A 139,148-nucleotide genomic window follows, 5' to 3' on the forward strand; every position below is an offset into this window, starting at 1 on the left:
GCACATCACACCAGCCAAATGGAAAAACATCTCATCAGAGGATCACTGGTGAGGATCTTGTGGAGAGGAGAATGAATGCTGCTGCCTTGTGTCAACCAAGGTGTTGGAAAATATACCAAGTTTAATTTTTTTTCTTTATTTTATAACTTTAGTCAGTTTTCACAGAATCACAGAATGAACTAGGTTGGAAAAGGCTTTTGGTATCATCAAGTCCAGCCTCTGTTCCCTTTTGCCCCGGGGGAAGGGAATTAGAGTTTCTTTCCATGAGCATTGTCTCAACAGACAGAGTAGCACAGAAGACACTCAAAGGATAACATCCATCAACGGCGATTAATGAACCATCGCCTCCAAACCACAGTCCTGGGGTGGTCTGAGGCACCTGGTCTGGGAAGAAGAGATAAAAATGAGGACCAAATTAGCATCAGAAGCGATCTGCAACCAATAGGAAACCAAATACTGAGAACTACATGACTTGCAACCAATGAACATTGAACCAATAAAACTCTGTGGGTTTTGACTGCATAAAATTGGTGGAAAATTCAGTAAAATCCTTGTGTCACGAAATTATTTTCTCTGCATACTCAGGTTGTGTGTAGATGAAATGATTTTTGTGATACATCCTGGCCAGAACAACATCCTGGTCAGAAATAAAGTAATGCCTTGATTCTTTAACAGTAAAAATATTTTTGAAGGGTTTTTATTTTTCCTGCAGCTTTGGTGACAAAGGGACAAAGATGCTGAAAGAATTCTCCTTCCTCCCCAGAAAGGGAGCGAGCCTCACTGCTCAGCAGCACAGTCTGCTCCCTCACACACATGTACAGGGAATCAGCGGCAAAACCCACCGACACGAGCAATAGGAATATTCTCACTTTGATTTTCTTTTGTTTTGACCTTACATCTCTTTTTGCCCAGCCAGACTAAGGGGTTAAAGAGCAAGACCTGCTGGGTAGGGGAAATTCCCCTCTGTGCAGAGGATCCCACAAAGTCATCACATAAATTGTCTGATCAAGGAGGATTTGAGTTGAACACACAATTCCCCTTGCTTGGACAATCAGGGATTCCGACTTCTCCAGGACAGCCCCACACAGCCCTGTTCTTCAAGGATTTCCAGGTAAAATAAATAATTCTTTCTTTGCTGTCCTGTTAAGAAATTTTTCTTGCCCTGAAGTTCTCTCAAAGATGAAAATGCCTGGGCTGGATTTCACTGGATTTAGCAATCCTAGTTAATGACTTTCTACTGGTTTTGCTCGAGAAGAAAGAAGTCCCTGAAAGCTGATTGTATGTACTCAAGGATCCATGACCCAGAACTTCACTAATAAGTATGCTTATCAACTGCATATGGATATTCCTTTCCTGATATCATTTTTATTCTTATTCAACTTATCAACTACCCCATTATCTTGTCTTCATGATTCAAACACTCTGGGAACATGATGTGAAAAAGCCAATGTACTAAAGAACAGGGCTACTTAAAACTAGTTCACATGCCATGCCCCTAATTTACTATAATACGAAAAAATTTACTTTAGCTTCTGTTCTAAATGAGGTTCATGATCAGTTCACAGCTCATCTCATTACATTTATATGCATGACATTACTACATCTGCAATAATGCTAAATGACACAGCTTCCAGCACTAAGAAGAAATTGCCTCCCACTCTCACACAGGAACCACTTCCTACATGTCCATTAGAAGGCATTAAATTTTGGTGTCAGCACATTCACAATCCCTGAATTATTTGTAGATTAAATAATTCTAAAAACATGTAGTGAATCTGCTCTCATGCAATTTAGAAAACTTAGCAGACTTCTAAGATTTCTTCATCATCCAAACATCCTTATAGGTTGGCTAAGACATTCTCCCAAGCTGTTACTGGATTACTGATCACATTTATCCCTGCAAATGGATTTAACTCCTAAAGCAGCTCACTGCAGAGTCCCACAGGCAGCAGTGGTCGTATTTAGCTTGGGCTCTCAGCAAAGCACAGACTGAACAACGCTGCATCCTGGGTTTCTGGTTACAGAAATTGTACATCAGAGCACACTTCAATTTTGGCACTGTTCCTACAGCACTGTCAAACCAAGAGAGATTTTGACTTCAGAAAGTCAAATTATGGAAGGGAAATTGTTATCTAAGAAGTTTATAATAGATACCTTGATAAAGAGTACCCCCTGTGTTACTACATTATACACATTCTGATAAAAACATGACAAACCTTTCTGACAAATTATATAGGATGGTCATTATGGAAAAGTCTTTGCCTCACAGGAATTCAAATGCATCTCCTGGTGACATTTTACCTACTGCCTCTTCAATAGCTCTCAGCTCAATTCCCAGCGTCCCCTTTTACTGATGATAAACAGTGGCTGCAATAACACAAATAACACAAAACCAGAGCAGCACTCTCTGGATGTAGGAAAATCGCAAATGGAAAATGAGAGTTTATCTATGTAGAGACAGGCTGAGAGATGGAACAGGGGTTCAGACAGAGAACAAATGTAGTACATAAAGTGTGTCAGTAATTTAGGTTTATTTTTAAATAACACAGCCATCTGGAATTGGGGGTGCACATCTCCACACCCCATGCTTGTGTTTCAAGACTGCAGAACACACTGTTGAGATCTGTGCATTTTTTTTAGCATTTTGCAGCATGCCTCTTTTCAGTGTATCTTATATGTATCTTATATTCTCAAAACATTGTGAGATGTGTTTGTAAATATGTGTGTCTGTGCAGAAGCCTTTCCTTGAGCTGTTTCTGAAAGCTGTACCTTCTCCCCTTGGTTTTAGTTACAATGAGCAGGACAGAGCTAATGTCTTTTTCTTATAAACCATCTTCACATTAAGGTGTCTCCAGCCTGGCTGTTTGCTCCTTTTTCACAGAGCATATATCACTGGGTGTTTATCATATTGTTCCTTCCTGCTTCCAAACGAAACCTCCCACTGAGACTTGGGGGCAGCAGACAGCCAGGCTGTGCATATACAACTGCCAGCCCTAATGCTTTCATGCCTCATTAAGTGACCTCCTGCTCTTTTCTGCACTTGCCCAGGATTTTTGGCTGTCCAGCAGCAGCAACACATCTGTCACAGGAGAGCATCTCCATGGTCTCTGTCCCTGAGAGGCTCTGATGGATCTCCCAGACAGACACAGTGTCCCAGTGCAGAGACCAGAGCCGCACCTGACATCTCCTTTGCTGAGACCAGAATTAACTCCTGGGATTTTTTTATTATTCAGAAAGAAAATGGACAAAGTCGTAGTGTGCTCTGCTCAGAGCACTGCCATGCCAATATCACCTGTCGGCTCCGGTGGTGTTGGTGTGCAAACACTCACAGAAAACACACAGCAAACTGCTTTGGAGCAGTAATAAACATTGAGATTGTGTTCTGAGAAACTATTCTTCTCCAAAGCATCCAGAGAGGGGCTGGACTTATCAAGTAAGAACTACAGGCAGTGTAAAGCATGGAACTGGCAGTGCTGTTGAGACAGAACAGATCATTTCAATACAAGCAAAGCTCTCAGCCTCTCTTCCCCTGAGATCCTCCCTGAAACCCATCTGTTCTGCGGAGCCTTGCACTCGACAGCAGCCACCCAGCAGCACTGCACCACACCGTACTGGCCTGTGCAGCTCCACTCCGGGCTCCTGAACGGCAAATTCTTCTTATTTATCGACACAGTCCTCCCATTGTCCTCAGGCCTGTGAGCTCATGTGTCTGCGGAAACACAGCATGCCTGAAGAGGAAAGGCTTTGCAGCTGGGAGAGAGCAGGATTTCATTGCTGGGGCTCGACCTGGGGAGGCAATTCCAGGGATATTCACCCTTCACCCTGCCATGAGCAGCTGTCTGTGGTGGCACAGAAAAATGCATTTTTTTTCTGCATTTCAGAAAAATGCAGGCATGAAACCCTTGTGATCACAGTTGTGAAGGCACCCTCTGCAAGCTTGTGACAGCTCCCAGCTGTGTTGGGTGGTCATGCACTGGAGGAATGGATGGCATCCAGAGGGACCTGAACAAGCTTCAGAGGTGAGACTGTGAACCTGGAGAAGTTCATTGAGCAAGGCCACATGTCAGGTGATGGGACAGGACCCAGGGACCGGCTGGAGCTGTGCCAGGGAGGGTTAGGTTGGATTTTGGGAAAGGTTCTTTGCCCAGAGGTGCTGGGCACTGCCCAGGCTTCCCAGGGAATGGGCACGGCCGAGGCTGCGCATTCAGACAGCGCTGCCAGGGATGCCCAGCTGGCATTGTTGCAATTGTTGAGGTGTGATTTTCCCCTCTCTACATTCGAAGCCATCCCCCCTCACGCTGTCACTGCAGTTCCTGAGGAAGAATCCCTCTCGTTTGTTGGGGATTGTTGGGGTGTCCTGTGCAGAGCCTGGAGCTGGACTGGATCATCTGTGTGTGTCCGGCCCAACTCGGGATATTCTGTAGCTCTGTGACCATTTATAAGTGCTTGCAGTGACATGATGAGAGGACATGACTTCAAAATGAAAGAGGGAAGGATTTGACTGAATATTAGGGTGCAATTCTTGGCAGTGAGGGTGGGGAGGCCCTGGCACACCTTGCCGAGAGGAGCCGAGGCTGCCGCATCCCTGAGGTGTCCAATGCCGGGCTGGGCACGGCCGGGACGAAAGCGCTGTGCCACAAGACATCCGCGCCTCACCAACGCGAACGCTGCGGCTTTAAGGAGGCGGTCGGGGCGTGTGCCCGGCCCGTCATGCCGCTCGGGGGGCCGGGCCGCTGCCGTGTGCCGGCGGTGCCGCCATGTACCGCCTGTGCCGGCTGTCCCCGCTGCTGTCGCCGCTGCTGGCCCCGCTCCGCCTGCCCCGCTCCCCCTGCCCCGCCTGGGCCGCGCTGCCGCCGGGGCCGGGCCCGCGCCGCGCCCGCGCCAAGGTACGTGAGGGCTGAGGGGCCGCCTGCCCAGCGGCACTGAACGCCCCGCTCTCACCCTGCTCCTCAGCTTTTAGGGTGTGTTTCGGTGTTTTTCACCTCCATCCCCTCTGCCAGCCCCCATGGGATCGGTAAATCGTGTTTAGCGGGTTTCTGTGGGAGCTGGTTCGCACCTGCTGGTGGGCACGTTGGCAGTGTGAGCTTTAATGTCTGCAGCGTAATTTGCATCGTGGTTTCTGCTGCCTTATTGTGTAAGATCACGGGGTGTTCTAGATGTGTTTTCATGCTTTAAATCGCCTGAATGATGCGAATAAAATCGGCTTTTTAGCTGAAATATTGTCGCAGAGTGACATGGAAATAGGCAGCAGCTTTACTTGCTAAGCTGGGCATTATTTCCTACGTGACTGCCCTGGGTACTCCAAATACTATCTCTTGAAATTGTTCTTTTTTTACGTTTTGCTTCAATACCATTTCTGGTGTGTGAGCCTGTGAATACAGGGGAATTGGAATGGACTTGAAAAATCAGAATAAGCAATTTTTCAGTCCTTAAGATCCATCCCTAAGACCCTGAGCTCATGAGCTACTAAAGAAAAATCTAAAGTCTTAGAACGACAAGAATCAGGATAAGCTAAGCTACACAATTTCCTGTTTTTGTATTTGTATGACTTCCTGTCAAAATGAAATACAAAGCAACACAAATAATTACAAAAGAGAAAAACAGCAAACAAATGTGGGGTTAGGGTTTGGGCGGGTGGTGTGCTTGCTTTGAGGGTTGTAAGACTGTCTTGTATGCTAATTTACAATCTTAGCAAATGCAATAATTAATCAAGAATTTTTTTTTCCGAATTTGTATGCCTTGAAACCACAGTGGGACAGTGGTGGCAGGCACCTGGTGGCTCTACCTGTCCTGTGGTGGCTGTCACATTGCCACAACTGCTGCTGAGCTCAGCTGGAAAGAAAGGACTCCTCTAATGTTTCCTGACAAATGCTGACTAATTAGAGACAAGTCCTGAGGTTTTTGTGGAAATGTTTTCTTCTGTCAGTATTTCTTCCCTGGCGAGCATGGGGAGTTAGCAAGGGCTGCCAGCATAGCTGCCCTCCTTTGATTTCTTTTCAGATTGCTTTGGGATATGGTTTAGTACGAAGTTCTGCACTTGAAAGGTACCCAAATAAAAATCTATCAATGACTTCTGCTGTGACATACATTTTGAGTGCACTTGGGCTCTTGACACCAGCCCTGGCATGTCCCTGCAGTTGTTGTCTACACCGTAGCAACAGAGTTGCTCGTTGCTGTCAACACTTGCAGTTCTTCCTTTGAGCAGCTCATCCATTACGCGTGATTTAAAGGAACTTAAACTTTGGATCTCTTCCATCAGGGAGCTGTTGTTAAGCGTACCAGGTGGGCTTCCAGTGCCCCTGGAACAAAGAGCTGAGCTCCGGGGAGTCACTGGGTAAAGCTGGGCAGTGGGTGGAAGCAAATAGCTCTCACACCTCAGTCTCATGGCTCCAGCAGCTGTCTGGGTGTGCCTTGGCACACATTGGGATCAAATAATCTGGTTTTAATTATGAAACCTGAATTGTGTGAGAATTTACACCCAGATCAGTGCATTCCTTTGACAGGAATAGGTGGGAGGAGGGAGCTTGTCTGGGCTCTGCCACAGTATCTGCTGTGCTGATGAGGAGGAGCAGAAGTTTCTGTCTTCCCAAATCGCTCTGTGTGCAAGACACTTCTTTCATAATTTCAGCTTCTGTAATATGATCTTGTGCTTATGCTAATAAATACTTCTAATTGTTTTCTTTTTAGGATGCAGCTGAACCCCTCAAAAACGCAACCGCTGATCCCAGTGCTGAAAACAAGAAACTCAACAAATCCCAGCAGCTGAAACAAGTTTTTAAAGAATATGGTGCTGTAGGGGTTTCCTTCCATGTTGGAATTTCCTTAGTATCTCTGGGAATCTTCTACCTGGCTGTGTCAAGGTGAGGTTTGTACAGCTGTCTGTCACCTCTAGGTAGTGGTAAAAGTAAAATACATTTACCATTGTGCTTATCTCTGACAGGAGACAGGCACTTTATGCCTGTTGGACCTTACCTCCTGAATTTTGAGTATGGATGGGTCCATAAATGGACCTGATCTCCCATCAGGCATGAGGCAGCAGAGTTGTACATGGACATTTTGTACAGGTTCATCAGCAGGGAAAACAGCAGGCACAGCACCACTATAACTGACCAGGCAGAAAGTGTATTTGTTCTGCAGATAGCTTTTGTTCTTGCTTGGTCTGGAGAGATAGAGCCATGCAAAAGTGCTCTGGGGCTTAGAGATAAAGGTATTTTTCTGGGTGTTGAACACAGTTTGTGCAGTTGAACTGCAGAAAATAACAGCCACTAGAAGAGGATTAGAGTCAGGAGGGGAATTGTGTGTGTGGCTTTGTTGGAATGCATGTTACACGAGGTATTCCAGCTGAGGAGGCAGGGAAACGTGTTATTACCCCAAACATTCCCTGCTGCTTATTCCTGACTCCAGTGGGAATAGATGAATGCCTGATTTCTCCTGTTTACTATGTTGTGGCACAGGGTGACAACATTTTTTTTTCCTTCAGGTATGGTTGAATCCCTGATGAAATCTGCTATGTCTGTATTAATGAATTTGGTGCATAATGCCCATTTGAGATCCTCAACACTTCCTTCACTTGCTAGATTTTAGATAATTTGTCATTTTGTAACACTAAGCCTAACACCAGATACCTCATTTGGTTTGTGCTTAGGTGATAAATTTCCCCAAGACACAGAATATATATTAAATATATATTTAATATATATATTAAATATAAACTTGGGAAGATGAAACTCCGACACAAATTCACAGTAACTCTTTAAGAATCACTTTGCAGAGAAACTCCATCTCTAAAGGCCGAGTAGAACCGTGACACACGAACCTTTGTGAGTAAACCCCCCCAGCAGTTTGTATTTTTAATGCTAACCTAAAGCAGCATCTCTTCTTTGCAGCGGCGTGGATATGAGCGTGGTGCTCATGGGCTCTGCCACAGCATCTGCTGTGCTGATGTGGAGGAGCAGGAGTTTCTGTCTTCCCAAATCACTCTGTGTGCAAGACACTTCTTTCATAATTTCAGCTAACTGTAATATGATTGACAGTTACTCTAAGAATCACTTTGCAGAGAAATTTCATAGTAACTCTTTAAGCATCACTTTGCAGAGAAACTTCATCTCTAAAGGCTGAGTAGAGCCATGACACATGAACCTTTGTAAGCAAGCCCCCAGCAGTTTGTATTTTTCATGCTAACCTAAAGCAGTGTCTCCTCTGTGTGCAGCGGCGTGGACATGAGCGCGGTGCTGCTGAAGCTGGGTTTCAGCGAGGCCTCTCTGCAGTCGCGGATGGCAGCCGGCACCAGCACCTTCGTGCTGGCCTATGCTGTGCACAAGCTCTTCGCCCCCGTGCGCATCAGCATCACCGTGGTGTCCGTGCCCTTCGTGGTGCGCTACTGCCGCAAGGCCGGCTTCTTCAAACCCCCTGCCTCCAGCCCCTGAGCTCCTGGCCCTGCTCTCCAGTGCAGCCACCCAGCTCTGCAGGGCAAACGTTTTTTTTCAAAGACTTGTCTGGGTTCAGGTCGATCTCATCTTGTGTTTTTCACTCGTTCCTTCAGGTAAATGTCACTGTGAAAAGTGCTGTCCTTGTCTCCTGTCCCTTTTGCCGCTTATTCTTAGGACAAACCTGTTCAAATGAGATCTGGTTTGCCTTTCAAGTGGGAATATAAATGCTTGACAGTGAGCATAGTTCTGGGTCTTTATAAGCCAGCTTTTGAGCCTTTTTTTATTTCTTTTAAAAACAGTCATAGCTTTCATTTATTGCTGTGTAGCTGAGAAATTGTGAGAGTCTCTTTCCAGCAGAATAAACAATATGTCACTACATGGGTAGTTCCCCTGATAAGGATATGTATTGGAATCTAAAGTGGTAGGTGGGTGTTTGTTTTGTTAGAAGAGGCTTTTATTATAGCCCTTCTTGCAGTACAACACATGCACTGAACTCGCTTCAGTAGGAGTACCCATATGATAAATTATTGCAGTCATAATTGGTTTAGTCACAATAGGTGAAGCATTGTTCTGAAACTATGTGTATTGATTCCATAGTCCAAGATTTTATTGTTTGAAAATGTGCTGGCTGGGAGTCAGCCTTACTAAAGTCCCTTTGTTTTTAAATGTCTAGAGACTCAGAAGAAATCCTGAGCCTACTGAAATCAGTGTACCCAGAATTACCTATGTGAACATACTCCAAACAGCATCAAGGCAGAAAGAAGCTGGGGGGTTTATAATAGTTTGAGATCTGGCTTTGTACTGGAAACACTTTTTTAAAAAATCTTTAAAACTAACCCCAGCTGCTTTCTGCTCCCATGGGTGAAACTCAAATCATCTGCACCAGAAGTGCAAACATTCCAATTCCCAGCTTCCCATGAAGAATCCCTGTGCTTTGGGCTGAGACTGGTGAATGTAGCAACGAGGGGGCTTTGCCTTTCCTTCTGGGGACACTGTGGTGTTAGAATGTAGTTACAGGGGTGGATATCCACATTCCACCTTCCACTCAAGCTGCAGACTGATCCTTCAACAGATAAATTAGTGTCACACTGGGGTAGGCCTGGGTTTGGGTCTCAGCCTGTGCTGCTGTGAGAGCCTGAGCAAGAGCTGGGGCTGGTTGCTCTTTTCTGAGTTCTCTCTGTGCTTGCACTTACCCCAAGGTGGCTCTGACTGATCTGATTCTACAAAACTCTGATTTAAGTAAAATAGCAGGAAAATACTCTGAAATAGCTTTCTAGTTTTGCTAAAATTTAGTGAATAGAGAGGAAGAAAGGGTGGAGTTTTGATAAGAGCTGGCTGAGGGAAGAAAGGAGTAAATAACTTACGAGCAGCCTCTTGCCTCCCCTCGGCCAGAACGTTAAATTGCACCTTAACTCCTTCCCCCCCACCGAAATGCCCAGGTTTCATGTGGATCAAGGATAAGAATTCCAAAATAACTCTGAGGCAGCCTTGTTTACTTCAGTTAGAATAATTTTTGAGAAGGGTGTTTTGTCTTAAATGTGATAAAGAAGGAATATTCAAAGTTTGTTTTTCAAAATCATATATAAAATCATATGAAATCATTTAAAATAATTTAAAAGTCAGTAGAAGGCACCAGCACTAAACTAGAGTTTTCTTGCTGTAAAGAAACAGCTTCATATAAATTGTGGCCCGAATTCTGATTACTTATGTGGTTGTATAAACTACTGGCAGTTTGTTTAGATGAAGATTTTTGCAAAGTATATTTTAAATTAATTTGAGAATATATTTTGAATTCTGGAGTCCTCGCTTGTAGAAGGATCATTTTTTAAAACTGTTTGTAAAATAGCAAAGTCTTATTCTGAAAAGACAATAAATTGCTTTCTCTTACTTTGCTTTAAGTGTTTTCCCTGGAAAAGAGTTGGCATTGATTTTGGTGGCAAGGGGCCTGACCCTTAGTGCATTTTAAGGAGTGTCTTATAAACATCTGGTCTTGTTATTTGCTGTCACCCAACATAATCTGAAAGTACTTCTGAGAGAAAGGGCTGGAAAATGGTATTAGATGGGAGATTTTGAATAAACTCACTGGAAAAAGGACAGAGCAGACCAAGCTCTCAATAAACCAAGCAGGTGAAGTAGCAACACATTTGGTACTTACCTTGTAATTCTAAATTGGGATTGTGAATGACTGTGTGGTACCAGCACTTTGAGCTTCCCTTCTGACAGAGGTGGGAATTATACTTTGGGAATTCACCTCTGGGAGCAGGAGTTCAGCTGTGCTGGTGCTGAGCCAAGCAGTGCCACAAGGAAGCTCAGACTGCTGGGTGCAGTATAACAAGTCTTTATTTTACAAATTGAGTGCTCACATTTAAAACTAGAGACAAAACCAATTGCCACATCATTTTTGGAACACTTGAAAAAGGCATTCACCTTACTCAGCTTCAGGTTACACCACAGGTAAGACACCCTGAGCAGCCCAGGGAGGGAGGAGCAGGCATCTCCAGGATATTGCACTGTTCCATAAGCCAGAACAACAACTTCCTTATGGTGGAACAACGAACCATTTCAGCACAAGAGCCTCCAACACCTTCATACTTACACCAGCAAACTGGCCCACATGGAACTGATTTCAAGTACATTAAATATTCCACAAGCTCCAGAGAGAAGTCAAATAATTTTATGCTGCAATTCGAGTTTAAGACACCAGCCAACCAAGGATTTGCATCCCAATTGCCACTAGATTCCAAGACCTGCTTTTCCTATTGTAAGCATTACAGTAGTCACAGTACAGGGCTCCTCTTGTCCATCCCACAAGTCACCCTCCTCGAGCTATGTTTTGGAGGGGGCAGCAGCATCACTCTTCCTGCTGGTGGGAATCTTGGTAGAGTTTGCTGTGATCCAGGGATGGAGCAGCACATCCTTCAGGGGCAGGCGATGGAAGGGGTTGTGCTTCAGGAGCTTGGAAATTAAATCCCTTGCACCTTCTGTTACAAATGGAGGAAACTTGAATTCCACCTAAGGAAAAAAGGACATTAACAATCATGCAAAAGTTCTTTAGCAATAACCAAATGGCTCTACTCAAGTTACCCCTTGAAAGCTGTGCCAGCCTTGCAGGCTGTGCACCTTCTGCCTATTGGTATAATAATTTCATTATAACCCCAAACAAGTTTCTCACTGCTTGTGAAAGTATTTGTATGTTCTTGTGTTTGTTTTCATTATGCTGCAAACTTAAGTTTGCTGAAACCTTTCTAGAACTAAAAGCATGGCCCAGCTAATCCAGATAAACATTGGCACTTACCCTTGAAATAGCTCTGTAGGTTTCTTGATAGGTTTTTGTTTCAAAAGGTGGTTTCCCTACAAGGAACTCATAACACAGAACTCCCAGGCTCCAAATATCCACCTTTTCATCATGTGTTCTTCCCTCAATCATTTCAGGAGGTAGGTAGTCAAGTGTCCCACAGAGAGTTGTTCTCCTGAAGAAAAGTCCAAGTTAATAATTGATTAAGATAATTAGAGCATCTATTTCAAGAGCCAGATAAGAAGTAATGGTGGCAATCATCTGTACCTCAGCACCACCCAGAACAGCTGGGAAAGAAAAGCCAGCAGGGCATTTTCTACTTCTCCTGAAAGTATCTCAGTCCCTGCAATCAGTCAGTCTTAGCTCCTTTCTTCATCCCACGTGCCAGAACAAACCTGTTCCTCCCTTGTCAGGTGCAATTTCCCACTCTCTCAGAAACAACCAAATTGTCAGAGCAATGTTTGAGTCCAAGTACAGGTTTGTCACCTCAGGGACCACAGTAACCCTACACCAACCTTCCTCTGAGGGTCAGCAAGGTTTGAATTAAACACCAGGATAACAGCCCTCCTGTCACACCAGTTGGCTGTCAGGTCCTTTGTCATAGCAGCATTTCCCCCAGTATTTCAAGAAGCTCCCATGTACGTCCCTTCCACAGCTGTGCAACAAAAACTGACACTACAGAAGGATTTCAGTGCACAAGAGAGTGAATTCTCACCTAGAAGATGGAGCATGCACAGACCACCCAAAGTCAGCAATTTTTAACTCTCCATTTGATCCCAGCAGCAAGTTCTCTGGCTTGATGTCCCTGTGGATCACACGCTTGGAGTGACAGTACGAGAGGGCATCTGCCAGTTCTGTGATGTACTGAGCACAGAAAAAACAACCTTTAAGCCACAATCATTAAGATACTGTCACCTGAGTTTATCTGGCTGCAGCACAGCCTTTTTGAGGCATAATTATAATTTCAAGTTAAAGCAATTATTGCTTAACCCTTGAAGCCTGGTAATACAGGCTGTGCCTTGCAATATTAAGCAATGCTGAACATAAATTCCTGCACAGCCCTAAGTCTCCCCAGTCATTCCCTGCTCCAGATGCCAACTAGCAGCTAAGGAATCTCAGTTCCCCCAGAACTTGATCTGAAGGGCTGGCTCTGTCCTGCAGATATCCCAGATACAAGAGGAATGGAGAGGAAGCTGGAACAACCTACAGTAGCAGTTCTTTGCTCATCGAACTTGGTGAGCCTCTGAAGCTCCCTGTAGACCTCCCCACGAGGTGCATGCTCCAGGATCAGGTAGACTCTTGTCACATCATGGAAGTAGCCATATAATCTGAGAATGTTGGGGTGCCTGCAAAGAGATTTCAATGTTCTTCTGAACCAGGTGTTTCTCCAAAACCTTTAATTTCCCTGTGCTGCTCCCCCCACTTCCAAGGCAAGCATGGGAATTTCAGCTCATCTGTGTTCCTTCAGTTCATAACACATAAAATTTTATCATAAAGAAGAAATCTTATCATAATCAAGGTTACTTGGTTTATTTGCATGCAAACAAAGCAGAGTAAATAGCCACTAAACTTTACCTAAGGTGAGACTGTATTTCCACTTCTCTTCGCAGTTGATGCTCTACACCAGCCTCCTCAAGCTGTGTTTTAAAGAGCACTTTCAGTGCAAGAATGAATTTGCTCTGTTTTTCACGTGCCAGGTACACATTCCCAAATTTTCCTTTCCCCAGAGGACGACCAATTTCAAAATCATCAAGAGACCATTGCCTTCTGCAAGAGGAAAGTTAAAAGCTGGAGAGATGTGTTGGCTTTGACTCAGATTTACAGTTTATAACATTCTTGTTCAAGAGATGCTTAGTGCTCCAAACTAGATTTTAGTCTTTATGAAAACACCAAGAGAACGAAGGCATTGAGATTTTTCAAAAGGAAGTTCTGAAAGCTATTTTCTTCCCTCCTGAAGCTTCTGCAGACACTACACCAACCACACTAGAACAAAATGAAGACTGTTTACCAAGCTGGGCTCCTTAGATACTCCTAACCCACACACACCACCAGGGCATGGCAAAACAACTTAAAGCTGCCATAAACAAATCCAGCTTCCTCCCAAATTAGACTCCAGCCTCCTGCCCAGATGAAGGAGGCTTTGTTTTCAGGAGCACATCTCATGACTGGGGCAGCAGCTATCAGTGCCCTCTCCTGGGAAGAGCTACTCTACATTTAGCCCAAAGTTTTCTTTAGATTACAGCAAGTCCTTGCTCCTGGCAATTACCAGGTCAAAGGCTGCTTTCCTTGTGTTGTGCCTGCAAAGTGTGAGGGTCACCAGGCTCCACAGCCAAAGGAGCTCCAGCAGGGCCCAGTTATCTAGAGTTTAGGCATAGAACTTACTTTTTAGTCTCTTCACTTTTCTTCTTGGTCTCTTCAGTCTTCTGTTTCAAGGTGTTTTCTGCTTCAGGGTTTTGTGCTGTGTACAGAGAAGGAAATCAATTCATGAGCCAGACTCATGGGAACACACACATAGGAACAAATCTAACCCCTGAGCATCATCTGGAGCAGCTTTTAGAATCCATTCCATGACATTTTAAGCAACCTAGCACAGCTGACTGCTAAAAAAGAAACAGTGCTGGCAAAATGCAACTTAAAAAGTTTTCTGAGCATAAAACCCCATGAATTCTTTCCCCCATCCCAAACAAAAGTATCTTTGTGCATGAATATTGGAAAACCTGTGAGGTCTGAATGCAAACTACATTAACTCCCAGCTGGCTGCTGAGCACCTGGAAGCTTTAAAACACCATACTGTCTCTAACTGGTTAATTCAGAGAGAAAGTCACAAGGATGGTGCAGCAACACCCGAGGTGAACCATGTGCTGCTCTTCTGTTTGGGGGCAAAACCAGGAACTTCCCTCCAGGTCTGTCCCTGGATCAGCAAGAGCTTTAGGAGCATCCTGAGTGTCACAGCTGGGATCACAAGGAAATCACCCTCACAATTACCAGCTGCTGCAGCCTGGGGAGGTTTCTCACTGCTCTTGCTCGCAGCCTGAGGTCTCACAGTGGCCTGCTGGGGCGGTTTGGGCCGGGGCTGCTGCGCTGTTTGGTTGTTGGGTGGTTTTTGGGTTGACAGTGCAGGTTTTTGGGGCTGCACGGGGACTCGCTGGGCGAAGTTTGCAGGACACAGAACTCGGGCTGGAGCTCCACTGGTGAGTGAGCGGCTCTGGGCTGAGTGCTGCGACACAGGGACGCGCTTGGGGGCATCCCCGATGGGATTGGTGACCTTCAGAGAGAAAGGAGAACGTGTTAATTGTGCAGCAGCATGGCAGAACCTTCATGGCCCCACTCAGGACAAAACCACGTTAACAGAAACGTTAAAAATCATACATTTAGTTGATTAAAAGGAAATGTTGCTTATGCTGTTCCAAAAACTTACCAAACCTATTTGGTTTTATATAAACTAGTGAGACAGTGCCTGTATTTCTAAATGGAAAAAAGTCAATCACGGTGATCTTGAGCACTGCTGCACATGTGTATCAATAGTAACATTTGCACAGTGCTTGCGTTTAACAACTGTATCTAAAATAATTTGATTATACACACTCGCTTTCTCTTTAAGAGCTCTTAAATACTTATAAAGAGGATTTCCCCATAAAATAAGATATGCTAATATTAACAGTAATTTTTAAAAAAATCAGCTTTGGGCTGTTTTCTCAAGGAGAAAGCTACATTACTAGTTTGAAACCTGTAGTTAATACGAGATGGGGAGAAACAAACCCAAAAAGTAAAAACTAAAGACCACTCATTGAACAGACCAGAATTTTAATGGCAAACTCCGAGGCATCGAGACCAAGGATGCAGCAGAGGAAACTGCTCAGGAAGAGGCACATAAACGGCGTATTTCACGCCTTTACCTTGGCAGCGCGGCCTGGGTACGCGGCGTGGTTCTCCTTCATGTTCCTGTCCATAGCGCCAGAGGAGAAGCGGCCCGTGCGGCTCTGGCTGAGGGCGAGAGGGGCTTGGTGAGCGGAGCACAGGGAATCTGGGGTCCTTTATCGATTACCACTCGTTATCGACAGCGGCCCGGTATCGATTCCCCCTGCCCGCCCCACGCTCCCCACAGAGCCGCCGCCGCCTCAGGGCTGCCGGAGCTGTTTGAATTCAAACCGCCGCGCCTTAAATACCCCTTTAAACCCCCGCCGCCCGCCATTGGCCGCGCTCCCGCGGCCCGCGCACGCTGATTGGCTCCACTCGCGGGCGGCCCGCCCGCCCATTGGCTGCCGGGCGGGCTCCGCCGCGCCGCGAGGGGCGCACGCGCCGCGCCCGCCCCTCCGCCGGCGTTGTCGCCGCGCGGCGCGTTACGCACTTTGCGTAGCGCCGCGCCCCCGGCGCGCGCCGCCCGCGCACTTCCCGCCAGCCGAGCCGCCGCTTCCGCTACGCAAATCGCGTAACGCGCCGCGCTCCCACCTGTGGCCGCCGCCGCCTCCGCTCCGCTCCGCGCCCGGGAGTGCCGCCAGGTCAGTCGCGCTCCCGCCAGGCTCCCCCGAGACACCCCCGTCCACCCCCGGGCCAGGCCGGGGAGCGGCGCTGCTGCCACCGCGCGTGGGGCCGAGCGCGAGCCGGGCCATTGTGTGGGTACCCCCCGGACGGGCCGAGCAGGGCCGGAGCCTCCCGGTGCGTCCCGGCCGAGCGGCCCCGGGCAGCGCCACGTGCCGCCAGCGCTGCAGGGCGAGCGCAGAGTGCCAAGGCACCGCCCGGCCCGGACCCCTCGCGCCGCAGCCCCCGGCAGCGCCCAGAGCCGCGCGGCTCCTGAGGAGACGCCGGGACAGTGGGAGCGCGGCCGGTCAGCGAACGCGGCCCGCGAGCAGCGCAGCGAGCGCGGCGTGAGGCGCTGCTAGCCCGGAGCCCGCGGGTCCTTGCGAGGCGCCGCGGAGCGAGGAAACTCCAGCCGGCGCTTAGGGCTTGCGAAGAACTGCGATCCAAGGGAACTTTTCAGTGTCTCCGCGGTGCTGAAAACAAGAGCGAAGGAGAGCCTGGTTGTGTGTGTTGGGTGTTTACAAGTGGTTCAGGATAGGTAAAAAGAAGATGTCGGGTCGCCGTGTCGCTGCAGCGTGTGACAGACGACAGCTGCCCCGGGGCATGGGGAGCATGGCAGCCCCGCTGCTCGACCCGCGCCCGCTCCGGCTGCCCTTTCTCGAGGCTGACGTGAGTAGCACTCGGGGAGGGGACGGTTTGCGCTGGGGACGGGGCCGGGCCGGGCAGCAGCGCCAGCCGCTTCATTCCCAGCCCGTTCACGTCGCCGTGTTTGGGATCCGGGGTCTGGCGGAAGCGGCGCTCCGGAGCTTTGCGGCTGCGACACAAAAGAAGCCCCGGGCTCCCCCCGCGCCCGCTGGGGGCCGGGCCAGCGCCGCTCCCCCGCCCGCGATCCCGCCCCGAGCGCGGCTCTGCGGCCTCCGCCAGGGCCCCACTGCCCCCGGAAGGGGAATAGGGATGGACCCTCGGGATCCCCGGAAGGAGAGGAATGGGGAGAGCGACCCCCGGGATCCCTGGAAGGGAGAATGGGGAGCGGGACCCCCGCAGGGGCCGGAATGGAGAGAAGAGACCCCCGGAAGGGGAGAAATGGCGAGAGGGACCCCTGGAAGGGGGAACGGCGAGAAGGACCCCGGGATCCCCAGCGCGGGGGGAGGGATCGGGATCCACAAAGCGGGGTCGGGGATCGGGGTCCCCGGAGTGGGGTCGGGGATGGGGACCCCCGAAGCGGGAACGGGGATCGAGGCCCCCCAAAGCGGGGTCCGGGTCCCCGGAGCGGGGTCGGGAATGGGGGTCCCCAAAGCGGGGTCCGGGTCCCCGGAGCGGGTTCGGGGGGGGATGGGGGTCCCCAAAACGGGACCGGGGTTCCCGCGATCTCCCCCCCTCCCCATCCCGGGGGGCTCCCGCCTCCCGCACGTGACGCGGGGGGTGTGGCGCTCACGTGACGCCGCCCCGTTGTGTCGCCCCCCCCCAAGAGCCGCCTCCCATCGATGTGCGGGCGCTCGATGCAGCAGCCTTCGCGGAGGAGCGTCCTGCGGGCCCGGCCGCCCCCGCCGCTGCCGCCGCCGCCGCTCGATGCGCTCCGCGCTCCCGCCGCCATCTTAGGGGCAGAGCGCGGGCGGCAGAAGGAAGGCTCGGTACGTACCGGCACCGCCGGGGCCGCCCGCCCGCGGCTCCGGCACCGCCCGCGCGGGGCTGCGGCCCCACCGCGCCAGCGGGAGGGCGGGGAGGGCGCGGGGCGGGCGGCGGGGCCGGCGCGGTGCTGTGCTGTGCTGTCCTGCGCGCCCCGTGCATCCATCCATCGGAGCCCGGGCCCGCCGGCAGCCCCGGCGGCTCCGCTGGCACATGCTGCCGGCTCTGCTCCGCTCAGCACGGCCCGCCTCGCTTTGTGGGCCAGGTTTGCATTGACACAGAAAACAAGCGCAACAGGTTTTTTCTCCCCTCTTCCTTCCCTTTTCCTCCCTCTTACCTCCCCCTTTTCCTCTCATTTTCCTCCCTTTTCTCCTGCCTCTTACTCCTTCTCCCTTTTCCTTCCCTTTCTCCCATCTCTTCCTTCCCTTTCTCCCACCTTTTCTTCACCTTTTCCTCTCTCTCCCTTTTTCCTGCTCTTTTCCCCCCAGTTTCCTATCCCCTTCTCTGCTTTGCACCAAAACCACAGCAATATTTAGTGCCTGCCCTGAGATTTGTTCCAAGGCTCTGGTGGTTTCATGCAACTCTCTTGTGTGTGATTTCTGTTCTTCATTCCAGGCCCCCCCAAGGCAGTCCCTGCTCACAATGTATAGGACAAAAGTCAGTTTGAAAGACCGCCAGCAACTTTACAAACTGATAATTAGCCAGCTGCTCTATGATGGATACATCAACATTGCCAATGGCTTGATAAATGAGATCAAACCACAGTCTGTGTGTGCACCCTCTGAGCAACTGCTGCACCTAATTAAGTTAGGTAAGCTGGAATCAAAAGCTGACATAAAAGTCTAGTTTCTAATTCCCCAGTGCATTAAGAGGTTGGTGTCACTGCAAAGACACCTTTGATGCAAAGGTGGTGTCTGGTAATAGCACAGCACATGTGCATCTGGGTACAGCCTTTGCTTCTGTGGGGTTTGAAGGGCATTCCTGTTTCATTACCAACAAACCAGATCCCTGAGTGGTGCTCAAATCTGTTTAAACTCCTCTAAGCACTCTCAGGGTTCTGGGTGAGTGGCAGAACACCCCAGTGCATGGGATGGCTGACCCCCCAGATCTGAGGGGAAGTCTCACCCTCACGGTTCTGCTGACTTCAGAAAGAAATAATTCCAATCTGGTTGTTCCTGACAGCGTTGGAGAGGGAGCAGGTCCTTCCATTGGCAATCTTTGCTGGCTTTTATAGATCAGTCCTCAGGAAACAGCTGCACACTCTGGGGTCTGAGCAGGGCTGTCACCTGTTCTCTCCCTGTGCTTCCCTCTGGAAGTGCCACAGTGTGGGGAGAACAGGGAAACCCCTGAGCTGCTGTTGGAACAAGCTGGCCAAGTCCTGGAAGAGCTCTGGCCATGACACCATGTGTAGCTCAACTGGTTCTGCTGCCTGAACTAGCTGAGTTCTGAGGGTATAAATCTGTGCAGCTTTGTGTCTGTTTGAAATGCAAATTCTAGACTTGAAATGAGCAGATGAAAGCAGCAAAAAGATCACCACTGGGCTGAAAACTCTTGTGTCTGCCTTGTTGCCACTGCCAGTGCTGAACTCTCTGGTCTGTAGCTGCATCTTGGAAGAGAAAAGTCTGGGAAGTTTTTTCCCTTGCAGTGCTGGGATAGTTTGGCTTCAGTGCAATAAAATAGGAAAAGAATCAGTAAATACTTTGGGTTTTATACTTTAAAACTCATGTAACAGTGTTGGGGCTTGTTGCTCCTCTGTGACCACAGGCCTGTGCGTGGTCAGTGACTGATTGTCAGTGCATTGATCAGCACTTCCCAATCCTCACTGGGGTATTCCCAGAGCATTGATCAGCCCTTCTCAATCTGATAAATTCCCAGAGCATTGATCAGCCCTTCCCAATCCTCACTGGGGTATTCCCAGAGCTCCTGAGGAGCTGTGCCTGCTCCAGCCCCTACTCCAGCCCCTCACTCCTCCCCAGAGCTGTGGCACCCAACCTGCTCTGCCAGCTCAGCTCTCCCCCCAGGGCTGCCTTTCCCAGGCGCTCCCTGGGGCGTGTCAGGCTCTGAGGAGCAGGCTGGCAGCGCTGAGTGCCCCCCTGCTGTCCCCAGGCATGGAGAACGATGACAGTGCCGTGCAGTACGCCATCGGCCGCTCGGACACCGTGGCGCCGGGCACCGGCATCGACCTGGAGTTCGACGCCGACGTGCAGACCATGTCCCCCGAGGCCTCCGAGTACGAGACCTGCTACGTGACATCCCACAAGGGACCCTGCCGTGTGGCCACCTACAGCAGGGACGGGCAGCTGATAGCCACGGGCTCGGCCGATGCCTCCATCAAAATCCTGGACACCGAGAGGATGCTGGCCAAGAGCGCCATGCCCATCGAGGTAAGGGGTCGTACCATGCTGGGAATCCTGTCTGTGCCATGCTTATTGAGGTAAGGGGTTGTACCATGCTGGGAATCCTGTCCATGCCATGTCTATTGAGATAATAGATTGTAACCACCCTGGGAATTGTGTCCATGCCATGCCCATTGAGATAATGAATTGTAGTCAATTGAAATCCTGTCCATGATATGCCCATTGGGATAATGGATTGTAATCACTTTTAGCATCCTGTCCATGCCATGCCCATTGGGATAATGGGTTGTAACCACTCTGGGAGTTCTCTCCATTTCATATCTGTACCTTGTGGTTGCCTCAGTGGTTTGGACTAAATACCTGTCTCAACATATTGCCTACTCCAGCAGCTGCTCATAAAGTCCCTTTGAAGGAAGAAGAACCAGGGCAAGGACACTGGTGTCACCCCTGGCAGCAGGGAGAGAACTAAGCCAGGAGTGGCTTTTGCTGGGTGCTGATCGTGGCTGTAATGTCTGAGCACAGTTCATGTTAAACCCACCTGTGGCCTTGCAGCCCCCCTGGCCACCTGTGTTTTCACTGGATGTTTCAGAACTGTTTCACACATTGATTTGCTTTATCTAAGGCAGTTATCAGGTGGCAATGAAAAGTGGGATTTTTTTGCACAGAGCACACACCAGATTCTCAGCAGAGAGCTGCAGTTTCAGTGCAGATTCTCTCAATTCTTCCCAGCAGTCAGTGTTTTGCTTTGGGCTGTTTATGAAGGTGATGTTTTCTTGCACCAGCTCTCTGCTACTGAAGTAGTTTGTCCTTGAGCCAAGTTGTTTTGACCTTCATAAAGACACAGGGATCTTATTTGTTGGCCTATAAAGGGCCTTCAGATAACCAAGGGAACAGATTGTGTGCCTGGTCGTGTCAGAGAGGAGCTGCTGTTCAGCCACTCTGGCAAGCCTAAAACCTACTTTTCCTGTCAAAAACCTGCTTTATTTTCCAAGAGCAGCTACATGTTGATATTCTTTGTAGGTCATGATGAATGAGACAGCACAGCAGAACATGGAGAACCACCCGGTGATCCGGACTCTGTACGATCACGTGGATGAAGTGACGTGTTTAGCTTTCCACCCAACAGAACAGATCCTGGCTTCTGGCTCAAGGGACTACACACTTAAATTGTTTGATTATTCAAAACCTTCTGCCAAAAGAGCCTTCAAATACATCCAGGTGAGATACTGCTCAGAGCAGGCAAAGTTCAGATGTCTGAGTGCCGAGGTGGTTTGGGCTGATCTGTGCCTCAGGTGATCAGGGGGTGCAGGAGCACACAGGCACAACATTTGCAGACCTTACAGAGATTGTGTCTTAATTCTGTGCATCATAGGCACTTGTATTTAAGTCTAGAACCTGCCAGCTTTTTATTCATTAGACCAACTCTAATCTGAATTGACGTGGAAGTCAGTTCTGTTATCTTTGATTTGGAGGGGCGTTTGGGATTAGGTGGTGGGCTTGGGGGATGTGATATCCTAAAAAAGGGGCACTGCAGGCTGCTCTAGGACAAAAACAATGCAGCCAGGGGCAGCCTGTCATTTCAATCCCATAGGAAACATTTTCCATTTTGTGCTGATAGTTCCAGTAGGTTTTTAGCACTTTACCACCACCAGCACCAAGCCCTCCAGCTGAGCTTTTCTCCTTACCCCGCCGTGTGTTTTTAACCCAACAGGAAGCAGAGATGTTACGCTCCATTTCTTTCCACCCTTCTGGGGATTTCATCCTGGTGGGGACCCAGCACCCAACCCTTCGTCTGTACGACATCAACACCTTCCAGTGCTTCGTGTCCTGCAACCCCCAGGACCAGCACACGGACGCCATCTGCTCCGTCAACTACAACGCCAGCGCCAACATGTACGTGACAGGCAGCAAGGATGGCTGCATCAAACTCTGGGATGGGGTCTCCAACCGCTGCATCACCACCTTTGAGAAGGCACATGATGGAGCTGAAGTCTGTTCTGCTATTTTTTCCAAAAATTCCAAGTATATTTTGTCCAGTGGGAAAGACTCTGTGGCTAAGCTCTGGGAGATATCCACTGGCCGGACGCTGGTGAAATACACAGGTATGTGGCAGGTGACCTTCCAGACACCTTCTTTTCCAGGTGCTGAGCTGTGGCAGGGCTGGAAATACTGTCAGGAAATAATGATTCCTAAAGGCAATGGAGAAACCACTGCTTTGAGGATAAATTGCCCAAGATTTTAAAAAATATTTCCATTAGACCAATTCCAGAAGAGAAGCTGTGATTCTGTGTGTCAGTGTAAACATATTTTAGTCTGAGTAGATTTTGGAGAATTTTCTGACATAACTTCCCTCCAGAACAATGCAGTGAATAATCACTGAATTGGGGAAAAGTGAGAAGAAACACTGAAGCTACTTCAGGGCAGTTGATTTAACCATTGGTTCTGTGGCTCCATAGCCATGGCAGTGCTCTGAAATGTACCTGCAGCTGATTTGTTCCCTTTTTTGTGTATTTTTTCTCCAAGGATGCAGTTATATGCAAGGTAGACTTCTCTAAATCCTGCTGACAGTGCCATGCTTGGATTCAGCAGGATTTAGGGAATAATGAAGGCTTGGGAAGCTCTGCATGTGACAACAGCTGTGTGAGAGGCTTTGGGGTCAAGCACTCAGGTGCTTAAGCAGTAGGAGCACAAAAGATGCTGGAAATGGAAATGGTGTGTGTCAGGTTTGGGGTTTGCAGGTCCCTGTTTGCAGTGCAGCTCTGCTGGGAGCAGCCAGCAGGGAGCAGCACCTTCCCGGGAAACCCTGCAGGATCCCAGGCAGGGTCTGTGGGAAGCACACTTTAACTGAGGGTATGGCCAAGGCAGCTCATACTGCACGTGCTGCGTGAGAAACACACTGAAAGGTCCTCAAGGATCATCAGACTCCGTGGGTTCTCCTCTCCTTGGTCACAGCTGAAGGTCTCATGCAAAAATACCAGGCAGAAATACTCTTGGGTAAAGGATTGGACATGGCACAGCTGGAGTAGGTATTCCTGCTGTCCCCTAAGGAATTTTAGCATATATACATGGACAGCAGGAGGAATTTCCCATGGAAAGGGTGGTCAGGCCTCAGCAGGGGCTGCCCAGGGAAGTCTGGAGGTGTCCAAGGAACACCTGGAGGTGGCACTCAGTGCTCTGGTGACAAGGTGGGGATGGAACAGAGGCTGGACTCAGATCTGTCTGGTCCTGTGATACAGCTACAAAAGAATATTTGTTATTGCACCACCTGTTGCTTGTGGAAGTGGTTGAACAGCAGAGAAAATAGATAGAAAATTGATGCTTAGGGAAAATGACTCATAGATGTGGTGGTGTTTGCAGGGGTCCCAGGATGAGGGAAGAGATGAGAATCTTGACTCCATGTTTCAGAAGGCTGATTTATTAGTTTATGATATATATTATATTAAAAGAAAGTGATATATTAAAACTATACTAAAAGAATAGAAGAAAGGATTTCATCAGAAGGTTAGGAAGGAATAGAAAGGAATGATAATAAAATCTTGTGACTGACCAGAGAGTCCGAGACAGCCGGACTGTGATTGGCCATTAATTAAAAACAACCACATGAGACCAATCACAGATGCACCTGTTGCATTCCACAGCAGCAGATAACCATTGTTTATGTTTTGTTTCTGAGGCCTCTCAGCTTCTCAGGAGAAAAGATCCTAAGGAAAGGATTTTTCATAAAATGTGTCTGCGACCCGTAGCTATGAAAACTTCTAAAGTCCCCGTTGTGCTGTGTGTGTTCAGGTGCTGGGCTGAGCGGGCGCCAGGTGCACAGGACTCAGGCAGTGTTCAACCACACAGAGGATTACGTGCTGCTGCCCGACGAGAGGACCATCAGCCTGTGCTGCTGGGACTCGCGCACGGCCGAGCGCAGGAACCTGCTGTCCCTGGGCCACAACAGCATCGTGCGCTGCATCGTGCACTCCCCCACCAACCCCGGCTTCATGACCTGCAGCGACGACTACCGAGCCAGGTTCTGGTACAGGAGATCCACCACGGACTGAGGGCACTCTGCAGGCAGGGACTGCCCAGCTCCTGCCCCCCGGGCCGCTTTGGATTCTGTCAGACGTGGCAGGAAAATAACAAATATTGAGACTTTTCACCCCACGCTAATTTTTTTATTAGTGTGTGCGGTTTAATTTTTGTAAGTCATCTCTAATTGTCCTGAAGGGAGGGGGTGGAGAATAAAATGGTCCTGGCAGGAAGGGCTAAGCTTGTTCCCCTGCCTGTGAATCACACACAAGATAATGGGACTGTGTCCTGCTCAGAAGGAGCCAGTTCTGCTCTGTGTTGTGTCTGTGCAATCCCTCTGAACTCCGGCAGAGAAGAGATCACACAAAGAGCAGCAGAACTTGGTGTGGAAACTTTAACAAAGCCTTAAGCTGCCTTCAGCCACAATTCATTATTTGTAAAGCTCTGGTTTGTATCTTTCAGTCTGGGGTTTTGGTGAATTCTTCTTTGTGTTTTTTGTTTCTTGGCCAAGTAGGCCTTCAGTTCTGAGTTGTGCCATAAGAATTTTCAAACAGGATTTTCAATTGTTTAGAAGAATTCAAGAAATGGTCTTCTAGTTCTGGTGTTAAAGTCAGACTTCATCTCATCCTCTTCTGTGTTTATCTTAACAAGTGGGACCTCAAAATTAATTCATAATAGTTTTAAGGAATATCCACATTGCAATTAAAATGTGACAGTGCTGCTGCAAGTGAAAATAATTTTGCCTTAGAGACCTTTAATATCCTCTCAAAGAAAGAAACGTGTGCATCTGAATTTTTGTATCTGTACCTCAGAAATGTCACTGTTTCATTTGACTGAGAAAAGTTCATCTATGTCTTACACAGCACTTCAATTACATTCTTTTTTAATTAGTCACAAACTCAGTGCCCATTGTTGAGAAACTGTGCTTAAAACTTCTCTAAGTTGGAAAATTCACTACTTATTCTCCCAGAGATCTGCCTGAGCAGAGCCTTAAGCTTGTTTTTTTGAGGCCTCCTCGTGCAGAGCTCTCGGGCATCACAGCTGGGAGGCTCCTTTGGTCAGAGCTCAGCACTTGCCTTTGTGAGGGTTTTGAAATGTGAGGTGGTTCTTGCTGCTGGATTAACTTCCATTACACTGAGGAATTGTCAAGGGCTGGTGAGGGTACAGGTTTTGTCTGTATTTAAATAAAGATTGCCTTTTAAAAAGCTCTTTGATACATAAAGAAGGATTGTATTTGTTTTCTGTATAACAAAGGAGAAATGGTCAAATATGGGAGGCTGGGGCTTGGGAATGATGTATTTGTTGTGTGCCACCTGAATCAGGTACAATTACAGACTCGAGATGTAGAATGTGGGAGATTTTTATTTAAATAATGAAATTTCATTTTCTCTTGAAAAGCTCCCTCTATGCAGAACATTTCTGAGGCTGAATTCTCTTTGCTCCTCCTCTGCCTCTGTGAGGGTGACCCTTCAGAAGCAGTGGTGCTGAGGGATGGTGGTGCTGCTGCCTTTTTGGTGGGGAAACAAGGAGAAGCAGAGCTGGGGGCAGGGAAAGGGAAGTCCTGACACAGTCACTGAGGCGTGATGTGGGATGGGTGACAGCAGTGGCTTTTTTAGTTTGGAGTGCCACCTTCTTTTTAATTCTGCTAAAGCACCTGTCTGTAATTCATGCACTTGTTACTAGTGTTTGGAATCTGCTTTCACAACCCTCTTTTTGTGGTTTATGTGTTAAAGCACCGCTGTGGCTGTGAACTGGGGGAGCTCTCACCTCAAGCTTCTGTAGCTCTGGGGGCTTGAACTCACAGTGCAAGAGCAAAAAGTTACTTCTTTAACAGAAAACCATCCTGCCATTGGCACCCTGCTGCCTTTCATATCCTGGACATCCTCCTGAGGCCACAAGGTTGTTGGGTTTCCACTGGAGAAAGAAGGGCTGGGAAAAACTGAACTTGTCCTATTGAGGGAGAAAATGAACCCTGGGGTGAAATTCAGTGTGCAAGGCCAGGCTGGATGGGCTTGGAGCAGCCTGCTCTGCTGGAAGGTGTCCCTGCCCATGGAATGAGGTGGTCCCTAAGCCCCTTCCAACCCAAAGCATTCCCTGACTCTGGAAACACCTTTCCCTGTGGGACTCTGGAGGTGCCTTGAGTTCCTGAAGGGCTCCTGCTTGTCATGCTGTGAGAGCCGAGACTGCCTGGAAAGCCGGGAGGAGCTGGCAGTGAAATCCTGCACCACTGGGACTGGCAGGGCTGCCTTATCAGGGCTGTGCAGCTCCTCACTGTGCCACAGCCCTGCTCTCACTGCTGCAAAAGAGGAAACAGGAGCACAGGCAGAGGGCTCAGACTTCCCACTGCTGAACTGCGACAAGTTGGTGCAGGAAGACCAAGGAAAATCCCACTTGACGCGGCGTTTTCTTACTTGCAGTCGCCTAAAGGGCTTTTTGGGGGGTTATATTCTGCCCTCCTTTCATCCTCTGCTGTCTCAGATATTATCTCACATGAGAAGCTTGTCTCCAGGCTGCGAGTGCTGCTAGGGGCAGAGCTGTCAGATGGACTGAGGGGAGTTCCCCACACGGGCACGGCTCCAGGGTCCCCATCGCCCTGGTTCTCTGTGCTGCTCCAAGTGCACAATGACAACCATGGATAAAAACCCCAGAAGCAGCACATCTGCAAAGGTAGGTCTGGCCTTTGGGGTAGGGAAGCGTTTGGTGTTTGAATTCAGTGGGATTCTTGGTGATGGAGTAGCAGGGATGAGATCCCTCCAGTTCTGGCTCTTCATGGCCAGAGGGACACTGAGGGACTGGAGCTGTCCAGGGCAGGGAACAGAGCTGGGAAGGGCTGGAGAATTCCTGAGAGAGATGGGAAGGGAATGGAGAATCCCTGAGGAGCAGGGAAGGGAATGGAGAATCCCTGAGGAGCTGGGAAGGGGCTCAGCCTGGAGCAAAGGAGGATCCCCAGGGATCTTTCCCCTCTCTGGAATTCCCTGCCAGGAGGGGACAGGTCCCAGGAACAGGGACAGGAGCAGAGGGAACGGCCTCAGGCTGGGCCAGGGCAGCTCAGGGTGGGCACAGCAGGAATTTCCCCGTGGAAAGGGGGTCAGACAATGGAACTGCTCAGGGAGGAGGTGTTTGGAGTGCCCATCCTAGAGGTGTCCCAGGAAGGGCAGGAGGTGGCACTCAGTGCTCTGGGCTGGCACAAGGTGGGGATCAGGCACAGCTGGGACTCAGAGGTCTCTGCCAGCCTCAGTTCTGTGGCTCTGTGAAGTTTTTGGGTTCCTCATCTCGGGGGGACAGAAGGTTCCTGTACCTATGCTTTTCACGGAGACAAAACCACTGACTGGGAGAAACATCTTGGTGAGGATGCTGGATGAAGCAGAATTGTGCTGAAATAAGCATGTTTGTGAAATTATAAAGATACAATGTCAAGGTTCCACCTTGCTGCTGTGCTGCAGTGACATTAGAGACACAGATCCTTTCTCTGCCAGCCCTGGTGCCCTCTTGCATGACAGAATTTCTTTATGTTACACGCAAACCAGAAAACATTTTGAAACACTCTGTGTTCCTATTTTGAAAGACAGGACCCAGTGTATAAGGTTTGTTACATTTCTTTCTGTATCCACATGCCATCTAGATTAATTTTCTATGGATCAGAGGCCCTGCTGCAGCTGTAAGGGTTGGAGAATGCTGAAATCTTGATTCAAAGTCAATGCTTTGCTGTCCTGCTGTCTGCAAGGCTAAAAAGTGACTGGAATTGGGATTTTCATCGTGGATTATGATCTCAGTGTTTACTGTAAATAAAATGCCTCCTGGAAATTTAACACAAAATGTAGTGTGGGGGAAAAGCTTAGTAGGAGCTCAATGAGTAATTTTTTTTACACTCCAAATTTTCCATCAAGACTTGTAAAGATTAGGGGGCTACTTTTCACATTGAGTCATCAGTAACTGAGGCAGGGTATTTTTCATCCCTATATAGAAGAATTTTCTATTTCTACAGATATTTCTCTTGAGTGGATTGTCAATAAATCAATGGAATGGTAGCAAACTGATTGCCTGTTCTGCTGTGAGCATTTTAGACGTGGCCAGAGCCCACCCAGTCAACTTCAGCTGAGTAATAAAACACCAAAATTACTTCTGCAACATCAGTGATCAACTCTTTGTAAGTCCCCTACCACTCTGGCAGTACTGATTATTATGATACTTGAATGATATAAAAATACAAAGGGTTTTTTTTATTTCTCTCTGGACTCCCTGAAGTCTCAGCAGCATTGCTGTGACAGGAAATGCTCTGCAATGACCCCTGTGCCCCAACTATTGCACCTGCCGGGGAAAGCCCCTGTGAGAGGAGCTCAGTGGGAGCTCAGCAGGGCTGTTGTTTGGTTTGGCTGTTGTTGTTGTGTTTCCAGGGGCAGCACAGGAAGCCTTGCAGCCCTTGCTGCAACCTCAAACCCCTCTGAGCTCCTGCAGTGCCACAGGCTGAGGGAAAATGGGAGAGTCTTTGCATGTGCTTCAAGTGGATCTGGAGTTTTTCTCCCCTAAAATGCCCCGTTCACATCTCCCCTCCTCACCCACAAACATGGGAGTGGGGGAGACAGAGATTCTGTGCCCAGGTCAGAGCTCGCCTGGCCAGCCCTGGCACCTGGGAGGAGCTGGAGCTGCTGCAGAGGGACCAGAGGAGGATACAGGATGGGCAGAGCTGGCATTGTTCACCTGGACAGGAGAAGCTCTGGGGTGACCTCAGGGTGGCCTTGCAGGGCCTGGAGGAGCTGCAGGAAAGATGGAGAGAGGATTGACAAGGGACAGGACACAGGGAATGGCTTCCAACTGACAGAGAATAGGTTTAGGTGGGATATTGGGAAAAATCCTTCCCTGTGAGGGAGGGCAGGCCCTGGATCCCTGGCAGTGCCCAAGGCCAGGCTGGAGCACCCTGGGACAGTGGAAGGTGTCCCTGCACAGCAGGAATTCCCTCTGGGGCTCATTCATGGGAACATTTAATTGTATTTGAATGTAGTTCTGTGGTCACAAGCTCTGTGGGTTTGTAACTGATACTTCTCCATCATTTCAAATGCTGGAGCACCTGAAAAACACCAGGGTAGCAAATGAATGGCTCCTGATCAGCTGCATGAAGTGTCTGAAGGGGTCAAACTGCTGCTCCTGATGTTTAAAAAATAAAAAAGAAAGATGAGAAAAACCACAAAGGCATTGAAATGGGCTGGTTTGTGCCAGGAATTCTTTCTCCTCTGGACAGCAGCTGGTTTGCTCCCAGCCCAGAGGTGTAGATTTTGTTGATGAAGCTTTTCAATTCAGCATTTTCTATTCAAGATATAAAAGTCTTTTCTAGCTACAGGATTGTGGCTTTGGGAGCCAGTGTCTAATTTAATCTTGAAGCTACTGTGGAAAGAGGAAGGAAGAGGCTTTTACCAGAGAAAAGCCAACGTGTACAAAGGCAAAAAAACAGTAAAAATTTGCCAACCCTCAAGATATCCTGAGTCCAAAGTGGTAAAACCTGTGCACCAGCATGACCAGACTCAGCTGTTGCCAAGCAAATAGCAACCATTAATAATTTTAAATAACATAATGCCTTAATAATATTTAAGGATTTTTTAAACCATCCAAGAAACAAAACCTTTCAGCTGCAGGTCATGTTTAGCTTTCCCTCTTGGGTTTCCTGCCTCTGCAGGGTGAGGTGGTTTTGCAGAGGATTTATAACCACAAAGGGGATCTGTTCAGTTTTCTAAACACTGATTAAAAGTGTATCAAAGCTCACACCACTTTGAAGTTAAAAAAAAAAATTAAAAACCTAAACAAAGAAACAAACAAAAAACCCAAACACAACAAACCAGCAGTAAAAAACCCTGCAGCAAAAACGCTTCCAAATCCAGCCCTTTTCCTGGTCCAGCCCTGCTGCCCCGGGTTTTGTGTTCAGAGCAGGGCAGGCACTCCCTGCAGGGCTGTCTGTGTGTCCTGCACATCACCAGCTGCAGCCAGGGGCTCCCTGGAGAGAATTCTGCCACGTAATGAGCTCCCCCCATTCCCAGAGCTGCTTTCCTGGGGCTCCCAGTGAGCAGGAGGAGGCAGAGGCTGAGCTTTCCCTCTCCAGGCTCCCAGCCAGAGCCTCCAGAGCTGCCTGAGACACTGGCAGGGCTGGGGACATCCTCCTCCTCCTCCTCCTCCTGCTCCTCCTGCTCCTGCTCAGGTGATGGACTAACAGGGAAACGCAGCAAAATGAAGGTCAGTGTAAGTACTGGGCTCTTTTCTTTCTGCTGCAGTTGATTTAGTGACTTTGCTGATTCCGTTTGTAGTGGACAGAGGGTGAAATCTGCATCTGGTGGGGTCTCTTTGCAATGTGTGTGCTCAGCTGATTTGCACATCACTAACGGAGCACGTCGTCTGAATTTTTTAACATATAATCCAAATTAACAGTTTCTCAAGAGCACCAGCGTGGCAGAGGAGGGTGAGGGTTTGTTCTGTGTACATTGAATAATGACAAGTTTATTAGAAATGATCACGAGTGACTCAGACTGGTCACTTCCACATTCTCTTGGAAAAAAAAAAACAAGGTTAAGAGTTGAGAAGTGTATTACCTCAAAAGAGATGATGGTTTTGCACTGACTCCTAGAAAATGGGTAATGGAAATGTCTCAAGAATTGAGGTCACTGTGTGATGAGGAAAATGCCAAGTAATTTCAGTCTGAACTCTGTGAGCCTGGGAAAGCCTTTGCACTCGAGGGTAAGGACTGGCTACATCCTGCAGAGCTGCTGGGGCTCTCATTTTTGGGAAATACTCTTTTCTCTTGGTGTGGGGGGATTGAGTGATGGATCAAACCCATTTTGCAGCCGTTTGTGCCTGGCTTTGCCCAGCCCAGGCTGGGCTTTGTGCAGGGCTGGGGCTGTGACAAGGGCTGGCTCAGCTGGGCAGGGCAGGGCTGGGCTGTCACCATGTGTCCCCTGCTAATGACAGCCAGGCAGCAGAGCCCAGCTGCTGCCCGGACCTGGGGACTCACACCAGGGATTAGCCCAGCTGGAAACCCCTCTCTGCCTGCAGAAATGTGACAATTTCAGTGATACTCACGCAGCAACCATCCACTCCTCAATTTATTCAATGCATTTCATTCACCTCAGAAACACCAGCTTTGCAGGGCTGTGCAGAGAGCAGGGTCAGGACAAGATTTTGGGGGGTGAGGACAAGATTTGGGAACTGCTCAGTGCAGCCAGGGAGCCCCAGGCAGCTGCAGCAGTGGGAGTTGTGCTGCTGCTGCTTCTTGGTGGATCAGAAATCCCCAGCCTGCCCTCAGCTCTCCGCTGCTGCCACACCAGGGGAAAAGGGCACAGCATGCAGGGACAGCACCCTGGCGCCTCCAGCAGCAGGAATTCCTGAAAATGTCCAGTTTTCAATGAAAAATGTGTCGTTTGATCCTGCTGAGCTTCCTTGGAGACGTTTTGCCTGATTCACAGGAGGGTGAGGACCCTGCTTTGAGGAGAGCACTTGTAACATCAGGACTTTCTGTATCTGCACAGCCACATTTAGAAATAAATGTAGTCAGGTGTAATTAAGATACTAAAAATCAAAAAACCCTGAAGTGATTGGGGGCACATGGGAAAAAGGAAGGTTTGAGGACCCAAGCCCCAGGAATGCTCCCACAGGGAGCAGCAGGAAGGAGCAGTTTATTTTCCCTTGAGCTTGGGCATGGGAGCACTCCTATAAAAATGCTCTGAGTGGGGTGAAATCCTGGCTGCTCTTGTCCCTTCTGGTGATTTTAACACACAAAGGATTTGATTGACTTCATTTGTGGCGCAAAGAGAGTTTGGGGGAAATCAGCAGAACTCCAGCTTGCAATTCCCACCTCTGCAGCAGCGCCCTGTGTGAAGCTGCAGGATTTGTAAGCTTGATGTTTTTAAGTGGTGCTTCTATATTTGATCCAATTTAGAATTCAAAACCTGTGATCAGCACCTGCTTCCACCCCCACAAAATCAATTAAAGCAATAAAAGCAAGTCCTGATGCTCATTCCTCCTCGAAGCTCACACAAAACTTCTGTATGAGCTGAACAATTCTTTTCCAAAATACACAAACAAAACAAAGAAATGCAGAAGGACTTTCTGCAGGTCACAGGAACTGCAGCACATGCAGGTGGAGAATGGTCTGAGCTTTTAAGGTAAATTTTCCTCTTTTCCTGTGGACTCTCTACAATTAACTGAGCAAAACTGAAGTGACTCAGAGTGGTCTGGGCTTTAATAGGGAATTCTCAGGGAAGGCTGTTCCCAGCTGAGGGATGATGGAGAATGTTTATTTCTGCAGCTTTGCTGGGAGGTGAGGAGATTAACTGGAAGCTGCTCTGTAAACATGTCAGAGGTGTCTCTGATGTATGAGCAGAACTGTTTAGCAAACACAACCCTCTATCTCTTCCTCCTCAAATATTTTAAGTCCCACTTTCCTGCAGTAAAAGAGCTCACTCATGTATTGATGTGCAACATGAGAAATATTTCAATCCACAAAAACTCCCAGGATTAAACTGGGAGTTTATTCTCAGTTTATAGAGAATAAACTCCCAGTTTATTTACGTGGTCTCAATGGGGTTTTTTAGGAAGAAAATTGAAGATAATAAATGAAAAATATCTTTTTTATCAGAAATGCTGTGCAATAGTGAAGTACCCATTCACATGAAATAATACAGGGTAGCAAATTGAGATTTCCAAATACAAACTGAGTGGGACAAGGGCATAGAGAAATTATTTCATGGGGCCTTGTGCTGAAATTATCACGTGCTGTACATCACTGTGTCCACATGGATTTTCTAGCAAAGTTTGTATATATTTAATAATGATCTTTTTTTCTGTGGCATGAAGATCAGGCTTGGGATAGGAGAGGCACCAGGAGATTTTAGTAACAGTGGGATGTTTCATCCTTAGCATAAATATCTATTGTGTACACAGAGCACAGATGTCACTCTGAGGGTATAAAATTTTACATTATAGAACTGGGCACTGATCAGCTTTACTGCCCTTAATTACAACTTCTCCATTAATAAACATGAGGGAGCAGCTTTCATCCCTATGACTCCCAGGGGCTGCCAAGGCTTTGTAGAGGGAGCAGGGCTGGGTAAGGATCTGCAAACAACAAAGATGTGACAAGTCCAGTTTGGAGGGGAATTGCTCTGTCCACATCTGAGCCACATGAAGGAGAGGCACTTGCAGCAAGATGAGAACTTCTGGAGTGAAGCTGTTCCAGGGACCCTGCACTGTCAATCCCTCAGTGTGGGACCCTGCCCTGCCCTGGCTGTGGGCTCGGGGGGTCCCAGTGCCTCGGGAGGGGCTGCAGGGGACACTTTTTTATCTTATCCAGGTCTGTGCTTTGTCAGCATCTAGTTTAAACCCACTCAGTGAGAGCAGAGCCCCAGCACTGCCTCTCAAGGCGCTTTTTGTGGAGCTTTTAGGATGTTCTCTGTCTTAGGAGAGGTTTTGCAAGGCTGCTGATTGAGGCAGCAAGCAAAGAAGGAAAATCACTTGGACCTCACCTGTGTTGCTTTAGTGCTTTTTACACGTTGGGTATTTAAGGACACAACACACAAAGCACCAGAGAACACTGCACGGCCAGAGCTCTGCTGGATATCAGGGAAAATGCATCTCCCAGCGCCCCCAGCACAGCCCCTGCTCCCTGAGCATCCGGAGGGCTCGGGATCCAGGAATGCAGCCCTTGTTTAGAGGCAGGGCAGGGCAGGGCTGCCTGAGCTCACAGGAGAGCGGGGGTGATGCCTCACACACCTCCGGGGAGCTGGGGCAGCAGGCAGGGCTGGGCTCTGCCTCACAGCCTGCCCTGCAGATAACCCTGCCCGTGGCCCTGCAGGCACGGTGGGAGCGAGCACGCACCTCCTGAGCTGCTGCTGGGCTGCTGAAATGCTCTGCACCTTGCTGAAATGCTCTGCACCTTGCTGAAATGCTCTGTACCTTCCTGAAATACTCTGTACCTTCCTAAAATACTCTGCACCTTGCTGAAATGCTCTGCACCTCCTGAAATGCTCTGTACCTTCCTGAAATACTCTGTACCTTCCTAAAATACTCTGCACCTTGCTGAAATGCTCTGTACCTTGTTGAAATGCTCTGCACCTTGCTGAAATACTCTGCACCTTGCTGAAATGCTCTGCACCTTGCTGAAATACTGAAATACGACAGGGGATGGCAAAGATGTGCTCTCCAACTCCACAGTATTGAGGGTTTGTCCTGAAAGTTGGAATTTAATTAAGCCCTGCCTTAGCTGGAAAACCTTTAGGGTTTGTTTTTTGGGTTTTCTTTTGTCCTTTTTAAGAGCTCCACTGACCCTGCCGGTGCATGGTCTGACAATCTCTCAGTTCAGTCATGTTCCACACACTGGAGTTTAGGGCTTGTCTCCATCACTTCTCTGGTCAAAGTCTTCATTCTTCCCTTCCATCTCTCTGGATGGGATATGAGATGATCCATGAACAGATCTGTTTTCTAGCTAGGTCAGCTCCCCCAGAGTGCCCTACGATTTAATTGATTCATTAATTGATCTCCTGCTTGGCTTGATTTGGGATGATTCTAGAGGTTGCTGGGTTTGTGTTGATCACAGATGTGAGCTCCAGAAATGCAAAATCTGAGCCAGTGTCCTGCCTCAGCCTGGCCTTGGGCTGGGGGCTGTTGGCCCTGGGATATTTGCCCATTTTTACTGGCCAAACTAAAGGAATGTGTGCTGTGCCTCGAGCAGGGACCCCTCTGATGGAAAGGTGTGGGTCTCTGGTTATAAAATTAGGCTCAGCAGCATCTTGAGGGTGCTGTTTCCACAGGAAAAGGGAAATGTCAATATTTAGATGCCTTTTAAAACCACAGTGTGAACCAAAGGTTCCTCTCAGCTGTGTGGGTGCACGTAGGAAGGGCGGCCTAGCTGTGTGTGCCCCAGCCAGGCGCACACCTTGAGCTGGGCCTAGCTGTGTGTGCCCCAGCCAGGCTCACACCTTGAGCCTGGCCTAGCTGTGTGTGCCCAGCCAGGCGCACACCTTGAGCCCGGCCTTGCTGTGTGTGCCCCAGCCAGGCTCACACCTTGAGCCTGGCCTAGCTGTGTGTGCCCAGCCAGGCGCACACCTTGAGCCCGGCCTAGCTGTGTGTGCCCCAGCCAGGCGCACACCTTGAGCCCGGCCTTGCTGTGTGTGCCCAGCCAGGCTCACACCTTGAGCCCGGCCTTGCTGTGTGTGCCCCAGCCAGGCTCACACCTTGAGCTGGGCCTTGCTGTGTGTGCTCAGCCAGGCTCACACCTTGAGCCTGGCCTAGCTGTGTGTGCCCAGCCAGGCTCACACCTTGAGCCCAGCCTTGCTGTGTGTGCCCCAGCCAGGCTCACACCTTGAGCCCAGCCTTGCTGTGTGTGCCCAGCCAGGCTCACACCTTGAGCTGGGCCTAGCTGTGTGTGCCCAGCCGGGCTCACACCTTGAGCTGGGCCTAGCTGTGTGTGCCCCAGCCAGGCTCACACCTTGAGCCCGGCCTTGCTGTGTGTGCCCAGCCAGGCTCACACCTTGAGCCTGGCCTAGCTGTGTGTGCCCCAGCCAGGCTCACACCTTGAGCCCAGCCTTGCTGTGTGTGCCCAGCCAGGCTCACACCTTGAGCCTGGCCTAGCTGTGTGTGCCCAGCCAGGCTCACACCTTGAGCCCGGCCTTGCTGTGTGTGCCCCTGTCGGGGTCTCTCGCTGTTCACAGTGACCCTGAGAAATGCTGGAAAGTCTCTTTTCCCAGCCCAGTGCTTGAAGAAGGAGTCAGGGCTCTTCATTTCTCGGTCTTAAGGTTGTTTATTGTTTCTTATCTATAAAATTCTTTCTCCTGTCCTGCCGAGGTCCGCTCAGCAACACAGTCAGAGGCACTCTGCCTGCCCCCGGGGCAGTGTTATGTCTTTGTACTAAAAACTCCATGTACAATGTTTACAATTACTTTCCAATGCCTATCACCTATGTTAGACAGTGAGCTTCTACTCTAAACCAATCTAAAAGTGCCAACATCACAGCAGAAGATGGAGGCCAAGAAGAAGAAGAAGAAAGGCTGGACACGCCCAGATCCCTCCATCTCTACCCCCCTGAATCCCCATTCTAAAATCCCCAAAATCTACTTTTTCACCCCATGATAAATTCACTATCATTCTACTTAATTTGTCGTGGCTTGCAGATCTTCATCTAGGGTTGGTAACTTGCTCCAAGGGTCATAATCAAACCCACAGGGGCATTCTGGGCTCTGTGCCAGGGTCTCTGAGCCCCCTGGCAGGGTCTGGGCTGCTCAGGACAGCCAGAGGGATGTCCTGGGTCCTGACATGTCCCAGCCAGGCTCAGATCCTGAGCCCAGCCTTGCTGTGCGTGCCCAGCCAGGCTCAGATCCTGAGCCCAGCCTTGCTGGCCCTTCACCCACTTCCTGTGTGTGTCTGGATAAGGCTCTTCATGTGGAAAAGGGGCAGAGTTTTTCTCTGCCCACCCTCCTGGGGCTGAAGAAGAGGGTCTGTCCCTCAGGAGTGTGTCTGTGCAGCACCCAGCCCAAGGAGCCGGCAGTGTTGATAGATAACAGGAAAAGTTGGCTGTTCTCCTTTTTTTGTCAGTGTGGAGCCCAGGGGGGATTCCTGACTCCAACATTTGGCATTGTCCCAGTCCAAAGTGACTCCCATGTTCCAGGCAAAAGCCAGGCTGGACCAGGAGGCCAAGGGGGCTGCTGTCCCCCCTGGCAGCTGCCCCTGTCCCACAAAAAGCCATTGTTCATGAAATGCCTGCAGCCAACAGCGGGCCCTTGTCGCCAGCGGAGCTGACAAATTTGAGTTCTTGTGCTGCAGCTTCAGGCCAGCTGCTCACAGCAAATGCTCTGCACAAAAATACAAGGCATCACGTTTCCTATTTGGGTGCTATCTCTCTGGAAATTACTTGCACTTTCTGATAAGAAATTCATGCTGAGGCACAGCCAGTGTTCCCACTGACAGGGGAGCAGACAGTCCATTCTAAAGCTAAAAGCAAAACCTATCTTGTACTGAAAAAAACATAAAAAATGACACCCACAGCTTTCTCTGCCCTTTGCAAAAATGCCTCAGGTGACTAAAGCTGGCTCTGGCTGCCCCATCCCTGGCAGTGCCCAAGGCCAGGCTGGACAGGGCATGGAGCAACCTGGGACAGTGGAAGGTGTCCCTGCCCACGGCAGGGGTGGGATGAGATGATATTTAAGGTCCCTTCCCACCCAAAGCATTCCATGATTCTCTGATCTTGTAATGAGTAATTATGAGATGAAGAATTCACAGAATGACAATGGGAAAACCATCTATTTTTCATATAGGGATCACAGAATAGATCTCTATTTTTCATATAGGGATCACAGAATAGATCTCTATTTTTCATATAGGGATCACAGAACCATTAGGGTTGAAAAGGACCTCTGGAGATCACAGAGTCCAGCCCCAGTGCCAAGACAGGGTCACCTGGAGCAGGTGGCAGGAATGCATCCAGGTGGGTTTGGGGTGGCTCCAGAGAGAGAGATCCACACCCTCCCTGGGCAGCTGTTCCAGGCTCTCATGGAAAGAGCTTCTTCCTCATTTTGAGGTGGAGCTTCTTGTGTTTTAGCTTACAAATTCAGTATATGTAAGTCTAATATAATAAATCTAAATAATGATTAGCAGTGCTCTTCAAAGGCCTCAAGCAGGAAAAGGTGATGAAGAAATGTATCACAGTAATCTTATTATCTATTTCTTTATTGCACTGAACGTAGCAGACACAAAGTATGGGAATAAATCACACAGACTCCATCTTCTTCATGGTGGAACAAGCCCATTCTTTATTCACACAACTCCTTTTTATACAGTTTTACAGACCTCATGTGGGACTCCAATTGATCAGGAGCTTTCTTGTTAATTGCTTTATTGGTCAGTAATGAGTTGTTATCCTGTATTGACTGGTACTCAAACCCCAGTGTGGATGTGCAGGGAAAGTTGTTTGTGAGAGATAGTTTTCATTTTTCTATCTAATGGTGTAAAAACTGGTTGTTTTTTACCCAGGAGTAGATTGTTATGTTAACAAACTGCTCACACCAGGATTGCTTTACATGGGCACTTCCAAAGTGCCAGCTTGCCTTAGAAGAAATGACAGAAATGATTTTATGAAGCCTTTCTTGATGATTTTCCTGCCTTACTGCAACAACAAAGTGCCACATTTAACAGTGATGGCAAAGATGTGCTCTCCAGCTCCACAGTACTGAGGGTTTGTCTTGAAAGCTGGAATTTAATTAAGCCCTGCCTTAGCTGGAAAACCTTTAGGGCTTGTTTTTTGGGTTTTATTTCCTTTCTAACCTCTTCTTTCTAAGAGCTCCACTGACCCTGCTTGATGATTCTCCAGTTCAGGGCTGGAGAGAGGCAGTTCAGTGTGCAAAGGGGTGGGTGAGTCAAACTGAGACCCAGGTGGGGAAAGGATCCGGGCAGGGTGGGAACACCAGGCTGGGAGCGAGGAGCCTGGCATGGTGTGGCAGTGTGACCAAGTGACACTGTGGCTGTGCTCGTGTCCCCAGCACAGCCTGGCCAAGGCTCTCTACGACAACAAGGCGGAGTGCTCGGACGAGCTGGCGTTCCGCAGAGGGGACATCGTGACGGTGCTGGAGCAGCACGTGGCGGGCAGCCAGGGCTGGTGGCACTGCTCCCTGCACGGCCACCACGGGCTGGCCCCCGCCAACCGCCTGCAGCTCCTGCCGCCCTCCACGGAGCCGCCAGCCGCGCACAGCATCTACCAGGTGCCCTCCGTGCCCTCCGTGCCCACAGCCACGGCGCCCTCGGCCACCTACGAGAAGATGGAGGGCTGGGTTCAGCCCCAGCTCGTGTACCAGGTGCCAGCCCTGGCGGCGCAGCTGCTCAGTGAGAGGCCCAAGCGCTCCACGCACCAGGTGAGCTCTGAAGTAACCTGATGTTGTTAAAACAGTGGCTGGGAGCAGGGAAATAAGGAAGCTTGAGATTTTCAGTGGAGTTGGCAGCCGAGGAATGATGGTGTTTAGGAAACTCCCATCAGCTGCTCAGCAAGAGGACCAAGCGCTCCACGCACCAGGTGAGCTCGAAAAACCCAGATGTTGTTAAAACAGTGGCTGGGAGCAGGGAAATAAGGAAGCTTGAGGTTCTCAGTGGAGTTTGCAGCAGAAGAATGATGGTGTTTAGGAAACTCCCATCAGTTTATAGTATGGGGTGAGAAACCCTACTCAGCGAGAGGCCCAAGCGCTCCACGCACCAGGTGAGCTCCCAAAAACCAGATGTTGTTGTTAAAACAATGGCTATGAGCAGGGAAATAAGGAAGCTTGAGATTTTCAGTGGAATTTGCAGCAGAGGAATGATGGTGTTTAGGAAACTCCCATCAATTTAAGCATGGGTTAAGAAATGCTGCTCAGCAAGAGGACCAAGTGCTCCACACACCACCAAGTGAGCTCTGAAAAACCAGATGTTGTTGTTAAAACAATGGCTGGGAGCAGGGAAATAAGGAAGCCTGAGATTTTCAGTGGGGTTTGCAGCAGAGGAATGATGGTGTTTAGGAAACTCCCAGCAGTTTACAGCATGGGGTGAGAAATGCTGCTCTGGGCGACAGATGAGAGTCTCTACAGTCTGTACTCCCTCACCTTTCTGACAGTTTGAAACAGCTGTAAAACAGGGCAGGAAGTAAAGAATATACCATTTGTTTGGGAGAATCTATAAATTATTTACAAAGTTAAAATAACAAGACACAGAACTTTCTCCAGTAGCCATCCAGAGCCCTCTGGGCACATGTGGAGTCTTTGCATCCATCTGCACAGGAACATGATTCATAATTTTTAAAAAATCACCCTTTGGTGTGTGATTGCTGGGTTTGGTCTGGGTTTTACTGTCTTCAGCAGCTCAGCAAGCTCAGAATGCTGCTGCCTCTCTCTTGTGCTGTCACTTGCATCAAGCAGCAGCCCCTGCCAGACACACAGAAGGACACAAAGTGTTTTGTTGTGTGCCCTCAACCAGTTTCTCTCCCAGCCCATTTTTGCTGCTGCTGAGATGTTGACCAAGGTGTACAGCTCCCCCAGTTATAGAGGAGAACAAACTGGTTTTCCAAGGTTTCATTACAGCTCCCTGGCCTGGCTCTTCTTTCTCCCAGCTCCTCGTGTTTGACTTTCAAACATACATGGAACATGCAATTTGATTACATCTCACTGGTTTTTAACATCAGAACCTTGTGCTTTCTTCAGGAAAAAATGAGTGGGGAATGTTTCACAATGAAAGGGAAATAGAGCAGGTGGGGACAGAGTTCGAGTGTGAGGTTTTGTTCATTCTGTGAGCTCTCCAGCCCTGGGTGGCTCTTTATCCTGTGTATGGAAATCACATTTGAAATGCTAATTGAAAAAGGAAAAGGAAGAAAATTCAGCTGTATTCAGGTGTTTTAGGCTGATTTAATGATGGTTTGATTTATGGGGCTCATTGAGCCACCTTGCCTCCTGCTGTGTGGAAGGCCAGTCATGGAAACCTCCTTGCTGCTTCCTGCTGGGTGCCAGGTGGGTGCTGGAAAACAACAAACTCGGGGCATCCCTGGTGACCAGAACCTCCTTTTCAGCTCTGCAGCTGCAGTGCACAACCATAGCTCAAACTCAAACCAAGTACAGCTACAAGAGACTCTTCTGCACTTGCTGTCATTGATTTCTCCACATTCATGACCCTAAAGGAGCCATTGGCAAACTGTACCAGAGACTGGCATCAATTTTCCATGTTATGCCAGCAAATGAGGTGGAAAATATCATCTATTCATTATGTGGATGAATGGTCTGACAGAGCAGCTCCTTGGCTCTCCCTGCCTCATTTCATGAATTTATCCACCTAAGCTGTGCCTAGTCTGAGAATGAAAAAGAATGAAGAAGGAAAAAGAAAAGTCCCAGCCTCTGATGGTTATCCAGAAGTTGAGAGTGGGGCTGCCTGTGGCACAGTGTCCCAGCTGTCCCCACACCAGCTGCACCCTGGTGGTCACAAGCTGTCCCCAAGGCAGGGGAGCTCAGGGAGCACAGAACAATCCAGACCATCCCACTGAGATCCTGTGGCACAGCTGGCAAAGCTCCTGCCATACTCAGCTGTCCTCTGAGCAGCTGGGAAAAGCCACTGTGAGTCTCTGAGGGAGCTGATTGAAAGCAGTGAAACAAGAATAAATCCGTCAGAGCCTGGGTGTTTTCACCCCACAGAGAAACCTCCTTCCTTCTGCCTCACACCCAGGGCACCTCCTGGTTCTGCTGCCACTGACAGGACTTCCAAAAGTGCCAACATGTGATATCCAGTGAGTTTGCTTTCTGCTGGATTCTCAGATTTGTCCATCTGGAAGCAGACTTGCCCTAAGGATGGCTTTTATCTTTTACCCTTTCACTCAGGGAAATTGTGTCTCTGTTTGTGAGGAAGATGCTCATATTCAGGCACAGGTTGTCCAGGATTCCCCACCCCTGGAGGAGTTCCAGGCCACACTGGAGGGGGTTTGGAGCAGCCTGGGATAGTGAAAGATGTTCCTGCCCTCTACAGGGGGTGGAAGAGACGGTCTTGTAGATCCCTCCCAACCCAAACCATTTTGTGGTTCTGTGATTCTCTATCACAGCACTCAGGGGATTTATCTTCACTCCTCATTCCCTGTTCCCACAGGAGAGCTGAACCAGGCAGAGTGAAGCTGCACTCTTCTTCCTCTCCCATATTTCCCCTACGTTTAGCTGCTGCAGGACTTGCACGATGGGAATCCCTCCAGTTTAAAACCAGTTTAAAGTTTCCTATAATATCTCACCCCAGCAGTGTTTCTGGAGGTCAGTGGTCCTGCCAATGGGAGGCAAGGGCCCATTTATAAATTAGCTGAGGGCAGCCAGGCTAAAGGCAGGCTGGACGAACAAAATTCCATCTTTTGGTGGTTGATTCTAAAAAAGAAAAGTCCTAACCCAGCATTCATATTTTGTGACATTAATTGTCCCACAGATCTGGTCCTGGCTGCTCAAATTATGTTTTAATCAAACAGGAGAATCTGACTGCAAAGATACAATTCCCATATTGGACTTCCCTGTTTATGGAGCTGGACAAGACATCAAGGTTTAATCCTTCCAAATGAGTCATTTGTTCATAACTACAGAATAATGCTCAGCCTGCACTTTTCTGCTGCTCTGACATTAAATTGGCTTGACCCAATGACTGTGGGCTTGGAGAAGTCAAAATTTCCCCACTTCCTTTTTCAAATGGTTCTGCTTTTGGGCAGTTTAAAGGTTTAAGTGATAACTGCAGCTGGATTTTCTCCAAATCTTTTCTGCCCTGTGGTTAGTAAGGCAGATTGTCTTGGTGCCAGGTCAGATCTTATCTAAAATGTACCAGAAATGCTGGTAAAGGAGAATTATTTGAGAATAAACATGCTATTGCTTGTAAGGTCAGTTCCTGTCTCTCAATGTCAGTGAAGAGCTGAAGGTTTTATCACTTAAGAGTGATTACTCCAACAGTGGATTTTTCAGCTGAATGACTTTTCAAAGCTTCTTGCTGATGCAGTTTTTTTTTATTATTATTATTTTTTTTTCTCCCCTCCAAGCACCTGTTTACCCTGCCCAGAGCCTGCAGGGCTTCAGCCCCCAACATCAGGGGTGAGGTGTACGATGTCCCCTCCTCGCAGCACCGCGGGTCCCCGCTGCCACAGGTGAGTCCTGTCCCCTCCCTCCCTGCAGCTGCCGCCCTGGAGCACCTCAGAGCACATCTGCAGCTCAATTCTACTGTCACCCTGCTTGCTTTTTGTCAAGCTGGGAAGAAAATCATCTATTTTTAGCTCAAAACCTCAGTTCTCTAGAGTTTGTTAGACGTTGAGAGCAATGTGTCCTAAATCTGGTGCGTTTCTAATAAACACTTCAATTTTTTCTGTCAGTAAGGCATTTCCCCATGGATTCTGAGGCAGAGAGGTTGACACTGATACAGAAAATTCAGTGAGACAGCAGTAGTGTCACCCTCTCTGCCTTGGAACTATAATAGAAAAAGAAATAGAAAAAATGGAAGTGTACTAGAAGTGCACCAGATTTAAGACACGTTGCTCTGAATTTCTAAGAAAACTCGGGAGAACTGAGGTTTTGAGCTAAAAACAGATTCATTTCTTCCCAATTTTACAGAAAGCAAATAGGGTGATAGTAGAATTGACCTGTCACCCACTCTGCCTTGGAATCCGTGAGGAAATGTGGTGGTGTCATTTGGTGGGGGTGATTTGGGGGTGTTTAGAGAAGAGTCACAAGCCCACGTCCAGCAAGAAATTAAATGTCACCCCACCACCCTCCTCCTGGGAAAAACACACCCTGGATTTGGTCACACCACTGTGATGTGTCCTGTTACACAATCCTGTTCCTGGTGCTGTCCCACTCCCCTGGGCTCAGTGAATGTCACATGTCACCCTGATTTTTTAAGATTTTCTAAACCTTCTGACAGTTACATTCTTGTAACAAACTTTCTCACACACTTTATGTAAATAACTTATTGGTTTGCATTCTTTTATGGAGGAGGAGTAATTTGATAGACTTTTGGTTTGTCCAGTGCCATTGGAGAGGTGGCACTGTCACCCTCCAATCCAGGGTCACTTTTGGAAATCTATAAATGTTGGAGTCAGAAAATAAAAAGCCCCTTTTTCCCTTGGAAAGAGCAGCAAGTCCACGTCGTGTTGTTTCATGTCCTACAGTGACAGTCACATTTCCTGCACCCCTGAGGGTGGGACAGCCCCCAGCCTGTCCTGTCACCTGCCACCCCAAGGTGTGAGTGGCACTGGAGCAGTCCAGGGGCCTCCCCACTCCCTGCTGCTCCCTGGCAGTGCAGCTTGAGCCCAGCCCAGCATTATCCACAGATTTCCTGGGTGATCCCTGCTCAGACCCAACTTACTCATGTATGGCTCAAAGCCTTTGATCCCACTCAAGGCCCCTTGGGCTCTAAAAAGGATCAAAATAAACCATTTATTTTCCTTTTGAGCAGAGTGCTGCCACTCCCCCCAGCACAAGGAAGGTCTCCATGCTGGGCAGATCCACTGAGAGCTTCCAGGCAGAGCAGAAGCAGCTTTACAACATCCCATCCAAGGCAGAAAAGGGAGGAGCTGGCAGCCAGGACTCAGCAGCAGGCAATGTAAGTAAGGCTTGGTGGGCACAGAATAATCTGTCCCTCCTGGCATGCCTGCCTTGGAGCAGGGGCAGGTTTCCCATCTCTTCCCCAATGTTTCTTACACATCAAATGGTCCTGAATGCCCCTTTTCCAGCTTAGGCTCCAGCTGTACACACGTATATCTGTATCAAGCAAAAATTAAATTCCTTGAAGGTGTTTGAGCATATTCAGTTGTGTCTGTTGGTGATTTATTGCTTGAAAGGGTATGCATGTGAGTGGGGAAAAATCAAGTGTCTACAGATTTCACTGGCTGGGGAGTCTGCTGTGGGATCTAATCACCTGTGCTTCAAATATTTTACCTTTTATACATGCAGCTTGTGCATGTTAGAAAATAAAAAATGCAGACAGCCTTTCTGTGGTGCTGTTCCATTGACATCGGGGGAGCTGCACACATTTGTGTGCCCTGAGAATTCAGTTCTGCTTCTCATTCCCATTTAAAAAGATGGTTTATGAACCCTCTGTGCTCTGTTGCAGTTATATGATGTCCCTCCCAAAAGAGAGCTCAATGACTCAGAAAATAAATCTCAGAAGAAGTTCTGGGGCCATTACAACACCTTGCCGAACCCTCGGAAGTCTGAATGGATTTACGATATTCCAGTATCCCCTGAAAATTCCGGATTCAAACCCACCCCTCCTGGGCAGCCTGTGGAGAAGCAGGTGCTGTATGACATTCCCCCAGGCAGGTACAAGGCTCCAGCTGAAGCCAAGGCTGGGAATCCACAGCTGTACGACATTCCACCGGCGCAGCGGAAATTAACGCTTCCAGAAATCCCCCTGTACGACGTTCCACCCTCACGGGACGCGCTCCTCCTGCCACAGAACGGCAGCTCTGAGCTGCCCCCGAGGCTCCTGGCTGCCAAGGCTGAGAGTCAGATCTCTGAGGAGAACGTTTATGATATTCCCAAAGGTTTGCCCAGTGCTGGGCACTGCAAGAAAGAGGTGGAAAACAACAGCAACCAAGCACACGGTGCTTCTCCACAGCTCTCCATGGATGCCAAGTCAGAAAATGACAGTTTGTGTGTCTCTAGTGTGGACAGCAGGAGCAGCACTCTCTCCTCATCCTCCAGCTCTTCTGCTGAGTCATTTTCTAGGCTGTCACAATCACCAGAGCCTGTCCAAGAAATCAAACTGGAGCTGGAAGCAGCCATCGAGGCCCTGACTCGGCTGCAGCACGGCGTGTCCAGCTCCATCGCCAGTTTAATGATCTTTGTGAGCAGCAAGTGGAGATTGCAGGAGCACCTGGAGAAAAGCCTGGAGGAGATCCACAGAGCAGTGGACCACATAAAGGTGTCACTGGGAGAGTTCCTGGCCTTTGCTCAAGCCCTGAAGGGAAACGCCTCCAACCTCACGGATAACAACCTGCAGGCCAGAATTAACAAACAGCTGGAAATCCTCATGAACTCCTACAAAATATTGACAGAAACGAGGGAAGCTCTCAACAGCTGCAGCTGGTCCCTGGAAGCTTTGGTGCTCAGGAAGCCCCAGAGCAACCCTGATGACCTGGATCGCTTCGTTATGGTGGCCAGGACAATTCCAGACGATATCAAGAGGTTTGTGTCCATCATCATCGCCAACGGGAAGCTGCTCTTCAGGAAGAATGAGAAGGAGCAAGAAAAGAAGCAACCAAAAGTGAACCCAGAATGCAAAATGGCAAAACAGATCCCAGTGCCAAGAAGAGTAGAAATTGAGTCACTCCAGAGAAATGCTCCTGAGAAACCCAGCCAAAGCCAGGTCCCTGTGCAGAAACCAGAAGAAAACTGCAGCGAGGATTGTGATTATGTCCAGTTACAGGTCAGTGACACCGGGGTTTCCTCTCTGAGCTCCTCACTCTGTGCAGATGTTGGGCTTTTAACTATCAGCACTATTTTACTCTGCAGTGCCACATTCACTTTGCACTACATCCCACTTTCCAGGCTTTATATAGACCCAGGATTTTGTGACAGTGGATGGCATGTGTACAATGAGCAGTAATTTTAATCAACAGAGAAAATTAAACATTTTTATCATTCTTGCCAGCTTAAATTCATTTGGGAAGTAGGTTTCATTGGAAGTTAGCAATACCTTACTTCTCTTTTTTCTCTTCCTGCCACGACATTGTGTTTGGCACGACAAGAGATGTTCCTTCCTAACTTGGATGGAAATCCGATCTGCATAGAAATGAAACTCTGTGCATTATCACATTTATTGTTGGAATAATTCTGGATGATTGTAAGAATCTCCTTAGAATCACTGAAGTATCTACTAAGAATATCTCCTTTAGTTTCCCAAAGAAATGCTGTTTTTCCCTAATATTTAGGGAATGTTACATTGAAATGTTTTGTTGATGTTGGTTTCAGTCTCAGATCTTGCAGGATCATTTCTAGAAGGAAAAACCTACAGCTCCTTCTAATAAATATTTGCAACATGAAGGCTGCAGAACAAGTAGTTGTTTCCCCATGAAATAAGATAAAACCACATTTATATTTAAATACTTTCTGTAGTTGTTTCAACTTTGCTTTCATTTTAATTTGCAACAGGCACAGAAAGTCATTTCAGGTAAAGAAGTAGCAAAGAAGAGTACAGAGTCAAACCCAAAGGTATTTCTGACTTTGAAAATATTATTTATGAGGGCTTTCAGTCCCTGATTTCTGTGCTTGCTAAAATTCAGAGTAATTTGCATTCAGACACACATCTCTGTACACAGAGACCTATCTGCTTCTCAGAGATCATTTTCCCAGAATTACTGCTGAAAACCTGTGAAGAACACTTATTTTCCTCAATCAAACAACTCCAGTTTAAAGTCATACAGTTTATTTTATTGCCTTTCAGCATCATTTGAGATTAGGCTGTGAGAATCAGTATTTCAAAGTATCTTATCGTGCACTGGCACAAAATTGACTCTTGTTTTGTGCATTTTAGTCATTTATAACCCCGATTAAATCCATTAAAGATAAATGTTTTGTATTATTTGAAAGCTTCAAGGCCAGACTGTGTAAAGGACTGATGTTCAGCTGCAGCACTTTGTGTGCCATCCAATATTAAAACTGTATTTAGGGGAAAAAAGCAATCAGGAGAATTTCCAACACTTTGTGGAAAGAGAAATTACTGTAAAGGCTCCAGGGTGTGGCGATTTGGAGACCACAAAAATTCAGGGTAGAGCAAGCAAAGAAACAACCAGCGTGTGACACCAGGCTGAATGTATTTCTGTTTTAACCCTTCCTCCAGGTCTTGCCATGTGCAAAAAAGACTGAAAATGCCAGCAGGCAGGAGCCTGCCAGGAGAATCGCCCTCCCCGAGCACTGCAGGCTGTGCTTCGCTGCCCTGCACAAGGCCCTGGGCGTGTTCAGCGCCAGCCTCAGCAGCCAGCAGCCCCCCGAAATCTTCATCTCCCACAGCAAGCTCATCATCATGGTGGGCCAGAGGCTGGTGGATTCCCTGTGCCAGCAGAGCCAGGAGAGCGAGGCCCGGAGCGACATCCTGCACAGCAGCAGCCGCTTCTGCAGCCTGCTCAAGAACCTGGCCCTGGCCACCAAAAGTGCAGCCCTGAAATTCCCCAACGCCGAGGCCAGCAGGGAGCTGCGGGAGCAGGCGGAGCAGCTGGCCCAGTACACCCAGCAGTTCCGAGCCATGATGGACTGAGGGGCCACTGCTGCTCCTGGGCACCGGCTCACACCCTGAGCTCCACCACGAATGCCCTGGGTGCTGGTGCAGATCCCCCCACTCACAATTCCTTCCAGGAACTCCCTGGGTGCTGGTTCTGGTGCAGATCCCCACTCTGAACTCCCACCAGGAACTCCCTGGTAGCAGGTGAAGATCCCCTCATGCACAATTCCCACCAGGAATTGCCTGGTAGCAGATGAAGATCCCCACTCAGAATTCCCACCAGGAATTCCCTGGGTGCTGGTTCAGGTGAAGATCCCCTCACTCAGAATTCCCACCAGAAATTCCCTGGGTGCACTGGTAGCAGGTGAAGATCCCCTCACTCAGAATTCCCACCAGAAATTCCCTGGGTGCTGGTTCAGTTTAAGATCCCCCTCACTCAGAATTCCAGCAGGAATTCCCTGGGTGCTGGTTCAGTTTAAGATCCCCCCACTCAGAATTCCCAGCAGGAATTCACTGTGTGCCAGTGCAGGTGAAGATCCCCACTCAGAATTCCTTCCAAGAACTCCCTAGTAGCAGTTGAAGATCCCCACTCAGAATTCCCACCAGGAATTCCCTGGGTGCTGGTTCTGGTGAAAATCCCCTCACTCAGAATTCCCACCAGGAATTGCCTGGGTGCTGGTTCAGGTAAAGATCCCCCCACTCAGAATTCCCACCAGGAATTGCCTGGTAGCAGTTGAAGATCCCCACACGCAGAATTCCCACCAGGAACTCCCTGAGTGCTGGTTCTGATGAAGATTCCCCCCCTCAGAATTCCCACCAGGAGCTCCCTGGGTGCCAGGGCAGGTGAAGATCCCCACAGCAGCTGATGCAGAATTAAATCTGCACTTTCTTCTCCTCTCTTCACATCCTGCCTGGAAATGTCATTGTCACAGTGGCCAGGTGGGAATGTTTGCTGTGTATTGGAGCAAAAGCTGTTGATTATTGGACTGATTTCTTATTTTTTGTTCTCTATGTATGTCTGATAAATGTATTTTCTTTTTTTAATTGTTTTTTTCTATTCCTGTAAAGTCTGTCTTTAAATGTAGCTGGAAAATGTTCTGTAACTTATGATATCCCAATATCAATTGTTTCCTGAGGACTTTACTCAAAGGTTGTAATTCCAGGGTTGCTTTGGGTTTTTGGTTTTTTTTTTAACAACTGCAAAGCTAATTTTTTGTTTTAAAAAATGCAACACGGTACAAAATCTGGTGAATAGGACATGCAGCAGGCTGGTACCTGAGCACAGAGGGAAACTTTGGGAGAAGTCCTGACTCTGATAAATCCCCAGGGAGCACACCATCCTCTGTCACAGCCTGGAGCTCTCAGAGCACTTATCCAGCTGAGAAAAAAACCCATTTATTTCTAAATAAATAGTCACTGCAGGTGAGAGGCTTTGGGCAGCTGGACAGGAGATGTTCCCTGCTGGGGAAGCTCCCCGGGCTCCAGCCCAGCCCTCAGAGCCTGCACAGCTTTTTAATTTTATCCCTTAATTTTCTGGACATGAACATTTCTGGGTGTGACAGAGACACAGGGGCTATACCCGTGCTAATTTTAGTTCTAATTAATTTATTTTACTGCTGCAAGGCCTGGCCTTTGCTGGGTGTCCGCCCTCACAAGGGACAATCACGGTGTGAGCAGCCCCGGGGACCCGCTGCCCCCTCAGCATCGTTGTCCTTGTCACCGCCGTGTTTTCGGGGTGATTTATCGCCGACATTGGTCACTATCATCGCGACATCCCACTCAGGGCAGCGCTCGGATCCCACAGCGAATTCCCGTGGCTTGAACTCGCTCCTGTACCGCGGTGACAGCGCTGAGGGCGGGACGCGCCTCCTCAGCGCCCCCGCCAGCCCGCACCGCCCCGGGAGCGCCGGGTTTGGCCGGGAATCCACCCAAAATGGGTGTCCCGGGGGATTTCCTCATAAAAATAAAGGATAAACCGGCCGGAAAGGGGCGGGAAGGGCGCTGGGAACACCTCCTCCCCCCCCCTCCGCGCTGAGTTGGTACGTTCCGCACGCCCCCATCCCGGCGCGATGGGCTCGCCCAGCTTGCCCCGCCCAGGAGGCAAGGCCACGCCCCCAGCCGCTCGTTGCTAAGCAACAGTGACCGCTGCTAAGTGATCGTTGCTAGGCAAAGCGTCATTTGGAGTGCGCCGGAAATAGGTCGGCGTACCCGGAAGTGCACGAGGAAGGAGAACCCGGAAGCGCCATGGGATGCGATGGCGGCACCATCCCCAAGCGGCACGAGCTGGTCAAGGGGCCCCGCAAAGTCGAGAAGGTCCGGGAGGGGGGGATCCGTGAGGGCTGGGGGGCTGCGGGGAGGGGAAAGCCCGGCCCGGGGCCCCTGTGTTAGTGTGGCGCTGGTGGCGGCTCAGGGCGGGGCCTGTGTGCTGTGGGGAGGGGGTTGGACGTGAATTCAGCAAGGCCAAGGGTGACAACAGCCCCGGGAGCGCTGCGGGCTGGGGAGGGGATGGAGAATTCCTGAGGGAGCTGGGAAGGGAATGGAGAATCCCCGAGGAGCTGGGAAGGGAATGGAGAATTCCCGAGGAGCTGGGAAGGGAATGGAGAATTCCTGAGGAACTGGGAAGGGAATGGAGAATCCCCGAGGAGCTGGGAAGGGAATGGAGAATCCCTGAGAGAGCTGGGAAGGGAATGGAGAATTCCCGAGGAGCAGGGAAGGGAATGGAGAATCCCTGAGGAGCTGGGAAGGGAATGGAGAATCCCTGAGGAGCTGGGAAGGGGCTCACCTGGAGCAAAGGAGGATCCCCAGGGATCTTTCCCCTCTCTGGAATTCCCTGCCAGGAGGGGACAGGTCCCAGGAACAGGGACAGGAGCAGAGGGAACGGCCTCAGGCTGGCCCAGGGCAGCTCAGGGTGGGCACAGCAGGAATTTCCCCGTGGAAAGGGGGTCAGACAATGGAACTGCTCAGGGAGGTGCTGGAGAACTGATCAGGAATTTTACCAAAATCTTTGGCTGAAGTTATTTTATGAATTAACTCGGAGTGCACAAAGCAGGTTTGGTAAGAAAGCTGGGGGTTTGATGAATGCTTCAAGTATGAGCTGATTTTATGCTTAAATAATGTACAGATTTTTTAACTAATGAGGTTTTTTTTCCCTCCAGGTTGACAAAGTTGCTGAGTTGGTGGCCAGGTGGTTTTACTGTGCCCTGAGCCAGGAGAAGCTGCGTCGGCCCATCGTGGCCTGTGAGCTGGGCAGGTGGGAATGCTGCCGTGGACTCCTCAGGAGTTAAAATAAAAAATTATAAATTCTAAATACAATATTAAATATTGTAAAATTAACTAAAATATATTAAATTAACTTTACATAAGATCAATTAAAATTATAAATATAAATTCTAAATACAAAATTAAATAATATGTAATTAATTAAGATATGTTAAATTAATTCAATATAAAAATATGAAATAAATTGAAATTATACATATAAAATTATACATCCAAAATTAAATATTATAAATTATAAATATTAATTAAAATATATTAACGTAAAAATTAATTTTGTATATTAAATATTAATTGTATTATGTATTATAATGTATTAGTATATTAAAAATAGTTATATAAATATATAATCGATAATTTAATTTATTAGTAATTTAATTTAATTGATTCATAATTGAACTTAAATATCAAATTCTAGATCCAAAATTAAATAATATAAAATTAGTTGAAATATATTAAAATCCAATCTAATGTATTATATAAAATATTAATTATATAGTATATTGTATTATAACATCATATTAATGTATTAGAATTAATTATATATAAAAATATAAAATCAATTAAAGTTATAAATATAAAATGATAAGTACAAAACAACATGGCCACCCAATATAACCACTGGGATTTTTCTGTTACAGGCTGTACAACAAAGATGCCATCATTGAATATTTGTTGGACAAATCCCCTGATAAAACCCCCATGGAATCTGCATCCCATATCAAGAGCATTAAGGTAACCCAGCTTGTGTTTCATGTGAGAATTAAAACAAAATGGTAAATTCCTGAGTCATGCTGTAACTATAGATTAAAGTGTTCAGACAACAAAACACCGTGGCAGAAATGTTATGGATTGTTATCATGGCTCAAAAATCACGGGGAAAAAAGCTGAAGGTCTCACAGAATTCCCAGAATGACCAGGTTGGAAGAGACTTTCCAGATCATCGTGTCCAGCCCAGCCCCAGCACCTCAGGCAGACCCTGGCACTCAGTGCCACATCCAGGCTGTTCAAACACATCAGGGATGGGGACTCCACCACCTCTCTGGGCAGAACATTCCAGAACTTTATCACCTTTCTGGGAAAAAACTTTTCCTGATATCCACCCTGTATTTCCCTTGGTGCAGCTCGAGGCTGTGTGCTCTGGTTCTGCCAGTTCCTGCAGAAAGAGCCCAGCCCCAGCTGAGCACAGGCACCTTTCAGGAGCTGTGCAGAGTGATGAGGGCAGCCCTGAGTCTCCTTTTCTCCAGGCTGAGCACCCCCAGCTCCCTCAGGGGCTCCTCTCAGGGTTTGTGTTCCCAGCCCCTCTCCAGCCCCTCCATGTCCTTCCTGAACTGGGGACCCAGAACTGGGCCCAGCACTGGAGCTGTGCCCTGAGCAGTGACCTCCCTGCTCCTGATGCAGGTTTGTGTTTTTCCTTTGCAGAACGTGACGGAGCTGCAGCTGGTGGATAACCCAGCCTGGTGTGGGGACAAGGAGAGCATCAAGGGGGACAAGTACGATGACCTGCAGGCTGCACGCTTCATCTGCCCCGTGGTGGGGCTGGAGATGAACGGCAGGCACAGGTCAGGGCTCTGCAAACTGCACACAGAGCAGGGGAACTGCCTGGGAAATGGAAATCAGGAGCTAACCCAGGGCTGGGGGAGAATATCTGCCTGGCTGTCAGCTTTCAAGCTTGAACTTTCAGAGTTCAAGAGGCTTCTGGGTGTCCTTTCATGGTACATTTAAGAGGAAAGATGAAAGTTCACCTTTTCCTGAATAAATTGAGATGTGTAATGAAGGAGAAAGGGCAGTGTTGGCAGAGAAAAAGTGCCTAAAGGTTGTTTGGGGGGTGAAGCACAGGAGATGGGATGTGACCTCCCTTGGAGTCACATCAAGCAGTTGGAATCATGGATTGATTTGGGTTGGGAGGGACCTTAAAGCTCCGGTGCCCTGGGTTTCCACACTCCAGTGCCACCCCTGCCATGGGCAAGGACACCTCCCACTGTCCCAGGGGGCTCCAAGCCCCATCCAGCCTGGCCTTGGGCACTGCCAGGGGTCCAGGGACAGCCACAGCTGCTCTGGGCAAGAATATTCCTGCCCAAAATCCCATCCATCCCTGCCCTCTGGCAGTGTGAAGCCATTCCCTGTGTCCTGTCCCTCCATTCCTGGTCCAAACTCTCTCTCCATCCTTCCTGGGGCTCCTCCAGGCCCTGCAAGGCCACACTGAGCTCACCCCAAAGCTTCTCCATGTGAACAATGCCAGCTCTGCCAGCCTTTCCTCACATTCTGTCTCTCCCTGTGCTAGGATCAGACTGGAGATGGATTCTCTGTCCCAACCCTGCAGTAAATCTGTATTTTACTGCTCTGGGGCAGGGAATTTCCTCACAGCCTGGTTTGGGCAGAGCAGCAACCTCTTTGTCACCTGAGGGATGAGGAGTTCACAGCTTAATGGTTGCACAGAATTTCTTCCTGCACAGAGGAATTAGCCAGGAGATACTCAAGATAAAAAACCAAAATGCCTATTGTGATTTAACGTAGCCAATATTTTTCATTCATTTTTTATATTGTGCAAATTAATAATAAATTAATTACCCACTTAACTATGCTGATAGTTTGATTAGGAGCAAGAACTTGTGAAGAAGGTGGGCTGTGACCTGCCAGCACTGCACAGATCTCTCCTAGTTCCCCAAAAATTATTGTGTGTTGTCTTTTCTTGGAAGGTTTTGCTTCCTGAGAAACTGTGGCTGTGTGTTCTCTGAGCGTGCTCTCAAGGAAATTAAAGCAGAAGTTTGTCACAAGGTGAGTTTTTGCAGCTGTGGAAGCAGTTGGGCCATCTGTGTTTTTATACAATAGCATTTGCTGCTCTAAAAAGGGAGTTTTTAATCTCAGTATGCAAATTGAAATGGAACTTGTGGAAGTTCTGTTCCATGATGGCCTCAAGTATTTCTTCATGGCCTTTTTAATTAAAAAAATATTCTAAATAATTATAAAAGTGAGTATTTTTGTTCTCAGAGTTATATTGTGCAGTAACTACTTTTTTTCCCAATATTTGGTACTAATTTCAGTTTTTTAAAGGGATATTGGTTTGGTTCTGGGAGTTTTGTTTGATGGGTAATTTTTTCTTCCTGAATGCACATGGCTTGTGTTTTCTCAGTACCTGTTCTATGGTTAAACTGGTTGTATGTTCACGTTATGTTTTGTATTTTTGAAGGACGTTGGGCATTGGTTTTTTTTTTATTTCTGGGTTGAGCCAACTTTGTAGAATTCTCAGCAGTTCTGTAAATTATTGTAGAAAATACTGACCTAATTTCACATAGCTGGTCTCATTGTACAGTTTTTTTTGTAGCTAAGGACAATGATAAAATAGCAAATACCCTTTTTTCCTATCACTGCTTTCATTATCAGCAAGATTTGTGGTGAGAGTTGCCCCACTTGGGCAGTTATTTAATTTCTGTGAACACCCTGATATTGGATAAAATATGGAGTATATTTATATTAAACAAGACCTGGGAAGGAAACACTTTTGTCTTGGTAAATTGTTGAATACTGTAAGGTTTAATCTCCTTTTGCTGCTTTCGGTGCTCATTTTGTTCTGTCCTAATGGCTTTGTTTCCTCTTGGCAGATAATCATTTATTTTTAACAAGGTTTTTTTGTTTGCATCTAAATTTTTGTTGATGGATAAGTGTAACCAGAGCACAAAATGCAGGAATGAGATGTTTTGTCCATGGTTTGGCCAGTCTGATAATTTTATAAAAACCAAATGAATCTCACATATTTTTCCCATGGCTTTTTTTTTAGTAATGAGTATTTGGCATGCAGCTGGAAATTCTTCATAATATTCAGAAAGATTCTTCTAGAAATAATTGATATAATATTTAATCTCTCATCCTCTCATGGCTGGGTTTTGATGCACAAAGACAATGGTAACCAGCTCAGAGAACACACTGAGTAAGAGAGATTTGGCAGATTTTTGGGTGTATTCTGATGCTGTTCTCCTTCACAATCAAGAAGGGGAATAGAATCTTCTGACCAGGTTGCTGTGCTTTGTGGTATCTCACAGTTTGTTTATGTCCAAAGCACTAGACTAATTAGCAGCATTAGAAATTATGCTTTAATTTGGAAGCTGACTCTCTAAGAAGCTCCTATGGATGTAAAATATGCTAGAAGTGGTGTGGGGACAGGAATGAGGTTCTGGGATTGGTGCTGGAAGTCCTGCTGGGGGTCACTTTGAAAGTTACATTTAACTTTCAAAAATGTAATCAAAGATTACATTTTAAATGTACTTTCTTGGATCACTCCAGAGTTTATTTTGGACTTGTTTTCAGAGTCAAGTAAACACAGACTTGAACTAGTGCCCTAACTATTCAGCTCTGTGCCATAGCAAACACTTAACCCCAGGTTTAAGTTAGATATGAAGCTTTCTGAAATTTAGATATGAAGCTTTTCTGAATTTATGCCCAGGGCTGTCAGATCCAGAGCTGGGTGTGCAGCAGTGGTTCCAGGGTGACTTTGGAACTTCGGCTCCTAGGGCACCAAATTAACAAATATTTGCTGAGGTCTGATTGAGCAACTCTTAACGTAATAACACAGAATTCATGAAAGCTTTTCATGCGTGTTTCAAGGTGATGTGGTCATGCTAATCACAATAATGAGCTGAATACGATTTCTTATTACTTGGGAATGGTTTATTGATGATTTTCCTAAAATTTTGTTTCAAATCCAAAATCCTTTAAGCAAAGAAGGTCATGCTGCAAAGATATTCCAAGTCATACCAAAATTGTATTTTCAGAGGCCTTTTTGTGCAGGTTTTTTGCCTGGTTCAGTTTTTGCAAAAGGAGCCCATGATATACAGTGCCTGGCTATTGAACTTTTCATTTTAATTCAATTTGGAAGCGATGCACAACAATTGTTCTTTGTGGTGGTGCCAGGGGTGAAAGCTGGAGACTGGATTTGCTGCACTGATGGCAACAAGGAACCTGCCATTCTCATTTTAAAAGACATCACGGAGTGGATAAATGCTGGCAGTGCCCTACAGTGGACTGGAGAGAAATTAATTATGAATATTGCTGTGATTAGTACATGCCAGACACCCATTAGCTTCAGTAATGGTTTGGAGAGAGACTCTCAACAAGCTCAGCGTGAACATGTGCCTGGCTTTTATTTTCCTTTTCTTTTTTAGCTTTATTTCCCTCCATAAAAAAAAAACTATCTCCAGCAATATTTAGCCACAGGATAAGTCGTGGATTATCCATGAAACCGAGCACAGGCCTTTGGGTTGAGTTTGTAAATAAATAGGGACCAGATGGCCTTCTTTAGGTTAAAGTTCATTTGCAAGAAATGATGTTTCCAATAAACTTGTGTGGGAAAATGAGGAGTAAAGTTCCAGCAACCTGGGAATAAGTTTGGAACAAGGAACTTTCATGTCCTGTTGTTGGGTTGTTTGATTTTTTTGGGGAAGAGGCTCAGTCTGTAGCCAGTTTTCTTCTAAAAACTCAGGGGTGTTTTGGGTGCATATTGAAGATTGCATTGAAATTGCTCCTTTTAAAATTTTTTTTATTTAATTTTTATTAATTATTTGCAGTTTTTAATCAAGTGAGTTGTCCAGGTGTTACTGCACTTGCTGCAGGCTCTTTGCTTCTCTCAGTCAGGGATGGAAAAATGTTTGCAAAATGGCTTTTTGCTCAGTTTTCCTGTAATCCCTGGCCTCAAATCTTCCCTGTCTCCTTGCCCTAAACTCCTGCAGAGACTCAGAACAGACCTGGAGATAAACATGTGCTGCAGGATCCTTCTGTTATTAGGAGCAAAGCCTGGGAAGGGCAGCAGTGATGTTGCCATGCTACAAAATGAAATTAGGGATGTGGCTGGCCATGGGAAACAAAAACAACCCCTCACCCCCCAGTGGCACGGGCTGTGTCACAAGCTGGTTTTCACTCATGTACAAGCTTTGAAATTTCAGCAAAACATTTCACGAGACATTCAGTGGCCATGGCTTTAATTTGTTATTTCTCCGTATTTTATCTTTGTTCAGTCACTGCTTCCATTTTATTATTTTCATGCTTTGGCCGTGAACATGAGGAATATTGATGTTCCAGCTACATAAGTCTCTTAATGGATGATGAACTTCCCCCCTTGATTTCAGGCATTCTTGGGAATGAACCCATTGCTACCAGAATAAATAAACCCCGTTTATGTGCAGGATTGTGCTTTACCCTCGATGCACAGTGAAGCTGTGGCTGTAAATATCCACATTTTCTGCTGTTTCCTGCCCAGGATCTGCTGGGGAGGGGCTGGGCTCACACATCCAGCTGCATGTTGAAGGGGCTGTGCTCCTGCAGGCGCCAGTGCTGCTCGATGGGCACCTGAGCCCGGCGCAGCACCTTGAGCCGCAGCCGCCGCTCCAGGCACTCCAGGGCCAGGGGGTTCCTGCCAGCCTCAAACTTGTTGGCAAACAGATGAGGGGACTCAATAATCCACTGCAGATCCCCCAGGCCATAAATGCAGATGTCTCTGACGTAATGACCTGCAGAGATAAATTGGAGAGGTGTGGCAGCAGCGGCAAGATGAGCGGAAGCGTTTTTTAAAAAGAGTTTTTCACCTTGGGATTTCTGCATAGAAATGGAGCTGGAGGATAATGCCACAATATCATAAAGATATTTATAATGTTTATGTTTTGCATAAATAGATGATTATTACCTCCTGCTGTTTCCCTGCCATGTTGCTCTGCTTAATAAAATCTTGTAGGTGAGCATCAGATGTTCTGAGCTCCTACTGGGATTCCCTGCTCAATCACACCCGGGCTCAGCTTGCACACTTGGGGATTTTAATTATTTCTGCATGCTTTCCGTGTGGTCAGCACTATTCTATCTTATTGTTGTTCAAATTGAAGGGATTTAAACCAATGTTGATGAAAGTTCCTGACAAACATCCTTGTCAAGTAAAGCCCCTCCACTGAGAAGTGAACAGACAAATTAGTGCATTGGTAATTAGGGGCTGAAAGAAGGATTGTCAGTGTATAGATACTGTACTCTTATCAAAATATATAAAATATGTAACTAATCTATTAATATAACATATATATCAAAATCTCTTTAATTTTATATAGTGCAGCAATTTATAGGGTGCCTTGTTTTATTTAACACTTCCAAAATAAATTATATATGACCACTGAGGCACATTTAATAGGGGACTTAAATAATATGTAATCAATTAATGCTCACCAGTGAATGAAATTTAAGTTCATGATCAAAATTCACGTTACCTTTGCAGCCTTTGTGTGAGAGCCCTTCTTGATCTTTCCATTTAATGGCTCTTAGGTCTCCTTGCCAACCTGCATTGGGTGTAGCCCCTGGAGCATCTTTCAAAACAAAAGGCTCTGATAAGATTCTTTTCTACTTATTACAGGGCAAATTTTCACTGCTGGACACTTCTTAACTGCAGTCACATTAAGTATTTATTTGCTGATATTTATGTCATAAGAACAGGTGTCATTCTCAGTATTATTACTTTTTAAAATTTCTTTAGAGCAAAAGCTTTCATGAAGCAAAAAACTATTTAACCAGAATTTTTCCAACTCCTGGTCTGCACTGAACTAACCATTTCCTGCAATCAAGCTTTCTCAGCCACCAGATAGGACTTTTCAAAAGGGCAGCAGCAAAGCTGAAGAAATGACTTTATTTCTGCATTTCAGAGCTGTTCAGCTCCGAGCTCACAGCCTCTCCCTGCCCTGCTGGGCTTATTTGTGGCAGAGATGCCCAAGTCTTACCAGGTAAACGATTGAGGGTGACCCAGTAGTGCTCATCAGGGCTGTAGGTGTCCCTGGACCACTCCAGCAGAGCTTTAGCCCGGGCATCACTCAGTGTGAACTCCACAAAGGCCTTGCTGAGGATGTAATAGGCACTGCCAAAGTAGATGGTCAGGTTATATGGGGGCTGAGCTTTCCTGACCTTTGCTGGGTACACGTAGGGCACTCCAGAGTGCACAAACTCCCTGTAGCTGACCTCGGTCCTGTGCTTCACATGCAGCGGCTGCACTATCCCAGGAGTGATGTTTTTACCATTCCACTTAGTTTTTATATATTGTATGATTTCTTTATTTGTTTTCAGGGGGTAATCTTGCCCACACAGATTAATAACATAATTCCACTGAACTTTGGATTTAACGAGGTCTCTCATGCAATTAATGTCAGCTTGTAATCTTGAAAACCCTGCATAAACAACGTGTTCTCTTTTGGAGGAAATAAAAATATTTTCAAAGCAGTTAACGATGTTCTGTACAGCAGTTTTATAACCTCTGGGTGACTTTTCATCAATGTGGATGCAGTAAATATTCTGAGGCATATAAATAGCTCTTAGCAGCCTCACAAACATTTCCAGCTCCTTGTGAATTGTAATAATGTATGCCAAGGAGAAATTTCCTTCTTCCTCTGACAGTGGTTTGGTGATAAAATGCAGAGTCTTCAGAACTGTGGAGCAGCTGCAGGAAGTCTGAATGCAGCTGAGGGCTTTGGGCTGGTAGGACTTCTGACAAAAGTTTCCAATTTTAGAGGCTGCAGGTTTCCCCACAAAAAGAGCCGAGCAAAGTTCATCGGGGTAAAAACCACACTCTGCTCTTTTGACCTGGAATTTTTGGTCATCTGACTCGTCATAAAGTGGAACCGTTAGGTAAATGAAGGTGTAGATGAACATACAGACAGCAACACACACTAAAAATCTTGATTTCTTTGCATGAAGTGGGTTCATCTTTCACTTCCAGCTCCTGTCTTCTTATCATAGTCCAATTAAACATTCAGATCATCTGAAAGGAAAAGTGAGATCGAGGGAAAGAACCTGTTAATTTTTTTAATAGATGCCACGTTAGTGCTGCATTTATAAATGTTGGGATTACTACCAGGAGGAGCTGTGTGTGCACTCAGCCCTGGGAATGCAGAGCCACGAGGCAGGAATTTTGTCTTTCCAGGACAAAATGATCTGAAAATGATACAAAAGGACCCAAAATGGCTTTGAATTCTTCACTGCTTGACCAAGGGGTCTCAGCCCCTCAGGTGGGAGATTCCTGTGCTCAGAAGTGAGCTCGGAGTGCTCAGGAGCAGCTGCTGCTGAGATTTCCTCAAGGCCTGGGAAACTTGAAGTTCTGCCAGAGGATCAGAATTCAGTAAATTAAATCAACAGAAATTTTATTAAATAAACAGAAGGAAGAGGCTAAAACGTAATCCACGAAATACACTGGGTTTTATCCTTATAAAGTCAGCTAATGTTTCTGACTTGGAGATTTTTATTTTTTTTCCTCTGACATCTTCGTATTTGAGCTTTGGAAAACTGAACAAGGGGACAACACTCATTTCTTATTTTTGGTATTTGTGCATACCCTGAGATAAGGACACAATGCCAGTACTGGCATTCTGAGATAACCAGTTTGCAGCAGTATTAGCACAGGAGTTTTTCCATTGTGGATTTTTCCTTACCTTTGCCTTGTTGAACAGTCAGAAGAATGAGAGTGCAGCAGCCCTGAATCCCACAGCAATTACATGAAGTCTTTATCCTTGAAGCACAAAATTCTAGAGAAGAATACCAAGGAGAAGGTGCATCAACTCCCATTGAGCTCAATAGTTATTTTTTTAAAAGATTTTAAATTTATTTTAAAGGTAGTTAATTTTCTCTTCTTTCATTCAATGACTTTTTGAAACAAAATTTGCATTGAAATATTTTACATTTTGCAGCTGTCAAAATCATGAAGTATTTGGCTTTACACAAGAACAGAGAAAAATAGATTTTTGTAAGGATAGTTTCATTAGAAGAATGCTGCTGTGGTTAGAAGGCTTGAGATTTTCATTAGAAAGAAGTGGAAAATACTTTTTTTAAATAAAAAAATCAGTATCTCCCTTAAAAGCTTGAAAATAAAGAGGCCATTGTAGTTAAAGCAGCAACGAGACATAAAATTCAAAAAGCATCAAGAAAACAAATCGAAACGAGGGAAGGCATCCTCCATATTCTCACATTTTTAAGATCTTATTAGGCTGTTGGGAAAGAATGTATTTATCTTTTGCTCCTTACTGGTATGCACTGGATTTCATGCTGGAATGGTGCCTCCTTCCCACTGAGCATTCCAGAAAGCAGAGCTGGCTGTTAGGTGCAGGGCTCCTCCATTTTCCTGGGATGTTCTTTAGGCAGCTCAAAGGAAAACAGGAGGCAGTCAGCTCCCAGGAGAAGATTTTTGCCTTGGAGCTCCTCAGGGATCCATTTACTGGGTAAACAACCTTGATGGGAGCCTTCCATCCATCCGAGCAAAAAGCTGCAGCAAATCAAGTCCGTGGCAACCTCTGGATGCTGTGCAGAAAGCAGGAGAGCAGGGATGCCACTGCAAGGGGAAAAGCAGGATTTCTGCATTAAAAGTGGCATTAAATCCATTAATTTCATTTTCACAGAATCCTCTCTGTGCCAGAGCCCAGAGGGGTTTCTGTGAGGACCATGATGTACATACCCAGGGGCTGGATTTGGGGAAACACTGATTTCTGTGGAGCCCTAATTACCCTCATTACACAATACTACTTAAACTTATGAAGAAGAAGGTGAAGAAGGAGGTAAAAAAGAAGGACTACCTTCTGCTCTAAAACTGCTGTTTTGCTTTATATACATTACTATATTCTAAAACTTGAAATTTGAAGTTTTCTATGTGACATTACACACTTTTATTCAAACTACACGCTTAGAATCTCAGTTCTGTTATTTAATTTTGGAAGCTTGCTTTATGGCTTCAAGTTAAATGTAGTGTTCTCTTGGGGGTTAGTGTCTGGTAGTACAGAAAGTTTAAAATTCTTAGCAGCTAGGGTTCTAACAGAGCTGGACTTGGACAGACTTTATTCTGGGGGAATAACTCACAGGAGGAACATTGAGATTCCTCTGAATTAGTGAATGTCATGAGATCTCTGGGGTGTCACAGGGAAGGTTCATTCTGAATGTAAGAATTACACTAAAAACAGCAGGCAGCTGTAAAAATATTTGGGATTTTATACCTGATTAAATATAAAACATCTGAACACCAAGATTGTGGGTTCATCACTGTACACATCATTTACTTGGGGGTTGAACTCAGTGATCCTTGTGGGTCCCTTCCAACTTGGAATATTCTCTGAACCTGTCCAGAATGAGGGTGCTTGGCAGGTTTTTTTCCTTCAATACATTTTGGACAGGTTGCAAAATGTAATTCCAGGGAGTCAAGCTGTAAGCTGCTTGTTTCATACCCCTGAATTTTTATTACCCTGCAAGTAATAGCTTCTGGGGCTGTTTCGGGCTGTTAAGTGCTTGCCATGGATTTTTTCCTACTGGACTGTGTGACATCTAGAAATTGTATTTTTATGGCAGCATAAAAGTACACAAACAGCCCATAATCAGGTAAGAGGCAGTAATCCCTCTCCAGTGTTAACATGTTTATGGGGAACTGCAAGAACAGAATTTGACATCTTTCAGCCTTAGGAGGATATTATGGAATGAAAGCTTTTTGGTACCAGACTTAGAGCTGGAATTGCAGCTGTCAGTGCCACTGGATATGAAATTTGTTGTATAGCAGGATTCTCTCAGCCCTGTCTGCTGGAAGGATTTTTATCCCAAATTTCCTGCTGCCCTTGAGGAGCAAGAGATCCCACTGGGAATGTCCACTGTCCATAATGACCCTGCTGGGACTGTCTTGCCCTTGAGTCTTATTATGCAAGAGAGCCATGACAAGTATTTTCTGTTAGCAGAATGTCTCTGAAACTCAGCATTTCTTACCTTGTGCACAGGTTTTCTAAATCTGGAGGATGAAGTTGTATGAATTTTTAAAACTCCTGTGAGTAGAGTGTGACATTCTTGGAATAAAAGAAAAAAAAAAAAGCAGAGATTTTCAAGCACCTTTGTGGATGCTTTTAAGGGCATCGCTGAACAGAAAATTGTTGTAAGCCTAAGATACTCCATCTCAATTAACAAAGTAAACTCCAGAGGAAAGGGGAATTATGATGATGCCTGGAAAAAGGCTGTGAGATGTCAGCTCAGCTCATGGAGACCCCATTAGCACAGACTGTGCTTCTTGTGGTAACAACTCCTTTTGCTTTTTGCTGTTTCTCCTGCCATTGCATTTAGGACTGCATCACTGCACCTCGAAACCTTCTGGTTTCTCTGTGCTCTTTGCTTTTACCTAATATTAAAGTTTAGATCGAGTTTGCTTCATATGACCTTGTAATTTTAGTGAGACAAATGACTTGGGAATGTTTCATCTTCTAATAAAATGCTAGAATAGTATTAAATACTTATTTCAACTTTTTTATAGCTAATTTTTGTTTGTTTGAAAGGTATTTATGCAGGCATTAATGTAGACATTTTATAAACAAGAGAAAACTAATTCAATCCTTTTAAAAATGTTAAAATCAGTTCTTTTAAATGCTTTTTCCATTGCTTTGGTTTTTTGTTTAAAAAGGGGTCAGAATATGGAGTCTGCTTCTGGACTTTGAGATGCATTGAGTAAAAACATTTCTCCATCAAACCCGCTTATTTAAGTCATTATTTAAAAACACTGCGTAATTTGCATATACAGCAAATTTATGAAGTTTTAGTGTTCGTCTTTGCTATTTTTCCTCTTTTCTTGTTGTTTTTTCCCCTTGTGCATTTGACCTCACAGTAATTTAAAATAAAAAACAATGAAAGCTACTTAAACCCTTAAGTTCTAGAGCTGTAAAAAAAATAACTTGCATAAATAGTGTGATTTTTATAATACAATTAGTACTAATGACCTCCATCCTTCGTAAAGAAGGAAAGGAAATGTAAAGCTTAGTGCAGTGTTTTCTCAGTAAAATGACCACTTTACATAAGGAAAAAAAACCAAGAAGCAAGTGATGCAGCCTTACCTGGTCCAGGAGACGGCAGCATAATAATAAAAATAATACTAAAGATGATTTTGGGGCTCACTGTCCTTCAGCAGGGCCGGCGGTGCCGTTAACCATTAACGGAGCGCTCCATCCCGCAGGGCTGTCCGGGAACGCTGCTGCCTTCCCGGCAAAACAGCCGGAACGGGGCTGGGAATATCACCCGGGGCTGCGAATATTACCTAGGGCTGGGAATATCACCCAGGAGCTGGGAATATCACCCAGGAGCAGGAACAACGCTGTGTGCGCCCCCTAATCCCACCTGAGCCCCACGAGCCGCGGCCGCAGCACTGGGAGCTGCCTCCTCCTCTTCCCCCTCCTCCTCCTCCTCCTCCTCCTCCCCCTGCCCTTAACTGTTCGCCTGCCGAAACTTTCCTGTTCCAGCAGGGAATTGCTGCTGCCGGGCATTCCCAGTGGCTGGCAGCTGAAAAGAGAATAAATCTCCTTGAAAGGGATCTCTCTTGAAAAGAGAAAGATCTCCCGGAAGCACAGACCTCTCTTGGGAGAAGCAGCTTAGCGGAAGTTAGAAAGAATTAAAGTGTAAGTTAGTGAAAGAATTCAGTGTGAGTGCCTCTTATAAATGGAACAACCTCTGCAAAACGGGGATCAAGCCCTGAGTGGGCCGAGGGGATAAGAAAAAAAGGGTTTGAATGGAACTGCTGGCACTTCTGCAGAACAGGGTCTGGCCCTGGTGGGGAAGGAGAAAAGGAGGAGGTTTAGGTGTGACTGCTGTGTCTGAATGCTTCTGTGAGCAAAGGACCAGCCCTGCTGGGCCAGGAAAATAAGAAGAGCTGATAGAAAATGCTAGAAAAACAGATAGGTGATGGATAGGAAACAGAAGGACATAATAATTATAAATCACAGCTATAAACAGAATGTAAGTCTTGTAGCAGTAAAGTGAGGTGTGTGTGATAAATGTGTGTGGTGGAACCGTGTGCCATGTTTGGAACCCTGAGATAAAGAAATGACAAGTTCTGTAAGACCCCAGCCCTTCAAACTCTAATTTTTAGATAAGCAAACAAACAGACGCCAGAATTGTAAAAGTATAAAAGTCTGTGTGAAATGAACCCCAGGCAGAAATGCACCAGGAGGTGTTAACCCTGTGTGTTCTCTGGTGTCAGAAAGGTGTGCTGTGCTTTGCAGTACCTGCTGTGGAGCAGATTGCTTTGAACCATCCTTCACACACACACTGTTTGCTGCTACAGCCTTTTAAACGTTCTTTAATAAGTGGAAAGTTGAACTTAAATGTGTTGGGATTGGGAGGAAACATTGTGATAAAAATAGCATGTTGGTCAGAAATAAACAGAGAAAACCTCAAAGTAAGTTAAGGCACAGCTGCAGGTATGACAGGTACAAAATTATCACTGATTTTAGGAGAAACTCTGTAAATTGAGGCTTTTTCTTGAACTGGTTTTGAAGCAAATGCTGCAGCTCCTGAGTGGAAGTTCACATTCTGTGAATCACTAGGTGGGAAATTTCCACTGCTCCCAAGTTGTCCTTTGCTCCCTGACCCATTGCATGGCTGGGTTGGGTGACAGTGTAAGAAAAACATGTTCAGCAAATTTCACACTCCTGAACTTTCAATGGCTAAACCTCTGGAAAATTCTCTCTCTTAAAACAAGTTTTAGTTAAATGTGGCAAACAAGAATAATCTTTAATACACGAGCTTGTGTGTGGCTGGGAGATGAACAGTGAAATGATCAATGATCTTCCTAAATGTCCCTGTTTGAAGAGGGACACTCAGGTTGTGGCCATCCATGTCCCATATCCTGGTGGGAATTGTGCATTTCCTGGTAATAGTCACGTTCAGGAGAACTGCAGGAATTCACTGTTAAAATGTGGGAAAGAGCCTTTAGGTTTCTCTGAAGACACCAGACTGTAACACTGGTGTGAATATTTAGATATGAAAACATATCTGCCTGTTGTTTATTTGTATTACATTAAGACTGGAGTAGTCATGCACAGAACTACATTTTAGATGCCATAAAAAAAATAAATGTGTCCATGTAGTTTACAGCAAGAAATAATGTACAACTCTTGTCTTAGCTGAAACTGTAAACTCTAGAATTCAGGAAGTCAAATTAAGAGTTCATTACTACTTTAAAAATCCTGTATTTTATACTTTAAGAAAGATAAAAACTATGTAATTTAGGAATGTGCTCTATTCAAGGTGCTAAGAACTCAGCAAGTACCTTCATCTATATTTAAAGGCCCAAGATAAACAAGGCACAGCAGAGGAGACCCTGTGATATCATAAAAGAAACATCTGCCCCAAGACCTTAATTAATCAGAAGGAAGAAACATCTGGATTTGCAGAACTGAGACTTCTTTCTGCTTTTTATCTCATTAAGATGTTTGGAAGAGTATGGTCTCTGACATAATCCAATGTTGTCATGGCAAAAAATTTTTTTTCAGGGAATGGAAAGAACGCTGTCCTCATTTCCTTGTTTCTTGTAAATACTTTTCAGTTTTGAACAATTCTGCCTGTGTTTTCTGGGAACCTGAATTTGCTTACTCTTTTAGAAATGCAACATTTAATGAAATTAGTCTGCTGACAAAATATGTTTGAAAAATGATGTGTTAGGAAACCACCCTAGAAAAGAAATTGTGGGGCTTCTATAAAGGAATTTGCGGGTCTTCTTTAGAACCAAGTCAGCTGCCAGCTCCTGCCTCAGAATGGAGACTGAAATTCTTGATTTGACTTTCAGTTTTGACAGTCAATTTCTTGATTTTTTTCTTCTCACTCCCAAGTGTGAGATCACACCAGGTTGGGATTTCTCCATGAGTAGAAATGGAGAAATATGGGCTACTCCCCCATTTCTTGGGTGTGACTGATCCTCTTCCTGCCTGCTGTGCCTCTCTCTAAGCCCCGTGTCTCCTCTCAGTCTCAGGTTCATTTTTGAAGCTGTGCTCAGCACTTGAGCAAAGTCCTGCCCATATGTCCTTTCATTTGTTTAATTCCTACTGCAAATACAGGAGTAACCTTTCTAAACCTTCATTTAGGAAAAGAAGAGTAATGGCAGAGGCAGGATTATAAATTAATCTTGCAGATTAATAGAAAGCTTCTGCATTTAACAAGATAACAACAACAAAAAAAAAAACCAAACCCAAACCAACCAAACAAACAAACAAAAAAACCAAAAACCCAAAACAAACGAACAACCCCTCCCCAAAGAAACCCAAAAAAAAAAAGCAAATTGAGATCTTAGACAAGAAAACATCATGGTCAATGGGCTGGTACATCAAATTATTGCAAATGTGCACAGGAAAACATTTGTGCCTTCAACCATGAAACATGTGGAGGTACACAGAGCACATTACAGCCATTATCCAGATTAATTTATGAAAGTAGTTGGAAACTTGGGAGTGTTTGATAAATCAGATAAGGGTATGGTCTCTGTGATACAATCCAGTGAGGCAGCAAGGCAAGGGTAATGAATTATTCTGCTTTTATGACTCCTTTTTATTCCCACAGTAAAATAAAAATAAACAAACAAAAAAAAACCCAAACAAAAAACCCCTTCACGTTTTCCTGTCTACCAGTTGAAGAGAAAAATTTGCTGTCTGTTCCACATGTAGAGGAATAACACGTTTGCTCCCATCAGTTGTTTTTTCTTATCTCACTAAGGTGAAAGACAAATTCAAGAGCAGAATGGCATCCAGGTCTTAATCAGATGAACTCATAACTAAAAATCAGAAAGTACTTTTGGGTTTAGCTGTGGGGTTCAGTAAATTGAGTAGATGCTAATTAGGAATACTTTAAGTACATTTGTGCCAGTAAAACAAGGAACCCATGAAAAGAAAATACACAAATAAAAGAATTAGTTCGGAGCGTTGTTTATAGGAGACAGAAAAAGAAATATGCAATTTTGTCCTTTCTTTTCTTTCATGAAGTGTGGTGTTCCCTTTCAAGAGGAAGATGTGATTGTTCTTAATGGTAATAAAGAGGATGTGGAAATTCTGAAGAAAAGGATGGAGGAAAGAAGACTTAAAAGTAAATTGGAAAAGGTGAGATTTCTATACATTATTTATTATAAAGTTGGAAGAGTTCTTGTCTGCAATGAATCTGCTCTTAGATTTGCTGATCTTTATAAAAATGGAGGAATTTACTCCATGAGCTGTGCTGTATTTAAACACTACTTTGGAAAGCAGTGGGGGGTTTTTTTGTGTGTATTTGGCCAATAACATCTTGAAGTTGTACATCCTAAACTTTCTCCTGACCAGCAGGAAGTGCCTTGTGCACTCAAAATGGGTAAAATGGAACAATATTTTGTGGTTTTCTTGAAATGAATTCATTCTAGTAATGAGCTACATCATCCCTGTATTTCTTGTGGCAGTTGCTGATGACAGCATCAGTTTTTTGATCTTATAAAACAAGATGTTTTTTATTGGCCTCTGTCAGAACCAGGATGTTGGGGTCTGTGCATTCCTGGGCTGGTGCTGTAAGGGTGTGGAAGTTGATTGATGTTTTGTGCTTCTCCCAGTCCTCAGCAATCACTGCTCCCCTAATTCCCACCGTGCTGTTGAGGCCTTTGCATTTTGATGTCTGCCCAGGTAAAATGCAGTGGAAATGAAATCCTTGCAGCTCTGCCCTGGGAGCTGGGAGCTGTTCTGTGCTGCTGAGCTGTCAAATGGCACTTCTGCATTTGGGGATTTTGTCAGCACTGCTGTTTTCCCCTGAACTCCCTGGAGGATGCCAGAGCAAGCAAACCTTTAGTGCTGACTCAGTTCAGGGTGCTCAGACTTAGCTGGATCTCAGGAACATAAATCATAAATCATAAATCTGATGCTTTCAGCCTCTGAGACTTGAGATGGAGGTTTCATCCCTTGATTTTGCCATGCAAATATTTCCCTGGTTTGTTTTCAAACAAATGCTTGTTTACTTGCTGGGGAGCATATGATTCCTTCTCATCACAGGGGCTTTATTCATCTGTGCCAGTGCAGCATCACTGGGCCTGGGCAATACATCAAAAGGATGCTTTTCCATAAAAATCCTGCTGGTCTGCTTCCTGTTGTTCATAGTCTCTGCATCTCATGTCTGATGACTTCTGGCATAAGAGTGATAATCTCATGGTGTCTGTTCAGAGGGTTTTCTCTTTTTTTCCCCTCAGTACTCGGTAGTTAAAAGTTTGGGGTAAAAAATACATTTATAATTTGTTGCTAGACTGTTGCAGACCTCAGCAGATGAGTGAGTGGTTGGTTGCACTTGGTTTGCTTTAGAAACAGGGCCCTAACAAAGCACCTGTAGCTTTGGAGCAAGTAATTTTGAATAATCTGGAGGGTGATGCTGCCCACAATTTCTGCCCAGCTAAGTGCCTGAGTGTGCAGGGCAGTTGTGGCTTTAGGGTGACAGCACAAAAGGACACAGTGCCCTGCTCCTGGGGCTCTGTGCCCTGGGGGAAGATGCAAATGGCATTTGTTTGGGTAGTGGAGAATTACAGGATAGGATTTGCAAATCTCAGCCTCAGGTGGTGACCTTGGTGCCCCAGCTGCTCCCTGCAGCTGGAACCACCTCTGCTGTCCCTGCACTTCTGAGACCTGGGAGCCCCAGTGCCAGTGGCAGCACAATTCCCACTGTCCTGGCGCTGTTACCCAGATTTCCTGCTCCCTTCTTTCCTCCTTTCCTCCCTTCAGGCTCAGTGGACCTGCTGTGTTTGGGGCAGGAGGCACAAACCCCTTTTCTTTATGCCCATGAGACAAAACCTCAGGAAGATGCAGCTGGGACCAGGATACAAAATGATTGAAGCTCAGCTGTCACTGTGCCCATACTGAAATCTCTCCAATCTATATTCTGCATCCAGAGTTACAAACAGCTGGGAAATGACTTTGCTTTGTGAATCCACCCCTAGAAAAGATGGGAATCCCCTGCACTGGGGTTTTCCAGGTGCCTGAAGGGCAGAATGGACAGGAGCTGGTCTGTGGAAGGTTGGATGGGATGAGCTTTAGGGTCCTTGCCACCCAGAGCATTCCATGGAGCTGCCTCCAGCTGATCCTCTGCCACCCCCTCCTGGGTCAGCTTTGCAGCGACATTTGCTGGGGCATTTTCTCCTCTGCTTCACAGCAGGGGTTCTCCTGAGCTTTAGAACAGAATTAAATGTATTTATTTTCCTTGAGTCTGTGCAGCTGCCTTACAACATGTTCACAATTCAGAATAATGCTAATGACTGTTACAGTGCATCTTTCTTTTTATGTAATCAAAGCCAGTAATGGGATTCTTCTTGTTTTTTCTGTTTCTTAATCTGTACAAACATAAATTAATTTGGAAAATCTGCTGCACAGATGCTTTTCAACAAGTTAGATTAACTATTTGCATCTTTTCTTCCCAAGCAATCCTGCAGCAGAGGGTTCAGTTATTGGCAGGTACCCAGGGGGGATTTTTTTATGGACTAAACAAAATGGAGTGGATACAAGATTCCAGATTCTTCTGACATTTTTATTGAAAAACATCTTTATTTATTTCAATTAATTGTGTCTTATTAATGTTGTGCAATTTATTGTGCTGCTGGGTGGGTTCAGATGATCAGTTAATGAGAATAACACACCCCCCTTTCAAAGTATGCAACCCAAAATATTAAATCCAGACAAATCCAATTTTGTCCTGCACAGTTTTCTTTAATGCAGGGTTCTCAAGATTATTATTTTTTCCATGTAGAAATAATACCAAAAATGTGGAAGTAAGAGTTCTACTGGGTAAGAAATAAAAATGTTCTGAATTCAGTTGTGTGTCTATCAAATACAAGTTGGGAGTTTTATCTCCTTTCAGTCTGTTACAGATTTCTGCTTGTGTTGTTTCAGAAATCAAAGAAAGGCAAGACAGCAGCAGCAGCTGCTCAGCAAGAGCCCTCTGCAGGTAATATTCTCCAAATTCCTGTGTCACCTTCTGAGTCCTGAAGCTGTCAGGATTTCATTTTTCTGTTTTTTGAAATTTATTTATTTTTTTAGATTCTCCAGGTCCTTCGAAAGCTAAGAGTGGAAAGGATTGTGTCAATTCCAGCTCTGGGGAAAACAGGCAGATAATCTTCACCAAAAGTTCAGGTTAGTGGTTAATCCTGATGTGAAAATGGGACCAGATTTGCTTGTTTGTGTCATTCTGATATTGCTTTAAGTTGGGAACTTGACTTCATGAGATTAGAGATTCTTATTTACACACTGATGGGTTTGCTGTGTCTGTTTTCCTGGCTGTGATGTAGTGGAGGAGAATTTACAGTTTCCTGATGCACAGTTGATCAAAAACTATGTTATGGCATTTTATTTGGATGACTTTTGTTAAAAATCCCTGAATATTTAACTTCGAATCCTCTGTTTTACCTGATAATTTGCTGTGAGACCTTGGGAATACTGGAATAGAGCTTTAGGATGAACTGATGAACCTACAGCAGCCTTAAATCCAAAGAGTGGTGCCTCCTCTTTATTTAATTATTTATTTATTCTGCTATTTAATGTCCCCAGACTGATATTTTCAAGCAGAATGGGTACATCTTTAAGGTCAGTCTGAGGTTTCTGTGGGAAGAATTAAACACTGTACATTAAAAAATAAGAATAATTGGAAGAATCTGAGAATGATGATCTGTAGATAAACTGGGAGAAGCTGAAATTCCATCAGCAATGCCTGACCTGCCCTCTACTGTCTGCTTTTATACAGGAGAGATTTCTAAAAATATTTCATCCCAGATGAAGAGAATTGCTCCTGGATGTTGAGCAACCTCATAATGCTATTAATATTAAAGAATTTTTTATTTTCTGAGGGTGTAAAAAAAAAAAAATGCTTTTTGAAACTGTTTCTGTTGAGGTTGCACACTCAAGTCTGTGAGGATTTGGGCTGCATACACAATTCTGTGAGAATTTGGGTTTCACACACAATTTTGTGAGGATTTGGGATTGCACACACGATTTTGGGGTTGCACATGCAATTCTGTGAGGATTTAGGGTTGCACAGCCAATTCTCTGAGGATTTAGGGTTGCACATCCAATTCTGTGATGATTTAGGGTTGCACACCCAATTCTGTGAGGATTTAGGGCTGCACACCCAATTCTGTGAGGATTTAGGGCTGCACACCCAATTCTTGGCAGCCCCTGTGCCTGAGTTTGGCTCAGGATGTTGAATTTCTGCATTTGTTTCTCTGCAGCAGAGACTTGGCTTTTTCAAACACCATCCTGCAGCTTGGGAGATGAAATAGTAAAAAAAAAAAAGGTATTTTTACGATAAAATACACTGAGAAAAATGGTCTGAGGAACAGAGGATGGGCATTTCCCCACTGCAGACATCAAATGATGCAGAGCATTGTTGTTGGTCATAACTTTGCAAAGAATGAAGGGAGCAGAGGGATTCCCTGGGGAAAGGTGTGGCACAAGTTCAGTTTTTGGCATTTGGGAGCTGATTTCCAAACAATACTGCAGGCTGCTGGGGGCTTTCTTGTTGCTAAACACCAGAGCTCATCAGGCATTTTTCACTTGGAGGAATAAATGTTGTCAGTTCTGAATTGCAGTGCGAGAGAGTTGCAGAATTCCTCTGAAGATTTCTACATGTATTTTGAGTGTGAATTCTAAAAGCTGTTGCATCCAGTTGTGGGAGATATTTACGAGAGAGCTGAAAAATGCATATATTTAAATTTTCAAACGCTGTTTTTCATCTTGATTTAACTACCTTTGTCCATTGTAAGCTGTCATGCTTCATTGTGTTCCTTTTTCCCCTCAGAGAATGGAAACCCATCAGTCCCAGGAAAAGTCAATAAAGCTCCATCCAGCAGCACCAAGAGATCCATTGCAGACAGCGAGGACAAGTCTGAGGCTTACAAATCTATTTTTACAACTCACAGCTCAGCAAAACGTTCCAAGGAGGAGTGTTCCAACTGGGTTACTCACACAGCTTACTATTTCTGAAACAATGAGGAGCACCCCTGGCTCCTTCCTCCCCATGGCTCTCTCTGTCCAGCTCTGCTGCAGAACTTCAGTGCTGCTCTGCTCCTGGCTGCAATTCCTCTTTGTAAGTTGGTTATAAACCTGTCCCTAGCTGGAGAGCCTGTGCCAGCTGCAGCTTCTGGTGAATAAGAAGCAGACCAGCAGAATCCATGTTGTAGCAGCAGATTTCATTCTGAAATGTTGGAATTTTTGCACAAAAATTCTCCTTTTCTCCTCCCAGTTGGATGTTATCCTCAGTCACAGTGTCCTCAGGAGGAGGAGGAGGAGGAGAGGAGAAGTTCCTGCTCTTCTCCTCTGTTCATTTGTGCCACAAAATAATTGTGTAATTACAGCTTTCAGTGTATTACTACAGAATTCAAACCCTCTGTAACTTTATGACAGCAAAAATAGAAATAATGCCTTTTTTGTTGTGTCAAGCTAACTGGGCCCTCAGTAGAACTCTATATTTCTAAAAACTTCTGCAGATTTTTTTCAAATAATTTACCTTTGACAGAGTAGATGAGACAGTCATGAAAATGTTTGTGCAACATCCTTGTCCATGTTGTTGTAGCCAGTTTCTAACAGCAGAATATTCCCTTGTTAATGTCTGAATCCCATAACACCCACATGGAATGACCAGAGGGAAGGCTGGAACTTCTTCACTTTCCTCTCTCCCTCTTTTAAAATGGAAATCTGCTTTTCTAATCCTGGCACAAGCTAACCAGAATAGAAATGCAGAAACTAGGAGGCTTTAAAAACCACTGCACAATGTTACCTTGTTATCTTTGTGTGTGAAAATGATTAATTATCTTTGTAATATAATTTTAAAAGTGTCCCCATTTATAATTGGCAGTAGTTACCTGGAGATTCAAATGCTGTGTTGATATTTGCATAGGTGGTCTCCACGATTCAAACAGCTTGAATGAAACTGCTGGGAATTTATTATTATTTTGATAGGTATAATTAAAAATTGGTTTGCTGTAGAATTTCTATGGTGGTAAGAATTTTTTGTTTCCCAGAGATGTGAGCACATCAAACAGTTTGAGGTTTGCTGGAGCTTCCAGGAAGCACTCAGGCACATTTTGTATGCATGGCTGGGGATCAGCTTTGTTCTCCTTGTTCTGTGTTCTTTTCATTATGATCCTTTATTATTTGTTGCTTACAGATAATGAAATTTCTGCACTAAAGGTGTCCCATAGTGGGGTTTTTATTTGCAGTTTAATTCTGTTTGATAGCACATGTTAAAATCCTATTGCTGTTTTATAGGACTGCTCTTCTACTTCCAGCAGTTATAAATCCTAAAGGGAATTATTTAATGCTTTTGATTTAGTTAATACTTTGCTAAAATACACGGAGAAACATAATATTCAGTTTACTTGTCTTTGTTAGTGATAAAAAAGGCAGAGTCCAAGCTGTTGGTCCCAGGTTTTCCTCCCCACTGGGCCATAATAGTTCTACTCCCCACTCTTTTTCTTCTGCTCTGCTCATCTATTAAAACAAATTCCTGCCTGATTCTTCCTGCACCCCTGGGTTCATCAGCTCTGCCTCTCTGCCAGGGCTGTGTCCAATGTTCCACCATCCCCACCTTACAACATTTCTGGTTTGTGGAGGTGTTTGCAGTGGGGGCTTTTCCTTCCCTTTACAGAGCTCCAGCTGGGAAGGAATGTGATTTATTGTTGGCATGTGGAATATGAAATCTGGTTGGAATATGAAATATTTGTGGCCTGGGATGCAGTTCTTGCCACAGCTGGTGGCAGACAGGAGCCCAGAGTGCCACTGGTGCTGTTGGCAGCCCGGGATGGGCAGCGGGCACTGGAACGTTGACTTGGCAATTTTTAATGGATTCAAGGGAATAGTTTGCTGCAGGATGTTTGCTTTGTTGTGGTTTGCTCTTTGTTGCAGAGGGCAATTTAATTTTCTTTTAATGTAGGAGAATTTGAATGTTGGTGAAAGTTGAAAACTGCAGAAGCCTTAGAATGTGAAATCTGTGTTTTTTGAGATGCCACCCGAGTCTCTGGCAGCCCTGCATCCATGGGGCTCTTCTGGGGAATTCATGGGGCAGTTTTGTTTCCACGCTGCTCAAGCCTTGGCCTCTCTTCTGAAAAGCTCAAAAAAGGATCCAATTAGTGCCAGTTGTATAATTGAGGGCTGTTTTTTGGTGTGGAATTTGGGGATTGGACTGAAGTGCAGCAAATTCCTTCTCACACTGGTGGTGAAATCTGGCCCAGGTGTGCACAAGGGGAAGGTTCTGTGTCCTGAATCACCATCCTGGAGCTGCCTGGCTGCCATGGGACAGCCTCAGTCCTTTCCACATTGCTGCCTCTGCGTCCCAAAACCTGAGGGAGTTCCCACACCCAGCCCATCCTCAGTGCTCAGAGCTGCAGCTTCATTTGTTCTCCAGCTGCCACACCATGAGATCATCACATGCCACTCAAAGTGGCCAAAAAAGCTGAAAATTCCCTTCAAAACATGATGCCTGTTAGATTAAAATATTTCTTACTAATGTCCTATTCTTAGCTGAACTGAACAAACAGAGTTGTCTGTGCGTGTCCTGCCTTGCTGTGAGCCCAGACCCCAGTGCAGTTGGGAGATTTGCTTCAGATTCAGACCCTGCCAAATAGTTTCTTGGTTGCATTTAAAAATAAAAAGGCTGTTTAGACATTACAATCCACAGAGGGTCTGAAATCAGCGTGTCCGAAGCTGAATACAAATCACAGACAAAAAGGGTTTTGTTGGGAGGGTCACAAATGGAACTGATTACTGCTAGACAGTGTGGATTTCCTTCTGGAGGTCGGAGCTGATAGAATTCCTTCCTGACAGCTAGAAATTATAATTGAGTTGGGTTTTTTTCTGTGCTTCAAACTAAACCAAGCTTCAAAATGAGTAAGAGGGATGGAATCCAAATCCATCTGCAGCTCTGCCTATAAACCAGGGTTTTAATCTGAATGTCCATCCAAGAGCCCAGATCCTGGGGAGGTGCTGCTGCCAACGTCAGAGCTGTGGCTTTGTCAAGCACTGAACTTCTTGTGGATCCAAGTATCTCTTACAGGTCAGTGACAGAATTCAATTTACAGACTGACCACAGATCTCACTTGGGAAAGAACCGGTTTCATTATGGCTTTGAGTAAAATGAAATTCTCTTTTGAAAACGTTTCCCTGCCAGCTCTTTGTGACACATGCAGCAGAGCCCAGCCTTTGTGTGGGATCTCTGAGAGGTTTTCTCACTGCTGGAGAAGCCCCTTCCCCTTGCAGAAATGTTCAGCTCTGCTGCTTTTTCCACCCAGTTTTTCCCTTGTTTCCTCTCATTTGCCTCTTTCTGCTGCCCTCAGAAATTTCCTCAGTGATGGAGGAGGGCAGGGAACAGGGAATGATGAGGGTGATGATGCTCTGGTTTTTCAGCCCCTTTTGCTCTTTTGGAGCTGATCTGCATTTGTCCTGCAGCCAAGACTGGGTAAATCTTCTCCTTCTTCCAGGTCATGTCCTGAATGTGACAGCAGCTGGAGTCAGGATACCCTTGGAGTTTGTCACTGCTCCATCAGCAGGAATTTCCCCATGGAAAGGGTGCACAGGCCTTGGCACTGCCCAGGGAGGGTTGGGGTGCCCATCCTGGGGGTGTCCCAGGAATTCCTGGAGGTGGCACTCAGAGCTCTGGGCTGGGGATCAGGCACAGCTGGGACTGGGTGAAGCTGGAGCTCTTTTCCAACCATAATAATTCCACGATTCTATGAAAGGCTGACCTGACTCTAAATTCTATGTTGTTAGCCTAAAATAGAAACAATTTGACAGTGTAAGTTTTCCTAGCAGTCATGAATATCACATTTTTGTGCCATGAGTTTCCTCTTTTTTTTTTTTTTTTTTAATTAAGAGCAATTTCTTTTAATTAAAACTAATTCCAAGGAATGCCTTGGTCTCAGTGATAAGTGAGGTTTGCCCTGTGCTGGCCGGGATGGGTGCAGCTTTCTGCAACTTGCCTACAAAGCTAAAGAAATGCAAAGCAGCTTATTGCTCAATTCTGCTGACTTTAGCAACTGGGGAGGAGAAATTAAAAAAAGAAAAAGGAGAATATCTAGTCTCAACCTGGGCATTTAATGGGTCCCAAAATGTGCTGAACTCTTTAGTCTAAATGGGCTCTTTAGTGTGGTGTCAAATAAGTTAAAAAGCGAGGGAGCTTTACAAAGCTGCCTTCATTGTTTAAACTTGTTTCGCTCATGTTAAGGCTAATGTACATTTATTCAGACTGACAAAGTGCTGAATTTACACAACAGGGATAGTAATAATTAGGTCAGATACTTTTCAAATGGCAGCAGGGGGGTGGGAATACTTGACTCTTTCATGCTTATGAATGGCAATGATTATTAGCGCTGGCCAGGCCAACCACAATACCTGCAAATAAATGCTCCTCAGCCCTGGATCGCCCTGCACGGCCGGTGCCACCTCCCAGCTGCTCCCTGCCTGCTCCAGCTGCAGGCAGAACGTGCAGCTGCTGGGAACACGCCATTCCCAATGGCAGCGCATGGAATTTTAGTGAGCCCGGAGCTGAACTTTGGGTCTGAGCTCCTCTTCACCGCCTGGGACCAATAAATTATATTAACAACATTGAAAAGTCGGCCATTAGAACGGCGTTGTGTGCTCAGTTGGATGGAGCTGAGCTCTGATCTTTCACTTGAGATTCCCCAGTTCTTACACGCTGGTGGTGTTGCCCTGAACCGTTCCCAGCGCAGCGTCCCGGGGCAGGTGAGGTGTCCACACCTCGCACCTTCCTCAGGTATTTGGTGCTGCTGACTCCTAGGACAGAACCCCGCATTAGTCAGCTCGTGGAACTCGTCCAGCACAGCAGGATTTGTTTCTCCAAGAGCTTCTTTTTCCCCTTGTCCTTCCTAATATTTGAACAAGCGCTGTTGTTTAGTTCAGTGCCGCCCAATCTGATTTGCTGTCAGCAGCGGCCGGCCTGCGCTGCTTGGATCTTTTAAACTGCAGCCATTTACTCCCCCATTGAGATTTCAGCTGGCCCAAGCTCATTTGGTTTGCATGTTCCCATTCCTTTAGGAATCATTAAACCGATCCCAGCGCTCCGCTCCCACTGGATGCAGCAGGGAGGCTCCATGGACACGGCCAGCCGGCGCTCCAGTGGGTAAAATCCGCAAAAAAAGGTGGAATTTCACAGAACAGGCCAAGTTTCAGTGCCGCAGACACCTTTTCCCCCAGCTCCCTGCGAACGAGCACCTGTAAATGAGTGAGGTGCGCTCCTGGGGATGCATCCCGGGCAATGCGGGATCCGCAGCGGGGAGCGGCGCCTGGAGCATCCCGAAATGCTGTGGAATGCATCGATCCCGAATGAATGGCTGGGCACGTGGCTGGATTTAGCCTCTTAATGACTTTTTTGGGTTTATTTTGTTTTATTTAAGGAATTTGGAGCCGAAATCAGCCCGCGGGCTGAGGCCGGGCTGCGCTTCCGGGCAGCGGCCGCGAGGGGGCGGCAGCGGCTCGGGCACGGCAGCGCCGGGAGCGCCCCGGGCCAGGGAGGGGACAGAGGGGACAGGGAGGGGACAGAGGGGACAGGGAGGGGACACAGGGGGGGATAGAGAGGGGATAGAGGGGACAGAGAGGAGATAGAGAGGGGATAGAGGGGACAGAGAGGGACAGGGAGGGGACAGGGAGGAGATAGAGAGGGGATAGAGGGGGGATAGAGAGGGGATAGAGGGGACAGAGAGGGACAGGGAGGGGACAGGGAGGAGATAGAGAGGGGATAGAGGGGGGATAGAGAGGGGATAGAGGGGACAGAGAGGGACAGGGAGGGGACAGAGGGGACAGGGAGGGACAGGGAGGGGACAGAGGGGACAGGGAGGGGACAGAGAGGGGATAGAGGGGGGATAGAGAGGGGCTAGAGGGGACAGAGAGGGATATGAGAGGGGACGGGAGAGCAGAACCGCCGGGCTGTCCATCCCCGCCGGTTTCCAGCCCGGAGAAGCCTCGGGCATCCCGAGCGGTTCCAAACCCCCCCGTGCCCCCTCGGGCCGTGCCGCTGCCCCGCGGCTCCGTGGGACGAGCGGCGCTGGGGTCGCGGCTGCAGGAGCCGCTCTGCTGGGAAAATGCGGGGTTTCGGGATAAATCCATCGCCCCTGCCGTCCTTCCCTGCTCTCTCTGTTTCATACCCATGATTTTTGTATACACTTCACATCGAGGAGTTCGTCCCAGCTGGGACATCAGCGGTGACAAAGAGGGAGAGGCAGAGCCCGAGCTCTCCTGGCACAGCTCCCAAGTGACAGCAGCAGGATTCATTTCTCTGCTTCATACACTGATGTTTCAAAGCCAGTCGGTCAGAAAATAAAGTTTGTTACACACAAAATTCCAGTCTTTCAGAGCTGGTTTCCATCCCAGATCAGAATGAAAAGCACAAACTGCTCCCCCAAGAAATGTTCTGTACATGATGATTTGAGAGAGTTGTTCCAGTGATGTTCAAATATTTTCTTAATAAAAACAAGCTACTCAGGGAATTAACATTGCATATATCAAAGTTGAAATGAAATCAAACATTTTGCTCTGTCACCTCCTAAAAACAATGTAGATAGCTGCGTGTTTAGGATTTAAATCCTATTTTCTGGCATCTGTATTAATTTGAAACATTTTCTCCTTGCAGTGTTTAGTGCTTCACATTTGATTTGGAGAGATCTTGGAGTCAAGTTGGAATTTCAGAAACAAAAGAGGGAAAGAAAAACTTGTCTTCTATTTTAGGGTCCTGCAGTACTGGAAATGCAAAGGCTGCAGAGTGAATATTTAATGAGTGCATGAGAATCCAAAAAAGTGTAAAGCAAATGCCATGCAGCAGTCGCCTTGCCTCGTTCAACTAGAGCAGCATTAAGACATTAAAAATAGATTTACAGATTTCATCATGCGATTGCAACATTCACACAGGTTGGGATTTTTAATTTAACTTTGAACTGGATCATGCAGATTGCAGGGAGACCAGAATGGACTTTATTCTAATGGGAGAATTTGCCTTATGCAGGATTAACATATCAAAGGCAGGGCAGGATTTGGGGAGAAGATGGCACAAGGATCTGGCTGCTGTGGGGTTGGCACCCAGGGGAGCTGTTGGCAGGAGAGTTTCAGGCCATGAATTTGGGTGGCACTTGCTCTGCTCTTGTCATGTTCCTTGTGTTGCCCACTGGGTTTGGTTCAGGCTGATAAATTGTGCTTCAATCCTCCCTTGGTGCTTGAGGTCTGGCCAAACAGAGGCACCATCCTGGTTTAAAATAATAACTGAAACACTGAGAAAAAGTGGTTTGGCACTGCTGGCTGGGTGAGTTAATTCGTGCTGGGTGAGTTAATCAGTGCCATCCCCTCCTGATCCCTCCCTCACAGGTGCCAGCACACCCTCACTGAGGGCTGGTTGATGATGTTGGCTTCAACATCAGTCTAAAATTTACTGATAGGAAATAAATTCAAGGCAGGCAGGGATTCCCAGGGTTTGTGTCCCTAGCAGGGCTGGGTAGCTGCAGCATTTGGAGGTGCAGTGGGAAGGGTGATGAGCAGAAAGGACAGGGGCAGGTCCTGGCTCCAGGATGGTGCAGGGCATCCCTGCCTTGCTCTGGGTGCTCCCCTTGGGAATGCACCTGCAGCTGTGCTGGGGATGACTGCTGCCCTTCAAACAGCCCCAACAATGGAATCCTCTTCTGTTCCACTCCAGCAGGACCAAACCAACCCTCCCCACCCACACACAGAAAGGCAGGACACCCCTCTGAGCCCCCAAGGGGTCATCTTGTGTCTGTCAGACCTTACTGTGCACCCCAACACGAGGACATCAGATGGCACCACATCCCCTGCCACCTCCCAGGGGAGGATATCCATCAGCCAGGAGCAGTCTGGTGTGAAAATGGGAAAATCCTCTTTGAGCAGAGGCTCCCCTCGACAGCTGAATCCCCAGTGTCACATCAGTGAGTTTTTCCTGGCAGGGTGGCAGAAAACACTCTGCTTCCACTCAGCCCTCACTGCTGTGGTGGATCCTGTGTGCTCTGCAGGGCTGGTGGCGTGTCACCCGTGTCACCATCACAGGGGTTATCCCTGTTTCCCACTCAGAAAATGATCCCTATGAAAACAGCCCAGCAATGGCACGGACAAAAGGAACGAACAAAACTCTGTAATTTTCTCTGAGAACTCTGGAGCCTGCTGGGAAGCATCACACAACCCCCAGCATGGAACATCCCCTCAGCCACAGCGTTGGGCAAGAGCCTTGACCAGAGCGACCATTATTGATTTCAAAACCTCCCAGAGCTGCGTGGCCACAGCAATGCAGGGCAAAACGCAGAGAAAAGCAGAGCAGGGCAGGCTTGCTGCTCCCAGAGATCCCTTCCTGCAGATATCCACAGCTGCAGAGCTTCCTGCAGGGACTTGCCTTTGCTGGGCTGCAGTGTGGGCATGGGCACACGCAGGGGAGGAATGCTGGCTGGATTGGCAGGGAGCAGAGAATTCCTGCTGGATTGGGGCTGCTGCATCTGCAGGGAATTCCTGCTGGATTGGGGCTGCTGAGGGACAGGTGACCAGTTCTGCTCAGCAGCTTGGGCTGGGCATTGGCTGGGAACTGAGTTATTTCCTTCCATCTTCAGAAATGGAAAATGAGGTGGTTTGTGAGCTCCTGGGAGCTGTCCTGGGGATGAGGATGCTGTGTTTTGCTCTTGCTTTGACACTTTGGCCTTTTGGAAATCTGCACTTTCCAGCCAGCTCCAGCAGCTCAGGGCTTCATGGGCCCCTTCCAAACAGCCTGTGCATGACAGCAAAGAAAAATAAACTTTTGTTCACTGTGTGCTGCTCCCTCACATGCGCTGGGAAGAGGCTGAGGAATCACCAACGTGAAACATGATGAGAGCTGGCCTCTGTTGGTCAGAAACAGCAAACCCAGCAAATCCCTGCATTTGAGGGGCACAGACACTGCCCAGAGTGGCCATTTTTTACACCAAAATGTTGGATTTTGGTGGTACAGCAAAACTGCTGAGAAGGAGATTATGCCACATAAGGCACCCAAAGTGTCACAGTGATTTTATGTGATTTTTTCACATGATCTCTTTGCCTTGTTTCTTCTAAAGCAGAAATCACCTGCCTGAGGAGTCTGGGCTGTCTCAGAGGTTGAGGTCCATCCACAGTGTTGGGTAAAATTCATGGTAGCATTTGCAACCGTATTTGCTGATTTTATCTGTTCTTCTTTTCAGGTTATCCTGTATTTAATGAGAGGGGGAGGTTTTTTTTCTGAGATAAAATTTGAGATTTATCTGAAGCAAAGAAGCAAGCGCTTGTGAAATGGGTTCATTTCTCCCCATCAGAGCTGGGTTCAAGACTTAGAGATTATTGAAAGTGTTTGCACTCGTTCAGCTTGGAGCATTCCCATGGGATTTTTAACCTTGAGCATGTTTCCTTTCATCAGCAGGGATTGCAGAAGTCTGCAATGACTTTTTCTCCTTTGGTGCAAAAGTTAAATATGAATTTATGGCGTGATTGCATTGAGATTTCAGAACTGGGCTGCAAAAATCGAAGTTGCTGTGATCTTACCTGCCTGGAGATTACAGACAAATAACACTTGCTAAACACCCCATACCTTGGATGATATATTGAGCTCCAGAGTATTTTTATTAAGCTGCTCTGAAATTATTCCCAAAGGATGCAAACCTCGGCTTAGCTACAACTGCTACCCACAGTCTTTAAAGAACATTCTGAAACCTTTTTGCTAAACAATCTGCTCAGCTGTTACCAGGTTTTACCCAATATTCAAATGACACGTCTTCCTTTTCAACCCTTGCCAAGCTGAGCTTATTAAGAAAGAGATACAAATTAAAAGGATTAAAAATGCAACTCTAATTAAACACATATGAGCAGTTAAAAGTCGGCTCTGCCCTGGTTATCTGTGCACACAGAAATATCACACACAACTTCAAGCAGCCAAAGTCTCCATTAGGAGCTTGCTGAAGGCACCACCAGTGTAATCACACACTGTGCCTCCTCTGCAGCTTCTGCTGGGTCGGTCTTGGGGTGTTTTCTAGAATGAGATGCGTCTTGAAATATTTTTTAGAATGGATCTTGATATATTTTTTAGAATGAGATGAGTCTTGAAATATTTTTTAGAATGAGGTGAGTCTTGAAATCTTTTTTTAGAATCAGATGAGTCTTGAAATATTTTTTAGCATGGATCTTGAAATATTTTTTAGAATGAGATGAGTCTTGAGGTATTTTTTAGAATGAGATGAGCCATTGCTCTCCCCACTTGCAAGGAAGCAGCAGCTGAGGGTGGGAGGAAGGAGAGGATTCTCCCCTTGCATCCGCCATGGGTTTGAACTCTGTTGAGCTCTGCTTGTCCCCAAAAGCTGTGCCAGTGGCACCAGGTGGGGGTGGCTGCCCTTTCCCAGCAGACCTGGGGTTTCTCCTCAGAAGAATGTGCAACAAAAACACATCAAGCCACGGTGAACCTCTCTATGACGAAAGTGAGTTGGTATCTCTTAAATAAGTATCCAAACAAGCCCTTGAAGACACATAATCACCAAGCAGCATCTGTGATCACAGCTCGGTGTTTTAAAGGATTAGGGGGGGATTAGGACCGTTTGTAAATTCCTCACCGACCTTTTGTACAGGCAGGATGGAATATTTTTTTAAAGAATTCACAGACTGTCTGTTAAAAGCCTTTATTCCCCTGATTTGTGCTGGGTGTGGACTGCTTTGGGATTTTTTTGAAAGGTAGCATAACATGGCTCATCAATCTAGGCTGCACATAAATCCTGCTTTGTATGATTCCTAATGGGTTTCTGCTCCTCATGAAGAGTGGGAAAACCTCCTTGCGCTGGAGAATAACAGGTCCTTTCATTCTGCCACTGGTGCTGCTGGTTTAACACCCCCACCAAGGGAAGGATATCACCTGGGGGGAAAAGTGAGCAGGGTTTGATCCCCAAGAAGTGTTCCAGAAAAGCCTCTCATGCTCTGGCTCTTGTGGGCCCATCATGATTGGCTTGAACATTCCCAGGAAATAATCAGGATTATCCAGACAGGGTAACAGGACTTTCCTGCTTTTTCTGGGAATGGGAGAAGCTGGACAGGGGAGGAGAGGAACACCCTGCCCCTTGCCTGCATCCAGGTGAGGTGAGCTGGCATCATTTGGATGCAGTGAGGGTTAGACAGGGATGCTCAGAGCATCCCTTGGGCCAAAGGAATAGGAAATACTACACTAAAAAAAAATCTGTTTGCTTTAATGGTTCATTTTTCCATATTCCTTTTGGCTGCTGTCATCTTCTCCCCAAAGGGAGAATTCCACCCTGCTGAGGATGGAATTCCTGTGCTGCCCAGCTCTGCCTGTAGCTCCCAGCAAGGTGCAGCAGTCCCTGCCTGTTTGCAGGTATGCCAGGGACAGGGCAACAAAAACAGCTGCAAACTCTGAGCTTTTAGCTCATTTTGTTCTCTAAAATAAAAAAAGTCTGAATGTTCAAAGCTCTGCAAGTGACATTTCCTCTATAATTTTATCACTTTTTCTTTAGCCAAAAGCTAACCTTGACCACGAAATCTGCTTCTTATGTGTGATCTCCTGCTGCTCTGGAGACATCTCAGAGCTGTGATCCTGGAGGTCTTCAGGGACTGGAGAGAATTTCTGGACACCCCTTTAGGTGAGCAAAATCTGCCTTTGACAATTCTGCACCTTCTCATCTCCTTTTTTTTTTTTTTCTTCTGATTTCTCTTATTTTTATGGTTTTTACCAAGGTACAACCATAAGGAATTGAAAAAGATAGATAGATAGATAGATAGATAGATAGATAGATAGATAGATAGATAGATAGATAGATAGATAGATAGATATAGATAGAGATTAGATAGATACATCTAATACATATAGATATAAATATAGATAGACAGATAGATGATAGATAGATAGATAGATAGATAGATAGATAGATAGATAGATATAGATAGATAGAGATTAGATAGATAGTACATACTAATAGTATTGAGATAGATAGATAGATAGATAGATAGATAGATAGATAGATAGATAGATAGATAGATAGATAGATAGATATAGATGATAGATAATAGATTAGATAATAGATATCCCTGGAATGTCCAAGGCCAGCTTGGAGCAGCCTGGTCTGGTGGAAGGTGTCCCTGCCCATGGCAGGGGTGGAATGAGAGGAGCTTTAAGGTCCCTTCCAACCAAGCCTTCTGTGATTCCACGGTTTAGAGGGGTGAGGGAGGGTCCCCTCAATGTCAGCCTTCTGACCCTTTGCTGTTATCTGAGATGGGGACTCAGGTAAAAATTGGATTTTTGTTAAAAATCCAAGCACCAGCATCCTCCCTGCCAGGAAAAGAGAGAGGGATCCCATGCCATGCCTGTTTGGCAGGTCCTTTGCTCCCTTCTGGCTCTCCTTTGCTTGTATTTGGAGCAGGGTGCACTTGCCAGGCCCTGAGTGGGGAATTAGGGCACGGGATGTGAATTTTTGTCGCTGATTGTGCCTCGGAGGTGGCCCCAGGGCCAGGCTGAGGAGGTGCAGGAGCTCGGTGTGTCTCTAACCAGAGGTGCTCCTCTGCACAAACACAACCACGAGGTTCTGTAGGGCCAGCCCCGAGGAAAGGCAGTAATTCACAACAATTTAATTAACTGCGAAGCCACTGAAATGCGGTCACCTGCCAGGGAGAGCAGAGCCAGCCCCATCGAGGTGTGAAACGGGGGAAATGTGCCGGTTTGGAAGCAGAGTGGGTGTAAACCTTCCCCTCAGAAGTGGGCAGGGATCAGCGCGCACAGGCCCAGCAGCAGCCCGTTATTGCCAATTGCAGCTTCACCTTTTAGCTAGATATTAAAAAATGAGCTAATCCTTGAATATTTAATGTCCTGTTTCTTCACGAGCACGGAGGTTAATTGGGAAACGGGAGAAACTGGGAGAGAGGGGCAGGAGCAGAGCGGCCCTGGGGTGCCTGCCCTCCCTCCCTGCTGGGCAATGGAGAAGAGCTTTAAAAATGAGGGTTTTGCTCTTTTTGCTCTGCTTCTCTCCTCCTCCGTCCTTCAGTAATTCCTGGGTGACTGATAGCGACCTTCCAGGCCAGGAGTCTGCAGTTAACAGCCGGGAAATGCCCTTCCCATTGGTCATTATTGCCTAATTAGCAACCTGCAATATTTCACAAGCATGACAATGACACCAGGTGCCCTGTGCAGGGCTGGGGGCTGCGGGGCGCTCGGCAGCATTGTCCTGGGGAAATGCAGGGCTGAGGACATGGCCAGGCCAGGAGAGGCACCTCCACCCCAGCTGTGCCAGGGGGAAATTTGTATTTGTGTTTTCCCCATGCCTGGGAATGGCCTCAGTCTCTGCCTGGCAGGGAGAGTGGTGGGAGAGGGAAGTGTGTTTTAATGTCCTGGAAAAGCAAAGCTGAAACTGCCCCTGCTGGGTACCTGGTGCCCATGGGAGCCCTCTGGAGCCTCTTCCACCCACTGATCTAGCAGAAAATGCACGGAGTGACCCAGGAGCTGGGTCCTGCTGCTGAGAGAGCTCAAAGAGAATGAAGAGGAGAAGCCCCCCAGTCCCTTTTGGCCCTGCTGAGCTGTTGGTGCTCCAGGAAAGGGCAGCCTGAGGCCATGAGCAGTGCCAGTGAATCTGGGCACTGCTGCCCCATCCAGCACCCCAGGGGTGCAGGGACACCTGGATTTATCCCTGCTGAGGTGGGGACACGCTGTGACACACTGTGCACACCCCGCAGCCAGCTGACCCCTAAAAACCATCGCAGCACTGAACCAGTCTGCTTCAGGCGGGCAGGGAATTGCTCATCTGGCCGCTGCATGCCTCCAGACAGGGTTTGGCATCTCCTGGCAGCACAGGGAGTTACTCTGGGGCAGCCAAATCCATGTCAGTGATTAAAGTGAGCTTCATCTGCAGGCCCTGAGTGCTTGGTGGCTGTCCCAGGGCCCGTGGGGTGAATGCAGAGTGCACAGCCTGAGAGCTGCTTTCCTGTCAGGACCCTTGCAGGGAAGGATCACGAGGTGTGGAAATGTTCTCCTGTGTGAAATCACCAAATTAAAGGTGTGGAGCCAAACAGGAATACACCTGAAATACTATTTACTACTGTAAATGATGCAGAAAATGAATGTGGATGGAATTCTGCTGAGCCATTTTAAATGCACTTTGCAGGTTGCAGTTGTTCACTGGGGATCCTTGGGCTGCAGCCAACGTCTCTGTTTGCTTTGGAGAACCAGAGTCCTTTTATTTGTGCTAATAGTGCACCTGTGATAAGAGAGAAAAATAGAGATAAATCCAGCCTGCCACTGCAGCATTGCTGAGGGTGGGAAGAACACAAAGCAACTGCAGGTTCTCTGTTGAGAATGAGCTTTTGGAGGGTCACAGGTGATGATCAGTGAGGAGCACAACTCCATTCACCAAACCCTGGATAAATCCCTGGCTATTCCTGGGCCGTGTTTGCTTTTCCTCAGACCAGTTTCCCAGCTAATTCTTTTCAGAGACAGGCCTGAAATTAAGATTTCCATATTTACGTGCCTATTAACATAGGTACATTAAAAAACTTAATGAGCTTATGTAACAAATTGCTGTGTGACATGGCTGGGGAGAGGATCTGTACTTAGGGAGATAAGGATGGCATTTGCAATGGCACCAGCTCGGGGAAAATTACAAGGAGCAGCAATTGCATGGTGCAGGGAGAGGCTGTCCTGAGACTGCAGCCTCCAGGGCTGTGCCCAGCCAGGTGTGCGTGGGGAGCCTGCCCAGAGCCTCCTGCCCATTCCAAGACTTCATTTCCCTTCCCGAAAGGAAATTTCATTTTTCTTCCTTTTGGGAAGGGAAATAAAATCTTGCCATTTCAATTGGGCAAGCTTTGGTGCATGTCCCTGCCCTTGATGGCACGCCATGCCTTTTGATGGCTTTCACTTTGGCCAAGATTGTTTAATTTTTTTTAAGTATCCGTGCCGTGTCCCTCATATATTTCCCCCAAAGTTGTGTCTTCCTCCTTGATTTTTTTCCCCTGCTTTTGCACCATCTGTGACATTAGTTTTGGCCTGTTTTGGTCCTTTGCACCGCACCTCATGTAATCCCGGTCCATTTTCTTGTAGTCACAAAATTTCCCGATTTCCTTCTTTTTTTCCCCTTCCATTGCATTTCCTTTGATGGGATCTCCATTCCAGAGTGTTTGTAGGTCCTCCTTTTCTGTTTCCAGCATTTCACTGGGGATGTCACAGCCTCCACCCAGGGTTTTCCATGTCCCAGGGAGGGGATGAGGCCGTGCTCGGAGTCAGCATCACCTGGGTGCTGGGCAAGGTGCTCTGGGCACATCTGCAGGGAACTGAGCTCTCCCTGTGCCTGCTCAGAGCTGGCAGGATGTGTCAGGGCTGGGGAGGCCTCCAGCCACTGCTCTGAGGGAGCTGACACAGCTCCTGGGTGTCCCAGCACGGCCAGGGCTCAGAGCTCCCGGCTCAGCTCTGGGCAGCTCGGGGTGAGCTGCAGGTTTGTAGCTTGTAGATATGCTTTACATGTGCCTGCTTCCTGCTTCCCCGCTCTAAACAAGGAAACAGCTCAGCCCAGAGCTGCTGGTGGTGCTGCCTGCCTGTGTGGGTAGTGCAGGGCTGCTCAGGACAGGCAGAGTGAGGCAGATTTTCAGTCTGGGGCTGCTGGAGATGTGAATTCTCCTCCCCTGCCTGTGTGCAGACAGCATCCCCACCACAGACCATGGGCACAGCACGGTCTCCTGAGGTCCTGAGGGAGGATTTTAGGGAGGGAGGGCTCAGGATTTTAAAAGAAGAGTGCTCAAACTCTTCCCTTCCCAGTTTGTGCAGTTTTTTACAGACAATCAACAGCATGGGGCTCTTCCATTCATCATCCCGGGAAACCAGCACCGCAGGGATTTGGGAGCAGGGAGCACCGCAGGGATTTGGGAGTGGGGAGCAGCCCTGGTGCCCAGCTCAGTGCCAGTTCTGTGAGCAGCTCCCAGCCCAGCCTGGCGAAAGGAGTGAGCATTCCTTGGCAGGAGGCAGCCGGGCTGAGCCCCGCTGACAGAGCAGCGCTTCAGCCGGGCTGTTGTGTGTCTGCACAGCAGCAGAGCAGCATTTATCACTCTGCTCTGCTGGCACAGCTCCCCAAGGGCTGCTCCGGCTCGCAGACACACAGGGAGAAGCATCCATCCCATCCCATCCCATCCCATGGATCCCATCCCATCCCATCCCATCCCATCCCATCCCATCCCATCCCATGGATCCCATCCCATCCCATCCCATCCCATCCCATCCCATCCCATCCCATGGATCCCATCCCATCCCATCCCATCCCATCCCATCCCATCCCATCCCATCCCATCCCATGGATCCCATCCCATCCCATCCCATCCCATCCCATCCCATCCCATCCCATCCCATCCCATGGATCCCATCCCATCCCATGGATCCCATCCCATGGATCCCATCCCATCCCATCCCATCCCATCCCATGGATCCCATCCCATCCCATGGATCCCATCCCATGGATCCCATCCCATCCCATCCCATCCCATCCCATCCCATCCCATCCCATCCAGGCTCCAGAGCCCAGAGCCGGGGCTGGGCTGGGGTCACTCAGAGCCCCCCCTGTGACCCTCCTGGCCGCCTGGCCGAGCTCTGGGCTCCCCCAGCATTTGCATGGGTGCAGCCTGACCTGCTTGGAGCCGTGTCTGCCGCTGCATTTGCATCCCTTGGGCTGAGCTGGTTTTGTTTCGCTGCTGTGATTGTTTTCCATTCTAATGCAGCACCACAAGGAAGTGGTGACCTCGTTCCTGTCTCAGCATCAGGGCTGGCTCTCAAAGGCACCATCCATCTCACACCAGGGCAGCTCTCAGTGTAAGAACCACCTTCCCTGCCCTCCAATTCCCTCTCATTCCAAAGCACAGCTCTGCGTGTCCCACAGGGAGGGCAGCTCTTCTCACATCCCCCAAGGCTTCCTTCCCTCAGCTGTTCTCCAAGGCTCCCAGCATTGCTAATCCCAGCTCTCTGGACACCCAGCTCCCCTAACAATCCAAATTTGGACCCAGGGCTGCCTTCCTGCAGAGTCAGTCAAAGCACAGTGTTGGGGTCAGCTTTGGAGCTTCTGTGGATTGGTTTTGGGGACAGAGTGACAGACCAGGTCAGGCTGCAATGGGGTGGGCAAAAGACATAAAACTGCTGCAAGTTAATGCCAGCTTCATTTTCTATACATTTGCATTGGTAGGGTGAATTTGTACTGACGTAGTGCTTTCCAGGGTTGGATTTTTGTAGGAGGAGGAGGAAGAGATTTAAAGCTGCTTGTGCTGTGTTACCTGGCGGTGTCTGGACTGTGGCTCCTAAATCCCAGGAAGCCCAGAAATGCAGATGGCTGAAATGCTGCCTGAATTCACATTTGAAGTTAAGCACCCTGAGTCATCTTGGCTCCGTTTTGTGGGGTTTTAATAGAAGAAAAATCACCTGGACATCCCAAACCTGTGTCCCTCTGCAACCCCACCTGCACTAAATCACCTGAATGTGGAGAAGAGCCTTCAAACCAGTGGGAATTCTTTCACCTTGGAGTATCCCCCTCTGTGCCTCTGCAGCACTAGTGCTACAGGAATTGTCACAAATGATTTTACATGGAAAAAAATTAAATCTGTTAAAGAACCACTCAGCCCCTGCATGTGTTGGCTAGAGCAACCAAAATCAACTTGAGAGAGCTTTTCCCCCATTTGTGATGCAGTTCAGATTTTGTGCAGCTGAGTTTGATGGAGAACTCCAGGGAAAAATGGCTGTTTAGAGGGATTAGGGGTTTGGACAACTTTCCTCTCATGTCTGTGTGTATCTGTGGATGTACATGGAGAATGTCCTGATGGACATAAAAAGGAGGGAAATTTAAAAAATCAGAGCATCTCTCCAGAATGGAAGGATGATTCCACTGCAGGCAAAATGTCAGAGCCCTGAGGAGGCACCTTTGGGCAGAGATGGGATGGGGAACCACAGCTCCCACTCCTCTCCTGCTTCCACCAGAATTGAATCCAGCTCTGGCCACTGCTGGGATTGTTATCCTTGTGTTATGAATGAGCAGACCAGGGTAAATGCAGCTGCTGTCACATTTGTGGTCATGCCCTGAGGCAGGGACAGGGCCGGGCTGGAATCTGGGTGTTCCTGTGCCCTGTCCCTGCTGTGGCTGCAGGCAGGCTCCTGTGAACTCTCTCTCTCCCAGGTATCCATCTCCTGCCTCAAACCATCCAGCCTGACAGAACTTCTTGTGCACAAAAGCCAGAGAAACTCCTCTGCAGGAGCCCCAGGCAGCTGCACATCACTGCTGAGCCTCTGCCACATGCCAGGGAGCATCTCACCCAGGGCCCAGAAGTGCCTGGTGCCAAAGCCTGTCACTTCTGCCCGGGAATTGCTAAACATCCTCTGTGCTGCAGGCTCAGGGCACACCATGGCCAGGGGACTCTGCTCCTCCAGCTCCAGAGGGAAGGAGCAGGAAGAAAACATAGCTGGGATGGGGTTTATTAAGCAAATTAATAGGCTGGGGGAAAATGAAGAAAGTGTGGGCACTTCTCGCTTCCTGCAGAGGTGAGGGCTGGAAGCTGAGGCAGGGATTCACTCCTGCAGTGCAGCCCCTCTCCACTCCCCATCACCCTCACTTTTGGGGGGGCCCAGCCCGCTCACAGCCCTGATGGTGCAGACTGCACCTCCCACACCGGGGTAGAATCACAGAATCACAGAATGGTTTGGGCTGGGAGAGACCTTAAAGACGACGCAGCTCCAGCCCCCTGCCCTGGGCAGGGACACCTCCCGCCAGCCCAGGTCGCTCCGAGCCCCGTCCAGCCTGGCCTTGGGCACACCTGGCAGCGGGGCAGGTGCCCGGAGCCCCCGGGCTGCCATTCCCGGGCTGCGGGAGCCTCGGGGGAGCTGCCCGGGGCTCTGCGGCCGCTGCCCTGCCGGGGGGGCACGGCGAGGGCGAGGAAAGGCTCCCGCCAGGCAGGGATTCCAGGGATGCTCCCGGTGCCGGAGCCGCGCACAGACACCGCCCCCCGCATCCCCCGGGGCCCGTGAAGGGAGGAGAAACGGCGGAACAGCGGGAAAAAAAGCCCGAAAACGTGCGGGCTGTGCCGCGGCGGGGCGATCCGTCCGGGCTGGGTCTCGGTGCCTTCCCGGAGCGGGGCGGCCGCGCTTGGGGAGGGGGAGCACAGCGGGAGGGGTGCGGTGGGGATGCTCCCTCCGCGGGGCCGGCTGGCCATGGCTGTGCTGCGGAGCATCCCCGGCACGTTCGCACCGCGGCCCCGGTCCCGGGGACCCCCTGAGCCCCCCGGAGCTGGGCTGCGGGTCCTGCCCCTCTGGGGGGACCCCGCTCCGCGCCCCAACCCGCGGAGTGTCCCGGGGCCGCGGGGCAGCCGCTGCCTTTGTGCAGCTCTGCAGGAGCCCAGGCGACAATCCGGACAGGTTGCTGCAGCCTCATTAACAATACAGATATGTGTGTGTTTAAATAATTTTTTTAGAGGAAGAAGGATGTAACTAATTAGCATCCCCACGCTCTCTTTTAATTGCTGCCAAATAGGAAAACTACAGCGTGTGACAGAGGCGCAGCAGTGGGCTCTGGCTCCCCTCCCGAAGCGTGTTCACGCCTGGGGCTGCTTCGTGCTCCCCACGGGAAACTGCAGCCTCGTCAAAAAGGGAACTAATCCCCCACGGAGCAAAGCGCCTCTTCTGCTCGGAATCAGGGGATATCCCCGGAGTAAGACCACCAATTTTAAAATACTTATTTATTATTTTTTTTTAATAAGTAAATAAAAGCAGGCACCTGTCAGCACACACCTCCCTGCCCGGCTGCGGGTCGGACCCTGCTCTGCCCCAGTCTCAGAGGCGTGTCCGGGGCGGTTCGGTGTCCGTGCAGCAGCCCCGGCTGCCTGCGCATCCCCGAGTGCGCTGCGAGCGGAGCGCTTGTCCGGGCGCGGCTGCGGCTGAGCTCCGCGGGGACTGACCCGGGCTCTGAGCGGAGCGCGGAGCGCTGCGGAACGGCACCGTGCCGGGACCGCCGCCGTGCCCAGAGGGAGCGGCTCCAAGAGCCTTAACCCTCCCCGAGCCCGCAGAGAGGAGCGGAGCAGCTGAGCTGCCGTGTGCCCGCACCAAAGCATCCCTGGGCAGCCGGGCAGGGCCCGCATCCATCACCTGCCGGGCACCCGGTGGAGGGCACGGGCAGCGCCCGCCCCTGCCCTGCCTTCCCTTCGCTCCCTGCCTTCCTTTCCTTCTCTTCCCTTCCCTTCTGTTCCCCTTGTGCTCCCCGCGGGTCCCGGACCCTGCGCCGGCCCCTGGCAGCGGCTGCGAGCGCAGAGCGAGGAGCAAGTGGGTGTACGGGAAAGTTTCTCTCAAACTCGGTCGTGTTCAGCCTCCTCTCTGCTCTCTTGGCTTGCTGTTTAGGAAGCCAAGTGTTTATTTCGGTCGCCTTGTTTAGGTAATTTCTTATACGTCCCTCACCCTCTTCCACGCTTCTTTTTATAAATATTATTCCTAGATACACAATAACTAACGCGAATTCATCTTCGTGATTATGGCCACCGAAACGAAGGTGTTCAGGCACTGACAATCCCAAAGAATGATAAAATCGTGCTCGTTTCTCAGCGTGACATTTCTGAGCAGAAACAAAATCTGGCTTCTGAGGTTATAATAAAAATAACCAAAGTTGTTACAATTCTCCTTTGGAAGGAAGAAGAGCTGTTCCCAAACCAGGGAAGCTCGATGGTTCCCTTCCTCGTTTCTTTCTAAATCCAGCTTGTCCCTTTAATACAAATGAACTTCAAGCTCCCCCTGTATTTTATTATTTAGATTCCTAGTCTTAATGACGCCAGGAGCAGCGCAAGCACACTCGCTAATAATCGTCGCGAACTGCATTTCAAAGAAACATCCCTGGAAGAAAAACACCATCGTTAAAAAAAATAAAAATAAATAGAGACTCCACCAAAAATGATAATGTGGAGTCGCTGATGATGACGGGCTTAATGCAACTGCTGCAAATCAGCACCTGCGTGGTAGATAAGGCAGATAACACCTCCAACAGTTACTTCCAGCACCCCCGTGCTCCTCGGGTTTATTTTTAGATCATTCATTTACTCTGATGGAGGGGTTTATGGTGTTTGGATTTTTTAAAAATTTCAATTAGCGCTCTTGCTATTTTTTTTTCCCCTGATCTTTAGAGGGGGGAAAGTGAGTGAAGTGTGAGCTGGTTAAATCTGGAGACGTGGGTCTATCTCGGGCCTTTAATAGCAGCTCTCGGGCGGCTCGTCCCCGGCACTGATAGCCGAGATCTCCGCAGCCAGCACTGCCCAGGGTCAGCTTTTGTCTCCGCCACAATAAACAAACACTTGCTCCTCTCATGTAAATGAGCAGCGATCCGGATGCACCTTAAAACACTGGGAGAAGTCGTTGCTTTTGAAAACGATGTTCATTTTGTCTGACACACATAACTGCATAGATCAAATGCCTGCAGAAAGGTAGCAATTTGGCAGGGAAGTATTTTCTAAGCTTAGATGAAAGTGTGCTCACGGCGTCCGAAAATGCCTGTCTCACCTCCCACCTGCTTCCCCAGCCCCGAGTTTGCGCGAAAAGATTAGACAGACGGGATTTTCGTTAAAAAAAAAAGTTAAAAAATTAAAATAAAAAGAAGCCGATGCGAGGAACCAGTCGCACAATTCCCGGAGCCCCGGATCGGGGACGCTGAATCGGGGCTGCTTTACCTACCGGGGGTTCGACACCACTGCAATAATCTTGTCGGATCATTAAGTAAATTATACCTTAAACTTTGGTAGCCTACAAGTTGTAATCAGTAATTCAAACTCTTGACAATTATGCAAACGAAACCCCGGCTGCGCTCGGACTTTCTCGCTTTCGCTACCAGGACTTTTCCCGAGTTTATTTCACCCAAAAAACCCGCCGGCCGTGGGGGCGGCGCACTGCGGGGTTCAGCAGAGCCCATCCACGCGTGGAGGAGCGGGGAGCACCCGGCCCTGCTCCCGCCGCTCCCCAAATCCGCGCAGCGCAGGGGAGCCGCGGCCAGCCCGGGGTGCCCACGCGTGCCCCCGTGCCTCCCCGCGGGGCAGCGCCCACGGCCCCGCACCCCGAGGAGGGGCGGCCGAGGGGCTCGGGCTCCGCGCCGCCCGCCCGCCCTCCGCGGCCGCGGAAGGAGTGGCTTGGGGCTGCGCGCTCCCTCCTGAGTGGCTGGCGGCCGCGGCGCCCGAGCCATCCCTGGGGAGGAGTTAGGATAATCCTATTGCCATTAAGGGCGTCTGGGCAGGGAAAAAAAGCCCGAGTGACCACAAGCGCGGAGGGTTAGTCCGTCAGCTGCCTTCATGCCTGCCAACTGAGCTCCGTCCGGGGGGCCGCTGCTCTTGCCCAGCGCCGGCGTGGATTTACCGCCCGTGGCGGGGGCCGAGCTGTTCTGTTGGCGGCACCGCGCACCTGGTCCGGACGCTGGACGCCATGTTGTGGAAACTAGCAGATAATGTCAAGTACGAAGAGGACTGCGAGGTGAGAGGCTGCGGGGAGGGGTCGCCGCCGGGGGACGGGGGTGCTGCGCGGGGCAGCGCGGGGCTCCGCCGGCCCCGGGCCCCGCTCGCTGCCAGCCCCGCCGCCTCCCCGCCGGAGCGGCAGCGCTCCCTGCCCCGAGAGCCCGCTTGGCTTTTTTTTTTTTCTTTTACCTTTTTCCTTTGGAAGTGCGAATTTTTATTTTCGTATTTTTATATTTTTCTTTACCGAGTCTACCGAGTCTTTTGAACTCTCGAATTAAATGGGCCCCAGCTGGGAGAACAGAGCTCGCATCCCGCATGGAGCAGCGCCGTGCGGGAGCGGCGGGACCCCGGAGCCGCGGGGCTGTGGGAGCGCAGCGCAGCGCAGCGGGCGGGATGCGGAGGGGCCGCCAGGTAGCAGCTGCTGAGCCGGGCAGGGCGAACCCGTCCTTCCCACGTTTTTCCTCCCCGGGAGCAGCTCCCACCCCGCTGCGAGGTGCTCCCGGGTTTTGATCTCTCCGAACTCGTCTGTGTCCCCCGTGCCCCCCCGGCTCCGCTGGTCCGCCTGCTCGGCTCCTACAGATTAGCCGCAGTCCCCGCTTCACGCTCCATTGGGACCCCATTCACCTCTTATTAACTAGCCCTGTTATTTTAATGACCGTGAAGCTAGAAGCTGCTAAATCCCTGGATCAGCTCAATGTAGACATTTCAGCTTCGAGCGCTGAGATTGGAAATGGGGGCAGAAGCGGCGATGGCACGGCTGGAGGCAGCACCGCGCTCCCTCCCGGCGGGCAGAGCCGGGAGCCCCGGCCCGGGCGCCCCTCGGGGTGGGAAGGATGGCAGGGCCGGGGGTCCCCATCGCTCCGCAGCCCCCCCGGCCCCGCCGCCTCCTGCCCAGCCGAGGCAGCGCGGCGGAAACGCGGCTGCGTCTCTGATTTGAATTTTTGTGATTTTAATGATTGCTCTGCTGACTCGCACAAGCGGGAGAAGGGTTGTTCTGGTGTAGTTGCGGTGAGGCGAACAGCGAGAACTGCTTTGTAACCTCTTCCCTGAGAGCGGGGCTGATTTCTTCCGCGAAGTGCCTTAAAAACACCAAACTCTGGGCAGGAGCGGGGCGGCTCTCGCTCTCCTCTCTCCTTCCCAAGCGCCACCACCCCGCGGCCGCCGTGCCCCCCGACCCTGCTGACCGCCACCCCGCTGTCCCCCACCCCTGTGTGCTTTTCAGGACCGGCACGATGGCAGCAGCAACGGGAACCCGCGGCTGCCGCACCTCTCCGCCGTCAGCCAGCACCTGTACAGCCCGGCCCCGCCGCTCTCGCACTCGGGCGCCTCCGACTTCCAGCCCCCCTACTTCCCCCCGCCGTACCAGCCGCTGCCTTACTCCCAGTCCAGCGACCCCTACTCGCACCTCGGGGACCCCTTCTCCATCAACCCTCTGCACCAGCCGCCGCCGCCGCCGCCCAGCCAGCAGCAGAGCGCTTGGCCGAACCGGCAGAGCCAGGAGCCGGCGGGGCTGGCCCCGCACGGCCGCCCCGGGCTGGTGCCGCACCTCTCGGCGCTGGAGAGCGGCTCTGCCGGCAGCCGCCGCGAGACTTTCCGGCGCTCCGAGCTGCTGCTGCCCCACGGGCACGGGCTGGACGCCTCGGCGCTGGCAGATAACCTGGGCTTGCACGACATGGCCCACCAGATGGAGGAGGTGCAGGTAAGGAGAGCCCGGAGCCCCTCGGCAAAGCGGGACAGCCTCCGTGTCCTCTCGCACATCCCATCCCCGTCCATGCGGAGAAATCCGCATTTTGTCCCCTTCGCCCCTCGGGGTGCGGGTGCGCGGGGAGGGGATGGGTTTCCCCAAAGCCGCCGGCTTTTTCCCTCTCGGCTCTTCCAGGTGCGAAACTTTCTCCCCCTTTCTCTTTCCAGAATGTGGAAGATCAACACTTGCTAATGCATGACCAGACAGTCATTAGAAAAGGTCAGTAAGGTGGCACCGCAGTTTTACTTTCCCTTGTCAATAGTTAAAAGTTTCATGACGCACCGGTGAAGTGACGCCCTATTATTTTTATAAAGAACGATCCTTTGGGATCGGGAGGGCGGAGGAGTTTTTATTCTACTCTTTGTCGCTGGATTTTTCTGATGCTGTCCGAGGGACAAACTGCCCTGGGCTGTGAGACTCCCCCGGGACACGGCTGTCCCCCCTCGTGTGCTCTTGTGTTATGGCTTTAATCGGAACCGGGACCTTGAACCGATTTCAATCTTTCCTGAAGTACGTGTGTGTAAAGTGACACGGGGCTTTTCTTTTGTTTGTTTGTTTGAGGTTTTTTTGTTGCTGATAGCACTCGAAGATAGTTTTTTTTCCCCAATTTTTTTAAACCTCTTTACAAGTTTTGAGAAAAGACCGAGTTCGCTGGCAGAAGACTGTTTGGCTTTATCTTAATCGAAATTGGTTTGTAGCTGAGGTTTTGAGGAAGGAGGAAGACGTCTTGACTCAATTTACAGTAATTTAGGTTTTTTTCCTTGCTTTTGTTTTTAAACAAATTTGTGCTTAAAAAAAAAATCAGAAGTTTCCTCTGAAGACTTCAAACAAATACCTAACTGAGGAAAAGCAGAAGTGTGTGTCAGAGCTCTGATTGCTGCCTTTAGCTCATGGGAGAATAATTTTGCTGTCAGATGCACCACTGACAAATCTTCCCCCTCCGGGAGTGGGGCCGACCTCGGCTCTTTAACCCTTTCAGCAGCGGCCCTGGGTGAACCGGGCGGATTCACGAGGGGATGGAAAAGCCGGATCTGTGGTTTGCTCCCTCCAAAGCCTTTGTTGTCCCTCCTCACCTAAAGGCTGAAGCTCTTAACGAGGAGCAGCTCCTTACTTTCGGTTCTCCCCTGGGCTGCGTCCCTCCCTGTTGTGCTGCTCTCTGGTAGGAATTTGTTTGGGATTAAATTCCAAAGGCGGTTTCTTAAATCTGCGTGTGCGAGGTGGAAGATGAAGCCCAGCAGGAGCCGGGAGGTTTCTCCCTGCCCTGGCTCGGGAAGAGTTTTGGCAGTAGCTGGAGGATGCTAATTTGGAGTCTGTTGTAGCGTGGAGTTTTTGTGAGCACGGCTTTGCTACCTCGCAGCCTGCTGGAGTGGGGTTTGTGTGCCTTGAGAAGCATTCTTGCTTGTGTTCAGCAGCTCCTGGCAATCCAGGGGCAAAATCCAGCTGGTCAGGAGTAGTTTTGGGGCCCTTTTGGGTGGGTGGATGCTGGGGATGGGGTCCAGTGATGTGAGCATTTAACACCAAACAAAATCCTCTCTCCCAGCTTCTTTTTATAGAAAGAAAACCCACTTGCCACTTCCTATTTATTTCCCCCTTTTATAAAATCCCTGTTTTCCCTCCTCCACCCTCAGGTCCCATCTCCCTAACGAAGAACAGCGCTCTGAGCCTGCCCTGCCAGAAGGATGGCTTAATTGGGGTGGTGATCAACCCCAACGAGGTGTTCTGCTCCGTGCCGGGCCGCCTGTCCCTGCTCAGCTCCACGTCCAAGTACAAAGTGACAGTGGCAGAGGTGCAGAGGCGGCTCTCGCCCCCGGAGTGTCTCAATGCCTCCCTGCTAGGAGGAGTCCTGCGAAGGTAGGATGGACCCTCCCTGCCCTGCCAGCCTCCCCCCGTGTTTGTGTTTTCCTTGTTTTGCTGTGTGTGAGCAGCCATGCCAGCACAGCCACAGAGCCTCTCAGCCAGCTCCTGATTTTTTGAGCAGCCCGGCGACGCTGAATCCTAATAGGCTTTGGAAATAAAACTTCTTTGCACTTCTGCTGCCTCTGGAGAAGTGCTATTAACAGCTCTGACAGCAATTCTCATCCTCTGTTTAGAGCTGAGGGTTTTGTCTCAAAACCAGCACGTGGAGCTGTCTCTGATTCCCAAAACCCTGTGGAATGATTTTTTTTTATTAAATCTCGTGGTCCTGATTAATCATTACAAGGATATTTTCCACATCCTTTTCTGCATACACTTAATTTGGCTTGTGATCATTCTACAACTGTTGGTTTCAGTGGTGCAGTTTGAAATATTTTGATTTTGACCTGCTGTGTTTCATCCTAGCTGGATAGGAGTAGAGCATTTAAAAAGTAGGTCACTTGAAAAGAGCCTGGTTTTTATCTTCTCCCCACCCCAGTAGAACCCTATTGAATGTCAGTAACTGGAATTTCTCATCTTAAAAAGAAGTGTTCCCCTAAGATAAATAAGGCCATTTTTTTCCCTCTTTAATTACAGAGCCAAATCTAAAAATGGTGGCAGATCATTAAGGGAAAAACTGGATAAAATTGGCTTGAATCTTCCTGCTGGCAGAAGGAAAGCTGCAAATGTGACACTATTGACATCTTTGGTGGAAGGTCAGTCCCGAGTGTGTCTTAAAAATAAACTTTCTCCCCTTGTGCACAGCTTTTTATCCTCTAGGCAAAGCATGGAAAGGTTAGAAAGTCCCTGAAAGTAATATGGGTTTTTTGTTTGTTTTGAAGTGAGTGTGGTGGGGATGTTGCAGCACCCAAGGAAGGGCTGTGCTGCCTTTGAGGGGCTCTCTCACCCAAACCCAGCCACTGCAGGGATGCACAATTCCTGCCTGCCAGGATGTGCCAGAGGCACCTTTGCCCACTGTGTCTCCTGAGGGATGTTTTGGGTTTCACAAGGGCAAGGCAAAAGGGGTGAAACTCCTGGCATTGCTGGGTTTGGTTTCTTGTTGGGAAACCTGGGGACTCTGGGGCAGCTGAGTGCAGCCCTGCCCTACCTCAGCGGTGTCCTCAGAAGCTTTGCTAATAAACAAGCTTATAAAGTGAGATTTATAGCTTTGGGCTTCCTGCTAGGAAACTGGAGCCCCTTTAATGTGGGCCATGCTCTGTGGACCCTCTGTCAGTGAAGCTGATCTGAAGGGTGTGTATATATGTGTGTGTGTGTGTGGTTTGCATTTGGTGTTCCTGTTTCAAGCAGCTCCTGGTAGTGGCACGATTTAATAGGAATACAAGCAGCAACTGAAATGGAAAGAGTGAAAAATGATCTAACAATACCTTCCTGCTGTTTATAATGCAGCAACTTGCATTTAAAAGCTTTGCTTGGAAGTTTTGGAGAGCTGGTGTGTGTGCACAGGCGCATTGCACTGATCACACCAATCTTTCATTTTAATTTTAATTGTTTTAATGAAAAAAAGTGAGCTGGTTATACACCTTGCAGTTTGGTTTTCTGTCTGAAAATTCTTATGAAAAAATATTTCAAAAGCATACTAAACTGAAAACTTTTGTGGGATTTATTTGGCAGATATTTTTTAAATATCAGTGGACAATTTGATCTTGACTGAATTTTGTTCTTTGCTGTGCAGTTTTTCTGGGTAGAGACAGGAATTTTTCTTTCTAGTATAAAAGCAAGAGAATTCTTTTTTGTAGCAGTCACGCTGTAAATCTCTTTTTTTCTTGGTACAAACTTACAAAGAAACAGATCCATCAATTAAAATATCCTAGTAAGTGACAGAATGGTGTTGCTTTCCAAAACAGAAATACTCTTCAAAAATCCACATTGTTTATTCCTTAATGTCCCCCCTGATCTCCTTTCAATAAATGATATTTTACAATTTACCAAGCCCTCCCTTTCACCCACCCAGGTGAAGCTGTGCATCTTGCTCGTGACTTTGGCTACGTGTGTGAGACAGAATTTCCTTCCAAAGCAGTGGCTGAGTATTTAACCAGACCACACATGGGCCGCAACGAGATGGCAAACAGGAAGAACATGCTGCTTGCTGCAAAGTAAGCTTTCAGCTTGGATTTTATTTCTTCTCCCCTTTTTGGACGTGTTTTTGTCTGACTCTGACTGTCTGCGACTGGGGGATAGCTTGGTGGATTTTTGCGTGTAATTTTAATTAGGAAGATGAAGCAATTCTTTTTATTTGGTTTTGGTTTGAATTCAGCTGTGGCAGCAGTTTTATTTCAGTCCGAACCAATAATAAGGGTAACAGTCCTGTAGGTAACTAAAGCAGTTTGGGCCAGTTCTGCAGTAAAAAACTTTTCCTGAAGTTTTTGCCGCAGTCGACTGCAGTAAAAACTTGGGGGAAAATCCTACACCAGGAGAGCCCTAAGGACAAGGTGTTCCTAAGGACAAGGTGACCCTAAGGACAAGGTGTCCCTAGGTGTGGCAGGGCCGAGGATGTGGAGCAGGTGTGCCCTGCGATGTGAGCAGGGCCAGGAGTGGAGCAGGGGAAGCTCAGCCCCCGTGTGCTCCCTTTGGCCTTTGGCAGCTCCCGGCTCCCCGTGGCACTCAGGAGCTGCTGGAGAGTCCCTTTTTCCCTGTTATGGCTGGAGATGTTTATAGTTCACTGGAAGCATCCTTTGGAGGTGTGGAAAGTCCCTGTGCTTCAATAAATCCCTGTCACAGACCTGGGTGAAGGGGAAGGAGGGGGGAAGGAGGGGAGCTTTGTTCTGGCTGTTCTGCAGACCCTTGTGGCTGTGGATAAACCCCATCCTGAGCAGGTCCCTGGGCTGGGTTAAGCTTATCCCAAACTGGTGTTTGTAGAGCTCAACTTTCCCCTTTCCCCTGCTGAGCTCCTCTCCCAGGCTCAGGTTCAGCAGAGCTTTGGTTTGTCCTGCTCTGAGATGTTTTCTGGTTTGGGGTGGATGGAATTCCCTGCTTTTGGCAGCACCCTCACTCTGCAGAGGAGCTGAGAAAAACCTGCCTAAACTGCTGAGAAAATTACCCTGGCTTTGTGCTCACAACAGGAGTGCAAAACACACTCCTGGTGTTGAATCCATCCAGCCTCCTTTTAAAAAATATCTTCTTTTACAATAATAGCTCTCAAAAATTTACAAATCTAGAAATCTAGTCTCCCTTGCCTATAGTTTGAATATTGTGCTAATTTTTCCTGAGCACTCCTCCTGCTCCTGAGTATTTTCCTTATTGGCATTGTTACTGGCACTAATAAAAATCCCCTGGAAGATGTTTGTGATTGAGAAATTCTGATAAAGTGATGATTCTGTTAAGATTGCTCAGCTCCTGTGAAATCCCTTCAAGGGGACAGATTTACAAGCAGCAAACAACATATGCTGGAGCATTATTAAGCACTCATGTTTTGCCAGGCATATGTGTGAGTGTTTGCAGGATCAGGGCCTCGGCCTCCCTACATATACATGGAATATACACAACTAAATTAAATCTCCTCTTCAGCTGCTCCAGCTGGGAAAGTTCTCAGAGAAACCAGCACTGAATTCCCACTCCCCGCTCCAAATCTGGAGCAAATGATGCAGAGCCAGGCAGGCACCAGAGGTGCAGAGTTTATTTTGCAGAGTGTTTTTGTGATGGGGATGCAGCAGAAGGTTCATCAGAAAGTGGTGTTAATAAACAGAAACGTGGAAATCTAATCCAGTTTGAACGTGATGCTAATTTCTTCTTTGTTTTTGTTTTTAATTTAGACACTGAATTTCTCCTAGTTCCCGCCACAAATGCCAAATGTTCGATGCAGATCTCTTTGTTATTTCAGTTTGTTTCTGTGGTGTAAAGCGTGAGCCCTTTGTGTGTTGCAGGCAGATCTGTAAGGAATTCACAGACCTCCTCACTCAGGACAGAACTCCCCTTGGAAACACGAGGCCCAGCCCCATCTTGGACCCTGGCATCCAGGGCTGTTTGACTCATTTCAGCCTGATCACACATGGCTTTGGGAGCGCTGCCATCTGTGCTGCCATGACATCCGTGCAGAACTACCTAAACGAGGCGTTAAAAATAGCAGACAAATCCTACATGAACGCTGGCGACCAGAGCCCCGCAGAGACCAACAAAACCATTGACAAAATGGACAAGCACAGGAAGTGAAAGGAAAACCAGACTCTGCCCTTCCTCCTACACAGACTCTCATCTTCTTGCCAGGGGGAATATAGAGATTTGGGTGGTTTTATTTTTTTTTTTTTTTTTTTTTTTTAAAGAAACAAGGGGAAAAAGGGGAGGAAAATAAAAATCATTCAGGATCTTCATTCCTGCTGGATCCGTGGGACAAGTGTTGCTAAAAGCTGCAGTATCCCTGTTGTGTGGAGCAATTACCTGGAGATAAGTACTCGGGACAAGTGTATTGAATCCTTTGCTGTTACAGTGGTGCTATAAAGGGGGGGTTGATGGAATTATCCACAGAGATTTATTTAGATTCCTTTTCCACATCTCGGTATCTCGTGGCTGACCAGCTTCATGTGTAGTTTTTAAGAGACAGATTTTAGATGGAAGCCTGTTCTGCTCTCTGATGCAATTTCAGGGGTTCATTCTCTCAAAACGCAACAGTAACAATAAAACAGTATTAAGCAGTGGTATAGAGATTTATGTACATTAATTTTTTTTTATAAACACCTGAAAATAGTAAGATTATTCTGTGGGGTTGATTTTTTTAATCCGTTTAGTTTCTTTCTTTTTTTTTTTTTCTCTTTTACTTTTTTTTTCCTTTCTTTTCAGATTAACATAGAGTACTAAAATCCTACTAGACTTCAGATGGCATTTGACATGCTAATTTTTTACAGAAATATTCAGGCTTTTAAAAACTGCAGCAATGTTGGCTGCAGTTTATATTATCTGGGTATTTTTTTAACGAGGACTAGTTCAAAATGAAAATACTTTTAGAAAATTCACTTTCTGTGTCTAAGGATATTGCAGCTTTATTCACATATTTATATTGTCTTGTTTTTAAATTTGGGGGGCAAACTTGAAAGAATAGGCACATAACTTTTTTTTTAACTTTTTTTTTTTGCCTACTAAGGCCAAAAAATACTTCCAGGGAGGCTTTATGTGTATTAAGGGAAGCAGTGTGTTGAATGTAAATATTTATTTATGTGTAATTTAATCGGATTTGTAAATAATGGTGAACTTTTTAATACTTTTTTTTATAAATGGGTTTCAAATTTTAATTTTGGTAAGTATTTCAAAGGTAATGGGTAAGCTAAACATATCTTTAGGTTTATGCACAGGTATGTTATACAGGGTATTTAAGACTTTTTTTTTTTTTAATCTCGATTCTTGCCACTGAAGATTAGATTTAATCTGAGGTGTTTGTTCACAAAGCAATAATTTTGTGCATCATTCACCTGGTAACTGAGTAGACATGCAAAAAAAAAAAAACCTGAGTGTGTGAGTTAGTGTGTATGTGAATAACGGAGGTTCTGAGCTATCTTCACATATTTGTAAATGTTCCCACTATAATTCTGATGTATATGATAACCATATAATAAAAGTATTCTGGCTAGAAGCATGGAATGTTTTGTTAACTGAGAGCAGCTCTGTTTTCTTTCTCTGCTGGGGGAATGTGGGGCACATGAGTAGCACTAGAGGACATTATGTATTGAGTCATAATTGCAGCACTTTGTTCGGATTAACAGAACAGAAAGATGAAGCTGTTTGCCAGTAAAACTAATGGTTTCAATTAAACACGTTATGTATCTCCAAGAATCTTTTCTTTTTTTTTTCCCTCCCTTCCTAAGATGTCATGATCTTGCCTTCTGCCTGCTTAACTAGGCAGCTCAAACACAAACCCTGTGAGGCTGCCTCTCAATGAAAACCAATCCCACCAGCCTTGTCTCCTGCTCAGTCTGCCTGTACTGCAATAATCTGTCTCCAAATACTCACAAAAACCTGGGGTGTGGGATTTGAGAGGTCTCCCATCCGGTTTTGGCTGAATTTTACTGATTTGAGGAAGTTGAGATTTTGCAGGAAGTCCTCAAAGTGCTTTGTGCCATAGGAGTGAGGCAGGAGCTGGAATTTTCGGTGTCTCAGATGCAAAATAGCTGAACAAACCTTCCTGAAGAGAAATTTAGCTCGTTTTTCCAGTGCTTTCTGAAAAAGGAACCTAAATCTGGGCCTTAGGGTGTGTCCTTGGCCCTGCAAGAGCTGCTCAGCCCTTGAGGAAGGTGGCACTGGGCTGTCAAGTGAGAGCCCAGGTCACATCACGGCACTGTATCTTCCAGAGATGTGTAAAAGAGGCAAAATGTGCCATTTCTGAACACCTTGCTTATAAACCATGTTTATGTTCTCATTTTCCCCTTCAAGGATAAAGGAAAACCACAGGAGGTGTGCAGGGAGAAGAACGGAGAGGGAAGCACAAAGACATGAATGCCTGTCAGTGCTGAACTGGGAGGAAAAGCTGGGTCTGAGTTGCAATCCAGTCCCCTTCTCTCCTAAAGAGGTGTGAAATTCCAGCCTTTGCATTTGTTAGACTCATTGTAGCATTTCAGAAATGAGCATTTTGGACCATCTGTAGGCACAGGCACAGCCAGGACACATGATGACTAACAGAACTTCTGAAAAACACAAACAAGCTGCCCTCCTGAAGGGTATTTTTATGGATTTTGTATATTTATACACAGAAATCTGCTGGGTATGGCGAGAGTTTGTTTAGGGAATGCAATGCCACAGTTTTGTGCCTTTTTTTCCTCTTTCTGCTGCTGGGCTGCTTACCCAGCATATATAGGAAGATATTTGAGCTACCAGACAATGGAATCTTGCTTTCTTTTTTTTTTTCTTTTTTTTTTTTTTAATGCACAAAACCAGGCAGTGAAATAATTGCCCCTTGGGATAGGAAATAAGGATGTTTCCATTTATTCCTGCATGCATTCAAGCAAAGCCAGTCAATTGTCTAATGTACTGACTCGGGTTCTATTCATATGTGTGGGACACTGGAAATGTGGAGTTTCCATTACCTTAGAGCTTTTCTTTACTCTAAATTTCAACTGGGATATTCTTTTGAAGCTCAACCACCTTCTAAGCTGTGCCAGCACCATGAAACAGCAGCAATGTCTTCTGTTCCATCCCCTGAATAGGACATTTTAACTTGTCTCACCCAAAGCTATTAATCTTAAGGAATATGTGCACTCAAGAAGGCATGTGCTCTTTCCTGATCCTCAAAATTTCATGTTTTTACTGTTTTTACACTGATTATTCCTGAGCTGGCTAAAAGATAAAGAAGTTTTAGTGTAAGGCTCTTCAGAAGTTTTTTTCATTTCCTTTGGAAATGGACCATTCACATCACTCTGTCCAATCTTTGCCCATCTCCCATCAAAAGAAGATGTTTGGTCATAGTGTGAAGGAAAAAAGGCTTTAAACTAACAGGGGTTGAAAAGAAAAAATTATCAAAGCGCTGTCCTCCTACAAAAATTTGGATAAATAACTATAAAGCAGTAGAATTTATGTCACTCAGTAAGAAATTGCCTTGTGGAAAAAGAAAATATTTCATCCATCTCTGGCCTGGGTGGCTGTTGAGCATCAGGATGTTGGAGCCCAGGTGGATCCATGGAGCTGCTTCCTTCCTTCCCCCCGTGGCACCCAGGGCATGGCCTTGATCCCCTGAGAGAGCCCTGAGTGCCACACAGCATTCACTGCAAACCTGAGGCTTAGCCAAGAGTCCACCTCATCAAACTGTGGGACTTCATGGCATTGCTGCTTTCTGTTTAAAAATAAACTTTTTTCCCCGGTGTTTGCAGCTTCAGAGAGAAATAATGACGAGAAACCAGTAAAATATTAAATAAAAATAGAACTTTTGTCTTAATTTAGTAACTGATTTCAGTTCACTTTATTCTTGACTCAGTTTTAATTTGCCCTCCACTTATTCCACTGTTATTTATTGTTTCTCCCTGACTCTTGGCTGCAGCCCTGCTGCCTGTCCCTTCAGAATTTTGCAATATGAGTAAACCCAGAAATGCAGCTTGAAATGGGTCTGCCTTGCTGTGGTAGCTGGCTTTGCTTTGTTGCAGCCCTTTTTTCTCTTTTTTTTTTTCCTGCATGGAGTGTTTATGTACACCCTTTTAGATATTTTGGCCTAATTGTGGTTTGGAGCCTCCCTCCTGACAGGGGTTTGGGCTGCCTTTGGCAACTGCTTCTGCATGCATCAGCTGCATGATTTATTTTATTTTATTTTATTTTATTTTATTTTATTTTATTTTATTTTATTTTATTTTATTTTATTTTTATTTATTTTGAAAAAAAATGGGGTGATGTTCACACTTTGTTCCCAAACTGTAACTTCACCAAGAGAACACAAGGTTAGGGACAAAGATACTTCCCTGTCACTAAAATAAATCTCTGGAATGATGTGTTCATTGATAATGCAGGTTTTGTGTGGGGAACCTGGAGCCAGTTTTGACAAACCCTACACGGTCCATTTGGGATGGTGACCCAAGGAGCTGAGCCACAGGAAATGAATTTGGGAATTTGTTCCCAAAGCCAGACGTGGTTTTGTGAAATCTGGGTGTTCTCCAAGCAGTTGTGGCAGTCAGGACATTTCTCTGCCTCGTGTCCCACCATCCATGGGTGACCCTCTCTGCCAAAACCCCTCAGGGGCTCCCCTGGAACCATTTCTTAGGAGATTTTCTGATTCTGTCCTGTATCATTTGCTGCCTTCTCCCTCTTCCCTTTTCGCTTTCACAGGGTTATAGAAATAAGTTTATTGCCAGTTTCAGATGCCACTTTGCAGTCACTGGATGCTCCTGTGTCTCACAGGGATGCTCCAGCTGGTTTCCATGTACCATTGTTGTGTAAGGGCTGCCCACAAATATTCCCTTTTCCCTCCCTTTTAGCTAAACAGCACTTTTTAACTGGTTCTTGTGAAGGCTTTTCTCACAGGCTACTACTGTGCCATGACACATTCCCTAAATATTCATAGGGAATATTTTGTGCCCATAATTTAGAATTAACAGCATGGAATAATATAGACACTTGCTCTGTGCCACAAAACTCAAATACTTGTGAGTGCAGCAGAAAGTGCAGAGAATGACCCAAAGAACAGGAGAGATCTTTTAGGTGAGCTCAGAGTTTATATTTCCGGGTCAATCAGCATAAAACCAAGGGGGAAGCAGCAGTTAAAACCAAGGGCTGGAAAGATAATGTTCTCCAGCTGATTGCTGCAATAAAACAATTATTTGTAATTGATTGAAATAGTTCTTTAGTGACAGAAAGTGGTTGAAAATTCTGCCAGCTCCATGGCTAAACAGAGAGAGAGAAAGGAAAATATTTGATTTCAGCTCTCTGGCAACAGGGATCCTGTCTGGAAGCAGAAATTACTTCTGCCAGGTCTTCATCCTGTCCTTCCCTCTTTGCATCACATCAGCTCCATGGAGAAAGGAGAAAACCCCAAACTCCATGAACAGCTGCAGGTCTGCTGGAGAGCCGAGAGCACAGAGCTGGAGCTGAGCTGGGTGCTGGATTGGAGCTGGGACAGAGGCACACATATTTTGGAGAAACAGTAATTAACCTCCAGCACAGCGCCAGGGCAGCTACCTGGGACCAGTAATTTTCTCCAACTCTTGCAGCAAAATTTGCCTGAGCTCATTTGTCAAGCTTTGAATCTTTAAATCCATGACTCTAATTAATTAAGAATCTCTAATTACCTGAAAATGGTGCTCTATATTTAGCGTTAAGGTGTGGTGAAATCCAGAGAAAACATGGGAGAAGCTGGAGGACGTTCAGAGCAGGAGATGCCAGGAAAATGTGTGATTTCAGAGGCCAAATGGTCAAAGTGTCAGTGACCTCTGGGGCAGGTCCTAAACTGCCAGAATCACTGTCCAGTGCTTGGACATGGATCCTTGTGTTCCTAAAAGGCAGTGACCACCAAACTTGTCAGTAGAGATGCTGATATCGGAGGCCCAAAGCTGAGTAACCCTTGGCATTCAAACAAACAACAAAAAAGTGTTACTTTCTAAACCAGAAGCACATGGGATGAGGCTCTGGTTCTTTACGACTTTAAAGCGTGGACAGAGGCATCACTTGGAGCTAAAGTTTGGCCTTCTTGCAGAGGATCCTGTTTTCCAGACCTCACGCGAGTTCCTAGAAACCCAGGCTTCAGCTTTTGGGGATCTGAGTGGGGATTTGGGGCCGGTTGGCTCCAGCAGAGCAGCAGATAAAAACCCGAAACTCTTTTTTTCTGGGTGCTGCCCCTTGCTGAGGATTTGTCGGCACCATCCTCCAGCCCAGGTAAGCGCTGACGGCAGAGCGGAGCCAGGGCACATCTGCATGTGTATGAGGTGGCTGAGAGGAGGGATAAAGCCTATGCATGTTTGTGTGAGAGCGCCGGGCTGTGCCTTCAGAGCCCCAAGTACCGCTCCAATAACGGGGAATCTTTGCGCTGCTGGCCGACAAACGCCTGCACTTAGTGGCTTTGTCTGCTGCCAGATAAATGTTGATAAGATGCTCTTGTGAGGCGCTCCTGTTAATTTTCCCGCAGAGAGCAGAAATGCACTCCACAAATGTCTCCAGAAATGCAATCCACAAAAAATGCTGGGCTGGGGGGAGGATTCAGAGTGATTTTTGTTGAAGTTTGAAGTAAAAATTGTTTCTGGTGATCTTCTTCACGACTTATGTGATTGCGGTGTTAAAAAGAAACATGAGAGTAGCTAAAATTATTCCTTTTTTCGTATTTGCTAGGTAGGGCAGTGATTGGCATCAGAGACGTGAGGATGAGAACGAGCATTTGGGTAAGAACTCAAAAGGTGAGAGAAAGGTGTTAAAATCGATTACGGCTTTTCTTTTGTATTCAATTTCCTCAGATAAGTCATGATAAATTTTAAAAAAAGCTTTTATCGGTCAGGATGAGGAAAATGCTCTCCTTTTCTTGGAAACCTCGAGGGTTCCACCTTGGCAGCGCTGTGTGCGGGATGCGGGGATGCTGCGAGAGCGGGGTCCCGGCCGTGTGTCCCGCTGTCCCTGGGTCCCGGCTGTCCCCGGTGCCGGTGGTTCTGTCCCGGACCGGCCCCGCTCGGGTTCCCGGGCTGTCCCGGCCGCTCCCAGCGCTGCAGGTCCCGGCAGGCCGGGGCTGGGCTGTGGCAGCGGATCACAGCCGGGGCCAGGGGTGATGCAGCCCCGGGCCAGCGCCTTACATAAACCCATAAACCCCGCACGTTTGCACAAGATGAAAACTGAGGAAACTTTTTTCCCTCCTGTTTCCCTTTTTTCCCTCCTGTTTCCCTTTTTTCCCTCCTGTTTCCCTTTTTCCCCTCCCGTTTCCCTTTTTCCCCTCCCGTTTCCCTTTTCTCCCTCCCGTTTCCCTTTTCCCCCTCCCGTTTCCCTTTTCCCCCTCCCGTTTCCCTTTTCCCCCTCCCGTTTCCTTTTTTTCCCTCCCGTTTCCTTTTATTTTCTGGTTTTTTCTTTTTCTTTTCCTTTTTTTCTTTTTATTAAAAGGGAAAAAACAAAAGCGGCGAAAGAGCTTTTAAGAAGGTTATCAGAAGCTACAAGTTTCTGTGTCAGTAACTGGTCAGAAAGGATTTCAAGGGTGACTGGTTTGGAAATCTGTCACAGTGTACCCCCAGAGGCAGGGCCATAAACAGAAAGGAAATGTTGTGCTGGTGATGAGGAGCGAGCTCGTCCCTTTTGAAGGAGATGTTTCTCCAGACCTGTTGGAGAAATCCCTCCTCCCACAGCAGGGCTGTGGCAGGGAGAGCCAAAGCTTGTGGAGTCACCAACCCAGGGCATTTTTAATTACTGGGGGTGACTCGGATTTTGCTGCAGAGGTCAATTCCTGGCTTGGCATCTCCAAAAATGCACCCGGAGCTCAGACACGGCAGGGCTGGGAGCAGTGGGCTCTGTGCAAAGAGCACCAGGTGCATCAGCGCTGATGCCTCCTGTGCTGGGCTCGCTGCTTCCCACTGAGGCTGAGCTGCACAAGCTCTTCAGTGGAAAAATTATCTGGAGGTGAGGCAAAAAGATTCCAGGGAACTGTAAAGCTTGGATGTTGTCTCTGTTGTGATGCATTGGGAAGTGCTGGCTGGTGTTTGTGAAATACCCAGGGTGTAGCTATGGCCATGGAGCTCATGAGCTACAGCTGCTGCATTGAGAAATTAATGAAATTGCCATTTGAAAAAAAATCAAATTGACATTTAAAAAAAATTTGATCAGGCCCCTATTTTTTACTGCAGTGAGTCACAGTGAAATACCTAAACACTTTGCATGACTAAAAAGGCAAAAAAGCTCGTTGTCATGGGACTGTGAGGGGTGTGAAATCTGCCCTTGCAGCGTGGTCTTAAAGAGTGGTTGTACGAGGGATTGGACTTGTCTAGTGAAAAATTTTACATTTTAAAACTTTTGTTATGTTTCTCTCTCCTCATCCCTCCCCTTTTACATCTCTTATGAATTTTCTGGTTGGAGAGGGGGAAATCTGCTGCCTTGTACCAGGGTGTGAACTTGGAAATAGGATGAAAGGAAATAAACCTGTTGAAATAGAGGGCTGCAGGGAGTAGCTCCATGCCTGTGCTAATAGGCTTCATTTGACTGCAGACTTGTGTATCTCTGGATGTTTTTCTGCTTCTTTCCTCCCAATTCTTCCTTTGGGTTTACATCCCTGCCCTCCCAAAGGTGTCCCTGCCCAGATCCACTGTGAGGTTACACTGCATTCACCAGGATGACACAAGGAAAGCTGACTCTTCCTGTGGTTCTTGTGTGCCCTTCCCTGAACTCTGACCATGGCCTGGATCTGGGAGTGTTTAGGGATGTCATCACACCTGCCAAGGTGCTCCTTCCATCCCTCTGTCCCTCTCCAGGCCACTCTCAATCACCTTTTGGATATTTGGGGTTTTTTTTTTCACAGCCAGGCTCTTATTGGTAGTGCCAAGGGACAGGATGGGAAGCAATGGGTAGAAACTGATGCACGGGGAATTCCACCAAGAAATGGGGTAGAACTTCACTGTGAGGGTGAGCTGGGCACTGGAGCAGGCTGCCCTGGGGGGCTGTGGGCTCTCATTCCCTGGGGATATTCAAAATCCATCGGAGGAAGGTGCTTAAGGGGACCCTGCCTGAGCAGGGCTGGGTGACCTGCAGTGGCCCCTCTGACCTGACCCACTCTGGGAGGCTCTGGGAAAGGTGGAAATGGTGATTACAGGATGCACTGCACTTGGGATGTTGTGGAACAGCCTCCCTTGGGACTTTAATGAGCTTCATTACAATAATGAGTGCAGCAAACCTGTCTGTGTTGCTGCTGCTGCTGCTGGGTGTGAGAGCTGATTCCTGGAGCTGGTGACTTGATGTCTGGCTGCTGGAAGTCTCTTCAGCTGGTGCTTGTGCCCTGTACTTATTTCTGAGGTTTGAAACACCGTCATATGCAGGCAACTTTGGGGCTGTGTCCCAACTACTTTGTAGGCAGCAAAAGTTGTTGTTCCCAGCTTACCCAAATGAGCAGGGAAGGGAAGAAGGTTCTTGTGTCTGAGGAAGAAACATGAAATTTACACAGCCTGAACTGGGCAAATAATGCAAGAACTAAACTTTTCTTCTCTAATTTTTTGGGGTTTTTAATCACTGTGAGAGTGTTCCCTCTGGGGTGTGTGAGCTGACCTTTACAATACAAGGGAAAGGTGTCAAAGAACACCACCTCAAAAATAGGTACCTAAAAACCCCTGGGGCCCAGACTCTTCCTTCCAGCAGGGTTAAACCCAGAGCCACCAGGCAGGTAGGAAATGGCATCCCTGGGGAGGGCAGAGGCTGGGGGAATGCACAGCTGAGCTTTGGGGCCACAGCAGGGCCAGTGAGGGGAGCCCTGCACAGCCCCTTGCACACAGGGAGCCCTGGGAGCATTTCTGGTGAGTCACTGCCGGGCTAAAGCCCTGCCCAGCTGCCTTGAACCACTTTGTGATGTAGAGGTTCTTCTTCTGCTACTTCTGGCAGGGCTAAGTGGTTGTGACAGGGATGTTGCTGGCTGCTGCTATTAGGCCAGCCTGCCTGGAGATGCAGAGGCAGGCTGGGTGTGGGGTGAGATGCACAGTCACATTCACCCAGCCCTGCTCTGTTTGCTGTTCTGATCCTGTCAGAACACCACAGCCCCTCTGGGAGGGATGGCAGCTCCTTCTCCATCACATCCCAGTGCTGGACCACATCACCTTATTATCCAAGAGGGTCACTTGTCTGGCTGCACCTCTGATGGGTTTTTTTCCATGCAGTCATGCATTTCTGCTCCATGCTTCAGCTTCCTGCCTCATCAATGCAGCCCTTTGTCACAGACATCTTTTATGAAAAATCCTTTCCTTAGGATTTTTTCTCCTGAGAAGCTGAGAGGCCTCAGGAACAGAATGTAAACAATGGTTATCTGCTGCTGTGGAATGCAACAGGTGCATCTGTGATTGGTCTCATGTGGTTGTTTCTAATTAATGGCCAATCACAGTCCAGCTGGCTCGGACAGAGAGCCGAGCCACAAACCTTTTTTATCATTCCTTCTTTTTCTATTCTTAGCCAGCCTTCTGATGAAATCCTTTCTTCTATTCTTTTAGTATAGTTTTAATGTAATAGATATCATAAAATAATAAATCAGCCTTCTGAAACATGGAGTCAGATCCTCCTCTCTTCCCTCATCCTCAGACCCCTGTGAACACGGTCACATCCCTTATGCAGCCCTCAGCATCCCTGTGGGTGAATCACAGCACAGCTCACCCTTGGGGATGTGTGCTGAGGGCCAGAAGGAGCCATCCAGAAGTGCCTTGCTGTCCCAGGGATGGCCTGGACCAGGCCTGGGTGGGTTTCATTCCCTGTCTGTGCTGGGATAAAGTGTGTGGTGGTGTTCACAGGGGTCCCAGGGTGAGGGAAGAGAGGAGGATCTGACTCCATGTTTCAGAAGGCTGATTTATTATTTTATGATATATATTACATTAAAACTATACTAAAAGAATAGAAGAAAGGATTTCTTCAGAAGGCTGGCTAAGAATAGAAAAAGAAGGAATGATAACAAAGGTTTGTGGCTCGGCTCTCTGTCCGAGCCAGCTGGACTGTGATTGGCCATTAATTAGAAACAACCACATGAGACCAATCACAGATGCACCTGTTGCATTCCACAGCAGCAGATAACCATTGTTTACATTCTGTTCCTGAGGCCTCTCAGCTTCTCGGGAGGAAAAATCCCAAAGAAAGGATTTTTCAGAAAACGTGTCTGTGACAGAATTGGCTGTGTGTGCCACCTGGGAGCACTCGTGGAGTTTCCCATGTGCCACGACAGGGAGCTCATTAAGGCCAGCCCCTGGCACAGATTGCTCCTCATGGGATTATTTCCACACATTCCCCACCCAAACAGCCTCTCCTTCTGCATGAGCTCCTCTTCAGCCCAGTCCCTTGGAGCTGGCAGTGACTTTTGGTGGCTTTTGTCTATAATTTCCCTTCCATTTTGAGAGATTCATTGGAGAGGTCCAGCTTTCCTCTCCTCTATTTCCTGGCTGGATGGGTGTCCATGCCCACAGCCTGTCAGCAATGCTGTGGACCTTACCATGAAGAAAGGTGTGAGAGCACAAAGTGCTGCACAGGAGAGCTGGGACAAGGGTGAGGAGCAGCCCTGCCATCCCTGTGGAATGCTCAAAGCACTGCAGGGATCTCCTGCAGCCATTCCAGGACTTGGGCTGGAGCAGGGGAGAAGTGTGAGGGGGTGTGCAAGGTGCTGTTTTAATTTTCACCATCCAAACTTATTTATGTTGACAATGCACTAAATTAGTTTTCCCCAAATCAAGTCTGTTCTGCTCATGGCAGCAGCTGGTTAGGGATCTCAGTGGTTTTTATGTTGAGCCATGAGTTTGTTAATTTTCTTTTCTCTCCTGTTGAGGAAGAGTGGGGGGTGTGGGTGGCTGCAGGCTGAGGTCAACCCACCACACTTGTGCAGCTCTGTGTTCACCCATTCTAAGCTGTATCCTTGCTTTTATCACAAACTCTTCCTTCTCTGCTGTTTAACCTGGTGCCCACAGGTCTGTAATTCAGCAGGAACCCTCAGATAAATCCCTTAGTCAGTGTGTGGGGAGCACCACAGCAGAAATGGGCCAGGCTTCAGGGGCTGGATGCCCTGGGCTGTGTAATCTCCTACAGTCCAACCAGATTTCCCTCAAAACTGAGAGGTACACACTCTGAATTTTCAGCCATAGCTACAATTCTGTGGCTAAAAGTGTTAACCAGGGCTGTGTGTGTGTGCTTATGATGGCTCCAGATGCAGCTGCAGGGAACTCTGTGTGCAAGGAATGCACAAGGAAAGCTGCACTCCCAGCTCTGCATGCACAGGTCCAAACACTTGGATTCATTCTTAAGATGTGCATAAAACTCCTTCCCCTTCACTTGGTTTTACTGTATCTGACAAAGCTGCCTGACTCAAGCATTTCAGAAATCGAATGCTTAAGATTTCACTGTGGATTTTTTGGCTTCAAAGTGATTTTTGTTGTGTCCCCAGAGCCCGGTTAAATCCTTAGTTATAATGATTGCACACTGAAGGGTGCTGTTACATAGAAATGCTGTCCCATAATGGCTTCGTTGCTGTGGAAAATCCGATGTTATTTGGTCATTCCCTACGAGTTCCCTAAGCCATCAAGACATTTGCCTCAAGGCTACAAACACAAAGCTACAGGCAAAACCCTCTGGACATAATGAGTGGGCATTTATGCAGAACTAAAAACTGGAACAGCTGAGCAGTGGATCTATGAATAGCAAGCATGCCTCTAAGCACAAAAGACATCATTCTGCAATAAAGGGGTTTAAAATGGTTCTGACATCTTGGATGTCAAGATCATGCTACGTTGTTGTAACTTTTTTCCCCCCCTGTTTGTTTGTTTGAGCCGTGCTCCTTAAGGAAGGTGTGAGTAATTAAAGGGTGTGAAGGGAACCCTGTAGCTGGGTAAGAACAAAAATTGGGCAACGGGCACTTTTGGCAAGATCCATCATTTTGATCATGTTTGTTGGGAACGAGCTTATTGCTCCAGTGCTGTGTTCCCAGTCCCACCCTTCAGGATTTCTTAGGGAGCTCCTCTTGTATCAGCAGCTCTAACAGGCTCGAATCTGAGCTTAGCTGAGAAGTGTCTTCAGATGGGAACACAAAGATTGGACTAACCATAAACTACAGGGTCAGGGAGTCAGGCAATACAAAGAAGGGCAATAAAATTCAGAGTGATTTGGATCAACCAACGGGGAGCTGGAGGAGCTTCCTGCTGAGAAATGGACCCCAGCGAGGTCTCAGGCCTTGGCAAATCATCCACGGGCATTTCCAAAGGGATGGCAGGAACGAGATGGGAAGGGATGGGTGGCTCTTACACCAGGAGCACAATGAAAACTCAGAGTGGAAATTGGAGCTAGAATACAGAAACAGCCTAGAGGAAAACAGGAAGGGAAAGGGGATGTAAGAATACACAAGATGATAAATCATTATCTCTGTGTTTGCATCCACATATATCTGATCAGTTCTTGAGATGCTGTCTACTTCCAAGTTGGTGTGGAGTTTTAGTGGGGGTTTTACGGATTTTTTTCCCTGTATTTTCCTTGTGCCAAGGTGCTGTGGGACTGGGAAGGGATGTGCCAGCCCTTCGTGACTGGGAAAACAAATTCAAACGTGTTTTGGGATCCTTGCAAAGTAGCTTGGGCCTCTCAAAACCATCCATTGTAGAGATGAGCAAAGGCAGTACTGGGAAGTTCCTACAGGAAAATGTGGTGCAGGGATTAGGTGCTGCCTCTGAGGAGTGATGGAGGTCTCCACTGTTTGCAGCACAAACACCCGAGCTGGCTGTGACTGTGGCACAATAACCCAGCCCCTCACTTTGGGAAGCAAGTTTTCCTTCCACCAGCACAGCAAGCGCAGGGATCAGTGCTAGAGCGCCCAGAAATTTGGCAGAAAACTGGAGCAGCCTAAAATCCAGCTGTGCACTCATTTCCTCATGTCCAAAAGCCTTGCACAGCTGCAAGCAAATTGTTTCTCCCCTTGGCGTGTACCTTTCTTATCACTGAAAACCAGCTACTGTGTCTATTTTGCATCTCACCCTGAAGAGAGTCTAAACTGCACGATGTCAGATATGGAAGGATGATACTTGACTTGCTTAGGAAGGCAAAGGGATTAATTTAATTATCCCTCCATCTTCTTCCTTGCAGCTGATGGCTTTTCCTGCCAGGAGAGAGCCTCCTGAGGCCCTGCTGGGAGAATGACAGCTCTGGCCTGCTGGTAAGTGATGGCTTTGTGCTTTGGAGAAGTTAATTGATAGAGCAGCATGGAAGAGCTGGGATTGAGCTGTTCCCTTCACAAAATGCCAAGCTAAACCCTGGGATTGCTGCTTGGTCAGAGTGATGTTGGCTGTGGTTTTCTGAAGGCAAGGCTGTGCTGGAAACCTGTCCCTGCTGTGTGGTGCAGGGAATGGTCCTGTAACACCAAACTGGTCCTGCAGCCAGATTTTGTTCTGCTGTGTTTGTACCAATTGTATTTCAGGCAAGGAATCTATTTTTTTCTCTGGAAAGCATCTTCTAATGTTGCATATTTTAGTAGCATCTCTGTCTGTGACTGGTAGAGAAAAGGTGATTTGGTAAAGAGGGGTTTTGACTGAAACCTGCTTCAGTTATTTGGATGTTTGACTGGAGATATGTATTTTTGGCTGTGAAACAAAATATCCATTTATAAAATGAAAACAGGGCATTAAAATACCTGTGGTTTTGTATGCCAGCAAGTGAAGGGTAAAACAGATGTGTAGTGACAGCAAAACTAGAAAGATTGAGGGCTGTGCATGCCCAGAGGTGGTGGTGGTTCTTCACCAAGGGTGAAGTTCTTCACCAGGGGTCTCCTGGCACCGAGAACAGACACAGAGAGGTTGGTTCTCATCTGCTGCTGTGGGTGTGTGTTGTCCATCACTAGAGACCCTTCAGGACCTTCATGAAGAGCAGGAGAGGAGTAAATCCCCCAGGTTTGTGCACTGAGTCCATAACCTGGTCTCTGACCCCACACCCACTCCTGACTCTGCTTTTTCACCCTTTATGTCCAAGTGCCCCTGCAAGCTGCAGCCTGCACTGCTCAGGAGGATGTGGGAGCTCCTCCTTTGTCATGCAAGGAAACCCTTCCAAGCAGTCCAGGAATTCTGCTCACAGATCATCTCCCTTATCAACTCTTCCTGTACAAACTGCATAATCCCCACCAGCCTGAGCAGCACTGCAAGCTTATTTGCTTTGTGATTTGTGGTCGGATCATTGCATTTCAGCCCTTACCAATGAAAGGAAATTACTAACAAGACACTGGTATTTACATTAATTGTGGCTTAGGGGAGATAGTCCAAAGAAAATTATGCTAAAGCCAGTTATTATGTGTCTCCCTAACAATTAGAATGAAACCCAAAGTTTATAAAACAAAAGTTGATCTCAAACAGATTTTAGCTGCTACTTGATGTTTTCCCTAGAAAGGGCTGAGGGGAAAAAGGGAGCTTTATATTTTTTCTTCCTCCTTTCTCTCATCCACCTTCTAAAAACAGTGTAATGAACGTGGCTGGAAAGGCAGCATGTGTGCAACTGCAAGAGAAACTCTGAATTTGCAGTGAGCAGGACCTCAGCTTCCCAGGTCTCAGGGAATGGGTCAGTTGTCACACATGCCACACGCTAAATGTCGGGGTTTCCTTGGCTGAAGCTGTTGATTTTCATTGGTTTTGTTTCACCTCAAAGCAGTTTTGTGCAGCTCTGTAGGCTGAGCAGAGGTTTTGCTCTAAAACCTTCAAGGTGCTCCCAGCTCCTTTCATGTGAATCCCACGAGATAATCTGTGAGAGTGCTCAGACTTCTTGCTCCTACTGCAATTTGAACTATTTCTGGACACTAATTCAATGCTTTTTATGATGTTAGATGTATGATGAAAAGTAATTTAAGATTTCTCAGGATGACTCACTTGCCAGCATAGCAGATCCAAGAAACAAACACAGATGTGAGATTTAAATTCTCCTTTGGCAGAAAACTCTGCCTCATGCCATAAACCACAAACTATGCCCAGTGGAGAATGGAACACTATTCTTTTTTTAGCTTCAGCTAGTCAGGTAACTTCTGACTGCAGAGGTGAGCAGGGACTGGTGCACCTTGTTCCCTCACTAAATATCAAGTATATCAATATGTACAAGTGCTGTTTGTACATCTTCACTAAAGGTGGGATTTCCTCCAGCTCTGGATACCTGACCTGAGCCTCTGTAGTGAGGAAATGCAGGCATTTCTGAAGGATGAATCATCTGCCTTGCTGTCAATGTCTATTTTAGGGACATGCCTGAAGTGAGGTGAAATTAAATCCTTCCCCAAAAAAATTCTTCTGTAAGAAGGGGGATTTTGGATGCTCTGGGGAGGTAGCCTGGGCTTCCTTTCCTCGGATGACCCCATGAGCTGAGATCCCTGACATCAGGGCACAAGTCCTGAGCAATCCAGGCACAGGAATGTGTGTTCTGGCACCCAGGAGTGCTCTGCTGACCTCCTTCGGGCTTTTTCTGCTCCCCCTTCCCCTCTCTGAGGCAGAATGGGCTGCACTGATCTGCGGCTGGCCACCAAGAGGCTGCAGACTAAAAGTGTAACTGGGTTTAATTATTAAGGTATAATTGAGGTCTTTGTGTTTATAGGATAATTGTTTCTTTTTTAATATAACTCAAACTTCGCAATACGAGAAACAGGCCTGAACCTGTGGATGGAGTGCTGGAAACTGTCTAAGAAGATTAAGGTCTCTTAATTGATTTCACATAAACAGGTGTGACTGAATTCATCAGAAGAAGGTTCAGACTAAATGTATTCTGCTAATTATGTGAAAATTGCCAGAGTGTGCTGGGTTGAGCAATTGCCTTCCCTTTGCAAGTGGGATCATTCCTCAACTGTGCATCAAATGGGAAAAATGACATTTCCTAAGCAAATGAGCCAACCTGTCACATGCTGGGCCTTATTTTGAAATTTCTTTGCTTGTAGACATGCTGGCAGAGGTGGATTTGGCAAGAGGACATGGGAATGTCCCTGTGTGCTGTACCTGAGTGGCAGTGTGGGAGGACAGGTGTCAGAGCAGGGCTGTGTCACCCTCTAAACTTCAGCAATCTGCACCATTGGGAATTCCTGTTCTGGAGAACTGCAGCAGTAACTCTGTTTAAAGCACTTGCTCCTTCCTCTCAATGTTTCTGTGACCTCCTAAGTCAATTTTTACTTGTTCAGTTAACTTTAGGCATTGGAGGAGCAGAGCATGGACATTTCAGCAGTACATGGAGCACCTTTTGTCTTGGGTTTCAAAACAGCCACTGGAGTATAAAACTCCTCACCCAGCTGCCAAACAAACTGATTTATTCTGTTTACTCTGCACTCTTTGCCATCTGTCCTCCCAATCTTACATCTTGAGGGAACAAGATGGCATTGACAGTGCTGAATGCAGCTGTAGGAAGGACAAAAGTCTTGCTTTGGGACATCCCCCTCAGCCTGTGCAGGTGTGACAATAAATTGTGTGAGGAGCTGAAAGTGTCCCAGCACAGCACCACCAGGGCCCTGCAATTACTCACTGGTGCTCCCAACAAAACCATTTGCTGATGAAATTGTTCTTTGAGTCTCCAGACTGAAGGGTGACTTGTATTTAAGGTGTGATTTCAGCAGCACATTTGCATAGAGATGCTCTAAAATTAGTTCAGTTGCCTAAAAGGCTGTTTTGTAAGAGCAAAGATATTGTTTGTAACATTTAAAATTAATAGAGAAAATAATATGCCTCGTGTATTTTTGTCTTTTCCTATTTTAATTTTGAGACCCAAATGCAGACTTACATCAGTGAGCAGTGAGTGATGATTTAGTAGCACTTTGATTATGTGTTTTACTCAAGTTCAAGTGAGAAACTACTAGGTAATATGGAGCAAAATCTTAATTTAAATCTGTATTAAAAAAAACCTCACTTAATTGCGCCTCTACAGAATTCTCAAAAACCATCTTCTAAGTGCAGACGCACAGTTTTATGTATATTATTTAAGATATTCGCCATCCATTCAGATTTTCAGCTCTTTTTTTTTTGGAGATGAGGCTTTCTGAAGTACAAATCTTATTATTCTTAGGGGATCCTAGCAGGAAAACCTGTCTGTGTCTGCATTTTGGAAAAGGGATGTAGTGGCTCTACCTGCACCTGCTGAACAGCTAAAGTCACGCTGTTTCCAAAAGAAAAAAAAAATAGCATTATAAATGAACTAAACTTTGAAGAGAACATCAGACATAATTTCCCACTCATTTTGGTAGAGTTTAGGAGAAAAATAATTTCCAGATTTAGGCACCATAATTTGGGAAATATATAGACCAGGTGAAGAGTATCTAAAAAGGAAGGGAAAAAGAATTTCTGAAAAAAGATTGGACTTGGGTTGCTCTCCTTGCAGACAAGACCAGGGTGGCTTTACAAACCTTCAGAAAGAAGGAAGAGAGTTTATCCTCTGTGCCCATTTGCCCATAAAAATAAATTTCTTGACTACAAAGCTAGACATCAGAAAACCATTTCTACTGTAAGGGGATATTTGTAAAGATTGTGAGTTTCAGCTGAGGAAAAGACGAGACAAACATCAGGTTGGAGTGGGGAGGGGAATAGCTGGAAGATTGTTTGAGATCCCTTCCAGCCCTGTTGTTCTAATTTTGATTTATTTTTTTAATAACTGCTGTAAGCACTTTTGTACAATGAATTAGAAGAAGTCATTTTAAGAAGTTGTAATTTCAGTTACTGAAAAATCATTCCTTATTCCAAGTAAACATGTCATTTTCATTTTCCTGCAATTTTTTTTTCCCCAGAGAAGTGTCTTCCTTTAAATGGAACACGATAAAGAAGCTCTTTGGCAGTTTCCTGCCAGCTTTTCCAGAAAATATATATATATATAGGTGAAAGAAAAACTCTCATCAGAACATATTGTTTGCAGGAGAGAAAAAAATTAAGTCTTGAGTTATGTTGATGTGGAAAAGGATCAGTGTCTGACACTGGCTCACTCTCTCTTGTTCAAGTTTAAATTTATTTGGCAAATAGAAGCCCTGCTTCTTGCCATCTGCTTCAAACATCTCCTGCAGGCTGACTTTTGGCTGCTCGTCACAGGAACTCTTTATTCTGTACATCCAAAGTTTCGTTTGATTTCCAAAGGGGATGAATGCCCTGATTCCTTTGCTCCTTTGAAAACTCAAGCTGTTTTTTTGAGTTTTTTTTCCCTTTTTAATCAAGACCTGGCTGAGAGGGCTTTACAATTGATAGGATTTAAGCACATGCCCTAAAATATTAAGATAAATTGGGTACTTCCTATTTGTTTGCTGCCTAACACGGAGCTCGTTTTATCAAAACAAGCTCCTTCAGGTTCCCACCTCGCTGCTTTTGTGCTGGCATTAATCAGACCCCAATATCCAAATCAGATCCTAAAATCCACGAATTTGGAGCAGGGGAGGATTGTGAGAGGCAGTTTGGAGGGACAGAAACCCGCCAGACCCAGTGCTGCTCCATGGCAGGGGATGCAGAAGGCAGAGAGCTTAACTCTGAATGCAAACCAGTCCTGGCAAAACATCTCCAGGGCATGGCTGCAAAGGGGGAAATGATTGATTGAAATAGATTTCCAAGTGATTTATCTAATCCAGAGTTATTTGCCACATCCTCTCCAATTGATGAAAAAACAACACGATGCACTGAAAGGGTTTTGCTCTCCAAGGTGTGAGGTTATACAGGAATTACTGGTATTTTTTTAGTGATTGGAAGCACTTAATTCTTGGCCCCCTGCCCCATAATACAGCCCAGGCTGGTACAAGCAGTTCTACAAAACATATAATTTTACTTCACTTGTTTTAATGATCAGGAAACATCTACTTTTAAACTGATCTCTGCTGTGCAATTACAAATGTTTTGATGGAAACACTTTTTGAAAATTAGTTTCATTCCCATAATGACTCTTGTTAGACTGTTCCATTAGTAAGCAAAAGAATTGCAGTCTCTCATCAGGTTGTTTAGCTTTCCAAATCCAAATTTGTTTCTATTAAGAAACTGGATCAGAGCTGATTCTTAAAGATTTTTTTTTTTTAATCTTCAGTGTTGGAGTAATTAGATTTAAAACCAAGCCCTCTTTTTCAGGTCACTTACTATTTAATTGATAAACATATTTCAATGTTTCTGTTTAAAACAAAAAAAAAAAAAACATGAGGTCTCAATCTTGAAGTGTGTTTTTTTTTAGTTTATTTTCTTGTGCTGGTGTGGCAATTGTGAATAGAACAAAAATATCTGTGTGTGGCAGATAAGTCTGGAAATAAGCTAAAATTGTAGGTGAGAAGAATATTCATGCTGCTTAAACTTTATTTCTACTAACTAGTGAAAGAATAGGATAAATCAGGCTGGATTTTGAAGATTATGGGGCGTAAATAGTGTCAATAAACGATTCTGGCCTTTTTTGGAAGGAACTTAAAAACTGCTGAGGTTTTCGGGGGAGCTGGCTGTGAAACGTCAGGAATTCCGAGGTGGGATGTGTGTGAGCCCTTCCGTGGGAATGTGGCTGGCTGTCCCTGGCTGCAGATTGAGATATTATTGTGTAAATGAAACGTTGGGTATTCATTTTGCACAGAGCAGATTCAGTAATTACTGTGCTCACCCAGTAGATGACAGCTGTTATCATTCTGATGAAAAGAGCCCGAAATTAAAACCCTGTTGCTTTGCATAGATCCCTGTCAGAAACAAATGTTCATTTTCTTGGTTGGTCAACCTCCTTCATGGAGTCCTTTGGCAGGTATAAATAAGGTCCAGATGTTTATTTTTGTTTACTGCGTTGTTTCCTGGTGTGCTGATAATTTTGCAGTTGAAAGGATGAATCCACAATTAATTTTTGTTGGATTTTTTATTTGATTCTTCAGCCAATACCGGTGCATTTTGCATGTGTGCAAAGGGTAAAAACCACCCAGATCTTTTTTGGTTTGCCTCGTAAAATGTGGTGCAGTTGGACAGAAAAGGTTTGATGATCAGGATGTGTTCCTAGCACAGATCTCTGCACACACAGAGCTGGAAAAGCAGGAAATTTCCTCCCTCTTTCCATGGTGACATCTGCACAGCCAGGATGGGGAGCTGCTCCTTGTACACCTCTGGTTTCCTCTGAAGCCCTTTCCCAATTATGGGAGATTAAACCCTTTAATGTGTCATCATTTCAGGCTGGATGTCAACTGCCAAGCAGCTCTGCTCCGTGCAGATAATGAGGGAAAAATGAGCTTGTTGATAGGGCAGGTTTGATAAACACATCAGCTCTTTCCAGGGGGGTTTAGGGTGTGAGGAAAGCTCTGACATGTGAGGCGACACTGGGGCTGAGTGAGGGGTTTGAACATGAACATCCCACTGCTGTTATCCCACAGATATATAACTTTACCTAGCAGTCATTCCAGATTTCTGCTGAAACTGCAACCTGTCGCTGTTAACTTTACTTGTTCTTGTAAAATTCAGGCTACCAAGAATCCTGTTTGTGTCTTTCTTTTTATTTAAAACCTCCACAGTTTATTGTAGCTGCTGTTCCAAAGAACTCGGATGGAGAAGGGTTGGGTGCAGGGCAGAACCTTGGATTGCATTTGGGGTTTGAGGGCTCTTGTTCTGTGAAATTAAGTAAAGCACAGCTTGAAGGGCAGCAGAGACTTGAAACACTCAAAGATCCTGGAGAAAATTTGGATCTGCTTGAGTTCCTAACTTTGTTTCCATACTGGGAGTTGTTCATAAAGCAAATAAAAATCACTGAAGTGTCCCCTGGAAACAAAGAAGTCTGATCAAATTAAGAATGCAAGATTCTTTATTTTTTGAAAGGCAATGGTAAATCATCTCTTTAGAAAAATGCAGCACATGTCCCAAAGCAGAAGAGTAACAATAAAAACTCTCTTGAGCGAATATTGCAAAAGAAACTTTAAATAAAATCAAGCCCTCTATCTGTGTAAAATGGTTTGCTGCAAACTGTATCTTTTCTGCAGTATTAGTGGTCCAGGAGTAATTAAACCAAGCTTCGGCAGAGAAATGCCTCCCTGAGATTTTACAGAGCAGAATATTTTGGCACTTCACAGAATTACAGTTTTGTTTTGGGCTTTTTTTTCCTCTTTTGCCTAAAGCTTTAAGGATAGTGGGAATATTGCCTGTGGATGTCATTACTTCAGTGCCTGCACCATTTGCATGCTCAAAGTCTTTGGAGTTTCCATGTTGTACAGATTCTCCCTGGCTACCTGGCTGAGAGGAAATGTGAGTTTAATGGGTTTTGTGCTTGTAAAAGCCGCCTGGACTGGAGGTAAATGTGGTAGCTCCGAGGACTTGTGAGAATCTCATGGATCCCTCTGGAGAGGGAGAGACGTGATGGCGCTTTGGTGCCTTATAACTCAGCTCCAGGTCTGAAGTTTGCAGGGGTTTCTAAGATTGAAAATTGCCAGGAACGTTTTGTTTTGTTTTTTTTTTTCATTTTTCCCTCCATTGTCCTCCTTTGGATGGATGGAACAAGTCAGGGCTCTCTGCAAACAGACTCGTGTGCAGCTTTCCCCAAGCAGGCAGCTGTCTCTGCTTCCTTTGGTTTCTCCGGGTGGCTGAGGAGTCTGCAGGCTCTGGGAGAGGGCTGTGGATTCCAGTGCTGGCTCTAGGAATTGTCCTTTCTCAGCCTGGCCTGGCTGGGACGGGGAGGTTTTGTGGAAAAGCAGGACAGGCTCCTCATTGCTGGGCTGAGCCTCAGGCCCCAGGTTGCAATTTTGGTTTCTGTGAACACTCTAACTTCACAATTTCCTGAGTGCTTGTGCCATTTATTTATGCCTGCCTTTTATTTATATGCATAGAAGTGCATGCAGACACAGAACTGAGGCTTACAAAAAGTTCAAGCCAATACTTGCCATTTTTTCGGAGATATTTTCACAGCTCTAATATTCAAACGCTGCTTTTACTAATTAAGTTTTCTTAATTATATGATTTGCAAGATTAAAAGGCCACTGCCAATATAAACCACATATTGCCCCTGAACTGTTAGGTTATTAAACTGAATTTTTAAATTAATTTTTACTTGCCATGATTTGTATTCTGTTTGTTCTGTGCTATTTTAAGCTTGGATAATAAATATCATGTCAGTCTCATATTCATTTGTGGACAATTCCAAGTTTTCAGTGCTACAGGGTAAGGGTTTGAAAGGCAACAACACAATTTTTTGTTTTGTTTCAAAGAATTGTTTTTTTAATTCTGTTCATCTTACGCTTTACAGAAGGCTTTTATTTTTAAACAAAATAAAAAAACTAGGCTAAATATAAGTTGACAGCATCTCTTGAAATGATATTCTTGTTTATGACAGTGTAGAGGAGAGGCACAAAAAGTCAGAGGTCATTTTTTATATGCAGTAAATTCTCATATGCAAGAATGTCTGGATGTGTAAAGTGTCTGTACGAGACTTGAGTCATCTCTTCCCCTCTGATGGGATTTCTCAGGGCTATGGCTGCAAAAACTGCTTGTGATAAGAACATCTCCCTGCTCACGTGTTTTGTAACCCTGGCATGTCCAGCTTGAAGCCCCTTCGTGCTCGCTGGCCATGGCCACAGCTCGTCCCTGACCCAGGAGGGTGACTGGGCACTGCCAATAAATCACTGGGCAGAGCAGGAGCTGAGTGCAGGCTCAGGGTGTCAGGATGGCCAGAGGGCAGAGCTGAGTGCAGGCTCAGGGTGTCAGGATGGCCAGAGGGCAGAGCTGAGTGCAGGCTCAGGGTCTCGGGATGGCCAGAGGGCAGAGCTGAGTGCAGGCTCAGGGTCTCGGGATGGCCAGAGGGCAGAGCTGAGTGCAGGCTCAGGGTCTCGGGATGGCCAGAGGGCAGAGCTGAGCGCAGGCTCAGGGGCTGGGGAGGGCAGAGGGCAGAGCTGGGGCTGCAGGAAGGACACCAGGGGGTGGAATTGGTGGGAGCAGAGAAGTCCCAGCCACACCACAGGAGTGTGAGGGAGGCACTTTGGCAGTGCTGGCTCATCAGCTGTGCCCATCACCACTGGCAGTGACCCCCCTGTCCCAGATCAGACACAGGGCTGTGCTCAGGGATCTGTTTGAGGGGTGTTGAGCTCTGTGGGTGTGTGCCAGGGTGGTTTGGAAGCTGCTGGGGTTTGCCCTGGTGCCATCCCAGTGCCTTGGGGGGCAGGGATGTGGGGCCAGGGCAGGGCAGAGCCTCCTGGAGGTGTCCTGGCTGTGCTCACCTGGTGGGATGTGCAAGGAGAAGCCCCAGAGAGATGCAGGGATAACAGGGAGTTTTACCTCCCGACGTGGAGCAACTTCACAGATGATCCCAAATCCTTGTTGAAAGCCAAGGAGGGGGGCACAGGGAGCTCTGCCTTTAGGTCCAGGGCACCATGGATTAATCTAATTTCACTTCTGGCTCCTCCAAGCTGGCCACCTTCAGCAAGCTGAAAGCAGAGCTCGCTTCATGGTGAGCAGAAACTTGCATAACAGCTAATTGGTAGTTTGTTGTGTAATGGAGGAAAAGTGAAACTCCTTAGCAGAATTGCCTCTTTCTTTCCTAAATTTCAATCAATGAGGGCCAACACTGCAAGGTGCTATACAGAGCTATACCAGATTATCAAGTGGTTAAATTGATGTAATAAATTTTCTGCTCTTACACTACAGAATTCTATTTCTGCCAGGAAGGGCAATAAGGAAATATTGGTTAGGCATGGAAGTGCCTTGAATTCAGAATTCATGTGGAAAAGGTAAGAGTCTGAAAATTTATTGTTGTATATGAATCTTGAAGAAAAATACAAGGTTCTTGACTATTTGTCCTATTGACACTCAGTGTTTCAAATAAAATTTATTGGGCATGTGCACATAGTCCTAGCTATTGTGGAAGGAAGGATTTTCATATAAAGAAAATGGTCAATATTTTTGGCATCTGACAGAATGCATTTAACAGAGCTTGAAATGGTGAGGATGGGGAGCATGGAGAGAAGCTTTGTTTCAGTCTGTGACTTCCTGAAAAATCACACTGGAAAAACCCCCAGCATGTGTGAGCAGAGGCAGAGGGTGATGGTGCAGAAATGCCATTGGCTTTAGACACTGTCTTGGTAGGAGCCTTTCTCAGAGCCACGGGTCCCTCTCAGAATGCTGCCTCTGTTATGCTGCTGTCCCAGTTTATGCCTTTTTTTTTTTCCACTGTGAAAGATCTTGGATTGAGGGATTGTCCTGATGATCTGTTCAGTGTTCCAAGGGGGCTGATTAATCTGAAAAACCCAACAAGACAGCTGAAACCGCTGCCAAAAACTGTCATCCGTTCTGCTCTCTCAACTGCCAGCTTTCTGTGCTCTTGCTGCAGAGACAGGTCTACTCTTAAAGATGCAGCCTGACATTTCCTAGTGCAGCAGCAACAGGGTAAATGATGGGGGAGTGATTTGGGGGGCTGAGTTTCCCCTTTATTCTGTCACTTCTGAGTGGTTGCTTTTCTCTCCTGACGTAGCACCGAGCTCAGTACTGCTGTTAATTCTGGCTGCTGAATGCAATTAATCCACGTGCCAGAGAGGATGGGAATATTCTGGGAGGGGAAAGTGGCTCTTGAAGGTTGACATGGAGTTTGTGTGGCTTTTTTTGTGCATCTCACAGTAGCAAGAAAGGTGAATTACTCCTGAGCAGTGTTTCCTATAGCCTCACTTAAAGCAATAATAATAATAATAATAATAATAATGCTTTATTCCTGCTGTGTGTGAATGCTGGTGCTAAGCATGAGAAAAGGATGCTCCTTGGTCTTTGAAGGGAGGGATTTTGGATCTCTGCAAGGAGCAAGGTGGCTGAGCTCTCCCTTGCCTGATCCACAGCCTGTGTTTACATGGGCAGGGGAGGGAAGGCAGGAAAGCCCATGGCAGGAGCCTCCAGCCCTAAATTGGGGTTGTGGCACCTCCACACCAAGGTCCTGGGCTTTTCAGAAGCCATCCCTGGGTGCCTTGCTGGGACTCCCTAAGAAAACTCTTCAGCTATGGAAGCATAAGTCAAAAGAAAAAAAAGTATTTTGAAAGTAAACTGGATAACTGCAACTGAAAGCTTGAGGGAATGTTTAATGGGGCCATTAATAAACGACTCAGGCAGCCAATGGGACATAGCCCTTGGTCTCATGCCTTGCACTGCTGCAGAGGCTCCCTGTAATGAACACACAAAACGTGCCCCATCAAGCCTTGGTGCTTGAGCACAAAACACTCCTGAGTTTAATATATGCTGGATGGCAGAGTGGTGCCTCCAGTAAACATCTTGGACAGCCAGTGCTGAGAAAAACCTTGTTAGAGGATGGATTTTTCTTACAGGAAAATCTTTAACTCTCTTCAGAACTTTTAAGGATATCTAAATGTTCTGGGTAATGGAGAGGAACAACCTTCTGAGCTTTAACTTAAACCCCAGTGTTAACCCCACCACGTTTGTAAGTTGTGAGAGGTGTGAATGTCTCCAGCACTCTTCTGCTGTGTTAGCTACATGTTTTGATCCTGGCTAGAGCTGCAGAAAACAGAGCATTATAACAGCAATCATCAGTGTTCTAGATGCTCGATAGGATAGTGCAGGGTGCTACAGAAGCCCCCAACTAAAGATTAAATTTTATTAAATACACTCGCAGCAAACTGGCTTGGTTGCGCCAATTAACTTGGAAATGCAGCAGTGGTTTATTGCTTTAGGAATGAATGGTACTTATTGGCTTCTTATATAACAGTTTGACTTCCTCATCCAGTCAGAAAATTGAGCATCTGTCAGGCCATCAACCCATAAATGTCTTCATTAGATCTGATAAACAGACCGTGGCAAGCCAGAAAGTTGGAAGGTCCCGCCCTTCTGCCTGGGGGGCTGGACTCACTTAACAGGCTTAAAAAGGAGGGATCTGTGTAAAACAGGGAGAAGAAACGCTCTGGGTGAGCCAGAGAGGAGCTGCTCTGAGACGTGCCCAGGTGCAGCACTGAAATAACCTCTCTCAGGGCCACTGGGACTCTTCCCCATCCGTGTTACCAAACAAACAAAACCTTGGCAAGTACCCGGTTCAGGAAGCTGTCCCCAGACACATTGCTGGGTGTGATCCCAATAAAGCTGGGCTCCAGCCTGCTGCCAGCTGAGATCCCTCTGCAAAGCACCAGGGCTGTGGAGGAGGGAGCTCTGGGACCCAGACTGTGTTTAGTACCAGACCAGTGATGTTTTCTGCAGCTCCTGCTGAACCCTCCTGATGCTTTGGCTCCAAAAATTCTGCTCCTGCTTTTGTGGTGCTGCACAAAGAATTGGCATGGCAAGCCAGGGGCGCATCACCCACAAAATGTTGTTTCTCCTGGCTAAGTTTTGGAACTGTTAGAGCAGCCTCACCTGGAGTGCTTGTGGAGCCTTTCTGCCTGACCTGGGTGCAATAGAGCCAGTGGCTTTGGCAGCAGAGGTGTTGACAATATTACAGTAGAAGGTGGAAGTCCTTAATCACACAGGGCTGTGTGGATGTTTTGTTATTTCCACTAATAAGAATAGAGAAGGCACAGGCTGATGAGCCTTCAAGTGCTGTTCCTCTGAGTCTTCCTTCAAAGCCAGAAATTCTTTTTTATCTCCCACAAACTCCTACCTCACTCTGTGCTCTGACAAATCTGTCCCTTTAAATAAAGCTGCTGCTCTTGCACAACCTTTGGTCTTGCAAAATGCAAAGCCATCTGTTACAACCTCAATTACAGGTTAGAGGAGACAGAAACTCATTTGATGGACTGCAAGAGCAGGATTTACCTTCTCTGAGTGTCTGAGGGAAAAGACCAACCTTTATGACAGAGGCCAGGTCAAGAATGGGGAGTTTTGTCTATTAAAGTAAATTGAAGAGGGGAGCACTCTAAAAGACAGATTGAGTTCATACCTAATTTTTAAATGAAATATCTCTCAATGTGTATACTGATATGTACAAGCCTGTTTTTATTTCCTCACAAAGTTTGTAAGTGTTCCTGAAGGGCTGCTCTGCATTTTAAGATTCCATACCCTCATGAAGAAAAACTCAAAGCACTGATACTCACTTGAGTTGTTGCTTGTGTATTGTTATTGACACCAAATAGTTCAGTTTCTGTTGTTTGCTCTTTGCAAGCTCAACCTATGCAAAAAAAAATAGTGCATGTGAGTTAAAGTTGACAGGCTCGTGATTTTGGTTTTTACTGGGAGATCAAGATCTTTGAGATTTTAATATTTGTAGTTCTGTAATTACCTAATTTTCTAATTTTTTTAAATTTAAAAGTTTATAAATGTAGTAGCAGGAAAAAGTCAAACTAAGTATATGGGTAAAGCCTCTAAGAAATGTCAAAATGTAGCTTAAAAATAGATCCTCTTCATTTTCATTCCCCTGTGGGTAATTAATGGATTCCCAGAATGCACAATCAAGCTCTACTTTTGATGCTCGGGGTTGTCCTTAATGAAGCAGTCACCCCACCAATTAAACCAGAGCTGTTAGCAGCAGATATGTATAATTTAGCTATTTTCTTCTTACTCTGTTGCAATTCCCTTGGGAATAGGAAGCCCAGGTGCCCATCCTGGTGTTGCCTGGGTGAACACTTGGATCCAAGAGTTGTTGCTCACATGGGGCACATGGGCTCTGTCTGCCTGTCCTAACCCTGGCATCCTCCTCCCCTTCCAGGTGAGACAAAACCAGAGCTCAGGTCACCAGTGAAGTTCCCCTTCCCCCTCCTGTCCAGCAGCCTGGGATGGGTTTGATTTATCTCTCTGTGTGTTGGAGCACAGGGAGGTGATTGCTGTGCACAGGGAAAGAATCTGAGACAAACCTGAATGTGCTGAGTTAAAAGAAAAAAAAAAAAAAAAGAAAAGAAATAGGTGAAAGCAGTAAATATGGCAACTATGCCAGTCCTTCCTACTCTGCTTTTCTGCTACATTCTTCTTACACAATGGTGAGAGCTGTTGGAGGGAGCACTGTTGAAAGATGGGGGATTTAAGAGAGCTGTGATGGCTCTGTTGGATTGCTGCCTATATTTGGACTGTATTTATTATTCTCCTTCTATTAAGGTGCTTAAGTATTCAGAGTTGGGTTTAGACAAGAAATAAATATCTGAGCAGCTGTGGCTACATGTCTGTTGGCGATTAGTCATCACTACAACTCTGAGGAGTTGGATTTACCAGCAAATTGTTAAAATTCCCCCAAATGGATGGCAGCACAGTGGAGAAAATTGAGGTTTATTTTGCTGTGTTTGGCTGGAAGTTTAACCTGGAGCAATCCAAGAGGGAAGACAGATCCTGACCTGGCGCAGGAGAATGAGCTATTTAGGATTTTCCTTCCTTGCAGGTGCTGCTTTCTGCAGCTCACCTGCCAGGATCTGGGGGAAATGCAGAGAGCAGGGAGAGATTTATCAATGATATTTGCTGGTGAGAGCAAAGAGAACTCTTAAACTCAGGCAGGGGGAGCCTGATTCCACCTGCACTGCACTGATGGAGGCTCCAAGTGTTCAGCATCCCGTGGTTTGGCCCTGCTGGGAGAGGTCAGGAAGGATGGAACGCTGATTTCAGCCTCAGGGAGGGTTCTGCACATCCAGGTTTATTTTCCTCAGAATACTAAGAAAAAGGATCTCTGATCTATATTTCTGGCTAATGTAACACATTGCAGTGCAACTCCACGTTCTGTTATTCTCCTTGGGTTTGTTTTGTTTTTAGAAGAATGAAACATCACCATTTTCTCCTCTTCTGAAACTGAAGGAAGGATGCCTACACTTACAGTAGAAAAAAAAATTCCTGCTTGTTTTGGTCCCAAAACAGGAGTTTTGATAGAAAGCAAAAGAACTTGTAGCATCTCTCCCTGACCATGTTGAAGGAGAGGGTTATTTTTCTCCTCTAACAAGTCCCACAGCAAGTTTTTGCTTTAGTTCAGGATAATGTTGCTCATTGGATAGAGACAGAGGGAACAAAACTGGAGTTTTGGAAAGCCATCCCTTCTCAGCAAACATTCCCTGCAGACAGCTGGGTGAGGGAAGGCCCATCCATGGAAGATGCTGATTGGGAGAGTGGGAAATTGGGATTTGGTTCCTGCCCTGCCTCACACAAGCAGGGAAACCTGAAGCATTTTGCTTGCAGGTGGGGCTATTCCTGTCCTGGAAGTGACCCTAATTTGATCCAGAAATCTCTTGAAAAGGTCCTGTGGAGAAGTTTAACAGTTGTTGATGCATTTGTAATTTTTAGAGATAGTGGTACCAACTAATTTAGACTATTTCATGCTTGGAATAATTTTGACTTGAATTCTTATCCCCCACCAGACCTTGTCAAATGGATGTAGGAGGAAGAATTACTGGTAAAGTCCCACAATTTCTGGTGTCAGATGAGTGCAGATGATAAATCCCATCTTTTATCAATAGCTGGATGTGTATACCTGGTTTAGCTCTTGGGGAGATAATTTGTAAGACATGAGTTCCTTGGTCCACTCAACACTTAACACTATGAAAGTTAGGGAACAATTTCTGGCCAAATGTTCCATGGCTCATAATTTTGGTAGGATTAAGATGAATTTCCCATACTACCTGTCTGCCCTTCTTGTTTAATCCAGGAGAATTTGATTCTGATTTCCTCACTTGAGGTCTTGGCTTCTCACTGGGAATTGTTGTGTAGCCATGGCTCTGAGTGAAGCCTCAGGAATTACTCACTGGATATATTACATGCCATAAAAATACTCAATGTGCTTTTGAGTAAAATGGGGTTTGGGTGTTTCCAGCAGAAGTAGCTAATTCTTGAAAATTCTAGTTTTTTTCTTCATATTCCAACAACACGTCTAGAAAAAAACCGAAAGACCCCCGAATAACAACAGGGAAAAGAAACCCAAACCCCGAAAGACCCAAGAAGAGCTCATCAGGGTGTAGTAAAGATCAATCCATTGAAATCTGCTTTGCCAATGTTTTATTTGCCACATTCCCCGATCTGGGGAGGATTCCCGTTCCACAAGAGCTGTCTGCTCTGAGCAGTGAAGGTCCTATGGGGACAGAATAAGTCCTCAAGTGGTGGTGGGCTGAATTTCCTCACTCAAGCTTTTTAAAATTCAAGAATGTGTTAATTCAAGCATCCCCAAGCTTCAGGAGTACCGATTATGCAAGCAGAGAACCTATTTTTTCCCCCTCTTTCAGCAAATAGCTGAATATTTGCACTGTGGTGAGGCTGGGGAGGCACAAGCTGCGTTCCACAGGCAAAGCAAGGTGCAGCGCCTGCCCTGACTTGTAGGTGTTTTTCTAATTAAATCCTTTGCTAATGATAAGACTTTTGCTTTCACTTCGTTATTTTTGGTTTTCTCATCCCTTTTGATAAAATTAATATTATTTTTTAAAAAATGTGGATCTTTATAACAGTGGTTCAGGGAAAGGGAACCCTCAGTTCTGGCTGCACCCTGAGTGGTCCCAGGCAGAGATGCAGATGATTTAACTGATCCCAGCAGAATTCCTGCCTGCCTTTCCTGCAAGGAGAGCAATGGGCTGTATTCTCAGATCTGGAGGAAGAACCATGTCCCGTATTTTCATTGCTTTAGAAAAATCTCTGAATGTTTAGAAGCTCCCTGGCTTGAAACAATTGAAATTAGTTTCTTGATGGCACAGTACAAAACTGAATGAGCAGGAAAGTGCTTATGGACAAGACAGATGTGCCATTTCTCTCTTTGTTGGTCTTTTGTTTGTATCATTGCATGACAATCTGGAATACAACAATTTATCACATTTTTCAGTGCTTTGGGTACATGGCAGTACTGCAAAGTGTCTTTCTGTGTAGCCAGGGCTGGGTTGTGTGGGTGGAGGGATCCAGGACTGTTCTCATCAGCAGCTGAATTGGTCTGGCAGTTCCTTTATAGGTTCAACTTTGAGGTGCATTTGCTGAATGCTGCAAAGGGAGGATTTAAAATCCTATGTTTAATGGGTTTTATTTCCCCCCAGTCCTGCCCATTGAATGCAGAGTTTGGTAGCGCATGAGCAGGTTTTGCCATATATTTTTTTATTTATTTAAAAAAGCCTTCAATTTAAGAAAGCTTCCTCTCCTATAAGTCCAGCAAGCAAAAATATTTTTTACAGCATCCTCTGTGAAGAAAAGTAACTTTCATAAGCCTGCATGACTGTAGGCTATGCAGAAGGTATAGTACAACCCTGAGAAAGGAATTTGTGAGTGTTGTGGGCAGCTGAAAAGCCTGGGGCAGGCAAAGTAGACATTGGGCATCATGTAGGATTGTGGCAAAGCAATGGCAGGCTGGTTGGGTTTGACAACTAACAACATTGCAGGGCTTTGACAGAATAGGAACTTACATGTGGTGTCAATCATTCTCCACATGCCACTTCCAATTTGTCTTGCTGGGAGAGGACATCTGTCCCCAGTGGCATCTGGAGTGCAGCTGCCAATGTCACAGCACCAAGGACACGCAGCGCAGAGTGTGGGGTGCTGCGCTCAGGACCTGGTGCTGCCAGTGGGAAGTGGGGACAGTGGCTCTGGGGTGTCCCCTCCTCTGAGGGACCAGCTCCCAAAGCGGGCTGAGGGGAGAGCTGTGGGTGGCACAGAGGCCAAGCCGTGGCTCCAGGTGTTCTTTCAAGTCAGTGCAGAACAGGAGTGAGTTTGCAGCACCAAGATCAGGACACTTGGAATGGGCTTGAGTCCATATTAATGTTGCTGATTGGGCTTTTCTACCCTGCTTCTAGCTTAGCTCTAAGGGGATGAGTATTTCCTCCTCCTAAAATTAATTGAATTTTCACTCTTCTAAGAAGAGGATAAATATATTTTACTCCATTTTTTATTAATCTGCAGAGAGTGCAACATGAAAGTCTCAGTATTTTCCTGCTTCCATTTTCATGTGTTTTTCTATAAATCAATACTGGAGCCAGATAGAAACTTTATTTTCCTTCTTAAAGACTGATATCTCCATGCCACTTAAGGAGCTTGGCTTTTACAGAGGGCTTGTGGCTGATGGGTTTAGTGCTGGACAAAGTGCAAGGTCTCTCACTGAGAGAACCAATGCTCTCTTGGGATTGAACATTTGTCAGGTGTCCCTCTCCCTGTTGATTTCCTGATGCCTTTGGAAGCGTGAGATTGCACTTTGCTTTTCTCTCTGAGTGAGTTTAATCGGTCAGTAGATGGAAATGATGTTGAGGCAGCAATGGGAGCTCATGTGTGCATCCCATGTGTTCCCCTGCCTGGCTTTTATGTGAAATCAGACCAAAAACAAGCCAGACACCAGTTGGAGATGGGCCGGCTGATCTACTCGCCTCAAATCCTGCCCTCATGCAGACAGAAATGGGAAAGAAGGGTCTGGATGAGCCTGGAATATCCTGCAGAGGCTGGGAGGGAGCTTTGTTGCTCTGCTCAGAGGAAACCCTCAGTGCCACTGAGGGAGGGAGCAGAGCTGTGCTGCCAAACCTGCTCGAGATGCCAAAGAAGAGCAGAGCTGAACAGCTCAGGCTGAGGCTGCTGTGACTGTGTCCCCTCCAGCTGCAGTGAGCTGCTTCCCTCATTGTTTGCACAATTTCCTTCACTGCACCAAGTCCCACGCCGAGTGAGCTCCGTGCAGGAGCTGCAGGACTGGAGTTTGAGTTGTGTGTCTGCACAGATTGCCTTGTTCTGATTAAAAGGCTGCACATGGCAGAGAAGGAGGGCTGTTTTTGCAAGTCTGCCTATGCTATGGTTGTATTTCATCTGTGTTTTAATCTTCTGAGCACCAATATCCAAATGCCGGTGCAGTCCAGACGGGTTCTTCATCCTCTTGCTCCTCCCACCGCTGTGGGTGTTTTTTCTCATGTGTGTATTGGGGGTACACAAGTTGTTCTGTGTTTGCTCTGGCTGCCTCTGCTGGAAGTGAAATAGTTCCACCACAGCCTGGGGCAGTGTCTGAGTGCCTGGTGGTGACAGCTCCTGGTGGCAGGAGTGACTGTGCTTGTGCGCATGGGGCTGGCACAGCAGGACCACGGGGGAGGCTCTGCTTGACTCAAACAGAACAAGTGATCAGAGAAATGAGGGAGGAACTCGCAGGTCAGAGCTGTAAATAAACTCCACATGGGTTTTGAGTGCTGTGAGAAAGAAGCCTTTGCATTGGCTGATGCTCTCCTGCCTCTTTTAAAATGTTCTGTTACAGATTTACGACCCTGTTCTGGGGAGAGAAATAAATAAGGGCAGTAGGGTGGCCAGCACATATAAAACTGTGATATTATTTGATACAACTTTAATGCTCTAGAGAAAAGCGGGTGTAACAGTGTAAGGCTCCTCCAAATTGCAGATCTCCAGTGCATCCTCAGAGTTTGCCATTTGTTACTTTACCCTCAGCCATGTGAATAGCAGTAGTAAAAAACATGTGCAAGCTGTGTCATCTTTGTGTGGGGATGAGCACAAGTGCAAATTCATAGCTGTGAAAATCTGCTATTTTGATTCTTTCTGCTTTATTTTGAATGCTTAGCGATGTGCCCAGAACTCTACTGCTGCACAGGCAAAGCTCCAAAGAATGATGGGCTCGCCTCCCATTTTTATTTGGAGTTTTACAAACTGTAATAAAAGAGCACCCAGACAATGCTCTGGGCACTGCATATGATCTTATTTAAAAAATACACTTGTAAACAAATGGCTTCATCAACCACCTCAGATCAGATCAAATAAAACTGGCTGTATTTATTCTGCTGCTGAGTTAAGAGCCATCTGTGGCTCTCTATTAACAGAGTATTTACATGCAGATCCAAATGCTCTGGAAATGGGAATTGTCTTTTCTCTAGGAATCCCACAGTGCTTTCCACCTCCCCCGTTCTTACAGCGAAAGGGGAAAAGAGGCACTGTGGTGAGTTAGGAGGATTAAACCCCTGGTTTGCACTGACTTGTGGGCAGATATTCCAGAGGCTGGGAGCTGCAAGGAAGTTTGTTTGGAAATGGGGATACCAGAGAGAGTGATGTGCTGGGCTGGAACAGATTGTGTTAAATTTCTGAATCTAGCAATCTGCTTTTTGTCTCATTTATAGAACAGTAGAGTGCAAATACATATGAATTCTAGTAGCAACAGGCATATAAGAGTACAAATTAAAGTCAAGAACCAACTGTGAAGAAATCACATCCAAGATTTTTCTCCAGATATGACAAATCTGGGGGTAAGGGTGATCTGCCTTTTGATTTGATCCCTTTTTTTATATAATTAACTTCTAAATAGCTGGTTTTTCCAAGTGATGAGATATTGTTAGATCAGAGCTTCAGTGTCAAAAATGATAGCCTATTTAAAAAGAAAAAGTAATAATAAATAAGTTTTTATACTGAGCTCTGGAAATGAGTATGGCAGCTTTCAAGGAATATGCCTGTGTACATGTGGCTCAGGATTTCTCTCCAGCTGTGTGACTGGGGAGCAGAAACTCCTCAAGGAGATGCTGGAGAGCCCTTGGGGCTGTTTGGCCAGGAAGAGCAGTGCAGCCTTCTGCTCTCCTGAGAAGAGCAGCACAGAGCAGAGGTTAGGAATGGAAACCATGGAGCCATCCGTGCTTAAAGGTGGTTCCATTCTGGAGCCAAACTAGGTGAAATTGCTTTTAGATACAGATGGCAAAGGAAGTGAGATCTGAGAGTCACTGTCCCCTGCAGAAGGGGACAATGGGTGAGGTGTGTTAGGGTGGACAGAGACAATAACACAGAGGTGCCAGGGACTGGAGCTGCCCAGCAGCCCAAGGGTTTTAACAGTGCCCTTGCTTTGCTTTTTCTTTTTCCTTTTTTCTTCTAAAGTGTTTGCAAAATGTAGAAAAATGCAGCAGGTCCAGAAAAACTGGAACTGTTTGGTGCAATTATTTAGAGCAACTGCTTAGCCCAGGCAAACCATAGCAAACCCCTGCCTAGAAAGTGCTGCAAGTGCAGAGGTTTAGTAGTAAGAAAAAAAAATATTTCTAATAACTGTAATCCTTTGGGGGGAGAAACCAGAGCTCAAATATAAGCCTGATTTATGGTAAGCATGGTATGAAGTTTCTTTACGAAAAGTGCAGAGACTGACAGAGACCAATTCCATGGAATGCAGGGAAAGCACAGGAGGTGAGCAAAGGGGGTTGCTCCTCCTGGATCACATCTGGTATCTGGAAAATGTATAATTGAGCGTAATCCACAGCAGAGTTGTTGTGTTATTAGAGCATGTCACATG

At 46.8% G+C, this 139,148-nt stretch overlaps 7 protein-coding genes across 9 annotated transcripts; 5 read left to right on the forward strand and 2 right to left on the reverse strand.

Annotated features, from left to right (window-relative positions):
* The first annotated feature begins 4,757 nt into the window (after positions 1 to 4,757).
* Positions 4,758 to 10,316, forward strand: FAM210B (family with sequence similarity 210 member B). The gene is made up of 3 exons (XM_030963557.1): positions 4,758 to 4,886; positions 6,688 to 6,860; positions 8,210 to 10,316. The coding sequence occupies exons 1-3, from the start codon at positions 4,758 to 4,760 to the stop codon at positions 8,424 to 8,426; spliced, it is 519 nt and encodes a 172-aa protein (XP_030819417.1). The 3' UTR covers positions 8,427 to 10,316.
* A 15-nt stretch (positions 10,317 to 10,331) lies between these two features.
* Positions 10,332 to 15,843, reverse strand: AURKA (aurora kinase A). The gene is made up of 8 exons (XM_030963192.1): positions 15,621 to 15,843; positions 14,710 to 14,989; positions 14,107 to 14,182; positions 13,300 to 13,491; positions 12,932 to 13,070; positions 12,440 to 12,588; positions 11,725 to 11,899; positions 10,332 to 11,441 (listed from the first exon to the last, which is right to left on the reverse strand). Exons 1-8 carry the CDS (start codon positions 15,672 to 15,674, stop codon positions 11,256 to 11,258), a joined length of 1,251 nt encoding a protein of 416 aa, XP_030819052.1. The 5' UTR covers positions 15,675 to 15,843; the 3' UTR covers positions 10,332 to 11,255.
* A 283-nt stretch (positions 15,844 to 16,126) lies between these two features.
* CSTF1 (cleavage stimulation factor subunit 1) lies at positions 16,127 to 25,445 on the forward strand. Its single transcript, XM_030963191.1, has 7 exons — positions 16,127 to 16,911; positions 17,712 to 17,873; positions 18,484 to 18,679; positions 19,975 to 20,252; positions 21,246 to 21,443; positions 21,937 to 22,327; positions 24,012 to 25,445. Exons 1-7 carry the CDS (start codon positions 16,792 to 16,794, stop codon positions 24,269 to 24,271), a joined length of 1,605 nt encoding a protein of 534 aa, XP_030819051.1. The 5' UTR covers positions 16,127 to 16,791; the 3' UTR covers positions 24,272 to 25,445.
* A 1,366-nt stretch (positions 25,446 to 26,811) lies between these two features.
* CASS4 (Cas scaffold protein family member 4) lies at positions 26,812 to 49,066 on the forward strand. 3 transcript variants are annotated; one of them, XM_030963254.1, is made up of 6 exons: positions 26,812 to 26,906; positions 38,744 to 39,112; positions 42,763 to 42,867; positions 44,172 to 44,318; positions 44,829 to 46,145; positions 47,559 to 49,066. In XM_030963254.1, the coding sequence occupies exons 1-6, from the start codon at positions 26,862 to 26,864 to the stop codon at positions 47,970 to 47,972; spliced, it is 2,397 nt and encodes a 798-aa protein (XP_030819114.1). In that variant the 5' UTR covers positions 26,812 to 26,861; the 3' UTR covers positions 47,973 to 49,066. The 3 variants fall into 3 exon arrangements, with proteins under 3 accessions (XP_030819114.1, XP_030819115.1, XP_030819116.1); XM_030963255.1 differs by lacking the exon at positions 26,812 to 26,906 and adding an exon at positions 30,204 to 30,464; XM_030963256.1 differs by lacking the exon at positions 26,812 to 26,906 and adding an exon at positions 30,204 to 30,458.
* Positions 49,067 to 50,128: 1,062 nt separating this feature from the next.
* RTF2 (replication termination factor 2) lies at positions 50,129 to 74,231 on the forward strand. Its single transcript, XM_030963435.1, has 9 exons — positions 50,129 to 50,249; positions 51,092 to 51,186; positions 51,854 to 51,947; positions 52,635 to 52,774; positions 53,912 to 53,990; positions 67,976 to 68,089; positions 70,877 to 70,931; positions 71,024 to 71,116; positions 72,777 to 74,231. Exons 1-9 carry the CDS (start codon positions 50,181 to 50,183, stop codon positions 72,959 to 72,961), a joined length of 924 nt encoding a protein of 307 aa, XP_030819295.1. The 5' UTR covers positions 50,129 to 50,180; the 3' UTR covers positions 72,962 to 74,231.
* On the reverse strand, positions 56,958 to 64,346 carry LOC115912082 (beta-1,3-galactosyl-O-glycosyl-glycoprotein beta-1,6-N-acetylglucosaminyltransferase 7-like). Its single transcript, XM_030963434.1, has 6 exons — positions 64,064 to 64,346; positions 61,242 to 61,545; positions 60,653 to 60,745; positions 58,955 to 59,985; positions 58,451 to 58,546; positions 56,958 to 57,712 (listed from the first exon to the last, which is right to left on the reverse strand). The coding sequence occupies exons 4-6, from the start codon at positions 59,928 to 59,930 to the stop codon at positions 57,486 to 57,488; spliced, it is 1,299 nt and encodes a 432-aa protein (XP_030819294.1). The 5' UTR covers positions 59,931 to 59,985; positions 60,653 to 60,745; positions 61,242 to 61,545; positions 64,064 to 64,346; the 3' UTR covers positions 56,958 to 57,485.
* A 20,989-nt stretch (positions 74,232 to 95,220) lies between the features above and the next one.
* TFAP2C (transcription factor AP-2 gamma) lies at positions 95,221 to 104,655 on the forward strand. Its single transcript, XM_030963515.1, has 7 exons — positions 95,221 to 95,462; positions 96,666 to 97,142; positions 97,355 to 97,406; positions 98,816 to 99,038; positions 99,678 to 99,796; positions 101,053 to 101,194; positions 102,962 to 104,655. The coding sequence occupies exons 1-7, from the start codon at positions 95,415 to 95,417 to the stop codon at positions 103,245 to 103,247; spliced, it is 1,347 nt and encodes a 448-aa protein (XP_030819375.1). The 5' UTR covers positions 95,221 to 95,414; the 3' UTR covers positions 103,248 to 104,655.
* The last annotated feature ends 34,493 nt before the right edge of the window (positions 104,656 to 139,148 follow it).

This window comes from Camarhynchus parvulus, chromosome 20, assembly GCF_901933205.1.
Source record: "Camarhynchus parvulus chromosome 20, STF_HiC, whole genome shotgun sequence".
NCBI lineage: Eukaryota > Metazoa > Chordata > Aves > Passeriformes > Thraupidae > Camarhynchus > Camarhynchus parvulus.

Excerpts from the sequence above, each read along its gene's own strand:
- FAM210B (XM_030963557.1), top strand. The coding sequence starts at position 4,758 with ATGTACCGCCTGTGCCGGCTGTCCCCGCTGCTGTCGCCGCTGCTGGCC. Across the intron at positions 4,887-6,687 it reads CGCGCCGCGCCCGCGCCAAG|GATGCAGCTGAACCCCTCAA; the intron begins GTACGTGAGGGC and ends TTTTCTTTTTAG. Across the intron at positions 6,861-8,209 it reads TTCTACCTGGCTGTGTCAAG|CGGCGTGGACATGAGCGCGG; the intron begins GTGAGGTTTGTA and ends CTCTGTGTGCAG.
- AURKA (XM_030963192.1), bottom strand. The coding sequence starts at position 15,674 with ATGGACAGGAACATGAAGGAGAACCACGCCGCGTACCCAGGCCGCGCT. Across the intron at positions 14,183-14,709 it reads TCCCCAGGCTGCAGCAGCTG|CACAAAACCCTGAAGCAGAA; the intron begins GTAATTGTGAGG and ends CTCTGTACACAG. Across the intron at positions 11,900-12,439 it reads GTGCATGCTCCATCTTCTAG|GAGAACAACTCTCTGTGGGA; the intron begins GTGAGAATTCAC and ends ACTTTTCTTCAG.
- CSTF1 (XM_030963191.1), top strand. The coding sequence starts at position 16,792 with ATGTCGGGTCGCCGTGTCGCTGCAGCGTGTGACAGACGACAGCTGCCC. Across the intron at positions 16,912-17,711 it reads TGCCCTTTCTCGAGGCTGAC|AGCCGCCTCCCATCGATGTG; the intron begins GTGAGTAGCACT and ends CCCCCCCCCAAG. Across the intron at positions 20,253-21,245 it reads AGAGCGCCATGCCCATCGAG|GTCATGATGAATGAGACAGC; the intron begins GTAAGGGGTCGT and ends TATTCTTTGTAG.
- CASS4 (XM_030963254.1), top strand. The coding sequence starts at position 26,862 with ATGACAACCATGGATAAAAACCCCAGAAGCAGCACATCTGCAAAG. Across the intron at positions 42,868-44,171 it reads GCGGGTCCCCGCTGCCACAG|AGTGCTGCCACTCCCCCCAG; the intron begins GTGAGTCCTGTC and ends CCTTTTGAGCAG. Across the intron at positions 46,146-47,558 it reads GTGATTATGTCCAGTTACAG|GTCTTGCCATGTGCAAAAAA; the intron begins GTCAGTGACACC and ends CCCTTCCTCCAG.
- RTF2 (XM_030963435.1), top strand. The coding sequence starts at position 50,181 with ATGGGATGCGATGGCGGCACCATCCCCAAGCGGCACGAGCTGGTCAAG. Across the intron at positions 52,775-53,911 it reads GAGATGAACGGCAGGCACAG|GTTTTGCTTCCTGAGAAACT; the intron begins GTCAGGGCTCTG and ends TTTTCTTGGAAG. Across the intron at positions 68,090-70,876 it reads TTAAAAGTAAATTGGAAAAG|AAATCAAAGAAAGGCAAGAC; the intron begins GTGAGATTTCTA and ends GTGTTGTTTCAG.
- LOC115912082 (XM_030963434.1), bottom strand. The coding sequence starts at position 59,930 with ATGAACCCACTTCATGCAAAGAAATCAAGATTTTTAGTGTGTGTTGCT. Across the intron at positions 58,547-58,954 it reads CACCCTCAATCGTTTACCTG|ATGCTCCAGGGGCTACACCC; the intron begins GTAAGACTTGGG and ends TTGTTTTGAAAG. Across the intron at positions 57,713-58,450 it reads CTCACACAAAGGCTGCAAAG|GTCATTACGTCAGAGACATC; the intron begins GTAACGTGAATT and ends TTATCTCTGCAG.
- TFAP2C (XM_030963515.1), top strand. The coding sequence starts at position 95,415 with ATGTTGTGGAAACTAGCAGATAATGTCAAGTACGAAGAGGACTGCGAG. Across the intron at positions 95,463-96,665 it reads AGTACGAAGAGGACTGCGAG|GACCGGCACGATGGCAGCAG; the intron begins GTGAGAGGCTGC and ends TGTGCTTTTCAG. Across the intron at positions 97,407-98,815 it reads CCAGACAGTCATTAGAAAAG|GTCCCATCTCCCTAACGAAG; the intron begins GTCAGTAAGGTG and ends CTCCACCCTCAG.